The 144,179-nt window shown below is 41.5% G+C and overlaps 2 protein-coding genes across 4 annotated transcripts; one reads left to right on the forward strand and one right to left on the reverse strand.

Moving 5' to 3' along the window:
* Window positions 1–27,245: 27,245 nt before the first annotated feature.
* Window positions 27,246–32,162, forward strand: CSRP2 (cysteine and glycine rich protein 2). 3 transcript variants are annotated; one of them, XM_009961550.2, is made up of 5 exons: window positions 27,246–27,357; window positions 29,347–29,515; window positions 30,477–30,609; window positions 31,286–31,379; window positions 31,996–32,162. In XM_009961550.2, exons 1-5 carry the CDS (start codon window positions 27,246–27,248, stop codon window positions 32,070–32,072), a joined length of 585 nt encoding a protein of 194 aa, XP_009959852.1. In that variant the 3' UTR covers window positions 32,073–32,162. The 3 variants fall into 3 exon arrangements, with proteins under 3 accessions (XP_009959852.1, XP_086336323.1, XP_009959853.1); XM_086480197.1 differs by having other exon boundaries at window positions 31,286–31,373; XM_009961551.2 differs by having other exon boundaries at window positions 30,477–30,591.
* Window positions 32,163–37,576: 5,414 nt separating this feature from the next.
* Window positions 37,577–111,648, reverse strand: ZDHHC17 (zDHHC palmitoyltransferase 17). The gene is made up of 17 exons (XM_086480182.1): window positions 111,580–111,648; window positions 91,619–91,722; window positions 81,994–82,116; window positions 77,767–77,844; window positions 76,222–76,366; window positions 69,193–69,257; window positions 67,650–67,812; window positions 62,940–63,065; window positions 61,515–61,657; window positions 59,021–59,121; window positions 52,474–52,598; window positions 49,199–49,261; window positions 47,869–47,962; window positions 43,896–43,979; window positions 43,359–43,516; window positions 41,228–41,322; window positions 37,577–39,342 (listed from the first exon to the last, which is right to left on the reverse strand). Exons 1-17 carry the CDS (start codon window positions 111,640–111,642, stop codon window positions 39,204–39,206), a joined length of 1,869 nt encoding a protein of 622 aa, XP_086336308.1. The 5' UTR covers window positions 111,643–111,648; the 3' UTR covers window positions 37,577–39,203.
* Window positions 111,649–144,179: the final 32,531 nt, after the last annotated feature.

Here is a 144,179-nt window from a genome sequence, read left to right on the forward strand (position 1 = left end):
TATGAAGTACTGTCAAATTCTGCCCATGCTTTAAATGTTGCAGTCTAATGCGACTTTGTGAAGCACAGTAAGGGAGGGAGAAAAGAAATTATAGCTCTTCTATGAAGTTGTCAGAAGGGAGTCATTAAAAAATGTCTTATTACACAAAACGACATGAATTAGTAAAAATGAAGATACTATAGTATCCATGGGATTTAGAATAAATATTTGAAAGGATAAGCATTTCCTGGGCTGCTTGCTTTATGACTGTAGAATTCAGATGTAGTTTTGGAACCTTTCTGGATGAAAACCAGGTTCTTGCTTAATTGTGGTTTTTATCATGGGTTTTCGTTTTGTCGGTTTTTTCCTATTACTGGACTAAAGTTGACAAATGGCAGTATGTAATCACACTTTGACCACTCCAGTTCAATAAGTACCTCACTGAACACTTGTCCTCAGTGGCAAAGTCTACTAACAGGTTGCAATGTGAATGGGGGAAGCTGATGCACATGCTCTGCCCCTTTTGGACCCTGACAGATCTGCCAGAGCTTGTCTGACAGTCCTACCTGTGCTGTCTTTACTTTGTGCCTGACCCTGGAATTGCATCTATAATGGATTTTCTCTTTAAAAAGACCAATTGCTAACATTTGCACCAGATTTCAAACATTTGATCTTTAGCTTGGCTGGGTCCACGGGTAAGCTACACATCTTTGATCAAGTGCGAAAAGCGTCCACACCAGATTTTGAGGTATTTTTAGGAAACTTGGTTATCATTTAATTGAAAGTTCAAGTGCACAGAGAAATCCGGCATGTATGCCTGAGCAGAAGCTTTCAGAAGCCACAGAGACACCCTGGCTCTTCAGCTCCAGCTCACAAACCAGCTTCTGTGACTTAACGCAGAAGGAAAACTGCTGTCCCTAGGAAGAGCACACTGTCTTCTCTTGGCACAGCCTGCAGCTATATCTGGCCACGTTCTTGATCATAGAAAAATTGGGCCAACACATCCCAGCAAAGTGTCAGTGATTTCCTTGGGTACAAGCCATTTTCTTCCATACCAATGTTCTCGAGGAGGCTTTATTGCGTAATAAGCTGCAGGTTATTTTTGAGTGGAAATACATCAGTATCTGACATTGTTCAGCATTTCAAATCAGAGTGCATATAAATTACAAGAAAGAGACTCAAACATTCAAAATTTCTCTTTGGTACCTTCAGTTCGACATACTGCTGCACAGAGTGGTGGCCACATCAAAGTCATGAGGTGGAGAGGAAACCTTAAAGCAGAGCACAGACAAATCCCCTTACCTACATCGGCAGCAAGTATGATGTGCAATGCAAAGAATCTCATTTGCACTATCCTTTGGCATTCAAACACAAAAATATAATAGGTGATATTTTTATTTTGAAGTAAGAAGTCTTGTACTGAAGGCCTTTCTAGGTCTTCAGAATTAGTTGCATTTCTTTCTGTAGCTTTATGTCAGCACAAAGAGAAAATCTCGATAGGTCAGTGGAAGTCTCCACAGACCACAGAGGGTCCTGAATCAGGCCTCCACCGATAACCTCCTAACGCAGCAACGCACCTTGCAGGGCACAGGGAGATGTCCTGCCCGAGTTCCAGCTGCACAGGCGGGGGTCAGACACCACTAGCTCCTTCTCCAGCAGACTCCCCGAGGAAGCGGTGCACGTGCTCAGCGCTGCAGATATTGCCACAAGCCATCACCATGCGGTTCACCGTGCAATCCAAATGCTATCACTGCTCATGACCTTGTCTGCTTTGAGAAAGTATCTCCTGCGCATATTTAAACCTCTATGTGGGAAGGGGTTTGTGCGGACGCAGTCTGTCTACTAATGAAGCCACAAGCTAGAAGAAAATTCTGTACTTTTTAAAGAAGAGTCAAACGGGAAAAGTAATCACTCATCCCTTGTGGGCTTCATTTGACCTTCCTGTAACGTTTTTTCACGGACGTATAACCGAGTGAGCCCAAATGTGGCCACACACCATAAATTATGAAAACACGCATAGAAAAGATGCAATGCAGTGAAGAATGATATGAGCAAATCTGGATGACATTTAACAGAAGAGTTAATGGTCATATTGTTCTTGGGTTTTATTGAAAATTACCAGGCGGGATCTGGAAAATATGCGCTGTTGGGAATCTGTTCAGGGTTTTTATCAAAGCTTCTTTGCAATTAGTGGCAAATTACTGTTCATTCCTCTGGAATTCCTTGAAATAAGATCACCCTGATTTCAGCCCGATACTATTCACGGCCTCGCAATCTGCAGCTCTATAGGAAACGTGTTTTAATAATAAATGTAATAGCAAGTATTTGTGCGGCAAGCAGCAGTGATAAAAAGTTAGCACAGTTCAATAGCATTTTCACTGTCAAGGGACTTGACTTGCCAACCTTAATCTTTACAGCTCCCACTGAGGTGAGTATGTGAGCAGTTTATCTCAGTAAATGCAGTAATAGGAGCAGCTAATCTCTCCATCCCAGGCTGGTGGCTCACACCCTGATAAGCACAGCCCTGGCACAGCAGGGTCCTGCAGCTCACTCCGGCATCATGGAGGTAGGCTCAGCTGGATGGAGCTGCTGTTCAAACATGCTGCTCTTTTCTTGTTCAAGTACTTCACAGCCCTGTGAGTCAATTATTACTCCTTTTTTTCTGGCTGGAGTGAAGGCACACACATGGGAGTTGTTTGCCTGAGGATAGGGTGCTGGAGCGGAGACAGGAGCCAGGAGTTTAGGGAGCCGGTCAGCCTGCTTGCAAACATCCCACTGTAAACATGGCAGCTACTGGGCTGCTTCTCCATCACGCTTCAGAAAGGGGAAATCTTTGACTTCCCAAGTCTGATTTCTCCCAGGCCATCATCCAAAGTCCCATGTGAGACTGGAAGTACGGGGGCTGGCTGGTGCAGCCTGGTCAAGCTACAGAGGGTGAAGGTCCTCACTGGAGATGTGGTGGAGCGCAGCTGAGCTCCGCTCCACCCTTGCTCCTTCCTTCCCACTGCCGTTGCTATCAAGGATGGCAGGTAAAGGTGTGGAGGAAGGAGAGCAGGGACACCTGGCTGGCCTTTCTCCCTAGGGGAGTTTCCATCTGCTTGTTCTCCATGGGCTGTGCTACTTTCTTCTTTCCAAGGGGGCACTGCAAAGTCACTGCAGTGTGAGAGAAAATGAGAATTAAATGTTCCTCTGTTGCAGAGCTGCACAACGTCTTGATGCAGCAACATCTACCTCATCTACAACTATGGTGCTGATGGGCCATAAGGGTACACTAATAGAAAAACAGATTATTATTAGCTACTCCATCGAGAAAAAGGCAACATTAAGAGTATTACAAATAGCTGGGGTTTTTTTTCAAAGCCATGAGGTGTGAGGCAAAGAAGATTAACCATGAGGGAAATAGTTGGAATGGTGTCACTACTTTCACGGTTGCTTCTAACAGCATAATTGTCAGTAACGTGAACAATGGGAAAGAATTGGTAATTTAAACTGCAAAATATTATCAAGTAATTTATGCAGCAAAAAAAGCCTCTGAATTATACAACAGCCAGAGTGAAGGTGTGCAATGATTTTAAAGGCAAAGATGCTACTAACAGTTCCTTTGAATGGATGGGACACATACTTTTCTTTTTCTCAAATAACAAAAAATGTTATTAATTTGATTAATGATGAATGTTCAGAAATTAAAAATGCAGCATGGAAATCTTGATTAGCAATCATTGCTACTCAAAGTTAATGATTGTCAATGATTAATTAACAATTGCTCAAATGAGTTCCTGCAGCAATTGGATGAAATTATATCGAAAATTACTGTGCCATGGTACACTAGACAAATGATTCCCCTAGTGTGTATTTATAGAAGTAAATTGCACAAAGCAAGCAGCAGAACAATTTTCAAAACTAATCGCTCCTGCAACTTGGGATTGTGTTTACCTTTTATCTGGGGCTGTGAAATGGCCAGATAATACCCGTGAAAAGCCCTATCACCAGTGGCAAGACTTAGCATCTGGTGATGGACGCTCACCCAGAGTGCCAGCCTTACAGCAACAACATACGCTTTTCATGCTTCCTTGTAACCTTCTAGTTTTGAAGGAAAGTATAAAAAATTGCAGAGACTCTGTTCTCTTCAGTGGTCAGTGTCAGGGATTGTAATGCTGGCTTCATTTCTCTTTAAGGGCTTTATCCAGCAGAGATATGCAGACAGGCAACTTTATGTGCAGCTGTCTGACCACTGGTTTCAAGGGGCACTACAGGTCTATTTGCATTCATTCCACTGCAGGATCAGTTCTTGGGCATTTGTTTTACTTAGGTGTGCTTGCAACAAAGTGAGGATGGAAACTGCTTTATATCATGGCAAAAAGAAAAGGGCGGGGGGGGCAGAGGTAAAGAGGAAAAATGATGCAATCATCAGAAAATTATTTGAAACAGCAATAAAATGTTAATAGTCTAATGAAAAGGAGAGATGGAATACAACCTACAAAACTTGTCACATGGTTGTATTTTGTTTAATAAGAGAATTTGTTTTTAAGTGAATGGATGATTCACATGGAAAAATATGTTCTAAGTGTTCATCGTCTGTGGGAGAGTACTGTTACAACATGCATAATGTGGTTTCAGAGAGAACAGTTTGGCTTTGTAATAAAGATGTGGGCTTCAGTGGCAAGAAAAGTCTATGTTACTTTAAAAATCTGTCAAGGTTCCAGAAATAAAACTTTCTTTAATGGAAAAATATAGCATCACTATTCCCAAGCTGTTATTACGACTTAGTCTTGTCATGCAGAGAAATCCGCGGTTAGTTATCAATGCTACTGAACCATTTGATAGTCTCCTTGAAAGATACCATCCCATCCATTTTATAACATTATAGTAACACAGATATGGTGTAATCATCTTCCCTTTCACAAAATATGAGGGTCGTAACACTGCAGTGGGGAAAAATGTCCACATCCTAAAGATTTCATTGCTCCTTCTGGGCTATAAACCCCTTACCTACATCTGCTGTTGTACTTGCTTTCCCTTCCCTCCTGCATTCATTTAGTCAACATGGAAATCTACTGGCAAATGAGCTTCTTATTCAACTTTCCAAAGGCAAAAGCTTCTTTCACAAATGCAAAGTGAAGTCCAAGTTCATTGCCTCATCCAAAACCAGTTCTGTCAATGATTGCATCTGATGGGAACACTTGGATTGGAGTTTATTCAGCACAAGGTGTTCATACGCAGCACATGGGGAGGGTATGTGTGGTCCTGGGCATATATCAACACACTAATGTGAGATAACCCCCTTTAGGGTGCTGTAGGCTGCAGTGACCTGCTGAAATGGGGAGTGGAGACACAAGTAGGATCCAGCTTCTCCATAACTTGGAACCGAAGCCAGATTACTGAATTGAAAAAAAATATATCAAGTCTTTTTTTAATAGCCTTCTCTGAGAAAAAATTGTAAAAGGGTGACATTTATCACTTGGGTTGTTTATTTGTTCAAAACATTGCAAATGAATTGATTTTCTGTAGCAGAAGTATAGTTATTGCTTGTACAGCATAACTTGGGCTGATCTGAATTTCCATTCCTAGCGATGCTATTATCTGGAAACAGAGAATTTTTCAGTATTTGCAATTAAACACAGTTACAAATACTTAGAAAAATGGATAGATATATTTGAAACAAATAGGTGAGCTGGAAAAAGGAAAAAAGAGAGAAGGAATCTGTTACTGAGAAACAGCCATACCACATCCATCATTCCTGCATTTCAGGTCTGCCAGAGCCCAGGACAAGAGAAAATAACTTGTTTAATTCATTAAGAAACAAAGAAAACATGAAGCAACACTTCTGCTCTTTGATCCTAACTTCCTGAGGAAAGAAAGCCAAAGCAAAGACGAAAATGTCCATACGCCTCTCATCCAATCTGAAAAATGTAATACATTTCAGGTCCCCACAAAAATAAGATGCTAGGAAATCTTCAAGTAGGAGAATGTATCCACTGCCAGCTGCTGTAGGACAGTAGCTATATTCCTTCAACACTACTTTCCTGTTAAAAAGTATAAAGAATGCACATTTGAATTTGGCATGACCTTGACCCAGACTGTAGCTTTGTTCAGTAAACATCACTGACCACACCACAAAATACATATGTATTTAGCCAAGAAGGCAAACCATTTAATGTGCATTTTTCATAAGTAACATTCAGGAAAAAAAATACGAAACTGAAAACTCCAGAGCACTAGCAGCCACACTAAAGGAGAAAAATGAACCCTTTTGTAATATTTATACTAGTGACTTGTATCAGCAACCCTGATGCAGACTGAAGTCAAATCTCAGCAGCCAGCTCTAACACATGCTGCATACATTTTAGAAAGATCAATATTTTGACACCTTTCTTTCGGCTAAACCTCAAATTAGGACCCAAATCCTATACATTACAGAATTTTCCCATGCACAGAGTGCTCCCGGTGTGAGGCTGTTTGCCCCTGCTCCCAGCCCCCTTTATGGCAGCTGTTTGTGAAGATCTATTTAAGATAAACGAAACACAGGTTCCAGTTTCCTTTTGGGTATCATTCTAGGCCTGGGGAAATTCAAGTCGGGTAGAAAACTTTTCTTCTACAGACAGGAGAAATCCCAGCTTCACAAAAGGAAGCTGCACACAAGTCCTCAAACGTGGGACAGCTGCACCAGATTTGGCGTGTAACTAGAGTGTGCCAACTGAGTGCTGTCCTTAATGATGAAGTTCAAGGAAAAGGCCTTAATTGAGTCCTTTGAAAATGCCAAAGAATTGAGTAAAACTGATGAGCCAACGACGATCATGGAAACAAGCCACTACAGCCACTCAGCCAAAAACAAGCAAAGCGATGAGTTGGCCAAAACACTGAATCAAAGCTGATCCTTCTTGTACCCGCAATACCCTTCTGTGTTAAAACCCATTCTACCTATATAGCAAGAGACCTGCCTTCCTGTCCAATTCCTCACTCCCCTTTTGCTCTTCAAATTTTTAAAAACTTATTCTTTCGTAAAGTGTTTTGGTAGCTCCCTCTCTCTCTGCAAGACATAATAGCAATGCTCTCATTCTGTATGTACCTCCCCTCGTACAGACAAATTTTAGCAGCCTGTTTGAGCAAACAGTAGCATGAGGACTTCAGGATCTGGCCAGGAATAGCATACACATGTGCCTTTCAAACCCTCATCAATATGCTGCTCGCTGGCCTGCCCCCACGAGTGGACTGCTGCACGCTGTGCATGACCTCCCTTCTTCCCGCCCAACTCTCCCTGTCCCATCACCTCGCTTGAATTACGAACAAACCAAACGACATCTCTGAGATTTCAAAGCCTTGACTCCAGGATTAATAACTCCAGGAGTTATATACAAGGACGGCGGAGCATGTACTCCCTCTCAGGACCCCCAGACGGGGGGTGGGGGGTGGGCGGGACGGATGGGACAGTCAGGAGCCCGTGCCTCAGGAGAACAGGGATGTAGGGGTACTGCAGGGACCTGTGCCACGGCACTATCTACATCAGCTCCTTCAGAGTTTTCAGAAGACCCAGAAGCCTAAGCCTCAAGCAACCACTGGTGAAGGACCACAAAGTACAGCCCTACATTTTAAGCAACACTGCAAGCTGATATTTAGCACCCAAATTTTACAGACAGGGCACAGGTTGGATAAAAATTTACTTTTTGCTGAAACTTATTTTCATCCACAGCAGAAATTCAGAGTTCTCTCTCTTTCTCACCCTTCTAAAAATTATTTAAACTTCTGTTATCAGAGCATCTGCAGCACAGGGCACCAGCGACACTCACTTGCTGCTCGCCTGAGGCTGCAGTGGGATCCACATGCTGCTGGAGTGACATTTCCAAACAAATGTTGTCAAACTGCGATAAATATTTCCAACATCAGGTCTTTGTGTTCAGACTCTTCAAACACATGCTAACGCAAGCCAGAATTGTACTTAGAGAGGCTCCCTTAGGACTTTAGGTAAATTGGTGGGTTTGCGTATGCTGAGGTGGGCCTTTTGCAGCATAACTTGGTACTCAAGATGAATGAGGAGCCGTCTCCTAGAAAACTGGATTCCTGGAGACATTTTCATTGATTGTTGTTTTAAAAAGTAGTTTGAGAAAATATGGAAGTGTTTCAGTTCAAAAAGCTAAGGAGTGCAAGATATTTTATAAGCCTCAGATGCATGAATGTTCTAAAAGTCTAGCATCTCTGCTAGAAAACTAGAAAACATTCTGTGGCAGGAGCATACAGAAAGGCAGCACAGTGTCATTTCTGTGCTACAGGTCCAAACAGGAGGCCGTGTCTTGCATGGAGAATCAAAACCTGAAATCTTCACTCAGCTCCAAGACCTGAGCCATGGCGTGGCAATACCAGCCTGTTCATCCAATCGACTCCGATGCCTGAGCAGGGACAGTGAAATCACGTCCTGAGGTCACAGCCCTGTTCTGCAGAGCTGCTAAGGGGAACCTACTTAAGATTCGCTCAAGCTGATGGGGCCTAAGTTATGTCCTTAGGTGTGCATTTTACCAGGGAGCTTACTTCAGCCTTGACCAAACAAAAAACATTCCTGGGAACCTCTTCAACAAAAATACTGTAAGTACAGAGCCCGAATCCAGCAAACTGCTCCGGCCTGTAAATCAGTGGAGCCCGCTGACCTCCTGAGCTGCACCAGGGTCTGTCCCAGCTGGTAATAGGATAAAAGCCTCAGCTGGGATCAAGTCCACAGACCTGGGACCAGTGCAGATGCTCAGATCCCTACGGCTCAGCAGTCAGGCTGTATACATGACGCACACAGGTGCCTCAGCAGACACAGAGCGGGCAGAGCCCTGCTCAGCTCACACACTCAGGGGGTCACTACAGAGAGGTAGAAACCAGAAGGCAGAAGGCAGCCTTCAGCCTTTCCCCTCAGGACCCTGGCTGCGGGCTGGCCTCAGGGACCGCCCTTCCTTTGCACCCAACGTACAGCTTTCGAAAACGGGGCAGGGTGCCCGCTTTTCTACCAAACCACAGCTGGAAGAGACGGATGGGTAACAGCTGAGACAGTAACTGGTCAGAACCCTTGCTCAGGACTCCTAGGGCAGATTGTCCCACTTTTCTCCTTGGTACCCAAGGAAATGGGCCAGCCCAGGCTGGGGCACTCCTGGTCCTGCAGAGTAAGTTCATGGAGGAGAGTGGATGGAGGAGTAGGGAGGAGCTGTGTGCTGGTACTGCCCCAGGGCCGGACATGTCTGATGGGGAAGCCCTGGGCTCCCTGGTTGCCTGGCTAACTGCTAGGGTGCTCTTACGGGGAGCAGCCCGAGTGATGAACTAAAGCAGCCCTGGACACAAGGAAGAGCAGGGTGGACAGCCCTTCACCGCAACAAGGTGGGCTCTCCCCCTCTTCTGCATCCACACCAGGCACCCCCACTCTTGGAGGACAGCTTGGAGCCTGGCAAGGGGGACAGTCCGCCGGGACCATTGCCATCCTCTCTGCCTGGAAAGAGAATTAAATCCAGGTTTCCCAGACTCTTGTTGACTGCTCTAATTGCAAGGTTATCGCACACAATAGCACCAGAAGTTGCCATCAGGGAAGCTGGCAATGTTTTTTCTGTGAGAACAATCCTGCCTGTGTAATAAGCACGGCAATGGCTGTGGGGCAGGAACATTTTCCTTAGTATTCTAGTTGGCCTCAGGCATCCTCCACGCCCTGAGGTGACATCAGTGCCAGAGCTGGGACAGCTCTGGGTCTGCACAAACATGCAGGTCCAGCAACCTTAAAATCAGGAACGAAGGAAGATTTGCAGTTAGGTATAAACACACTTCTCCTTTAACTGTCCAAGTCCTCTACTGGATTTGACTCCAAGCTGTACACAATGAGGTAACACAAGTGGAAAAAAATATGATTCAGCTTCCCCAGGTGCTATGGTATAATATAAAAATCATATCTGACATCTAGTGAACATCAGCAACAGTGACAGCTGCTGGTCTTAGATGAATGCAGGAGTGCTGACACTGCAATGTACAAATACAATATTGTACATTTATCTGCACGAGTCCCCCTCCTACCCACCCGAAATTAAGCCTTCTGGGAAGGCATCCAAGAAAGAGTACACCTAATACCCAGGCCCCTTGTCTCCTGTGACAAAAGCCCATAGAACGGAGTAGATTTAAGTGCAACAGAAAACCTAAAGCAAAACAAAGAAAACCATTTTTCAGAGCCATGCTGAGTGCCAGAAGGCTAAACAAAGACTTTATCTACTCCCAAAATAACAAATTGGTCCAGTGCCATGAGTAGTCTAGCAGTTCTGAAAGCATATCACTTAATGCCAACAATAACAGACACCTTTGGTCAAATATGACCGCTTTACAGAAATTTACAATATATGACTAATTCAGACAGTAGTAAATCAGAAGTCTGTTCCTCATCTATACATAAAATTATTTATAACACAGTAAAATTCTAACATTAGAGTGGTGTATTGCACAATAATTTTCTTACATATTTATTCATTTTTCCAACGTTTCTTCCCTGAAGTATAGTTGAACTAGGGAGAAAAGAATCAAACCATAAAATACTATATAAATTCAACTGCAAATGTGCTGCTAAGACAAACTAAAATAATACTGAAACTTAAGATGAGTTATTTGAAAAGGTTGGGGTAACAGAAGTGGGATGACGCAAACCAGGTTGTCCTCCCGGTCCATGTGAAAATAATACGTTCATACATACATATGCATACGTGTGTGCGTGTGTCTGCGCACGTGCATGCATTCTGTACCAACTTGTGGGCTGCTCTCAGGCAAGGAGGAGTAAAATAAGCCAGGTGAAGGCTTTGGGGTGCAGGTAGCAAAAAGACTGCCAAGCAAAGGGGGAAGTAAAAGGATTAGGCAACATGGTATGTCCTCCATTTCCCATACAGCGAGAGCAGGAGGAGTGGAGAGGCAATGAAAGCAAAATTAGTATCAGGAAGTGTTTGTATAAGCAAGTGAGTAACCTCCAGAAACTACCTTCATACACAGTACTGAGGTGATCAGCATAGAAAACATGAGAAAAGGATTACATTTACACAGATTTGAATATTGTATGAAGTTACTGTCGCTAAAATAAACAACTGCAAGGATCACTGACTCCTCATTTGAGAAGGACTTTATTTGTAGAAGTGTGGAGCAACAAGAGCAGTGTCCTGGTGGCAGCCAATATGTCAACAGTCTCCACTTGAAGGATGGGGCAACCCATTGTTTTACCAATTATAAAAGTTCATTTCAAACAACAAGGTCCTAATGATGTGCTGACGCCCCACAAACATCCACACACAAGCAAAGGGTCTCCATCCTCAGTTCTGAAAGCCTCACTGAGCTGGCACAGTTTGCTTGAGCACATACAATCCCGATCCTGAGCTACCAGCACAGTGAACGAAACGTGGGCGAAGAGGCTAGAAAATGTCTGGCCAAGCGCCCTGCCAGCCTTGCACTTATTGCCCAGCTGTGAACTGGTGGGCTGGAAGCAAGGAAAGAAACTGGCTGAAATCTCAGACACCCCCAAGACTCCCAGGCATATGGGTGCTCTACAGTTAATGGGGTTTGGTAGCTAATCTGTATGACCAAAAACTGATTTGGTGTCCAACCAGCCTGCCTATCATCTCTCCAAACAAGAGCTGTACTCCTGAAGCACACCAGCACTTTGAGAACGTTTTCCTGAAATACAAAATGGGTAAGAGCAACCTGAGTGTGGCCAGAGAGGAGGTAATTTGTGCATGACAGGTCTTCTGAATTTGGGAAGTCCTGCCACAGGCTGATGGAAGGTACCAGCGTTCATTATCCTGAACGTGTAGTTATCAGCAACTATCTCACCCAATGGTTAAACCTTCATCTCTCAGCCAATTTCCCTAAATTGGTTTTGGCACCAGACTCCAAATGCACCACAGGCAATGGAATCGCCCCTTTCCCTTCTCTAATTTTTAGAGAAGACCATTGAAAGTATCATCAAACAGTAAAAATTTTTGCTAACCTGCAAAACAGTTTACCTGACATCTTTTGCATAACTTGACTGCTTTATAGAAGCGCTAATTACTTTTGATTTCTGTTAACCATTTTGCTGGGAACATAATGTCAAACTGAAAACAGTATCTAGTTGCATGACAACAATTACATGTAAATAAATTAAAACAAATTGTACTTGTGAATTTCAGGCCCATGTCATTATTCTTAGGACATTAAGCGCTGTTTTTGGAAGAATGTGCACAATGCCAAGTGTACAATGCCTTTAAAAGGCCTAATTCACACCAAATAACCACAGGCTGGAAACAAAAATCTTTTATTTCTGCTGTAAAGCAAACACAAAGGTTAGATTTTGGATCGGAAAATCACTATGAAGGCTTTTTAATGCTGCAATACCTCCTGAAATTTTTCGGTGCTTGTTGCACCTTTGCTCCATTGTTGTTTCTGCAAGGTTTGGCCCAACTCGTGCTGAGAATTTGCTGTTGGAAATACTGATGTTGTGGCTCACTGCAGGAACAAGACAGAAACCATGTCTGGTGAAGGAGAGGCAGGCAGAAGGCTTCTTGCTAAATGACCAGGACCATGACAGCAACATCTAGCTTTTCATCTTCAGACTAGTGCATTGACCTTTAGCTAATGAGAGGATTACAGCTGCAAGCAGCTGTGATGGCGATACAGCTCTCAATAGTGAAAACTTACAGCCCCACTTGGCTATCCCAACGTTGGCTGCTGTTATCCTCACTTTACAGGTGGGGGAAGCCGACCAATGAAAAGGAGCAAAAGCCCATCAGGATCTTACTGAAATCCATGGACCTCTTTTAGCTGTCATTAGTGGGTTCTTGATTCGGCCTCAGCCTTGGCTAGATGAGGGGCTCACCTACCCTTAAGGAGGGTTTCGAAGCCCAGCAAGGCCATCGGAGCCCCACCAATGCAACGGCCGGTGGCCACAGCTGCCCTAGCACAATGTACGCCTGCCCCCGGGAGAGAGAAACACCAAAAGACCCTTCTGCTGTTCCTCCTGCTCCAAGCCACGTCATCGAGGCCACTATGTGCACACATAGTGTTAAACTGCAGGGTACAACATCCTAATTAATGTTTTTTCAATCAAAAGTGGAAAGTTTTATGTGATTTCCATTGAACTGGTGCTGTATACTTGCTCTGAGCTCAAATGAGCGGAAAAAATAATACAGAGTAAATAATAATGCGTGTAACTACGGATGAAAAATGACACAGACATCACTATGGTGATGTGTATACTTACATATACATATACGCATACAGATATATACGGCTATACACATTTCTGACTTGAGATTCAGTCTCTGAAAAAAAAAGTACAAATTATTTTAAGTTAAGGGAATAAGCCTTTCGGTGGTAAGGAAAAATCACCACTAAATCCTACAATTTCAATTAACGTATTGCGTATTGCTTATTGAAGGTTTTGAACATCTGGTCTGCTACAGGAAATACATCTTAGGACAAAAAATCCCCAAAGATAAATCTTACTGTGCAAACAGCACCATGACTTGCAAGGAATACAGCAAACACACATATTTCTGCACCTACGAGCCAGTTTGGAATTAATAAACTGAAACTTAAAACAGGTTTTTTTCAACCTAATACTAAAACTTCTCTCGTGCTGATGACTGTCTCCCTTGCTCAGTCTTCATGTCTCAAACAGTATTAAATATTGGTTCTTTGTCCTCATCCACAGACCTCTTCCTCTGGGGCCCTGCATATTACCTTCCTACTTACCGCTGTTCCAGTTTCCCTTATCACCACTCATCATTTTTCCCCCCATTTTCACATTTACCTTTTTGGCTCTGCTTCCTTTTCTCACTCTGAGCTTCATGTTTTCTGTTCTGCCTCTCACAATCTCCTCATTTATGGCTACAAAACAACCTCCAGAACCCTTTTTTCAAAAATCCTTTTTTAATCCCTACCTTTTAGACAGCAGATCTCAACCAGCTCACCTTCAGCCTCTGTTTGTATGTCTTCTCCCATTTTAACTTCTGGGATAAGCAGGCTGCCTGTCTGACCTCCACACACGCTAGCTCTTTTTATGGTGCAATGTCGCTTTTTATTAATTGCATGGAAGAATCTACATCTCAAGGAAGACCAGAAATGACCCTGTGGTAGACGATGGCAATTTGCTCATTTTTAAAGTTGATAGCTATCTCATCTGCGCTGAAAAGAAAACAGAGTTTACTGCTGCCCAACATCTAGAAAGATAAACTGACGCTGAACACAAAGCAGAATCAATAAGAAGCACAACAGCCTCGTTTCATTGCCTTGCTTAATGAAGTGTAAAAACCAAACTGACAGCACAACAAAGAGAAAAGAATAATTGATTTTTTAAATGTATTCCAAAGGTGACATTTGTAATCCAATTAAGGAAAATATTGTAACTTGTTTGGGCTTTTTCCTGACCATGGAATTTTACTTTTGTTAAAGCTGGATCTTCCTTTCCAAGCGATAAAATAGCTGTAGGAATCCTTTTGGCTTTTGCATTGTTTTTTTTACACCTCTACTTCTCAGCAAGAGAGATCTGTATTTTACAGGTGCTGCTCTATCTTAGCAGGATAGGGTGTGCGCCGTTACAGACTGTGCATTACGTGACGATGGCAGTCATAATTTGAATGCAGCTTTAAGGGTAATGAATAAACCAAGCACTGAAAGCTGACCATCAGCACCATACAGAAGAGGCTGTGACACCCTGTAGCCTCCCAGTGCTTCTGTGTGTGTGCCAAGAAAAAGGGATCATTGCCAAGAGTGTGTGATGTGCAACAGCTAGCCAACGTGATCTTCTTAAGCACAGTTTGTTTTCACTTGCTGTGTGTGGAAGGAGGTCATAAATTGCTATCCAAAGAAACCACAGAAAAGCAGAGTGCCTCACAATGATTTGTCGCTGATGGTGTAGTTTTATGATCAGCCTGTGCTGGTTTTGGCTGGGATAGAGTTAATTTTCTTCACAGTAGCTGGTACGGGGCTGTTTTGGACTTGTGCTGAAAACAGTGTTGATAACACAGGGGTGTTTAAGTTATTGCTGAGCCGTGCTTAAACAGAGCCAAGGCCTTTTCGGTCTCTCACACCACCCCCACCAGCGAGCAGGCTGGAGGTGCACGAGAAGTTGGGAGGGGACACAGCCGGGACAGCTGACCACAGCTGACCAAAGGGATATCACAGACCATATGATGTCATGCTCAGCAGTAAAAGTGGGGGAAGAAGGAAGGGGACAACATTCAGAGTGATGGCATCTGCCTTCCCAAGTAATCATCACACGTGACGCAGCCCTGCTGTCCTGGAGATGGCCGAGCACCTGCCTGCTGATGGGAAGGGGTGAACGAATTCGTTGGTTTGCTTTGCCTGCATGTGTGGCTTTTGCTTTACTGATTAAATGGTCTTTATCTCAACCCACGAGTTTTCTCACTGTTACCCTTCTGATTCTCCTTCCCATCCCCCTGGGCAGGAGTAAGCAAGCGGCTGGGTGCTGCTTAGTTGCCAGCTGGGGTTAAATCACGACACAGCCAAAACCAACATTGCCACTAGAAATGATTTTTGGACAGCTAGTTTTAACTGGGAACCTCTGTGCACCCTGAGTAATGCTGTGGCCAACAAGAGCGACAAGCATGGACAGGGATGGGAATAGGAAAGAGCAGTGGGGCCAAGGGACCAGGGGAGCACCAGTGCCAGTGCTGTCTGACAGACATCTCTGCTGATGGTGGAAGGCAGCTTCCTAGATGAGCAGTTTCTGCTGGGCAACTCACATCAGGTGCCCACTGTGCACTCACTACAGAGACATCTCCAAGCACTCAGTCTTGACATCCTGTCATTGCTGAAACCCCTGTGTGTAGTCAAGGATTCCATGGAACTTGTTATCATCTGGTTTTACTGGTTAAAATAATTATTTAGTGATAGATAATTAAAATACTCCAAGCAGTGATAGTAACTATTAATGAATAATCAGCACTAGTTGATTCAACTCATGAGGTATTCTTTCCTCCTCAGATGTCACTGAGGTGAGTAGTTCAGCTTCAGTTCTTCCTAAAACACCTAGCAAAATGCAGATGTGAGGTGTTACTGTTGTATCACACAGCTGCTGCCATAAATCCTGCACACCAGGTGTATGTCAGAGACAGGAACGGGTCCATCCAGAGCCAATGGAAACTCACTTTGGTGGCAGGATCTAATGCTGCCTCACCTGTAGCTGGTAGCCACTGCAGAAAGCCACCACACCAACACAGTGCTGCCGCTGGTTCATTGCAGGGGGTCAGACTGACAACTGCGACAATGCCAGACCAGGAGCTTTGTAGGCTGGGAAGAGCTCTCAGCCACAGATCTCCCTCTGCAAGCCGCCTGCAGCCAGGGCACCTCTGCTTTTCGGGCAGAGCCTGCTGCAGATGCTTAGTTTCCAGGCATAGGAAACAGAGGTGGGCTGTAGCCTATGGCTGGCTCTTGTTGCTGAGGCTACATCCAGTCTTAGAAGCACCACTAAGGTGGTGCCCAGTGCCACCTATTCCCTTTCAATGGGCTGTTAATGAAGCATAACCATGTTTATGGACATTGCTGTCTTTCTCCCACCAGGAGACTCAACACTGGATGAGGTACACCTATCCTTTCCTTTTCAACTGCTGGAAAAAAAGAGGCTTCATAGCATGCTCATGCACTCCCCAGTGACATGTGTTTGTCACTGGCACTACAGTCAGTTGCAAGGTGTGAGCCTGATGCTCATTTTTTGTTCAGATGAGAACAGGAACAATACGCAATCCCACCAAGCCCCTCTGCAGACAGTCAGGATAATCAAAACACTGCTGGCTGCAAGGAAACACGCTAGAAGCTACAGCCCAACCACACTTAATAGCTTATTCCCCTTGAGGCTGGGTAGGTTTCCTGCCAAAACTTCCACTCCTTCTCCCTAGATCTGATGTTCCTAGCCTGGGAAAGGTGAGGCATCATTGCATCTTAGCACGCTGTGCCGCCAGCGGGAGGGACACCAAAGACACGTTTTGTAGCAATGGTTTCCAGCAGGCATCGGCACGTTGCTGGGTTTACTACTGACCACCCTCTAGCTGTTTCTGTCGAGTCTGAAATGCTTTTCCTTTGATGTAAAGATGCAGGAAACTTCATGCAATGGCAACATGATGCAACTTGGAAACCATCCACCCTCTTCTTTCTCACAACAGCTAGCAGGGAGCCCTGGCCCAAGCCTGCCAGTGGCTCTGACGAAGGTTGCTCACAGGTGATGTAACGGAGCCTGAAGCGGTGCTCCTTGGCAGGCAGGGAACAGCATGATCACCATCCCGCCCTGGCACGACTTGCCTTCGAGCTTCCTCTTATCAGGACAAGAAACTGCATGCAGCAGTTCCGGGGTGGTGGAGAAGGGTTTAGGGTCCTAACCAGTACTGGGAAAGTGGCCGTTGGGGAAAAGATAATCACATGGGGTCTTTTTTCAGCCCAGCCACCGCTTTTTGATGTTACAGACTGAGCGAGGCTGCCATCTGCTATCTGGGTAACGTCTTCCCAGCCTGGTGGAGCTGAGAAGTTTTCTGAAAGCAGCAGAGTCAGACCATTTCATCTTGCTACCCCCTCCGTGCCTGCCATTGAATATTAAACACATTTCCCTGCCCTCCTCAAAAATCAGTAGTGGTATTATTGGAACAAGCTGTGTGGGTCCTCAAATTTTGTCCTGTGCTAATGAAATCCTGTCAGTCAGCAGCAGAGCTTGTATGTGGCTGAGATAACTGAAGCTCTTGCCTGCAGGTTTTTCTATGGCACAGCATGAAGGATAATCTGGCCTTGTGAGCGTACAGTGAATAAATCGAGCTTTATTAAAGAAATCAATACTTTCAGCCTAAACTATGCCTCCTGCCAGGGAGGTGACATCATTACTAGTCCAGGTATTAGTATTCTGCTGAGCTGGCATCTGAAATAGAGCTCATGTTTTGCTAGGATTTTCAGAAACCTCCGTTGAAAACCTCAGAAGTTGAATATAGTAACTTCAGTGTTTTGCTGAGTTTTTACAGTGCTGTCACCTGATAACATCAACACCAGCAGCCTACACTGAGCTTTACCTCACTAAATGTATTTAGGATCAGATGCAAACCGTGCATTTCTTTCATCTTTACGGGCTTTAGATAAACCTCACATCAGGCTGAAGCGTTGCATGCAAGACCCTGGGAACAAATGGGAGCTCTCTGCAGGAGCACAGATCCATGTCCCTGGGGGACCAGGAACACACTGGGTCCAGAAAGCTTTGCTGAGCTGGAGAGGGATCTGAGAGCCTCTGAGTCAAAACCCACCGCTCAGTCTCCTTAAAACCCCACTAGCTTCAGCAGTGGGCAGCTCCACAGCTGCCCCCATTTCTGCTCAGAGCCCCTAAAGCAAAGCCCACAGGGAAGAGGGACCCCGGAAGACACATATTGCTCTGCCCCTCCGCCCTGCTGAGGCACGTTTGGGGCACGTCAAGTGAGAGAGAGGGTTTGCATGTCTCCACCTCCCAAATAAACTCTTATTTGCAGCATTGGCCTTGGCCACATGAAACCCAGGTTCAAACCCTTGGGCTGCTGCCGGGGTTTGAGCCGCAGCCTCCCACGCGGTGGGAGGCAGCCCTGGCTGTCAGGAGGCCATTGGGCACAGCGGGTGGCTCCCTCTCAGCCTCTCCCCATGGCACTGTTAACACTGGGAGAAATAACCTGGACTCACAGCAAGGGGAGAGGACCGAAGGCTGGCGGGCATCGCAGCAGGCGTGTGGTCAATGCCCCGCGCCCTGCCTCCTCTGCACCCCTCTGCCGGGCCACTGAACTGTTCCCAGGCAAGACCTTTCCAGCCATAACCTCTGGAGAAGGGGAACTGTGTCAGCAGTGAGGAGCGATCGCTCAGCATCCCAAATAGCGAGGGGTGCCCACCTCCCTCCATCAGCCCAGACCCCAAGCACTGGGTCACAGCTGTCCCTAGGGATGGAGGATGGAGCGTGGCAAAGCAAGGTGCTCTCCTGGCACGTCGGCACAGCCGAGCTGCCCTGCTCAGAAGTAATCTGGGTGATTTACCGACCTCATATCACTACACATCATATTGGGATATGCGATAGAGCTAACCTAGGCAGCGATGTACCCGGGTGATGCTCAGTCTACCTCTGCAGCCCTTGTTATCAATAATATTAGATGTTTTAGTGCTTAAGGTGGGACCAAGAATTCCTCAGCGTAGGAAACAACTGGGATGCTGCAAATGCCTAATACCTCCGAGGACCTGTGTTGAAGCATACACATCTCCCTTGGCCTTGACTTAGAACAAAGCAAACTCTTTAAAATAAAAGTGTAAATTTTCTTTATTCCTTACTTTTAAAATCTTGATAGCGGAGAACTCTTCAGTATCAGTCTCTGTATCTTAGGATTCAAATATCATGAGATACAGTACTAAAAAAATGAATGTTCTATAAAAAGGAAGATCTGGATAGATTTCAAATAGGGTCACAAATCTGACTATTGTTTTCTATAACAAGAAGCATCACTGATGTAAAGACATAGGTTAACAAAGACGAAAATATTTACGGGTTTCATAGAATTCTGCTAGCTCAGATCATGTTGTTTATTGGACACCCAAATAGCTAGTTCTTATAACCACTAGGCAAATGAGGATTTTGTTATTAATTTTAGCCTAGAATTAAAATTTCCTAGAAGTAAAATAACTTATGAATATGACCAATGATAAAGAAATTAATGAAGTTGGAAAGCACAGCCTTCTCATACTGAATGTCTCCAAGATCTGTACTTTGGATTTAAATAGCTGATTAAAAAAAAAAAAATCAAAGCTCTGGTAACCTCTAGAATCATCTGCTCTATTTTCACTAATTTGTGCAAACTTCACTGATTTATCATTGTTATATTTGCAGTAGAATAAATGTATAGCACTCTATAGTGGGTTGGTCAGTGAGAAATTAACCAAGGTACCACGAGAACCACTGCAAGACGGCTGACCTTGAAGGCTGGTAAACTCTAAACTCTAATGTTACATCTTTTGTAACAGGAAAATTAGCTAAATCATGCTCTCTCATGAACATAATTAAGGGAGCTCTATGAGTAGTAGCAGTATTTGGATAAGGTCTGACAAAAAAGATGTCTGAATATGACTGAACACCCTGCAAAGTAAGATCTGGACTATCTAGAATAAACTTCCGTAAAACAACAGCAAGGATTACCAGCACAGCAAGCAGATTGACTCTGTCATAAGCAGGCATGTGGGACCATGCTTACAAGATCAAACGAGGATAAGAAAATCCCAGGTGAATGGAAGGTATTTAGTGGATATAAAAGGCCTGAGGACACTAATGTGTGACAAGTCCTTTGAGAAGTAACTAGGTCAGACAAGCCAATGATTCACTGAGCTCCCCGAAACATGGAAAACAACTTTTACATAAAATTATGGCATAGCTAAAACTTTGAGAATTTTGTTCTGAGGTGATAAACACACTTTGGGTCAATTTTACAAGTGAAGGGAGAACTGGTTTTGTGTAGAGCCTGTGAGCTTTCCCATGGCCAGGGAAGCAGAAGAGAGGCACACCTACCTCCCTGCTCCCAGAGCTGCCGAATCAGCAGGGGAAACGAACGGGAGCTGTCAATACACCTGACTCCTGTTTCTCAGAAGCAAACGGTCACGACTACAAGGTGCTGAGCTCAAAATGGCAGAAGCCAGACAAAAGGCTGGCAGGCTGCAGGAGCCCAGCTGCCCGCAGGGACCTGGTGTGGTGGTTAGGTGGGAGCTCCTCCCCAGGCCAGTGAGAAGAGGCAAGAGGCAACATCTGAGATTTCGGGCAAGCGGCATTTACGGCAGGTGTTAGGCAGGAACAAGGGGAAGGATGGGGTTGTGTCAGGGGGATGGCGAGCAGGGTGAAAGGGGCAGGGAGGGTGCTTGGACAATGGGAGGGATGCTTCAGGTAACAAGGTGAGGGAGTGCAGGACAGCAAGGAGGAATGCGGCAGGGTTGGATGCAGGCTTTATCTTTAAAGAATTCTGAACTATGCCCTCAGGAAAGACAGAGACAGAGAAGAGATCTGCTGAGGAGACAGAATACATATGTTTATATATAAAATAAGTATGTATTTACAGATAATAAATATATACATATGCATACCTTTATTTATAAAATGCATTGACAGAAATAGCACTTACCAATAGAAATAATGTATGTGGTGAAAATTCTCACTCTTGCTTTTGTTTTCCTTCACTACACGGTATTATTCCTGAATGTCACAGTAATGTATTCCTTAATATTGTTCCTATACTAACGGGCTTATCAACATATTTATGTCTGTCCCTCACAGTTACTCTGCTTCTGACAGACTGACCAAACATTAGACATGAGAAAACTAATTCTTGGATGTGAGACTGTCTTCTAACTCACTTAGCAGTGAGCTCACCATTGCAGAGTGTTTTATTTCGTACCAGCGTGACCCCTTAGTCACAGTGAGAATTTCCTTTCTTTGATACGGTCAGACCTCGCTAGAACTGCAATGCTACTCTCTTCCCTTCGGGATCTCTGCTGTTTATTTTTTGTAGTCTGTAGGAAATGTTATCAAAAGGGAAAATCTAATAGCTTCGGAGGCTACCTGAGGAGACACGGTAAATAACTTAGCATCATCACACGTAGTTCCAGCAGGGCTGGGAGTGGGACGGGTTGGACAAGAGAGCACAGGCATTTCATGTAGTAAACGCAGTCAGCCTGCTCTGACTCATATGCCTCTTATTTGTCTGACTTGCAGAGATCCTCTCCCTTCACGTAACCTCCAAGTCGTGAAACAACAGTTGCTAATACTTCTGCTTCTCGTTGTGCTCCCTTCCCTCAAAACCTACACCAAAATTTTTGCTATGATGCTTGAGGTCAGACTCCTGGTCTTGCTCACAGCGAACACCACCTTGTTCCAGAGGAACCGATACTGGCTTTGCTTATGGAGCAGGGCTCCGAGATGTGCAGAAATCGTGCACAATCTGGTCATTCACAATTCATTGCAAATGAAAAAAGAAAATCATAAATGGGAAGGAAAAAAAAATCTCAGCGAGTTGCGGCTGCCAGCACGCAGTCTGTGGCACACTGGAAGCACATTTTAAGGGGAGAGGACCTTTCTCATTCACATGCCTGGCATGGAGGTCATTTTAATCTCACAGTACAGGCAATTTGGGCCCATATACCGGCCAATGGACAGCACAGGTTGCACGCCACCCAGCTGCCTGCGTTAACAGTCCTGTGGGACCTATTTCATGCCCGAGCTGCAGACAGCCATTTCGCTGTACACTGCGTGCACTGGAGGTTTTGTAAGGAGCTGCCTCCACCCAGCTCGCTGGGCTTCGTTTCTGGTGCGCCCCAAGAAGCCGTTCCTGCGCTGAAACAGAGCAACCTGGCGCTCGCACGGGTAACAAGTAGCTGATTTGGTATTTGAGCAATAAAGAGGAAGGAGAGAAATCTGCATCTCCCTCCAAACACGGGGAGCCCTGTGCATAATCCTGAACCGATCCAGCCCGTGCCTTGGGAGATGGGGCCACTTTTAAAAAGCAGCTCAGGCACCGAGCCGTTTGCTGCAGCATGGACTGGCTGGTGCGGGCAGGCCTAGTTGCTGGCCTTTCGTGAAAAATAATTAAAGTCCTTCCTAATTAGTCTGTGCTGGAGCAGTGGTTCGGCAGGGAGCTGGGGTGCCGGCTCCTGCCCTAGGGGTGCCCGCAGCCTCCCAGCCCTCCCGGGCACAGCTCCGGACCCTGCCCGCCTTCTCTGGCCTGGGGGGAAACAAGCCCCACACGCCTTGCCCTCTGCTCCTGCTGAATCGCGATCGTGGTGCCCGCCTTGACCTCGCCTGGACGGTGAGGAAGTTTAGAAGTTAAAGAAAAACCCTAAGAATGAGTAAGACCACCGGCTGGGGTCCTATCTGGGACGGCGGTTCGGATGCCTCCCGTTGCCTCCCTGCCTCTCGGGGTGGCTGTAGCAGGGTCACACCCTTCCCTCCCTCACACTTGGACGCCCCAGCGACCCTCACGGTGCTTCACGGACGGGCCGGGCTCCGACTGCAGCGCGGACGGGGTCAGGCCTCGGTGCGGGGGAAGCGAGAGCACAGCGGCCCGGCGGAGCCGGGGCTGGGCGGCGGGAGCGGGGCCAGCGGGGCTGGGCCGGGCCCGCCATGGCTCCGCCCCAGCTCTTTAAGCCGCTGCGGGGCCGCAACGGGCTGAGAGGCGCCGAGACGAGCCGAAGCCTGCGGTGAGTGTTGGGCTCGGTTGGGCCGGGCAGCGGGCGGGCGCGCAGGTGCGGAGCGGAGCGGAGCGGAGCGGGCCGGGCGGGCTCGGCGGGAAGGGGCGCCGGCAGAGCCCCCTCCCCTCAGCCGGCCGCCGTGCCGGGTGCGGTGCGGTGGTCGCCGCCGCCGCCCAACGCTGCACCCATGGGGCCCGTACCACCCCGCCCCAAGCGTGAGGGCTGCGGGGTGGGAGGAGGGCTGGGGGGCCGGGGGGGGGCCCGCCGCCACGGCCTGCCGCCTGCGCAGGTGATGGCGCTGGACGCCGGGCCGGAGGAGGCTGCGGGGCGGGCGGCAGCCGGGCGGCCCGGTTTGGGCGAGGGAGATGAGGGGAGCTGGGGTTTCCCTGTCGCTGCTTGGCTCGCCGCATAGAAGGGAGCTGCAGCACACTTGGCTTCCCCAGCGGGTCGCTGAAAAAGCAGTCCTGGGTGGCTGGATAGCCTGAAATTCCTCAGGGTCTGTCTTGGGGCTGGTTTAGTTTTCGGGTATTTCAACCTGCTGTTAACAAATGGGTTGCAGAGGACTTTGTAGTTGCCATGGCTTGTCGCTGGCGTTTTGGAGAACGCTAGCCGAATAACGTGCTCCTCTCATGGCTGGGTACAAGCTTGGCAGAAGTCAGGATTTTCTTATTAGATGGCGGTAGCTACCAACAAACCTGCAATTGGAAGTTGAAATTGTGGTAGTGAGGTCATCTGGATGTTTAATTACTGCTCTTGAGCTCACTGATGACCTGTGTGAACTAGCCAAAACGTCTTGAGGCAGCAGGGAAGGCTTAACGTGGGATTGGAAGTCTGAATGTGCTACCTGTGGAGCTCTCCAAGGAGACCGGAGCAGCGTGGACCTCCTGAGCGGTGCTACAAGAGCGGCTGGTGGGCAGCAGTGCAGGCCTGTGCGCTGTCCTACGTGCAGAGCTTCGTCAAGTCGTCAGCCCTTTTCCCCTTGGCTGCCTCCTGGGCACTGCTGCCTCAGGGTAGCTCTTGCTGTTGGGTAATTGAAGAAATATTGCTGTTCTTCCCACGCAAGCTGTCGTAAGAACATTATGGGGAGGATAAATGGAAATATCTCCTGTGGAAGAGACAAAGGTCACTTTGAAGTACTGACTTCAATTCCATTTTGCTTTTCCTTTAATGAATTCCCAGAGCCCTTATCAGAAGATTTAAGTCAGGTAATGGTTGCCAGATCATCTCATACTTCGCCTCCCTTGGGGTGCAGCTCCGCCCCTTCTTCCCATGTTGCCCAATATTACATGGGAAAGCTGGGGCAAAGCTGTGAACCTAATCCAGGACTCATGCTCTAGTGTGCCTGGAAACTAAATAATTGTTCGCTGACAAAATGATTAAAATAATTTGGACTCGTGTAAATGCACAAAAGAACGTGAGCGTGGGGATGGTGAGAGCAAAAGACAGAAGTAGTTCTTGTACCAAATACCGTTTATGTTTTGGAAAGCATCCAAAGTGGAAAGGAGTCTCTTCTCCTTTTTTTTTTTTCCTTTTCCAGTCCAGGCATTCCTTTTCCAAAGCTTTGTGCAGCCTATATTCCCTTTAACTAAGGACGCTCTTTGCCATGATTGATGTCAGCTGCTGTGCGGTAGCACAGCCAAGCACTTGAATAAAAGAAATGGAATCTTAATTTTTAGACTCTACAGTTGTGCCAAGAATGACAAAGGCAAAGTGGGAAATGTCATAAAACTAATTTTATGAGCTCGGTCAGGGTATTAGTGCTAAACCATGGAGCAGTAATGGTGCTAATCCTGTGGAAGTATTAAACAAAGGGATATCTCAGTAATTAGTGTCAGCGTGGAAATGGCACTGCTCAGCCACTCCAAGGAAGTTTCCTAAGCCTTTGCTTAGGAATGTACCTAAGATGCCCCAATTTAGGGTAATAAACTAATCTTATTTTCCCACATGCCATGAATGGCTGTCTGCTTGTCTTGGACAAAGGTCTTGTAGCAGCTACTTGGCAGCATGTCTTACTTGGGAACCACACAACCTTCCCTGCATCCCTAAAACTGCTGAACTGTTGGTCAGGCTGCTTGGGCAGGAGGCTTGTTTTAGCAGCACTAGCAAGATGGGACACTTAATTCAGGCTTAGCCAAAACTGCTGCTCTGAGACTTGATTTGTGAGTCTGCTCGACCTTGCCTGGGGAGCAGGAGGCAGCAGCCAGGCACCCACGAGACCCCTTGCTCTGCACTGAGGTCTCTCCCATGCGTTGGTGAGAGCCCCTTAGAGAAAGGGGATCTTGAAGCAAAGCATTCCTCTCTGGCTCCCTGTGTCATGGCAGCACTTCCAGTTCTTCTCTGTTGGCCAGGGGGAACAACTGGAGATTGGCAGTCCTCTGCTTCTGGCTCAGAGGGGGGCACGGCAAAGCTGACTGAAGGCAGCAGGTTGTGGCTGTGGTGTGGGGATGCTGTTGTGTGTCTCTTCTCCCTGTCTGGCCATCACAGGAGCGCTTCTAAGGGTAACAAGGCGAGCTGTGCTGAGAGAAGTCAGAAGGTCCCAACAAATTCCTTCATTCCTTCCCTCCCTGATAGCTGACCCGTACCGCAGTGCTGCTGTGGGGAGCCTGCTGGGAAGGAATGGTGCTGCTGGTGGGGTCAGGTGGCAGGAGGTGCCCTCTGGGCTTCCAGTAGGCAAACCCATGGTCCTCCTTCAAAAACTCTGTCTGAAACAAGGGTCAGTAAGGAGCAGGAGCGGGTGAGGAGGCCTTAGCAGCTCTGCTGGGTTAGGCTTAACTGAATTGGCGACCCTCTCTCTGGCTACTGTTGGCCTCCATGCTTACGAGGGGTGGTCCTCTGGTGGCGAGCTGCAGGGGAGCAACCCAGCATTAACCAGCAGTCGCGAGTCAAGGGCAGTTCAGCGATGGCTGGGAGATGAGCCTTCAACACTGCTGTCTTAGCTCATGGTGGTGGAGGGAGGAGGAAAGCCTCAGAAAAGCCGAAGGTGGCAGGCAGTGCTCTGCTTTGGTTCTTTAACCCCGGGGTGGTTATTGGGAGGAGCAGGACTCCCATTGAGCTGGGTGGGAACTGCTGGTGGTGATGAGATGAGCACAGGGGAGCTGGGGAAAGGACAGCTCAGCTGGAGATGGGACAGTTGCTTCTTCTGGTCTAACGTAGGAGACTGTTCCCAAAGCTGTAGTTTGACCTGATGGGTGATGGTGCCTGTCCCTCCCCACTAGCCTTCTGCGTGTCCATTGCAAGTAATGCATGAGGGGCAGCTCTCCTTTATTTTAAAGCAGCGGTGGCTCCTTGAGCAGTTGGATTTGGTTCATATACCTGCCTGGTAAAGGCACAGTTCATGTAATAGCGGTGGAGTCCCCCGGAAACAATTCCCCTAACTTCTTCGCAGTGCCGGCGCGATCTCAGAGGAGCTCAGGATGTCCTTACAGCCCTCATCAGTGGCTCTCCGGTGAGGTGAATGTTGGCTTGTACTGCATCCCAGATGACAGGCCATGCAGTAAAACAAAATGCCGTTGTTGGCACAGTTGGTTTGCTTCCATCAGACAAGAGGCCCAGCATTAATGAAGCATAGAAACTGAAATTATATCCATCGGGAGGGGTGGGGGTGGGGGCATTCGCTCAAGGTACAGTAAAGCCCTTGTGCATGAAACTGTAATTTGCGTGTATCCAATTTATGTAACTTTCAAAATGCCGGGCAGGGACAGGAGGACACGTCTCGTGAAGACCATGTCTCTTGTTTTTCTTGCTCTTCAGCAGCAGCAGCGGCCTCTGTTCCCCTTGCTAGTCCATCTGCTTTCACAGATAGCCGTAGAGAGCCCGCCTAAGCCTTTAAGTCTGGTCTGGGATCTGAAGGGCTGAGAAGTTGATCTGATCACAAAACCTTCTCACGCGGTGGGAAGTCAGGGTTTTAAATGGTTGGCGAAATAGCAGGCTTGTGCTCTGGTGTACAAACTTTGCAGACTTGGGTCGAAGGAGCCTGTAGCCTCAACTGTCCTCTAGCTGGGGTGGCAGAGGACACCGTGGTTAACAAACCTCTCCCCTTCTCCCCTTCTCCCCTCCCGCCTGGCTGGGCATGCAGAGTCACCATGCCGAACTGGGGAGGCGGGAACAAATGTGGCGCCTGTGGCCGCACCGTCTACCATGCCGAGGAGGTGCAGTGCGACGGGAGGAGCTTCCACCGGTGCTGCTTCCTCTGCAGTAAGTATTCCCCTCCCGCTCCCCTGCAGAACCTCTCCTGGTGTAGCTGGAGGTCACAACAGTGAGGTACTGGTCTACAGGAGACGTCCCAGGCTGAGCTGGCAGCTGTGACGCGCAGGGGGTGGCAGCAGCCAGCGATGGCTCTGTCCATCACGTGTTGGGCTTGACTCCTGCTTCCTCACATGCTTCCTGGGCCTGGTGGTGCCGAAGGGAGGGCTTGTCTCCTGGAGAGAGATTTTCCCACCTGTCCAGCGTGGGAGGGGTGGGGCGTACCTCCCAAAGCAGAGCACATCATGCTTTTCTCCTCTGTTTCCCACCCCCTCCCAGCCTTCTCCTCGGGAGTCTAAGGGATCTTTAGGATGGAAACTGACTTCAGTGTTGCTCGTGCAGAGGCGAAAGCCCAGTAGCAGAGCCCCGTTTGCACTGACCTGAGCTCAGCTGGACTTTCCCTAGTGGTCCGGGGGCCAGCAGCAGCTGAAGGAACAGTTACCAAACCCCTGTCCTGAAGTCCCACGCGAACTGGGACACCAGCGTGCCTGAGCCCAGCCGAGTTGTCAGTGCTTTAGCACAGCCGAGAGCCTGGACTTTCTTGGCACAGGGGCCTGTGGTTTAATTCGGATGAAAGGAGCCCAAAGCATTATTTTCCAGTCCAACCAACAAGCCCAACGAGGCATTGAAAATTGCTTTCTCTGCTGAAAAGACCTCTGCTTAGATGAAGGGAACAAAGGGTCGCTGTGAGTTGGAGGCTCCTACTTTGCAAACAGCCAGCCTGTCTGTCTGAATCAGAGAATTTTACCTTATTACAAACATGAGGTCCTGTTTTGTCCCTCTTGCTGGTGTTTAACACCTATGGGCAGAGTTAGGGTATATCTCATATAAGGCACAGTTACAACTGGTCCCCTCAAACTAGTTTGCTGTTGGCGCGCTGTGCTGGCATGTGAGCCTCGGCTCACCTACGCTCCTTCCCCTCAGCTCTACAGCAGTCACAGAAAAAGATTAGATGTCTTGGCTGCCTCGGTTTCAGCCTTTTATGGGAGTTTCTATTAAAAGAAACCTGGAACTTAGTCAGACAATGGCTGTAGTGTGTGTCTGAGTATTTGCTTTTCCTTAGTGCCTAGTTCTGTTGGGGTTAAAGTCTGCAGACTTAACAAACATGCATTAGTTGATTTACTTGTTGGATATTTGTGTCTTATAAAAAGAACCTTGGAGCTAATGAATGACGTAAGCAAAGGTCACCTTGTATTTTGAAGACCTTAAAATTCTTTTTAAACAAAAAAATTCATAAGGCTTTTTCTTTTCTTTTCTTTTTTTTTTCCCCCTCCCCCCTCCACAAATTCTTTATTACGGGCACAATGCTGTTGCAGATGGAAGGAGTGTGCCAGTTGGGATACAAAGGAAGGTTTAAGAAGGAAATAGTTCTGCCTTCTACTGTATCCTTGAGCAGAGTGCTTGCATTGTGCTGAAGGACAATGTAGGAATGCCAGAAAAATACAGCCCCTCCGGTGACAGCTGTGAACCAGTCCCAGCTCCACCCTAAACCAGCACCGAGGCAGGGGGAAAACCTTGAGGGTTTTGTTGTTTTTTTTTTTTTTCCCAGCCCCACCCTGGCCAAAAGGGCAGGACAGGGGCTCTTCTGCACCCATAGACGTTTGCTTCATGCTGCGTGGCATCTGTCAAGGGAAACTGCTGACTGCACTATCTGGGTTTCTGAGCAGCCTCATTCATCAAACTACAGCAAGTTTCCAGGCTTTAAATGTCACGGTCATGAAGAGGTGGGAGGAAATAAAGCCCTTTATAGGGCAAAGCATAATTCACTAATTCAAACAGCAACCTGCTCCCTCTAATCTCTGGTGGTCCCACAGCCTGATAGGAAGAATTGTGGACAAGGAAAGCCATAACATCACTTCTCACTTGGTTTTTGGCTTGCTATATGTGCTGATGGAAATGGTCCCTTAAGGCAGTTTAACTTTTTTTTTTTTCTTCCTCCAGTGGTCTGCCGGAAAAACTTGGACAGCACAACTGTGGCGATTCATGATGCTGAAGTTTACTGCAAATCTTGCTATGGAAAAAAGTATGGCCCGAAAGGTTACGGATACGGCCAAGGGGCAGGCACGCTGAACATGGACAGGGGGGAGAGACTAGGCATCAAGCCTGAGAGGTGAGTGAACGGAGCTGGGGGGGCGGGGTGACCCTTCAGCACTGTTTTCAGAGGAGTCTTTCGGGCTGGATTTTGTTCCGTTCGTGTTGGCTGGCATGGAAACGCCGCGAAGTGCCCCAAACGCGGGGCACCTGCCCTGCAGCGCACAGAGCTGCTGCTGGGGGCTGTGTGAGCGGGCACCGCACGCGCAGGACTTGGCGCAGGTCAAGATGCGCTAACCCGGCGCATGAGCCGTAGGGGACGGGATTACGGAGCTGCTGGTGGCTCTGCGCGAGCCCGCAGCGGTCGCTCTGGGTCTCGAGTCGCTCGCCCAAACAAGCTGCAAATGCAGATGTTCAACAGGTTCTGGCAGGGATGGGTTCGGAGAGCTGAGAATCTGGTGCTACAAGAAGAATGAATTCTAAGCAGCAAATGAAGAACCATTTGTGCCTAATGACAGCCAAACCCAAAAAGCCTATTAAATAATAAACATTCCTAGTCTGATGAAGTTCTTGCTGTAAAGCAAAGCATGTGGAAAGAAGCTGAGATGTGCCTCACAACTTGCTTCATGCAAGTTCCCAAATTATTGCTTGATGTTTATATGATGTATGCTCTCCAGCCAGGTTCAGTTATCAGTTCAGCTTCCAGATTATGATCAGTGGACAGGAGCTTGTAACAGAGTTACTTATAGTTTACTATCTGATAGACCCATGTCCTGATACAGCATTCAGTACTTGTAGAGAATTGAAAAGGTGAAGTCTCCTCAGAAAACTAGCTTTTAGAGTAGAGGTTTTTTTGGCCTTTCTCTTCTTGTTTTAGTTTGGGTTTTTTTTCCCTACAGAGTGCAATTGTATAGCCTTGCTGGTAGCTTACTTTGCAGAAGTGCTGTATTCTGCACCGTGTGTTGGACGCTGCTGTCTGAGTGTTGTTAAGAGGAGCAAGAGGTTGTTTAGTAAAAGAGTAAATGTCCCGTTTCTTTCAGCACACCCTCTCCCCACCGACCCACAACAAATCCAAACACTTCAAAGTTCGCTCAGAAGTTCGGAGGGGCAGAGAAGTGCTCTAGGTGTGGTGATTCTGTTTACGCAGCAGAGAAGGTCATAGGAGCTGGAAAGGTAAGGAGCTGCGCGTGCCCCTTGGCACCTGCTGGGTGCACTTCAAAGTGAGCCAGGGGTGTTATGTGGGTTCCGGTAGGGAACCAGCTGCGGGGCAGGGTTACCTTTAGAATTGCATTTTCTAGAATTTGAAACAGTCAAATTGATCAACTTAATTGAATAAAAAGCACTTGAAATGCAAGATGATGAGTGCAGAGGTGAAGCTTCAGTATCGTCTTGTGCCAGAGACTTGAAGGGGACCTCAGGAGCGCTCTCCCCCCAGAAGAGGGGACAGCCTTGTGGTGTGCAGCTTATGGTGGAGGCTGAATGTTTCAGCAGAAAGGGAGTGTTCTCTGGAAATACCGTGTTGTACGACTGTGTGTCGGTCTGCCAGCTGTCTGACTTGCTACAGAGAGCCAAGATCTGCTCTGAATTGATTAGAGCAAGCCCAAACCTTTTCAAAATGCTGCCCTGAGCAGGATGCTCTGTGGAATTTGGGACTTTGGGGCACTTGCAGAAATGCAGACGCTCTAGTCTGCTACGAGTGCCCTTGAACTGGTTGGTATTGTGCCGGTCACCTATAAACAACACAGACACAGGCATCTCCAGTTAATGTGTTGTTTTACCAACTCAGGCATTGTGTGTATTTAAACTGCTTTTTTTTTTTTCCCCCCTCCCTTTTTTTTTTTTTCTTTAGCCATGGCACAAAAACTGCTTCCGATGTGCCAAGTGTGGAAAAAGCCTCGAATCTACAACCCTAACTGAAAAAGAGGGAGAAATCTATTGTAAAGGTAAGGAAAGAAACAAAGATCACTTGTTTCTGGCTCAAGGTAACGTGTTACAAGGACAGATGCTGAATTTATTCCTAGTATAAGAAACTTTCAGGCTCCTATCAAGATGGAAGTGCTCTAGAAGCCATAGGAATAAAGCTGAGAAATTAAATAAATATTACTGAAGCTGCTGATGTAGCTTATGTCTGCATCAAGCAAAACATGACATGCTGCTGAGAAATGCAGGGGCAGCCCGTGTGCTCTGCCTGGGTCGGAGCAGATCAGAGTAAGGACACAAGCTAGCCAGTGCCCTGCCATGCCTCCGTGCGTGGTGTCGTGGGTATAAACGTGATCCGCACCGTGGGCTGATGGTGGCGTACGCCGTACCCGGTGCCTGGCCACAGCACCGATGGGCGCGTGGCTTTCGGAGCCGGCTGGGAGCCGCCCGCACCGCACAGCCGTGGCGGCTGAGCTCGGTGGCGGCAGCGAGGCAGCGTAACGAAGTGGTTTTGGCATTGCTTCCCACGGGGCTGTTCTGGTGGCTGACGGGGAGCGGCTGCGGGGCTGAGCCCAGGTAGCGCTGCTCTTCATTACCGAGCCAGAAGCCTCAGCTCCTACACGTTCATCTTTCTCGCAGGTTGTTACGCGAAGAACTTTGGCCCCAAGGGATTTGGGTACGGCCAGGGAGCGGGCGCCCTCGTTCACGCCCAGTGAACGGCTCAAAACCCTTACGGCTCTGCTGAGACCCTGCTACGAGACGGTTTCCTAAATTGTTACTAACTGCTGTGAAACAGATACTCGTTACTGTAGTGCTTGGGCGTACGTTCAGCAGATGATTTTTTTTTTTTTTTTAAAAAAAAGCACTGCTTTTTTCCTTGCTTTGTGTATCACACTGTAACACTTTTAATACTGAGTGTCAATTCAATAAAGCTTTGCTTGTTGATATATCCTAAAGCCAAGTGTTACTTATCTTTTATTGCTGACAAACATGTAAGGGGTGGGTTGTTGGGGTTCTTCAGGGGCGCAGGGGCTCAGATACAGTGCTATAGACTTGGTGCAGACCTTCACTAAAAGGCCAGCATGACCAAAAGCTGGACATACATTGCATGGGTCATGGCCCTCAGAGGTGAATGACTATCCCCCAGTATGACACCATTATGTGCACGTGCAAGGCAACTAGCTGCTTGCTGCACTGAAGCAGTAAATCTTCATCTACTGCTCTGTGCAGCGGCACAGCCCTGAAAGCGATAGATTATAAGTAGCTGCGTGCCTGAATGGCTGGCTGGCTCTGCCATGGAGGCTGTAGCGAGCGGAAAACAAACCTTTTCACCGTAGTGTTTTGTGGGATTGCACCTGCTTTGGTATTGGGGTGTTACGATGCACAGGACTTGCTTACCGAGCAGAAGGAGTACTCTCTCAAGACAGGAGCAGAGTAATACCACTAAAGCAGTTGACCAAGCCCTGGATTATCACATCAAAGTCAGGTTTAAGACCTTTTCCTGGTAGCGGGTAGGACCCTTCGTTCCTGAACGGGGTGGAAGGTTTCAGCCTCCTGGGGACAGTGTCTGACAATGTAGCTGCAGTGCAACAACGGAGCAGAATAAAATTCTGTCTTTAAACACTGTGGGAGAAAAATGTGGCTTGACCTCAGGCTGATGGGCAAGGAGTAATGGCAATTAAAGACCTAACATGCAGTGTGGGTCTACGCTGTGCGAGCACACCAGCTGGCTGAAAGCCGTGAGAGTCGGGGGCCTTGACTGTGCTAACGTAACTCTGTAGGAACTGCTGCTAACACAGGTCTGTGACTAGGAGACAATCACTTTTGCTGTGGCCAGACCTTGAGGGGAAAGCTCACAGCAGAGCTTGGCTGCTTTTAGGGGCTGGGGCAGCTCCCAACACAAGCCTGCAAGGCCTGAGCTGATGGCACCTGCAATTACACCTCTCGTGAAGCAAATGGGAGTCACCTCCTCCACAGGAGCCCCACAACCAGCCCACCACAAAGGCCTTATGTGAGAATGAGGTACTTAACCCTAAAAGTTATGCAAAGATCACCCAGGTTAAGGCAACTTGCCTTATTTTTTGCAAGCAACCAGCATTGAGCATGTGCAGCTTTGCAATTTTTATTATTTATTTTTTTTAAATCTAGTGCTGTGTTTCCTGAGCACCTGAAGGAGACCACCAGTGTGTGCAGGCTCCTGTGCCAGGCTCCATTTGCAAAGCTAACGGCTTTCTGCTGCCCACAGTAAGGAGAAGGAGCTCGAGATCTGGGCATTGACGTCTCTTAAAAGCACAAACCATGCCTCAGAGGAGCGTGCCTGAGCTCCAGCAGGTAGCAGGTGGCTGTAGGAGTGCCTCTCCCTCCCTTCCAGGGAAGGGCTTGCTATTGCACAGCAAAGGCCTCCCTGGAGGCCGACCACTTCTGTGGGGAGACACAAGCTCCATCCCGGTGGCTACAACCTGCCTGGTGCTCCAAGGTAGAGGGGGCGATTTGGTTTCAACACTCCTCGTGCCCAACAGAAGTTAAAGAAGAGATTTTAAACTCTGCCTGGTTTGGGAAGCAGGCTGATACTTTTGGGGGAAAAACCCCTTCACGGAGTGAATTTAAGAAGACATTCAAGACAGGGAGTGCTGTGGTAAAACAGTAAGCAAGTGTGTCAGCGTGGTCTAAGGCAGAGTTTCAAGCAACATCTAGGACTGTGGCCTGAGGCAGTGAAGCAGCGCAAGCCAAAAGCCTAATTACAAAAATACGTACTAGTCAAAATCATACACAAAGAGCGTTTTGTGTGGGTTACAAAGGAACAATGTGGCTATGAGGAAAAACAGACAGCCGGCTCAAAACGTGAGCCAAGAGCTTGTACAGTTCACCGAGAGGGAAAGATTACAATGGAAAAAGACAAACGGTAAGGCAGAAGCAGCACACATTTCAGGTGGGAGCGAGACAGCAAGCAACAGCACAGCCCGAGAAACCTGGGCAGAAACCTTCGGTCCTGCTACCAAAAAAAAAAAAAAAAAAAAAAAAAGAGGAAAAAGTATTTTTGTCCTTTGCCAACGTGACAGTTGTGCAGGAAGGGTTGATCCCTTCTGACTCATCCAACCTGAGCAAGGACAGCTGTAACTCAGAAGTGGTATCCAGGCCCCAGCAGCGGAGGACACGAAGACAATGACAATATCCCCTTTCCACAGCCTTGTTACCTGGTGGAAGTGCTTCCTCTTCTCAGGAAAGGCATTACAAAATGCTGGGCAGCATTTCAAGAGACAGAAGCCAAAATAATGCTCTTGACACGCTACTGAGCAGAAACCGCTCCCCATTAGTTGATGTAGCTACTGTAGTGGAGCTAACCCCGCCGCATTAGCAGAGTTGGCAAGTGCAATTTATGCTGACAAAACCAGGCATCTAATGCATCGTTCACTTACCTATAAAAAAGGAGCTTTCTATTCTTAGAAAAATGACCTGTAGGAGTGACTGAAAGGGATTTAAATGGCTAAAAATCAAGGGCTTTCGTTTAATTTCCTGGAGGGATGCATAGCGGTGACTCACAGCTGCATACTGCTCTACATCCCAACAGCTTATTTAACTTATTAATGCATAAAAGCTCAGCCCAGGCTGGAGTAATGCTTTGCGTTAGTCTCAGTTTGGAGCCCTAATTCCAAGAGGGATTGGTTCTCAGAAGAACTTCGACTTCACAGTCCGGAGATCGTGGGTGGGGTGTAGGATTGGAGGCAACGTGAATACGGCACTGAGTTTATAAGATGATACTGCAAATAAATTCAGCCTGGATTAGTAGGTGCGGTTTTTGCTGATCTCCATTCAGTAGCCAAAGGTGGATCAAATCCAAGTATTCACAAGCAGACGTTGCTTTCACAGCAAACGGGTCTGATTCTACTTCAAGGCAGCTCAGAGGAGGTGCGAGGGAGTGAACTCTATAACCAAGCCATAATGAGGGGGCAGAGAGCAGGCGTCTTCCCAAACAAAACAAACCCAGGCACCGGCTTTCAAGGCACCAGGAGCCCACCCATACCTCCCAAGAGCAGCAACCGCTCTGAAGTAGCGCTGCGAATCTCTGATGGAGAGCTTCGGCCCAGAACGCCTTTTTTAAAAAAGGAGGCACCTTCCCTGATCTTTACCAGACCAGCCAAAGGGTGGTCAGCAGAGGCGAGCTTTGGCGCAGCCTCGCCGGAACCATTGCTTGGGGAAGGGGAGAACAGCACCGACAATTCTCAACTTGAGAATTCTTGAACCTGCAACCAGCAGAAAACACAGGGACTTTTTTCTCCCCATTAGGTGCGCTCTTAAGTCCTGACCTTATACTTTAATACATATTGGTGGTTATAAATGTCCCGATTAAATTCCAACTTGGATGGTTACGTTGTTTCTACTCAAAATCTGACCTTCAGCACGGGCCAGAAGAGTCAAGGTATTCTGTCTCCTGCAAGCACACATCTTGGTCATACCTTCCAGCCCGACGTGGATGTCTTGTTTACCCTCAGAATACCTCAAATGTCATTAAATACGTACATTTGGCCACTTGAAATGTTTCCTAGAAGGAATTCTTCCTTAAGAAACATTACCTTGCCAGCACGCTTTGCTCCAAAGAAAGGAGTATCTAATTAGTGAATGGTAACTCCAACGGGCAGTACAAAGGCGTGCTTTACCAAAACCCAGTGTGGTAGTTCACAGGATTTCACACCAGCACAGAACTGGGTGCATACTATCTTTCAGACCTCCGGAAAGGCTTTGCTAAAACAAGATGCAAGACAGCAGCTATTTTCTCATGGCACAGCTTCTGAAATCGCATGGAAACAACACTGTGTGAAATCACACCCCAAGTCAAGACAAACACTGCATCTAAGAGTCAATATTTATTTGATTAATAACTTACAAAATTTAACAGATTTAATTTATGTAAGGAGAGCTAATTTATTAAACATTTTACAGATTTTTTTGTCCACAATGTAATACATCAAGATCTCGACGGTATTAAAATAATACTTGGCACAGTTATAAATAAAGAATATACAAAAAAATCCATAGCTTAAAATGTAGTGATGCTGTTTTACACATTAATTGAAAAAAAAAAAACAAACCTGGTGGACATCAAAGAATACAGAAACCTGCAAAGAAACAGCACATGTTTAGGGCCAAGACAAAATTCCCATTTATTCTACCTATGTCAGATTAAGTTGGTCTGATCTGCTGTTGGTCTGATCAGCTTTGATAAGTTTCAGAAGCAACGCAGTTGTGGGTCAACAAGTGAAATGCAAGTTTGATAACTTGACAGAAAAATGCTGCATAGTTGGCTCCCCCCTGCTTGATTTTATGATTTCACATCAAACGATTCAGTGTTGCTCAAGACAAGTTATACTTCGCACTGGAAGCTTCGTACATCCCAAATCCATGTGTGCAAGTTCATCTTCACAGCTACCTACTATTGCTCAGATCCTGCAGGTCTCAACAACACTGTCGCCAGAGAGTGACTAACCAGTAAATAGTGCAGAACTCCCTACGTACTACCAAAGATCACCTCTCCTTTTGCAAACGTTTTTGGACAGGGACCGCGTGACGCAGTTCATGGCGGCTAACGCTGGGCAACTAAAACCAAAACTTGTCTCACGAACTGAACTGCCCTTCTGGCAATATTTAATAAAGTGGATGGAAGTTCTTCAAGTCAACCGACCCCCAAGAGAAATGTGGCAAAAAAAAGAAGACAAATGTGCAGACCATTACTGGTGATTAAAATAAACAGCAGTGTAAAGTCTTCATGCTTTTCTTTGATTAGAAAAAAATACAAGTAACCGATGTTGACTGTTTTCACTGAAATAGAAAGCGTCTTCGTTAGGATTACAAATTTTGTCTGACAAAAATAGCAAAAGCTTCTTGCCACCCCCACACCCAAACCTCTCCCATTAAAACTGTGTCCAAGACGATGTTGATTTTTTCAGTATTAAACATTCAAGTACTCTAATGCTGCACTTCTGTAAATCCTGATATCTGGTACTTGCAAACTAAGTGTGTGTCTTGAGATCAATGAACAACTACAGAAAAAATGTTTACTTGCAAATACTGAACATCAACTATTTACAGTTTCACTGCTCCTCTTACTAAGGCAAGGGCCGGGAATACCACTAGATTGCTTTATTACCTGTAATCTGCGTATTACAGAAAACGCTAATTTTGCCAAGCATCAAACATGCAGTGAATTTGCAGGGCATACTGCCTATTAACAGCAATATTGAACATCACTAAAAGCTCATTAGATATCTTCCTACACTTTTTTGGTTGAATAAAATGAAAATGAGCAGCTTTAAATACACTAAACACACACTCACAGAGAGAAAACTATTTGATAAATTATTTATATACAGATACACATTCTTTACACTGGTCTCAGACATCTGCTTTCAGGTCCCTCCCCAGAATCCCCTCACAGGTTTCTCGAACCACTGGGTTGCTACAGCACTTAGAAGAGAACTAACCTGATTCTCAGTCTCTCTGTAAACAATAGTTAAGGAAGCAGTGAACAACTCACTATGAGTATATGAAAACGCCATAACAAAAATCAGTGCATCACATTCAAGAAAAGCCCCTTTGGAATGCAATTTCAGATCATTCCTTACCTTCCAAACATATCTGTAGCATGAGAACTTAAACAAAGAAATTAAGGGTGATTTCCACGTGCCAGTACACCATCTTCTTCAGAACGCTGTGTTACATTTTCTGTGTGCGCGCGCTGTTATGGGGAATCTTTTTTATTTTTTTTTAAAGTTTAGTTTCCATTATTTTACATCCAAACAAAATAAAGCATTTCTGACAACTTTGGGCTCTTCTTCTGCAGTTGCATTCAACTTGAAACTATCTTGGTTTTTTATAATTGAGATTTTTGCTTTCACATCTGTGGTTTCCCCCACGCAACGTGTCTCCAGTTACACCACACTGTACTGTGTGAGGACCAAACAGGATATTGAAACAGTGCTAGTCTGTTAAGTTGATTATACAATTATTTCAAAGATAATGCATTTTTTTCCACTTTTTTCCTGAACACTATATACTGTAACCTAGTTTTACAGGTGCGTCATGCATTTAAGCAGGGCTTTAACTTTGACAGAAGAGCTTTCCTTATTTGTGCAATTGTTTATTTCAGACTATAAACTCTCAGAACAGGGTTATTACAAGTATTTTGTTGTACCACTGACTGGAGGCAAAAACAATCACCAAAAAACGTGGGCAATGTATTTTTTCTCAACATCATCTGACGTGCCCTACTGCTATAACTTAACACGTCACAGGGGACTCCCACCACATGATGTTTATAACAGTATTGAAAAGCACATCTTTCAATGCACAGAATACTACAGAAAATCTGTATTAAAAATCACATTACAGGAACTACAACATAGCGATCAGTGAAGTCTGCATCATGAAATTTAGTTTTATACTCTAGATTCTTTGTTTCAGTGGAATTACTCATATTGGGAAATAAATTTTTTCTGCTCAGCACAACGTAACTACTTATATGTCAATACTTCAATAGTCTCATGCTCCATTGTGAAAGACCTCAAATAAAAAACCCAACAACAAATACTGTGAATATGCTGTCGCGAATAATTCTCATGTTAAGAACTGTTAAAATCCCTTTTTGATCCTCCTCCTCTTCCTTATCAGGTTTGGCAGTTTATTCTGTCCATTTTTACTCTTGTTAATAAAATTCCGATGAAGAGAAGGTACCTTATGATTCACCATCAGCCCTACACATAGCATGCTACTCTTCAAGGGATGCGGATTCGAGAGAGAGAGGAAATTTTTCAGGCACCACTCAGATATGATATGCTCACAGGATGAAGGTGGTGCTACACTAGCTGGTAGCCTGATCCTGAAGTTTGGTCATATTCTATTGTGTACTGCCTCGTCCAGTCCACGATAACAGGCCGAAAAAGACCACAGCATCTGAATTCAAAGAAGTCTATAATGTTCCTTATACATCCATGGCTAAAAACAAAACAAAACCACAGGTTACTAAGCAATACCAGAGCTCATCTAACAAAGTACAACATTTTCAGTCTAGCTACAAATTCGATTCTTCACCCTTTAAGTCCCCAAGTGTAGAAAAACAATTCTGTTAAGAATTATCTTAGTGCTTGCTGATGAGCAAGTTCTGAAATAAGTAGCCACCAGGCTGCCCAACGTTTGATCCTTGGACACCATCGAGACGCTGTCTTCCACTATCTACCAAAACTGTACGGAGAAATGGAACGTGTGACTGGCAGTGCACCATCACGTAGCGTAGCGTGGAAATTCAGATCCCTTTCTAAGAGGAAAGCTGCATTGTACGGATGGATGCAAGACAAAACAGCATGAAGTGAGTATCTTCCTAGAATAATTTCCATTTTTATTAATATCTGTCATGCATACTGGTTCACCACCTGCAGGTCTAAGATCAATTAATTTCCTAGACAACACAAAATTAAGAAAGCTTTAGCTGAATTAAATGAACTATTGAAGTGCTTTCTCCTGCTGAATCAATTAATTGTCAAATATTTAAGATACCTACATCAAATTTCCAACATGTTGGGGTTTTTTAACTTATTTACACATGGGCTGAATAGATCACCTATTTCCAGAAGAGAAGCTTGCGCTATGATATATGCAAGAGCAGGTCTAAGCAACAAGGAGACAACAACTACTTGATGTCAATGCTTCATCTAACAGGTGATGCCAAGTCAGTTATTTTAGACATCTGGTGTTATTTTCAGGAGTCATTTTTATAATAGTAGCTATTTCAGAACTGAAAATAGTTTGTAAATGTGACATTAATTTGGGGATAAAACCAGTCATTTCCTCCTAAGCCACGCACCACCCTGTGTTCTTCAGGCAAAATAATAAATCTGGTTTTGTTACAACTCTCATCTGTAGGAAGACTGCAGAAGATACAGAGATGCTTGTCTGCTTCTCGCTAAAAGTTTTTTATGGAAAGACATCAAAAAAAGATCACACAAATTTCTCTTCTAGCACAAAAATCAATCTGCAACAATAACTCCTCTCTCCTGTTCCCCTGGGTGTCAGCAGCTGCCACAGGAGACACAGCATACGCAGCAGGGCGAGATGTGCTTCTGTCCTTTCGCTGCTCCTTTCGTAGCGCGCCCTCAGCCCACCAACATACCAGCCTTGTGCCTTCATTTTGCTCCTGCTCTGGCTCCACCAGCTGCTGCACGCTGCCGTATTCCCGTCCCAGCGCTATTTCATCCCCGAGCCCCTCTCTTACAGCTTCCACCCTCGTCACTACAGAAACCAGAATCCCAACCTACCCTTTACACACTGATACCCAAAAGCCTGTGTCTCACCCCTGCCACACCCGCTGCAGTCCCTGGGACATCGTGCCCCACAAACAGCTTTGCCCATGCTCTTCCTCCTGAGTAGGAAGGCAGTGCTGCCTCTTTTCTCAGACTAAAGAGAGCAAGGGGAGCTCCCGTGCAGAGCAAATTCGACAGCACATTAAGTATCAACCAGGAGAAAGTGCCTGGTGTGGAAGCGAAGATCCAGCTCAACATCAACACCACGCAATAAGCAACTACCTCTGGTTTGGGAATCTGATTTATAAAGAGGATATTTATTTCCCCATAAACTCTAGAGCAAAATATGACCACTGCTGGAAAGCATTCTTTTCCGTGTTAATGCATCCCTGTCTAGAGTCACTACAAAACGTTTATCACCTCCTTTAACTGGACAGAATGTGCTGCTGTAAGAACAGCTGACAGATTCAGCATCCCAGGGAATGAAAATACTCTAAAAGTACTTGTTCTCTTCAACAAGCTGCACAATTCAAATGTATGCAAGGCTCCACAAACAAGAAATATGTTTACGCTTTAAAACTTACTTGAATGGGCTTTCAATAGATGTGGTTGTAACTTTAAAGTGCTTGTATCTTCTTGCATTCATTCTTTCATTTGTTGTGATACCCAAGCAAGATATCTGAAGGCAAGCAAAAGAGTAAGCCATTTAGCTCATGTAAAAACACGAAAACAAGCCCCGCATGAGCCAGACTGAAAAAGGAGAACCAAATTTACTGGTTTATATTCTTCTCTTGAGAAGGAATTTTTGTCTCGGGAAATTATCAGGTCCCAACATAAACTGCCATACAACAGCTGTACCAGACTGTGCAAAAGGTTTCATTCTGAAAGTGATCAGGAATAAAAAGGACCACTGAACAAACTCAGACTTCTTAGTTCGTAAGAAAGAGAGGCCTTTACTACATTGTCAGCGGAAGTGTAATGCAAATAACAGATTCAGGAGTTACTTCACACAGCATTTGAACGACTTTCTCTTCCTCCTGATATTCTGTTATAGCTCCACTAATATATCTTTCCCCATTTATAAATTCGTTACAGTAACACAACTTTTCTCTCTGCAAGACAAAAGTATGACCAGAAAAAAGTGTGTGTGGGAGTGATGTAATTTGAAATAAAAACGTGAGAACCCCCTTAGCAGTCTTATACTACAGGAAGATAAAATCTTGTAATTCAACTCTGCTGCATGTTACAAGAGCAAGAACATTTAAAAAGTTAAGTTTGGGCTGGCTTGCCTCACTTGGATGTACTTAGTGTCTCAAGCATTTTCTTCACCTCCATGAACCCCAGGGAAGTTTCATGTCTATGTATATAAACGGGCTCTCACCAGCCAACTTTCGAAGCAGAAAGCAAGCGGTTTAGTTTAGATTATTTTTCTAAGAGAGCAGGTAGTGTTTTGACAATAACTCTGGCCAGTTCAGTAAGAACAAGTCCAAACTTCACAGTGGAGAGGGAAAAAAAAAAAAAGGCAGCAAGGGTAGGGGCTGTGCAGTTGCAAATCCAAAGAAGCAATTTAGAGAATAACTTTATACATTTCATCTTTATGGCAAACTCCAAAGAGGTTTGTCAAGAACAATCCTAAGTTTTCCATGCGTAAAACTCTTAGGGGAATTTAGTAATAGGACTGTGTTCAGTTTTAATTTTTCCAGGATTATTAAAGAAGTCAAATGCTAGGATTATTTTGCTTAATTACACTAATGATACAAAATACTACGAGCTGTATTTTTCCAAGTGGCATACTTCAAAGACTTATCCGTACACAGACTGTATTAACGGGAATCCTCAACGAGGAACTTAATGGATCATGATAGAAGTACGACAGAAGGCTCTCCAGAAAGTTACATGCCTATTCTGCTAGAAGTCTGGTGCGTCAGCCTGCTTTGAAAACCACCTGAAACACATGTAGCTACCTCTGCTCATTTGTCTTGGGCAGGAACAACCTCTAAAAGACTGAATGGCTCTCACTCACACATAGAAGATTTTGAAATTGATATGTTGAATATGATGAATATTGTAGAGAGAGGAGGACAAAACTTAAATTTCCTGAAAAGTTTTACCTAAGCCTTAGAGGATTGTTTTTATTTCCAGGATCGCTGGAAAGATTAAACCGGTAAGTCTCACAGTTCGTTAATGACAAGTCATACTGAAAGACTTTCAGGTCATACTTAAAGGCTTTCAGTATGACTTGTCTTTCCTTAAAAAGAATAAAGAATAATGTGGGTTTGGTCAGATTACAGTACAGCAATGTGATCTCAAAACACACTCCAGCAGCATAAGAAATTATTGCACCCCCTTTGAAGTTACCACCCTCCTGCTAATGACATACTGCATTACTCCGAGTTTGACCCACAGCTCTTATCTTCTACAAGTCTTTATTGCCTTTCTCTGGTCTGTCTTGCCTTTTCGTCATTCTGAGAACGGAAAGCAGGAGGTAGGTATTTTAACCTCTTGCAAAAAAAAAAACCAAAAAACTGCACAAGTGAATGAGAAGTGAACGATGCCTAACACCCAGAGACAACAGATGCCTGCCTCCTCCAGGGTGGCGGAGAGACTAAACGCTTGGTCTTGCATAATGAACATTAAAATTCAAATGACAGAACTATCTGATATTCTTATGTCTCTCCCGAGACTCAGCATTACAAATGAAGTGCTCTTCCATACCTGATACATCTGACACATGAGTAACACAGCCACCCACATGAAGTGAAAAACACTGTTTAGAAACATCCAAAACATCCACGGAGAACAAGTTGCAATCTGGGTAATATAGGTCCAAAATCCATCCTTCGCGTAACTTGTCTCACAGTGGAAACCCCAGTCTAGAGAAAAAACAAAATGTCAAAAAAACATACAGGAGAGTTAAGATACGTTTACTGTACATCACCATAATGCCCACATTGGGATGTATTAAATTAAATAAGAAAATGAAAATGCGCCAAAACAGTTTTACTCGCTCTCTCTTCCTTTCCCAACTCCTTGAATACATGACATACACACACACTTAGCATGTAGGACAAGAAAACCTTCATCTTCTAACTTAAAATATCCAATATAGTGCATTATTAATATGGAGTTTAATTCCAGAACAAAAATATCCAAAACTCCGATAAGGCAGAAATCTGTAAAAATCCATACCAGGAGATAAACATAGTATTTGTAAGCAATTTTAAAAAAAGCCAAACCCACACATTTACTCACAAGAGATACATCCATAAATCATCCAGCAGATCATAAAAAGCAGGAAGAACAGGTATCCCATAAAATAGCGATGGTTCCCTGCTCCTAAAGTTGCACAACAACAGGGATCAAATTACTACACTTTCAGCAGAAAGACAACACTACAGCAGAAAGAGTAATTGCTTGCTTAGAAGTACTGCTTATTATTGTATACAGAAACATTACTCTCCAATATTAAGCCAATATAACTACAAGATAGTGAAATTAGTTGGCTTACTTATGATTTTTTTTTTTTTACTTCTCAGACAACAAAGCAATATTTTATTTTCTTCAATTTCTGTCACATTACAGCTGCAATTCACACAAATACATTTAATTTGCAACCTCTCTCATGAGCTAATTACTGATAGACAATATTCAGAACAATGTTGGTGAGAACTGTTGCAGAGCCCTGAAGAGCCAGGAATTACACATCAATAAATATTTTTAAAATCCCATTAAAAATCATCAGACTGCAGAGTTCACTTTCTTAAAAGAACTAGAAATATGAATAAATATACAACCTCCCTTGACAATAAGCTAACTCACAACTTAGGTTGAAACCTGCTTGAGGAAGCTAGCTAAAAATACAGTATCTAATAGAACTTGTAAAACAAGTACAGGTAGCTGAACAGACAAGGCCTAACAACCTGGCTAAAATAACGATAAAAACCATTCTGCTTGAGATGGAATTTAAATGCAAGAAAATTCAGTTACTAAAAGACTGATCTATTTTTAACATTAATAGAGCTAAAAAGATGCCTCTTATGTGAGTACATCATAATTCTGAAGTACTCAGCCTTCCTTCTGTTCGTAAAATATGTCCACTGTTGCAACCTTCCAACAGCTCTAGGCTGTAAAATAAACCCATGGAGATGATAATGGGCTACAAAAGATTTGGCTGTCATCATTTACCGGCACAGCATTTACTTCTTCATTATGTCAAATGTTTTGCCTGCTACAACAAGAGCATCCTCTGGAGGCAGAAAATAATCAAGTGCTTTTAGCAAGTCAACTGAAAGAATATATAAATAGGAGATGAGGAAAAATACACATACAACATGAGCTAGACTAAACACAAGACATTTCCTTGTAAATCAAACAAAGTCCTTCAGACATAAAATATGTTGTAATGTTGCCTTCCATCACCTAAGAATGTATGAGAAACAGTGCTGGGAATGTCTGTAAGGTTTCACTTTCATTTGCATTCTAAAATTCAGAACTATTAAGTTTCATAAAAGACATTTTTTAAAAAAGCAGAAGTTAAACGGTGACCTAGAGGTCCACCTGAGAGGCATCTGATGAGGTGCTTCTTTCACCAGCATCTTCAATGATACTAAACCAAACTCTGCTTAACAGGAAATCTGTCAGTATTTGGTAAAAACATACATGTAGCATTTAAAACTATCAATGAGACAGCTACCATCTTGGTCACCATTAAAAAAAAAAGGTTGGAAAAAGAAAGTGGAGAAATTGCCTTTCTTCTGTATCTTAAATAAGACTGGGCAAAACACAGCGCTATTCTCTACAGTTTCACCCTGGACTGGCAGGAACACAGGCAGTTACACTCCACAGTTAAAACAATGCTGTAAGAATTGTTGCTGATTTCTTTTATATGGTTGTGCTTATATTATACATAAGTAATAACATATAATAATGATAGCTGATTTTTTACTGATGGTATTACTTTTATTGCATGATTTAGACCGTTTGTTCATTTCTTAATTTTTCCTACTTTTAGCTCCTTGGAGAAAAATCTTTATTGAGGGGGAACAGTGATCATTATCCTAAACCATAAAATAATTTCTCATATACACAAGACCTACCTTCTGAGTCACTGCTGTCAGAACAATAATTCAGCACATCAGCACAACTCAGGTGACATAATGGTTTAAAATTTGGCTCTAGCTCCTTTCATGCTGTTTGGAAACTAAATTTCTGTGGCAAGTCTGCCGTTTGTGTTTGAAATGTAACTACAAGTTCAGTAAAATCTCTTATTTTTCATTTTCAACCAACCAACTGTAAAAAACATAATCCTATTTTGACACTTCATTAAAAACAGAAGTATAATCACCTTTAGAGACTTGCTCACTGTAATTTTAACTAAAATTTTGCAGGCATGATGAAAATAATTTGCCCCAGTTGCCAATTTATTTTTTTTTTAAACAGCCTGCACTTCTTGTCAACCTCTTCAGAATGGTAAAAATAGTGTCTCTCAAACTCTGTGTGCCAAGTTTTATCCCCAAAGGATTTATTTTAGAATGTCTCTAGACACTCTTACAACATTTCTCAGTCCTATCTTTAGTGAAATTCTTACTCTCCTAACACATTCAAAGGAAGGCCACACATAATACATTTCCAAATTCCACCTTCCCAGAAAGGCATGATTCATGTTTCCCTTTTTGGCAAACATACCATGAATGCTGTTTTAAGAATGGACTCTGTTTTGTAATCCTATGCTCAGAGTCACCATGTACCAATCTGAGAGCGACAGCGAAGCCATATAAGGTCAGTCAGACCACCACTCTCCCCCATTCAGGGCTGTTGCCACAGTGTGATTTCTAATGCTTTTTTCCCAGCATACTTTCAAGTGTCCTGATATTTACTCTTACCTCCAGTTATCCCAATCTGTATAAGCCCACTAGTAAGAGGATTCTGCTTTTCCATCACCATTGTTTTTTTAAAAACCATTTCTTCCACTTAACTTAATCCCATTACTCACATACTCTCTTATTACACTCAAACTAAGCTCTTTCCTTTCCCATCCGTTTTTCATGCTTTTCGAGTCGCTTACTAAAATATTGCACGTTTCTGTCCCACTGACAAGCACTCCTCAGCACTCCTGCAAAACAAACTGTCACTAAACACTCTCCAAAACCTAAGCCCATGCCCTCCTGCCTGTTTTAATTAAAAATATCTTAGCTCTTCATTGTAAAACATCTAAAATATAAATCAAAAGTAGCTCAGGTAGTAGCATCAGTAGGAAATACAAAATAGAAGGGAGTGATACAAGTGCCTTTCAGTGAGACTTTAGTGACGTTCTATTACAATTCAAATGCCAACATTGACTGTTTTACTCTTGATCATAAGACCAAACTACTGAGACTCTCCATTATTATATATATTTGGAAGGACTACAATGAAGCATTTATTGGCTGTCAGCTGTCAGTGAATCCAGGTCTTAATTCCTTGCCAAGATTAAAATTACCTCTGCTTTTGTCCTGAAAAAATAAACCAGTGAAGCAGACTGCACTCATTTCCTAGCTGTGAAGTCTTCAATGCTCCCTGCATAATAACGGCTTTCAATAAGTTTTTCAGAAAGTATGACAGGGAATAGTAGCACTTAGAGACTTTATTCCTGTTCTACATCTGTTCCTTTCATCATCACCGGGGAGAATAAATGACTATCTGGGGGGGGGTCAGAAAGAGGAGAATACCTCAATAGGAAGTCATTCTGTATATCTAACTGCTATAATTGTGACATTTTTGAATACATATAATGTCTCATTAAATTACTGAAAATTATTGGGAAAGATGAAAATTTTTATTTTATATAATGGATAAGAGTCAGTTGTGGATTCGGTACATGCCTTTTTTGCAGACATTAAAAAACAGTTAAGCTTTGCATCTTCTATTTACTAGAGTTTATGTTAATAAAAATATATACATAGGAAACTGAACTAGACACAGAACAATTTTGGGGATGGGTATATGATACACAATACAAAAGAATAATGCAGAGAATCACATGTAGAAAAAAAAATAAGCTCAGTATTGAAAATATTTTTCCTTCTACCAAAAGTCCTCAACAGTTTTTCTCAGACTTTGGCAGAAGCCAAGTCACTTTTCACTGTGAAATGAGAACAGACAAAACCCTGCGCAACACCCAGGGCTGACTTCAGAAGCTTTTCCCTTTTTTTACCTGTTAAGACAGTGTTGTATTTTAGCAACTTACCTACACAATTACCCACCCACGGGCAGTGGTGATCAAACTTCGCTATACACCGATTGCATACACCACAGTGTTTGGACCTCACTGGCTTCCGTATCTGTAACGGTTATTAACATTTGTTTAGAGAAGCAAAAAACCCTGATACATTTTAAATAGGAAAAAACCCCTCCATTTAAATGTAAATTGATTTTGCTATTGATAACCCCTTACAGAATTTCAAACTTGATGCTAATTTTTAAAGCAATCTTAGCTCTTAACCTCAATCTATACGCTATTTAACCCAAACATCCATTCAACCGCACTGAAATTATTTTCACGTTATTTTGTTTCTGAAAGGATTTTTTTTCCATACAAGGTTCTCCTGTCACCTCCATCTACTGAGCTTTGTACAGCAACCAGTTTCATTTCAGCTTTTTAACAATGAAAATACAGAATGAGTTTCAGTTCCACGATTCTGTCAGTATCATTCATTACTGAGCTCTAACACAAACTCTGCCAGTTTATTTTCTAAAGACAGGCATATGACTAAAACAAGTGGAACGCAGCGGAACTCAAAATGCTAAATTACTCCCAACTATTTTTTTTAAAAGGTTATGTTTTGAAAGAACTACAAAATGGCAATAAAGAACTGATACTGAAGTGTTCTAAGATATATACGTATATGCACACACATCATTTTTAAGGTGCCACATGTGTAGGTAATTTTCCAGATTCAATTTTGGGAATATACCATTCGTGTTCTACATAGGTCAGAGCGTTATAATGTAACACTGATAACTTTGATAATTTTATATTTACTAGTTACCTTTTTAAAAAAGAAATGCATTACATTTACTACGGTTTCTTTTTTTTTTTTTCTTAAGCAATTATTTCCATTTAAATTTTCTGTAGTGAAACTAAGTATTAACCAGTTCAAGAAAAGTATTTGCTTGTAATTTGGCAAGCTTTAAAAAAAATTGGGGGTTTTTTCCCCCCTCCCAATTACTGCCAAATTGAGAAATACACTTGATTTTTGAAAAAAATATTTTATTCGCAGCATCACATTTTATTGTGAGTTACAGAGGTGGTGGAATGTCACCTGTGATTCTCATAACTTGTTAGGTGTATAACCAGGCATCTTGGTAGATATATTGGATTGGATTTCGACACTGGCAAGTTATTTCCACAGTGAAATTTTTTTTTTTTTTCCTTTTACTGTGGCAGGATTTTTTGAGTACAGATACATTATTTATTGAAACCACTGCTTAAATTAAAGATTACAAATTAATCCTGCCCTTGAAATTGCATTTAAAAAAAAAAATCAGTGCTGCAAATTAATTTAAAAATATACTACCAAGCAGGTACTGCAGAATATACTGAGGTCCAGACTTCCTGTCTCTGCAAGTTCTACTATTGTCTGCAGAAAAAAGAAAAAAAAAAAATTTAAAAATTTAGCACAGAAACAAATGCTGACAAACATTGTAATAGCTGCTTTTCAGATCCAGGGCTGTCATGTCCATTCATTTCAGGTACTTTCTACACACAGAAACAACTTGAATTCAGCTGAAACTGATTTCACAATTACTTCATTAAGCCAATATGCACATTTGCTTCTAAATTAATTCTAGCTTATACTTACTTCTAGTCTATCTAGGTTTAATTAGAGAAAAAGCAAGCTTATATTAATTTTGATACATCCACACAGTGATTAGCACCAGTTTGACTAACCTGTTGTAAAACCTATTAAAACGAATGCAGCTGAATTTCCAAACAGGAACATAAATAAAGCTAGCTAGCAGGATGAGCCAGTCTAAAAACCAGACTTTCTTTCCAGAGGTATCCCGTCAAAACCTTAAATCTATATTCACCTCTTTCCTCAGATGTGGAAGCTTCAGGAAAGAAAAGAAATAAAGCAAACCAAACCTCCTCTTATGGATAATGCTAAACTTAGAGGTCAAGAGATACCCAGAAGCAGGTACTGGTTAAAGCATGCCTATACATTCACACTAAATGATACAGCTTTTTTTTTTTATTTCGTACACTCCTTCAGTACCCACTTCATTGCTGGAATAGAAGGAATCTATTATTCCATTAAACGGTTTCCAACAATTTTTAAAATTCAGCAGCTGAAATCATGCCATGTGACACTTAAAAGACATTTGCAACATATGGAAAATATCCTGAAAACATCTTTTGCCAGAATAGCCTTCCTTGAACCAGAAGGAATTCGCTCAGCTTAAACAGCTTAATGGCAAATAGATTAATCTACTGCTCCCTTTCAAACCACGTAAACTGTAGGCATCAAGATGATTTCCAACTGCAGAAGCAATAAAATAGTGCTTACAACTATTTTCTCAACATAGCAATACAAACATAGCATTTCCTTCATTAGGTGACGACCACTAAGGTGGGTATCTACACTGAAGCCTCAGAAGTTTTACTCCAAAATACTACACTTAATAACTGGCTAGGAAAAAATTACGGAAACTTTTCCTCAAAGTGACCAGTAAAAGCTACAGTCAACAGTCTGAAGGTAAATCAGTGTCTTAATGCTTTCCCTGCTGATCTCACGTCAATGAGAAACAATCTTTACAGTTTTCTAACACTTCTGAGCTCTGAAAGTTGGACTACTTTTTCTCCTCACTTGTGGTATTTCCATTTGCTATTGGCCCAGTATTCCTGCCTCCACCACCACAACCCTTTAGATCCTCTCTCCAACCAGCCACTGCCATTAGAAGCCCTTCCATATCCCTCTTGCAGCTTGCCAACTTCAGTACTCTACGTCCCTTTCTCACCCCGCTCTGCCATCCCTCACTGCTCTAATAGTTCCTACTACAGAACTTGAAATTAAAGGCGCTCCCTCGCAAGAGTAAATTTTGCAAATAAACCAGACGAACAGAAAGCAAAAAACCCCAACCAGACATACAAAGGAATGTGCGTGGTGTGATGCTCAGCACTGGAGTTCAGTATTGTCCACAAGCAAGACCCCAAAGCTCAAGAGAACAGAACTGAACAAGAGCAGACAAACCACTTTAATATAACTCTCCTTAGAGATTATAACATAGAGACCCAGGCGTACTCAAGTTAGAGCCACATTTCCGTGGTTTGTAAACGTTGGGTCTATTTTCTGTGCTTTTGAACTATTAATATTTGATTTTGAAAACTTGGAATTGTTTATTTATTATTTATTTACTGATTTTAAGAGTCGCTTGAGTTAGTTTGTAACCCAGATGAAAGGACATGACATATCAGTGGAACAAACATCTGAAATTGTTGCTTACTACACATTTCCAAACATACTTAACTTGGTCATCTGGAATTAAAAGAATTTTTTGGTTGCTTATTCCAAAGCTAATGGCTAACTCAGCATAAAACATTTGGAGACAATTACAAAAACATGAGAAAGCAGTATGCTGCAGAAAGGTAAGACACGCACCCTACAGTGGTTTATGCCCCTGATAACAGATCATTTCATAATTTGGTTGGCTGCAATGTAAGATAGCCAAGAGATTCCTAGCCATATGCATCTGACTGAAGAAGTGGCATTCTACAGTTCTTAGCCAGTTCAGCAAGGCTTTTGTAATCACACTTAACTACTTAAGCAAGTAGATCAAATTAATTGAGTATTTGTGCAATTTGTTGAATCCAAACCAAGGTGCAGTTGCTGACTGTTCTATTTAGTTTAGTCCAGTTGAAGGAAGATAATTTAGTCTGGAATTTTTGGCAAATTTGCAACAACAGAAAGGGAATTTGCAGAGAAAATCTGCACATTGACTAACAACTCAGTTATAACCTGCTGAACAATACAAGAACCATTTAAGCTATCACAACGACCTTTTTAAAAGCTATTTTATTTTCATTCCCACATAAGGTCATAATTCCAAGTGGTCTGATGTCAATCTACATGGATGTTTCCACAAATGACAATGAATCAGAAGCTTAAGACTCACTTTTGGTGGAACGTGAGCTTCTACAAAACTTAACCAAAATGAAACAAACAAAGCAGCTTCTGCCGCTTCTATAATTTTGGCATATTCAATGCTCAGTTTGGCTGCTGAGAACTATGCACTTAAAAGAAATGAGAAATGCTAATAAGAGTGTTATAACGTCTCAGAAAGATATATTAGATCATCCATATTTTCCCTAATATTTATACCAAAATGAAAACCCACCCCAGATTGCAAAGGGTTTTGAATGTTTTAGCCTCAAAACGTTTGTTAGTCTTTTAGACACAAAGAAAATTAGAGGTGCTTAAAAGTTTGGAAAGTTTTTATAAAATCAAATTAACTAACACTTTCCCCATAATGGGTTATTTGTTTCAGTAAGGCAAAACTCTGAAACATCATATTTTCATTTTCACCCAAACACTTTCTAAACTTTTTATCTTGAAAATTTAAGTTGCAATTTTATTTTGTTACTCAAAATGACCGAAATGCAACTTGGACCAGTAAGACTTGAACTTATATTTCAAACGTGAAAAAAAGAAACCTGGAGGACAAGACTTTTCAACATTTTAGACTTTTTGTTATACAATAATTTATTGAAACTTCACCTACTTAACAGCAAACTACTCTGACCAACTGGTGGAAGGCTGCTGAAGAACAAGTTTCACATATTTCATGGCTTTACCTTTTTCTTTTGTTCTTCCGTGGCTTTGATGATTCCTGGATCAGATTTCCAGGATTTTCCAAAATTGTAGAAAAGTGCAACACTATTAGCAAGGAATGGAAGATGTATAAAGAAAAAATTGAGATGTGTTTAAAGTCAAGGAATCTAAAGTTTAAAACCAAATTTCCTCTTGAAAATACTCACTGATAATTCTGAAATAAAATTTAAATAAATTTAATTTTTACAAATGCCCTTGAGTTACTGCTTCTAAATTAACAAAATTCATTGCTGCTGTACTTGGTACTCAGTATTTTTATTACTCATACTTGAAAACTTACTTGTAAAAACACTGTTCTCCATGAGGCAGTTCTAAAGCACTTACCCTTCTAAAGAATGAATAATGGTAGTTCAATTTTTATAATTATTTTCCCTTTTAAATAAATGGAATTCCATGAAATTTATCTTCTTAAAAGTATTTCCTGTTTTCACAATAAACATTTCAGAGCTCTATTTACAAGATCGTCATTTGACTGCCTATGTCTTCAGTGGCTTGAAATTCCCGTTAGAGCACAGCAAGGACTGTTTCTAGCCATAGAAGGAATTGTGTTGCACTGATCACCGTTGCAGGGCAATCACATCTCAACACCACTTATCTCCAAGAAAGGTACTGTCTGAAACCTGGTCCTATTACAAGGCGATACCCATATTTTACACCAACGAAAGCTGTTTTTAACATACTAATATATCTAATACTTACAAAACCACAGGACTAAGCATTCTCTGGAAGTGTTTATAAAATCAATTACCATATAAAGACAGAAATTAACCATCAGTTTTAAAATATATTTCCTGTGTTGAACGACTTGCCGTATAACATGCCTACTCTTACAACACTCAACATTTCTTCAGTGAATTAAAACATTTCTTAGCAATGACGTTGAAAAACGAAATACCTCAGACATGCCTCTTCCATAAAAGGTGGAAACCTACTTGATCTGATAAACCTACGAAAGACCCGACCAACCTGACTAAAGACACCTGTCGGCTGTCAGTCATAACTGCAAGGAGATGCCATATTTGACAAAGCTGTGGTGGCAGAAGCCTCTACAGCATTATCCAAGCAAAAAGGACACTTATTATTCAGGCACAAATCACTGCACACCAACATTACACTATATTCTGAGTAACTTAGATGAGTATTTCTCTCTACTTTGGTGGTCATCAGAACTTCTACTGTAATTGAAGTTTAAAATTTTGTGTGTTTGCATTACAAAACCCTGCATGTAACACTTAAAAACAAGTATTACGTGGCAATCTGTACTTAATTGGTATATACGACTTTAAAAACAACAAAAGAAACATTTTTTGCATGCTTTGAAAAAATTGGATTTTGAAGTTGGATGCTTAGACATATTCTACTATATATCTACAAGTATATTCTATTCTGGTTAAGTATTCTTGGGAAAATGTTTATTGAAGGCATTAAACAGTATTAACAAAAAAAATTACAAACCATTGATAAACAACGGTACATATACATGCAAATACTAAATTAAAATCCCCCCAGAACTTCTATAAAGTAACAGTAAGTATCTCAAATCCTTCTACACTGCTCTTGTGTAGTGAAAGAACCCTGAAATATGAAGGCCTCTTTTTGACTTCTGAAATGCTAACAAAGTTTCATTGTTCATGTGAAGTGTATCCCAAATAACTTTTGCTTTCCTTCTGCTGGGAGGAGGAATCGGCTGTGAATTTCTGATTAAAAAATATTGGCAAGTTAAGTTACAATTTTAATCATGTACCATATATAGTAGAATGTTAGTATTAACTCACTAAAGGCTAATTAATCTTTCCTCTAACAAGCTGTTTCCAGCAAGTTTATAACAGAGGGGAAAAACCCACCAGCTATACTATAACTTAAAACTCACAGTTCTATTTGATACGTTACAGATTAAAAGCTCTGACTTTAATTTTACACAATCTAATATCTTTCTATTTTTCTTCTAAAATTACCTGCTGCCAACAATAAGCTGGTTCGACTTATTTGTATAGCCAGAGAGGGATTACATTTTCTTTTGAATACTAAAAGTATCACCGGGGTTATTGCCACAACAGTGAATGCTGTTTTTTCATTAAAAATACCTTAATCAGACATCTGTTACAAACAATAAAGGTACAACTGAAAAAAACTGTATGACCCATTCCTAATTACTATACGTCATGTCTAGACTGTTAAAGAAGATAGGGGGAAAGGCAATTTATTTTCTATCCAGTAAAAGGGTTTTTATAACCTTAAATTTTTGCAATTGTTTTTTTACTGACTAAAATTTGGACAACCTTTGTGATAAAGATGCCGTCCGTGAATCCAAGCCACATGAGTAGAAATTCAGTATGCAGAATTTTTCTGAACTTACCCTTCCCCCATGTTACTCCATAAAATACAGAGAGAGCATAAGAGTCTCCCCACAGACTCCAGGTAGGTAATAGCAGATAGCTACACAAGAAGCCTCATTTGACTAGGCATTTATTAGACAAAATCCATTTTTAGTCAACTGAAGCTCTGCAAAAGCTCTCTACCTCCATCTTTTATCTAACATTTTTTTAAAAATCCATTAGTTTGCAAAAAACCCATTAATTCCCCCACCCCAGATTTTTTTTTTTTTTTTTTTAAATTTAGAAAAAGTATTTAGACACAGGAACAGAAGTTCTGGATAGCTGGGTCTGGGGTTTGGATTTTTGGGGTCTTTGGTTCCCCTAGAAACATGGCTACTGCCTTCCTTCTTTCTGCATGCAAGGCTTTTTGCTGAAGCTAATTTTGGTAATATGAACGGGGTTTTTTTGTTTTTAACTGCATAACGGTACCAATCGTCTTGTCACAGTTTTTAAAACGCTATGCTATTGTAACAGCTTTATGAAAGCATGAAAATCATCATGTATTCTCTCACATACAGTTTTTAAAATGATCCCTAATTAAAAAAGCATACAGTGTTTGTTTTCTTTCACCTAAACCCCATCAATATATGCAGTATGTTTGAAATATGATAATCAATACAGTGTTAGTCAATGATAAATTGTTTTAAAAATTATAAATTGGCTTACATCATCTCACCATCTCAGCATTGCAAGTAATAAGCTATACCAAAAAAGCTTAACGAAAACTGCACACTCCCGTTTGCACCAAATGGAAGCGGCAGGAAAAAAAAAAAAAATACTGTGAATATTTTGGGTTACAGCAAACCCCGATATCTTAGAAAAACAGAGCAGTATAAGAATCTTCTGACATAACAGGCACTATTTTTTCAGCTGGAACTGAAAAGACTGCACGAACAACTGAATGAACTCGGTATGTGTGCCCTGAACTTTTACAGTACACAAGAGAACATTCCATCTATAAATGTTAATGAAAAAGAATGAAATGTGAAAAATCTAGTCACACGTTATTAAAAGAGCACTTTTAAATCCTTCTTATTTCCTTCAAAAATACAACTAAATTAAAATACAGTGATTTAGTGTGTGACTTTTGAGAGTATTTTCCTCCTACTCTACAAACAGTAGATTAGAATACAGTAACAGAGCAAGACATAACTACCCTTTGTTATGGGCAAAATACAATTAAAGGGAAGCAGCAGACAGTAGCAGGGAAGCATAGGACCATAGACTCACATATCCATAAATACACGGATCATAACTTCCTCATTCTCAGCACGAATAGGATTTCTATTTTAACAGATATACCAGACTTAGAAGGTGCTGAGAAAAACCCAATTGAATGGAAACATTTACAAAAATTCAGTACACTAGATTAATCTAAAATCTTTGCATTTACTTTCAAGATTGGTCTTTTAGAAGACACATCATTAAGTCTTAGAATTTATAGACTTATTTCTCATGTGACCACCCTGAAATTCAAGAACATGCACTGCTAATCTTCAGTTTTGTTTGTTCGTTATGATACATTATTTCGACTGCCCTTTTCTGTCTCATTGGGATTAAACCCAGAAAACCAGATGATCTTCCAGACACCTTCAACGTATCTACATGAAAAGAAAATTCTTATCAAACACCTGAGCATTAAAGTGACACCTGAAGCAATTAATACCTTGATATTATTTACAATATAAAGTTCCAGTAAGGCAATTCAGGATAGCTGTTTAAGGTTGGAAACTTTTTTCCTGAGCAAAAGATGGTCAGAATTTGTGAAAATTACCAGGACCGGTTTTATCACTTGAACATTACAGAGTATAAAGTAGTACTCTGGTTAGCTGTAAGTAATCATATAAAGCTGTAAAAATACAAGAATCCCTTCTCCAACCACAATGCTGTGCCTCATGCTATAAAAATAGAGCACGCATGCAATTTCTTTTTTCCAATAAAGCTACAGGGCAATTTTCCAGAGAAGAATGAATTTGGAATCTTATTACAAAGACTTCCAATTAAAAATCACCAATTAAAGGAAGATGGCCTCAAGCACTAAGTCTCTAAAACTGCTTGTCAGAGAATTGTGTCAGCTCTAATGAAAGCAATTAGTAACTGAAGTTTTTAGACTACTACTTCTGTCTACAAAAAGACTGTTGCAAAGATTTTGAGGCACCTACCTTAAATTACAACAGCAGAACAGTATTTTATTGGCATTCTGAAGGCAGACTTTATTGGGGTAATTAATTGTCTGTGGCTACTACTTCTAGTGGACAATGAACATTATTCAGTGACAAAAACTCCTCCAAACTCCAAGTTACATTAATCAGAACCGCTAACAGAAATAAAAATCTAAGCAAGTTGGTACAAATACGAAGAAAATATGAGCTTCAGAATAAAAATCTAACAATTTGCCAGCTTTAAGGGACAGATTTCTACATCAAGATAGAGGCCATCATCAAGTTGTGTTGGCTGTGCAGCCGTTTTAATACGGTCAAGGACTTTAAATCAAAGTTGTGCACATTCTTAGATTCGGTTCACGCTGATATTACGTTAGTACCAAATAGCATTTCACAGTAGCGCAACATATGCAACCCAAAACATGCAGTAGCATTAGCAAAGATGAGTTTCTAAAGAAAAACTACAAAGTATGGAGAGCTGAGATTCAGAAGTGAGATGGTGCAGTAGTTATAACTGCCTCGGAAACCTCCATTTTACTATTTGCCAAAAGTTAGGTTCCCTTAACAAAAAGAACAGAAAACCAACCTCAGTCTAGAGACACGACATCTTTAGACAGTTCTATTCCACTCCATAAAGCTGGAAAAGTATACCTTCATTTTTAGCTACTGCTTTTTAAAATGTTTTTCATATTCATTTTCTACTTGCTTTCCTCATTCTGCAGTTACTAGTAAATTTAATTGAGTAAAACCATAGAAAATCAGGCCAGGCAGAGAGAGTGGTAGTAGTAGTGGCAGAATTAGCATTTCTAAATAACTAACTATTTCAAGACATATTCATGCTAATATTGACAGAATTCTATTTTATTTTATTTTATTTACTTAACAGCTACTGGACTTTCAGTTTCAGTTTTTTTAAACATGAAATAGCAGTCATCTCCAGTCACGTGGGACTGCTATTACTCACAGGAGCACCTTTGCAAACACAGTCAGCATGGAAGCCAAAGGCAGCATGGAAGCAGGATCTCCTCTCTGTTCTCAATCCAAAAATGTGAGGCTTATTTAGCTAAGGTTCGAGAACATATTAACAAGATGATAAAAGGGTTGCACTGCTACTATCCTATTTCATGGTAACTCCCTTGAGGACGAAAACAAAACCAGTTTCTAGAAAAGTCAAGCCAACATCCATCATAAATATTAAGATTACATCAACTATTTACAACTATAAGAACTGTATTAAACATTCAATAAAACATTAAATCTCTATGTTTTCTTGGTTATTGTAATTACAATGCCCAAGAAAGCTGTTTAAAAATTTGAATCTATTTCCTTAAGGTGGCTAACTGACATTCTCAGTGAACTGTGAAATAATTTCTAACCCTGTGAGTACGAAAAGTTCATACCTAGGCAGACAGCCAAACACATAAAAAGATGGGCATATGCTGAATCTCTATAATCTAGTATTGTTAATACACACATCTTCAAAAATTGAAAATACAGTTAACAAATGTATCTGCAGTTGCATGAAATGGAATTTGCAAATTCTTTAGGAAGAACTAACTATAAAGAGAATTCCACTGGAATTGGTATATACCATGAAATTACCTACTGCAGTTCAGAAAAGCAGAGTCTTTAAAAACACAGTCAGTTACACCTTGTCACCTCACAGCCAGAGCATACTTTACAGAGTTGCTTACATTTCCTCCACTTAGGAAACTGGTAAAGCACAGGAAATTTTGCACATTACTGTAAGCCAGTTTTGAGGAAAATCTTTCCCTTATTGAAGCAAAGCAAACAATAGCATGCACATTTTTAAAGTGATAAAATAATTACCATCAATGCAGAAAGCAATGTTTAATGGAGATGGCCACTTTAACTAGTTTACTTACTCTTATATGTGGGATATATATTGAGGTATTACCTCGTACTACTAACATGAACAAATATTGCTTATTACTGTACATAAAAAAGGATATCATTCCAAAACCAGAAGAACCACGTAACATACATCCAGAATTTCGTTGCCAAGTATATTCCAAGAGGCAGTGCACTGTGCATGGAGTGATCAAAGAATGACCTGTAAAGTTGGAGCAATGTCACATGATAAGTGTTGACTTATAAAATGTAAATCCTAAACTACTGCTTCTGAAAAAACACTTCCCATTAAAATATGTACTATATGGGATAATGCAAAATACACCATAAAAACCATTTTCTTCACTTTTACCTTCAAAGTTCATGAGAAATTCCCTTTTTCAACCTGTCCAGATGAAGGGTCATTACTGAAAGTTATTTAATTAAAATGTATACATTTACTTTTGAAGTGAATGTCAAGAACCGGACAAAAAAGATGAAATCAATAAATACTCATGCTAAAACTACCCTGTGAAAGCAGTTACAAACCTGGGAGATTCCTAGTCTACGTGGATAGTGGTTGCAAACCACACTGACTTACGAGATTTCAGTGCTAAGGATATTTTGGAAACCCATGAAAATTACATGTTAAAATTACTTCAATAAGCAAAAAGCTTAAGAGACCTTGGTGTTATCAGCCTACACTTGAAATACTTCGGATTCTTGAATCTTTTGTTTCTGTTACAGTTGCCAATAGAAAGTTAGAAAAAACCCCAGATTAAGTCATTTCCCGTATCACTAGATTTGTCAAGTTCTAAGATAGAAAGCTGCTGCTTTAATTAAAAAAAAAAAAAGCCACCAGAATTCTTTTCACCTTCTCATACCCTTGCATTTTAAAGACTATTCCGAATAAAGTTGAATATAATTGAGACAAACTAGGTGACTAGGTTACTCCATATTCAAGAAAAAAAAAATCGCTAAACGTATCAAAAGTCACAGTTTAAACTGCTAAACTACTTGAAATAAAACTTCTTCCATCATCTGACTAAACGTTCTTACATTCATGCATTTTGCTTTTTGTCCTAGTGCTGCCCTCAGGGCTGCCACAGACAAACGTGTGCACCGAGTAGCTTCCATTTCACTCCTTTACTCCCTTGCAGCAACTGTCTCTTCTCTAATGGAAGTTGCTTGGGTCTTTTGAGAAAATCCTATAAGGAAGATGATCTAAGATGATGAGTAGTAAGTGAATATGCATTTGGGCACACAGTAGTTACTCAGCAGTAATCTCTCTTTCAGTGATTTCTGTGCATTTTTTTTGTATGTGAAAGGGGCAGGGAGGAAAACAGAGATAAGAAGATTAGCTAAAATTCAACAGGGAAAGGAAATACTACTAGAATAATAGCAAAAGTTTCATTCAAAGCTGGGCTTTGTGAAAAACACTTCAAAAAGTATTTATATTAAACACTAAGCAGAGGATAAGAGAAAGTAAGAATGTTATCCCTGAATACCTGTCAGGTAGGTCAAAAATACAAAACTCAACAAAATATAGATCTTGAGAAACTAGAAGAAATCTTGTCTTTCCTTCCTGTAGGAAGTGCGGTTGAGGATTTGCACTGCCAAATAAATTATTTGTGGGAGGAGTCAGGCAAACTGAAGAGCCTCAGAGATGACAAAAAGACTGAACAGATCATCTCCAAGATCCTGCAGAGGCAAAAGTTTAATGACTCCCCAGCTTCCTCCCGGTGCACTAAGTTCGCTAAAATTCTATGAACTTGGTTTAAGGAACAGATATATTTTCTTTTCCTCTTTAAACAGGAAGGAAGGAGAAGCAAGTGGTTCTAATAAACATGACATTCGAAAAGCAGAAAGCACCTAAGTATGAAGGTATGGTAAGTTCTTCTATACATGCCACAATGAAAAGCAAAGCACAGACGAAGTAGTTTACAGATCTTGCAAATCTGTGGGAGCATGCCTGCGTGCGTGTGTGTGTGCGCGCGCATATGCACGCACATTTACAGATAATTAATTAATCACAAACACAACCAAAATTCTTATGATCAGGTAACAAACGAAAAACATTATTAGAAAGCATCCTTTTTTTAGTCACCCCCCTCCACAACAACAGAAGCTACAAAACCTGACTCTGACTTCATTTCTCTATAAACCTCTTCAGATGCTTTTGGGTATTTAAATTCTAAAACCACAAGTTTTAATAGCAAACTTGCACATAGATTTTTTTCTATTCCTTTCTAGTAACTTTTCGCTTGACTGTTTTCTTCAAAATTCGAGCTGATAACTCTTTGTAGACAGACATTCAGCACCCTCCTCTGGAGAATGACTGAATTTCTGTTCTGCTGCTAGCTTCGATTACCTCAGTGATATCCACCCAAGGCAATTCCATGGCTATTTGCAAGACAACAGAGCATTACAAGAGCTAAAGTTGCACAAGATCTTTCCCAGAAAAAGTAATTAAAAAAATTCCAACAGAAAATAAATGTTGCATGTCAAAAACCCCACACATAAGATAGAAAGCTAAGATTAGTTATCCAATAAAGATGTCAGCAAAACACTTCTTGTGTGCACACTAAACAGACAGCGTCCTGGCAAAACACTTACTTTGAAAGAAACTGCACCATAGCCCAAACGCCACCATACATCAGCCCTTTAATGAGCCAAGAATCAATGTCTAGGTCTGCTATAAACCCAACCAGCCAAATTACTAGGAAAGGAGTCCCCAGCATCACCTTCTGACGGAATTCCTATATAGAAACAAATATCAGTAAGTAATTCTATTTTTAGGAACAGGCTGCATAATAACATTCTACAATAAAAAGGACAGTCACAAAAACTTAAATAAATTTGCAGGAAGCTTGACATAGGGGGAGGAACCTTCATAAATTTTTGTAATTTCCTGTATTTACTTATCTCCAATGTATGGTCAAGAAAAAAAAATCTTCTTACGATTTTATAGCAAATCAATAATTTTATTTATTTTAGAAGAACGGTATTGTAGAGACCTTTCTGTTAAGACTAAAGACAACTGTAGCCCTTTTACAAGACCTGTCAAAGTGTATAAACTACTACAACAGCACATGGTAATCTCAGTGAACTTTAGACTGAAATTACTTAAGTAATAGATAAAATCATACTGAAGCACATATGAAGAAAGATAGGTCCTTTTTGGTTTATACTATGTGGGGATAATTCCTGGTTAAGGCACTGAACTCTTTCCAGATATCCAAAGGACAGTCATAATGCACATGTACACATAATGCAATGCACAAACCACTTACAGTCAATAATCACCGCATTATTATATTACCACAGGGTTAAAGACAGGCTGTAGCCAGTGCTTTAATCATCAAGATGCAATGTATCTTTAAATCAAGGATTTATAGCAAATCAGTGATAGGAATACTTAATATCCAGCACAATTATGCATGGTAAGAAAATACTAACTCTATGTAGGTTCTCAAACTATAGGCAAATAGACAGTTCTTCATCCTAGAGCAACATGATACACTTTTTACCCTCATTTCTTGTTTCCTCCTACCTGCAGTATTAAATAATAACCTCAGAAGAAAAAGGCCTCCACGTTAGAGATTCATGTATCACATTATACTGCCAAGACTGACTGCTTCTTTCATTCAACACAAAACACTCCATAATTAGAGAGGAGATCAGAGTTCATGATATCTAAAATGCCTTTTTCCTTAGATACTTAAGAGTCAGCTTTGGGAAAGTCTTGCCTATCCCAAAAAATACCAGACCACATGGTACTTTCCTAAAGTTTAGTTAGCACAAAAACTAAAGTTAACTATGTGGAGACTCAGGGTTTTCTTTTCTCCTGCCTTGAGTAAAGCTTTTTTTTTTCTTCTTCTTCTTTTGCAATTACTTCTGTCATAACAAGAAGATGTTTTCTACAACTGAAATGTGGGGAAATGGAAACCACAGTACTGAACTGCTTACCTTAAACAAACACACACCCCCCCAAACCAACAGCAGCAGTAATACTGATTTACATGTTACACTACTTCTTACCTTATCAGCTTTTAGTTTTCTCAGAAAAGATGGACTGTCATATCCCTTTGCCTGTCTTGCTTCCTGTAAGTGATTGATCATCCAAACGTTTTTCCTCTGTTTTGCTAGATCAAGTGGTGATTCTCCCTGCCAGGTGTATAAAAGTGGGAAACATCCAATTTAAAAATAAAATGCATTAAGGGCACTTTCGAAACAGAAAATTGGCAGGTAAAAATATACATTTTAAATCAGTTTAAGCTACATTCTGCCATACTCTTTGCTCTGCAGCTTACTTGACATCAAACATCATTCATTCCTTTTGGTCTTTTTCATTCTCTCAAAACTGTACATGCGTGGACAAGCAGAATATTAAAAGTGTGATCTGATGATATTTATGTCCTGACACAGCAATAACTGTTGCCTTTAGCATAACACATCTGTGCTTCATTGTTCTACACACAGTCTACTAGTCCGTAAATGAAAGACTGTGCTTTCCCCTCAGCTATTGACAGGCAGCAGAAATCAAGCAAAGAATAAGAACTCGTGACCCACTGGATCATGGAAACTCTCCCAGTCTAAAGCATGGCTTCTCAGTTAACTCTCTGCCTTTTTGGCAGAGTGAAGTTACTAATATCGTGAAATGTTTTGATAAGGAATTTTTTCTATTAATGTTCTTATATTCATCTCAGTTACCGAAGTCTTAGGAAGAAAACAGGAAAGAATAAACTGATTGCTCATGTCCAACTTATTCCAAAACTCTGAGCTTTTATGCTTAGCTTGTTCTTCACATACTTTGGGTGCTAAGCCAGCAATGGTCCATGCTTTCTCCTTCCCTGCTTTCAGAGAGGACTGACATACAAAGCAAAAGAGAGACACAGAGAGAAAGACAGGGCCCAAAGGTGCCTATCAAACTGATTTGATTTTATTGCTTTTTGAACATTTAGGAAGAGAGCTAAATAAAAGTTATTGACTGGGTCTAAAATTATAGAGGAGGCAAGAGACAACCAATTGCAGGTACCTCCAGCTTCAGTTTTGCATTTGACTCCTCCTCTCTTCTACTGGAGTTAACTCCCCTCCTAAACAAACCATTCATGGAGGCTTGAAAAATGGCTGAATCCTCCATCGCTCGGCCCCCTCCTAAAAAAAAAGTGAGACAGGTACCAGAAACTGAAATTACCCAGAAAGGGCAATAATTACTATAGACAGAAGAGATTTCAAAGATTAAAAAGTACAGTTAGCTACCTACATCCCATAGAAAGACAATGGGAATTGAGTACTTAACTGTCATTTTTGCCTTTGAAATCTTGCTCCAAATCTCTAAAAGGAGAGTAAATAGCACAGACTACAGATTATGAGGTGAAGCTTTTTGCTGCTTTGCAGTCCTTCTGTGTGAGAAGTTTAACTAGCAAAATCAGTTAAAAAAACCCAACCTTTTGACTTAACTTGGCTTCAAAGTTATTTAGCCAGATGTTTAAGAAACAGATTAAGTTAACTTCACCCTCAACAGAAATGCCTGAAATCAAACTATCGTGCCTGCTTCATCACAAATTTAATTGCTAATACCTGCAAAAGTCCAGAGATGCTGTTGTTTTAATATCATCTTATAGATCCAGACTGTAAAGATTACCTGTGGACAAGCAATCCCCTCTGGGAGTTGATCTCCCAAGTAAATCCTGAAGTTGTCTTGGGGTCCAGCTGAGCATCCCTTCCACTAGAGGGCCATGAGACACCTAGGAACTGCCTAGATAAAAAGATTGAGGGAGCTTTAAAGAGGTCTTTGACTATGCTTCTCACCATCTGGCCATTTTAAGATTTTCCTTGTATTCATAGGGGTGGTGGATGGCTGACTTGCTTAGAAAGCAGGAAAAAAAAAAAATCAGGGAACTTAGTCTAGTAACACACTTAGTTTGCCAGCAAGCAATAAGACTTCCATAGCATATATTTTAAGTGTTTAGACAGAAGGAATAATGTGAAGTGTCATGACCATCGGGAACATTACATGTAAAGTTCCACAGACTAACCTACAGATACACTGCATATCAAGAAACTACATGTAAAGTCCGTTCAAGGACACATTAACAGATCAAAACCAAAGTAAAACAAACCAAAACAAACTCCAAAACTTCCTTAAACCATAGAAGCTCTTTTCAGTCTCTTATCACTTTCTAGTGAAAAAGGATCTTCTGCTTAGATTTAAATAAAATTTACAGGTTTCTCCTGACCCCCAGTGATAAGATGACTCCCTGTGAAATCCTCACTGCACCTGCCCAATCTGTCTACTGGTGTGGCAAGATAATTTCCTTAACATCAATCCAAAAAAAATCAAACAAAAAACCCACTCCACTTTGTCTACTGAAAAGCAGCTTCCAACTCCAACTGTAATCCAGTTCTCAAAAATGAAAAAGAAAGTATCTTAGTACCAAAAGAAAAGTATTATTTTCTTGTATAGTATAATGTAAAGAGGATAAATAACACAAATAGGACAAACTCACTGCTTGTATCGAGTTTTATTCTAGAATAAGAGTGCTATTGTTCATATACTTCTCAAACTGTCATGCAAAGTAAAAAGAGCACCGTACTGAGATGCTGGTTCCAATCTGTTCCAAACCTAGGTGGCCCACCACATGCGCCTTTCTAACACAGGCTGCCTAGAGCTGATAACAAAAGGTCAAAGCTCACACCTAGTATTTAGCCACTTCATAATTTGAAAAAGATGAACAGCTTTCAGCCAATGTATTTCTTCAACCTCAGCTGTCTTACCACCATTCTTGGTCAATTCCATGGGCTATCTGAGAAAAGAACTTCATTAGATAGTGCTGCAGGAATCTGGAAGCAAGTGCACCGGAAAGGAGCCTTTCATGATTCCTTTTATTTCTGGGGAGGCATGAGCCAGACACTTAACAACCAGTTTTTGGCTCAAAGAAAACTTTTTTGCTGAACAGTCAAAAGGAGAAGCACAAAACTGAGTTTCTAAATACCTATAAAAATCAACAAAATTCTTATGTTTCCTCTATGTTTACTATCACCCAAATCAGCATCTGTTATAAAGCCACTGACAGGATGGCAAAACTGCCATTGCTAGAACGATTTTGATCCTCTGAAGGTCCTAGAAACCTGGGAAGGCATGCAAGAAACCTAGACTCCACCACAGAAGGCAGGCAGTGGTTAATGAAACCAGGCACACGCCTTCTGGCATGACTGGAAAGGCATCATGATCCAGCAGGTTCAAAAATCTATTTTTCTACTGACTGCTGCTGTCTGTCAATAAAGGAGAGACCATGAACGGCTTCAGGCTAGCAAATACTTTTTCATTTGGCCGAAGACACAAATTTTTATTATGGATTTCATAAGAGTCCAGAAATGTAGGCAAGGTGATAAACTCTAATCACACTAATCAGTCTGCCAAGGGAAGCAAGGCATGACACACTGTTTTTATCCACAAAAATACCTTAATTTTTACCATTAGGTGGCATAGAAAAAACAACCTTTTCCACAGTTCACAAGAAGTGAGACTAGAAGCATAATTCATCCACACAACTGAGCTTACAGACCAAGAATAATTCCTACATATTCACACCAGTACATGCAAGAGGCTAGTTGATTTGCTTTAAACACTGGAAAAGCCATGTGATTTTTCTAATGAGTTTTCATTCATGATGATCAGTATTTCTGATATCATAAAGTGGATGCAGGACCTAGAAAGGTACTAGCAAAATTTGACTGCACCCTTAAAAAGACTGTTCCATGCTGTATTTTTTTTAGCATATTACTATCACTTGTAACCAAGTAAAATAGGCCCTGGCCATCTTAATCAGTAGCGAAACAGTGGAAGGTCAAATAAAATTAATTAATTATTTAATATTTTATAAATGTAGATTTACAGCTGTATTTTCCAGTGTAACCACGCCATCTGTAACATTCATTAAGTGGAAAATACAAATATTTGAAGACAAATTGAGTAGAGAATTCTTTTTCTAAAAGTGAATTCTCTCACACCACAGAAGAAACAGCCAGGGTGGTGAAGTGCACTTAATTTGATACACAGAATAGTCTGGAGGCAATGGACAAAACCACGTTCAAAAGGCACACCTTCCATTGCTGGAGAAGCTCTTATAGACTCCAAGTCCATGGCATAAATTCTAGTAGCTGCTTGGCTGGTCTAAGATATGCTAGGATGGGCTCCGTTAGTGCTGAATCTAGCTTCATCATTAAGAGGTTCTGGTAGACTAATCAGGCAACTTAAAGTTCAGATGCAAAAAAAGAGCCCTTTTTCTTATTTTATTCCTACTGGTATTTTTAGGCCTCCAACTTTCTTATTGCCACTGGGAGATACACTAGAGCATTGGTCATCTCTCTGGAAAAGGACAGAGATGTCTCACATCTCACTCCAGCAGTCACCTTAGAACTTCACTAGAAGACATTCAGTCAGATTTCCAATTCTGCATCCAAATGCATGGGTCTCCCTGCATTCAGTCTAATGCACACCCCACTCCCACAGATTTTCACATAAGCATTGGGAAATTGTTTACATGAGTATTTTGAAGGTGCAGATTCAGTGGTTATGCATTGCTGTTAGGAAAAACTGATCCCCAAATAACATTAGTGGCATGGCTTTTGCTCCGTCTTCATGATCCCACTATAACCACAATAACAATCTATTCTTGAGATTTATCATAGGCTCTGTTATTTCTGCCTCAAACCACTTACAATAAAAACAGACCAAGTGTTTACCTTTATATTTTGAGCATCAACATTAGCTCCAGCTTCTAATAGAAGACTAATAACTGTAGTATTTCCTGCTAGCACAGCCCAGTGCAATGCTGTGTTTTTGTGATATTTGTCTCCAAGGTTAACAGAAACATTAAATGTAAGTAGTAATCGGGTTGGATCCACACTAGAAAAGAAAATTCTTGTTAGATCTACAGAAGATGAACTCAAATACATACCAACTTACTGCTAATGAGTTCAATTTCTATAAAGAACATTGATCAGGTACACTAAGTAATAGCAAAGTGACATTTTTTGCTGATGATTATGAATGGCTCAAATTCCTACCAAAGAGCAACCACAATTCTGTTGGCTTTTAAAGGAGCTCAGTAAGACAGCTTGTTCTGGGATGTCATGAAACACATTTGTTATACAACTCTGTTTTCATATTTATCAAAACCTAACAATATTACCAGATTTGTAAAAGCATGCACATGATTATATACTTGGCAGGTAACAACCAAAGTTCAAATAATGTTATATTTCCACTTCACATTTCAAAAGATGAAAATAAAATAGGATGACAGTGTTGCAACGGTAGGTATTTGTAAAAGCTAGGCTATGTTCCTCTCAACAATCGATGAATGTAAGCCCTTCCGAGCAGGAAACTAATTCAGATAAATTTGTTCTTTGGAGAAGTGTTATTTTACACCAACTTTTTCCAATTATCTCCACAGGAAGACTTACTTTGCAAACTAAAAGTTCATATTAGTGAATACTTCTGCACAGTACCTCTCTCTTGAACATGTAATTGTACTGTTTTTGTCTGGGATCAAGTTAATCTTCTTCACAGCAGCTCCTATGAGGCTATGTTTTGGATTTGTGACCAAAACAGTGCTGATAGCACACCCATGTTCTAGCTGTTGCTGAGCAGCGCTCACACAGCATCAAGGCCTTTTCCATTTCTCACACCACCCCACCAGCGAGCAGGTTGGGGAGCTGTAAGAAGCTGGGAGGGGACAGCTGACCCCAACTGACCAAAACGAAATTCCAGACCATATAAGTGCTCAGCAATAAAAGCTGGGGGAAAGAAGGAGGAAGGGGACAACGTTCAGAGTGATGGCATCTGCCTTCCCAAGTAATTATCACACGTGATGGAGCCCTGCTGTCCTGGAGATGGCTGAACACCCGCCTGCCGATGGGAAGGGGTGAGTAAATTCCTTGTTTTGATTTGCTTGTGCGTGTGCAGCTTTTGCTTTACCTATTAAACGGTCTTTATCTCAACCCACGAGCTTTCTCACTGTTACCCTTCTGATTCTCCTTCCCATCCCTCTGGGCAGGAGTAAGCAAGTGGCTACGTGGGGCTGAGCTGCCTACTGGGGTTAACTAACAACAATCGTAAATGAAGAAAAAGTGGCAATTGTGGAAAGTATATCGAGTAGTTAAACAAACAAACAAACAAAAAAACAAACCCAAACTTTCAAAAAAATCAAAACCAGTCACTACTATATGCCACTTAGTTAAAGTCGCTCTTCAACACAAAGTCAAAACTGCAGAAAGATATTACCTATGTGTTCTGTAAGCTGCCCACATTAAAGGTGTCATTCCATTCTGATCCATCATATCTACATCCTAAAGAAGGAAAACGAAAAAAAAAAAAGTTGGTGAGATAAGTAAGCATGCTCAAGATCCAGTAGACACAAGGTTTGCAATGAGAAGCAGTATTTTTAGACTAACCAACTGAATTGGAGAAAAACTGGCAAGGTGGTACTTAGCTTGCCACTTACTAAAGTACATAACAAAATAGTATTTAAAAAATCAAAACAGACATTAACACCACCATTGCAACAATATAACCATTCCAATCTATTCTGGAAACTAAGGAACAGTCATGCGGTATAAAACTAGTCTTTTCTATCTTACCATTAACCTTCAACATAAAAGATATCTATAGATGGTGTACTATCGTACTCAAAAGCAGGAGAAAACTAAAATAATGCACCAATACTTAATAAAATACTTGATAAATTAACATAAATACCATGGTCTGAATCCTACATCCTACTGAATGCTAGCTGCATCTATTTTTCCACTTGCAAAGCAATTTTCCTTAATTCACTCAGTTCCAAAGTTATTCACATATCCGGGTACTAAGTTAACAGAAACCAGAAAAATTTTAAGTTTAAACAAAAGCCATTAATAAAAACAACCTATCCAGCAATAAACCTGATCTATAATCAAGTGATGACTAAACTGACGGCTAAAAATAATTTAAAAAAATTATTACATTTAACAGAATGTAGCCACAGAATGACAAAACAGCGCCGTCCAGACAATTCTCTTAGCTCCATCAGAAAGGATCTAATACCTCCAGCATTTTTACCTGTTATAGATCCCTGCCTCGCTAACACGAAAGATGGTAATTCCTAAACACATTGAGGCAGATTAGACTCTCAAGCTCATTTGGGCAAGTTCCACAGACGACCACTAACGAAAACACTCTAGTCTAACTTAATGCAAGACCTGAACAGTTTTCCTTAGAGGCAAGAGAGCCATGTCAATATTTCCTATGCTACTCCCCTCAGTCCTTACTAGGAAAATTAGGTTGAAAGTGTTTCAGTAAAGTCTTTTGCTACAGAAACTACTGACAGAAACCCAGAAAGTGGATGATGTCGCTTTCTATCACCCCCAGAACCTTTTTCTCTACTCCAATAGTCTACCAAACGCCCAGCACCATGGGATCCCCAATCACAGTGCTGCTAGCCTGACCCAGGCAGAAATTTTCCAGAAAATCCAATTTAGTTCTTCCAAACAATTGCTTTTAAAATGTCCCTAGCCTGAAGATAACTACATTTCTGAGTTTTTACACTGTTGCGTAATTTTTTAAAAAAATAAATTATAAATTTTAAAAAGTTGACTGAGAGGAAAGAGAAGCATTACTTTAATGTATTGTTTGTTCAGAAAAGTTACATACATTGATTCTGGGACCCAAGTCTGTTTGCCCACAGTACTTGTATAGATTAGATCCTTTTGAGCCTACTAGGGCCACGCAACCGTTAGCTTTCCCTTTAATCTCCTGTGGTTGAGATCATGAAGGAAATTAGAACCGCAGCCTAACCTCACGTGCATTCGTCCTTGAGAAGCACGACTTTGATTCACAGGTCACACTGTGTGAATAACATATTTTGAAGACTGTACAAATCACTGTAACATGAACAATCACTCTTTCATCTTTAGATTTCATCTAGAAAAGCAATTCTTTGTGACAGCAAGGATCTGATTGGGCCTGGACGGAAGTAAAATGATTCCTTCCGTGATTACACTTGACAAATCAAAACCGCACTTTGAACACTAGGTGACACTCAGCTAAAAGACAAAAAAAAGCCATATGCTCCAGACTATTCCCTGCACATAGATTACCTAGGCAGGCTACAGCTATTACTCATATTAAGCTACAATGTGGGCTGAGGCAGATCCCCCTTCAAAGGAAATTTAACAAGAGGCAAAGCAACTAAGATTGACTTGCATACTGCTGTACAGACCGAACAAAGATGATGTAGCTGGGGATAGCAGACACATGCTATAACAAACCTCTCATCAGGATTTCTATGTTATTTTGCCAGATTGTTACCACAAACACACAACAAGTGGGACATTTCAGAAAGGAAGGTCTGGTGCTCTTTTTCACCAAAGGGCTGAGGCAAAAAATAAACCTTCAGCAGCAGGTACATATTAGGAGACTGTTCTTCTGTTCTGGTGTGTACCAACAGGCATTTTAGCATTAATTTCTTGTTTAACTCTCAGCGACAGGTCAATCTGATAATGCCCATGGAGGGGTGTACCTATGCTGAGGACACTGGACGAGCACTGCAAGAATCAACAATTTCAACAATAAGTGATGAAATGATCAAAAATTGGACCATACTGCTGCCCTCTGCATGTATTTCAAACATGAACTCTGTAGACCACAACCGGCAAATTCTTCACTTGTTTCTGAAATAGAACAAGTCTGGTTATAAAAGAAAACTTTGCACGTGCAAAGATAACCAGGCTTATATGAGTCAGCAGTGGGCCCCAGTGACCAAAAAAGCCAATGTCATCCTGGCCTGTATTAGGAATAGTGTGGCCAGCAGGAGCAGGGAGGTGATTGTCCCCCTGGACTCAGCACTGGTGAGGCCACACCTCGAGTACGGTGTTCAGTTTTGGGCACTTCAGTACAAGAAAGACATCGAGCTGCTGGAGAGAGTGCAGAGAAGGGCAACAAAGCTGGTGAAGGGCCTGGAGAATAAGTCTTATGAAGAGCGGCTGAGGGAACTGGGGCTGTTTAGTGTTAAGAAGGCTGAGGGGAGACCTTGTTGCTCTCTACAACTACCTGAGAGGACATTGTAGAAAGGTAGGTGCTGGTCTCTTCTCACGGGTAATTAATGATAGAACAAGAGGGAAGGGACTCAAGCTGCACCACGGCAGGTTTAGGCAAGATATTAGGAAAAAAATTTTCACTGAAAGGGTTGTCAGACATTGGAATAGGCTGCCCAGGGTGGTGGTTGAGTCACCATCCCTTAATGTGTCGTTTAGATGTGGTGCTTGGAGATATGGTTAGGGGGTGTACCTGGCAGAGTAGGGTTGATGGTTGGCCTTGATGATCTCAAAGGTCTTTTCCAACCTGAATGATTCTATGACACTAATACAAGATTCCACAAAAAGCTTTTGGAGAGGCAAAAATATAGGTGAGAAAGAGCTTCCTGCATGGAAAGGAGCTGTAGCTACTATCCTGCTGCTTAACACTATTTTCTGAAAGCAGTACAGTTGACGAGGTAGAATTCTGAATAGCAGCTAGAGATCAGAGCAGCATTTAGGCTTACCAGGACTTTTAACAAGCAGTGGTCAATCAGTGCTGAGCTATAATACAGCCTTTTCAAAATCACAAAAAACATCAAGGGATTCCACTTGGAAGTGCATTACATTGCACAGAAAGGAACCAAGAAATTGATCCTCTTTAGGACCATTACTGGTTATTTCACAAAACACAGACCTTCATAGAAAGACCCATCATGCCCTTGTTCAGAATCCTATTCTCCATAAGGAAAAGATCTCTTTCACATGGTCTTTTGCCCAGGGAAAGGGAAACAGGCTTCTAAAGAGATGACATATTTAAAAGCGTATAGTAAAGAATATTTATCAAGAAGGGAGATGTAAGGCTGAAAAATTTAGTAAAGACATGTGCTAGTTATTGACTAGAAGCAGAGATTTTGTAGGATTCTTGTGGATTGAACCGAGTGCAGACCGACAGGCAGGTCAGCAAGCAAGGTAACACACAGAACTGAACCCACTGTGCTCTTTTAAACAACAAAAGCTCTGTTCTGAATATTCTAGTCCCCCAAACATAGAGTCAGTTTTGACAAACTTGAGGAAGAAACACCACTGGACTTACAATTCTGTAAGTAATGTGCTGTACGCTGGGTCTAGGAAACAAACACTTGGTTCAGTGTCTTACACCGGCCTGAGCCTGGTGGACAGAACGATCCTCAGTGCCAACAGAGGTAACAGCGCTTAGGAGCACTGCTCATGGACTGCATCACCAAAGTAACCAAAGCTGCCAGTACCACACTGGCACCTCCCAACCTAGATGTCAACTACTCCTAGGCCACAGCTCAGAAGAAGGCCCTATGTAGCTTGGGACAGCAGTCAACACATACAATTGCAAATCTGAGAATATAAAAAACCCCATACTTGATAGATAAGTAATAGTTAAACTACGAGTATGAAATAGTTAAAACTGTAATTTTAGCTCCAGAGTATTTCTTACATGACTTTACCCTACTAGCAACTGTATAGTCACCCATCATCTGTGACTGAGCTTAGCTCATAAGTTCTCTCTCCCATGCCACAGGATGAGAACACATTATTCAACCACCCGACATACCATATCCATATCTTAACTTATTCGGGGGTGACATGTTTGTTGATATGTCTTTGGCATTTTAAGTAGCATAAGCACAGTGTCAAGCAGTCAAGTGGTACAAGCATTAATTTAGAACATTTTTAAGTGCCTTCAAGCTCTTTTCAGTTTTTCTTTCTTGCATTTTTTTAAAATAAGGATCTTACCTAAACTTGAATTGTGTTACAGCTCCTGTTACTTGCTATCTGATTATATCATGTACTTGCCCCAGGCTTGACTTTGACCCAGCCAACCTACTGACACAACCAACACAAGCAAATTACGATACAGCCAGGTATTAGTCTCTCAAAATTCAGTAAGAGTCGTGACTAAGTAAAAAGCAACAGCTATCAACCATTGCTGCCTCTTGGCTGAATAGTACTTGCTGGCACGAAAGTGGGTTCACTTTCAACCAAGGCCAGAGGGCATCTGACCAAGAGTTCTTCGCCTACACTCCACTCCACTCCAGAAGCTAAAGGACTGGACTCGAGCTTCAGATTGGAAATTTTACTATTGGTTGCTGCAGCCCAGGAAGAAAGTGAAGCAGGAACACTGAAGCTGGGTTCCAGCTCTGTCTCAAAAAGGGACAAGAAGCAACTTCTTAATCCACCTGTCAGTTCTCTACACAGTTACACAAAAGCTGGCTCTTCTCTGATCATGCAGGTCCACAAAGGCATCAGGATCAGAACCAACAAAGCACAACAGCCTACACTGACCTTTATTTTCACATTTACTTAGTTCTCATTTACCACACAGGTACTACAATTAGGTTCAGAACAAGGGCAAGCCTACTCTTTGGACAGAAGAGAACCTGGTCTCTGTAAAGACAAAAGGCAAAAAAAATTTGCAAGCAGTATATAGGGTAAGCCCACACAAGCAAAAGCAGTTCAAGTTTCCAAACCCAAACCATGGTGCCACAAAGGAGGTGAAAAAAAAACCCAAACAGAGTGGGGAAGAGGGGATTAATGACCTCATATGTACTTATTAAAGGAGAATAAAAAGTAGAATCATGTATTTCCCATAGCTTCTACAGAAATCATGTAACTTCTGTAGTTGTATGTAGTATAGCTAGAGAAGTATGAGTTTAGTAATTGTTATTACAATGCTATTGACATTACTATATTTTAAACATAAAAATAAATAGATAATTTTAAAGTTGAAATTCTTGAACTGCTTCCAAAAGTTCCTGTTAAAATTAATTCAAAGTTATAGCATGGAAAGGATACCAAAATCATACTTGATAACATTTCAGGTATATAATAAGCTGAATAATAATTATATAATAATATATAATTTTAAAAGCTATTGATAAGGAGCGCTGTTTCCAAGAGAAAAGGTTTTGAATTTTAAAGCAAGTTTTGGATGTTTATGTACGTACACATGCGAAGACACACAGCTTCTTTTGGACTGAAGTACTACATGCTCAGATACATAGGACAAGTCTGTATATAAACATGAGGACAACCAGACATTTACAGGGAGATTTCATAATCACAGTAGAACATTTTAAAGGCCATCTATACTTCATTAATGCTATGCTTTAAACAAGTTTGTACATCTGCAAGATTTTTCTGGTAACATAAAACCCACAGACGATTATACATAATTTGTGAACAAAATATAAAACTTGTTCCTGATAAAAAACTATTTCTCTCCAATCTTTATCTCTTACAAAATAGTGATTATATATGATCAGCCTCTTGTGCCTAGCTTACACTCTATCATACACTACTGTTTTACCAAGCAGTTCTCAGATATAAACTGAATACTGCATGGAGCAACAGTTAATTTTTCTACATGTATAGGCACAGATCACTTTCTGCAGCAAATTCAGTATTTGTTTTACACAGACCAACCCACTGATTTCACAGCCATATTCTACGTGGCTCATCGGATCATATCTCACTTGCTATTTGAAAGAATAGGCAGAATACAGAAGTGGGGACAGCTTTGACTTTTCTATATGGTTTACAAAATCAATTTTGTCCTTCAGGCACATATCTCTGGGTAAATCTACAAATTATAATTCAAGGTGAGTAGCAAAAACGTGAACATGTTTTTGAGCATACAGAATGAAGGATGGGAGACAATGAGAACGTTAATGAATACACATGCTATATACATGCTTTACAGATCTAGCAGTAAAAGAAGAGGCTAGCAAGAAGGCTTGGGGTTGTTTTGGGTATTTTATTTACAGACGCATACAATTAGTAAGAGCAATAAATAAAACTTGTGGACTGAAGTATAAAAAAAAAAAAAAAAAGAGTTGCCCTATGACAACTTTGTCATTAGATTCTTTACCTGTGCATAACCTGATGATTCTGTGAAGGTTTCTAAAATATGTTATCATTGTCACTGTTAACATTTAAAGATTAAGTTCAAAAGAACGGTAAAAGAATAACTGCTAGAATTTCCATATACTACACTAGGCAGTATGAATTAAAGTCAAAGTACACAGACCACTGTTAAGAAGAAATCAAGTTAGTAGGTAGCACATCAATACTGTTGTCTACAACAAAGACACTGAATTATTTTTGTGTTTAGTCAGGCAAATATTTTGCATTTCCTGAATGATAGGTATAGGTTTCAACTGTTTTCCTACTCTTAATTTTGAGTAGAATCTATTTAAATTTAAATATGATACTACTTAAAATTTACCTGTCCCTTTGCTATCAGGTAAGCAACAATCGAAGTATGTCCAAACTGGGCAGCCAAATGAATACAGCTACATCCTTCTCCATCAATTAGCGACGGATCTGCCCCATATTTCATCAGCTGTACAACCATGGATAAGTGACCCTGTCTAAATGCAACAAAACACAAAAACCAAATGAATAATTATATGCAGAAAAACTATTAAAATTTGAATATTTGAATGTAACAAATGTGTTTAGCAGTTAATTACACTACCAGAGCTTCAGTACTTTGGCTCACACTTTGAAAACAACAGTTGTCACAATCTCATTCTGCAAGTAAGTAAACAAACTCATTCATATGAGCAAATTCTATGCAGCCAATACGTTCATCACATGTAACTCACTTAAAGGTGTTGTATAGTAAAAAGCCAGTCAACAAAAAACCCAAGTTATTAGTTTAGAAATCTAAACTGTGACTTCTTCCAATCCCCATATGAAACCTGCTATTTTAAGAGATGTCAAACTGGCTATATAGTCTCACTTTTTGTGGGGCATATGGTTTATCTTTCTACTATTAAAAACAGTAGTGAAATAAAAATAGGAAGTAAAAACTGAAGGCCTACACTTCCTCCACACTACATTAAAAGCTTAGGCATCTTTTCAGCATAATGAGCATAGGCATATTCTTCTTGTAGACACAGTGTCTAACTGTCAGCACACAGTTTCTGACATAAGCAAAGGAACCTTTTCAATCTGTCAGAAGCAGCTTTGGACAATGCTTCCCAGAGCAACAGATTACAGCTATGAATGCCAGGAAATTGAATCAAGCTTTTGCACTCTTAACACAGAACTTAGAGTGTGATCTGTAACAAACAAATATACAAGCTAAAATCTTTAAGGGAGGCTAACAAGCAAGTCCTCATCTTTAGTAAACAAAGTATTTTGATACATTAAATGTTCTAAAAGCTAATTTTCTAAGTCTCCTTTTGAAGTCTACAGTTAAAAATACTAATGCGGAGAGTGTTCCTTTCCCACCTATTTCTAGACAGTCTGAAGCAACAGCTGCTACTTAAAGGCTGTCTTCAAGTTTTCCTAGCCATTTATCGTTCTTGGACTGTCTTCTATATCATAAGTCTGATTTTAAGTGAGTCTTTAAAAAAATCCACACACATAATAGAACACTGCAAGGACAATGCCCCACAAAATCATCCCAAGGCCCATCTGCACAAGTGTTGCTGAACTTCAGAAGACTGACAAAAATCAGATCTCCAAAGTAAAAGTAAACCAAGGAGACTATAGACTCTAATTTTACTTTACTCCTTTTCCTATCTCAGCAATCACCTTCCTCTACATCATGAAAAGACAAAAACTGAACTATATGCTGAAAGCTGCTGTAGCTCAAACATACCACACTCACAGTGTGCCCAGTTATCAATGACTGAATTAATTCCTGCACAAAGTATTCCCATAAAACACAGCAATTTCATAATTTCATGAATCAACTGGTACCAGATTCCAAGTTAAGCAAAAACACAGGAGAAGAAAATTTCAGAAGACTTTTCCCCACCTTGTTGCCCAGTGAAGCGGGGTAGAATTTAAATCTCCTCCAAGCTGATCAACGATAGCACCTTTTGATATATAGTATCTAGAATAACAGAAATAGTAAACATTATTGATTGTCTTGGTTCAATGTAAAGGATACACAGTAAGCATGTTTGATGTTATGAAAAACAGGCAGTTACAGACCAGAAGACCAGAACCTTTCCTTGCTTTCATATAACCTTCCTTTCTGGAGGTCATGCATACACACTCAATTTTTTGCCTTTTTGATGTGGGCTGGGAGAGTAGGGATTCTTCCTACTCTGTTTTAAACACACTGCCATTTCCTAGTTTGGTTTTAAGGTAAAACAGAATAATTGCTATATATATATATATATATATATAAGTACAAACTGTGCTACCACAGTAGTATTTAATAAAATGGATTCTTCTAAAATATTTAGGGGTTAAAAAGAATTCTGAATTAATGGTAAAAGAATATGCTGCTAGAAGATTAGCATATTTAGAGAATTTTGGCAAACAGCAAAATTATGTACAATTCAACTTGCAGCATGTATCATCACTGGAATGGTCCTGCTGAAGTCATTGTTCCAAGAGCTCACATTTAAGTTACTCATTTAGCTAAGTACTAACATTTTTACATACTTCTCAATTGTTATTAATCAAAGGACAAAAACATCTGAGTATTTAAAAAATACTTCTAAACGATGCGTTAGAAATTATTTTTCCCTCAAGAGCTACCTGAGGGAACAAAACAAGTTACCCGTATTTAACTCCAGCAATTCATACTCATAGCCACTTGTACTGTTTTACTAACAGACCTTTGAAAAGTACTGTCTAGCTATAGATTCCTAAATGTTTGCACATTTCAAGTACTTGTGCCTGCAGACTTTTTTTGCTTTCAAAATACCTGGCAGGTATACATGAATGTTGCTCTCCCACCCACACAAACTGTCCTTCAAATCCTCAGCATTGAGTTTCTGGCACCTCAATTTCCTCTGTTTCAAGACACAGCAAGAAGAAGGGCAACAAACAGAACAATTTGAAAAACATTTAACTAACTACCTTCTTTTTCATTAGTGCTTATTGATTCAGAGAGTGAAACCTCAAAAACAGCCCAAAAGCTACCTTTAGGAACAGAAACTGAAAAATGCATTAGCTATACGTGTCCACACTAAAAACGTCTGAAGGAAAAGTCCTTTTATTCAGTTGCTTTAAGTACTTCAGCAGGCTTGACAGAGTCACATAAACTCGGGTTTGGATGACAAACAAGATATGCTCTGATGGATGTGGGACAGTGCACTCCACTGGTCTCCAACACAAAAGAAACAAAACTGCAACACCTCTTTGCTGAAGTTAAGCGTTTGGATTTCTCAATGAGAACAAGCAAAGATTTTGTGAAAGTCTTGGTCCCATGTAGGTGAAAAGACAACGTGTATATAAGGACAACATAATTTGTTATTGTGAAGCAAAGTATCAGCTACTAAAGAACAAATTTGAAAAAGACACTGAGAAGCTACTTAGTCTCCCTTGGGAAGGAGTTCCCAAGGCAATCTTGTCTACATAAAAGACAGCACAGAGAAATTCACAGTCAAAGCTTGGATCCATCTCGCTGATGTGACAGCCACTCATGGGGAGGTGAACATTAAACAGATTGTCTTCACTCAAACACTAGTCCCTGCGGAAACACAGAATATGTTCAGATTCTACTGAGCAGCAGCACTGCTTACTGGTTAGTACGTTTTATTTAGAAGGAAGAACTTGAAGTTTGACAACTGGGAAAAGACAAGGCGGCGATCTCCTTCCAGATGGCGCATTGAAATAACATTTTATGTTTCCTTAAGGGTGTTCTCAGACTAAGTTGAGATTTATCACTGCATTTCAGTTTCAGTATACATAAACGGTGAGATTTTTCTACAAAACCAGACTGAGAACTTGATCTCCTTGTCTAGGTTGATCTTGAAGAAAGAATTTTGTGCTTGGTGAAACATCCCTGGAGGAAGGAGGAACTGGGCTGTCCTACTCTCAGTGAGTCATCTAAGCTTCCATACTAGAAGATGCCAGGTGTGCAAGTCCTATTTGAGCAATCCACTTACAGTCAAAGCAAGCAGATCTGATAAGAGGTCATCTTAAGAAGAAAATACTTCCACTCATCTCCATATCAGGATCACTAAGTCTGTACTCTCACAAAAAAAGGTTATTTAGGTAAACCAGGGTCCTGCATCACTTTTGCAAGAGGCCCTCTCTCAGCGTGCCAGAAAGCACATTGGTTACCTATCTTATAATGAAAGGAAGACACCAAATGCAGAATTACGGTTTCCATGATAAGCTTCTACCCACAATAAAGTCATAAAACCTGTTGTGCTATTAAGTATAATGAAAAAATTTCTTTCGGAAACACTGAATTATTTCACAGAATCATTTAGTTTGGAGGAGACCTTTGGAGATCAACTAGCCCAACTACTGCTGATCAAAGCATCTAGAGCACGTTGTATAGAACCACGTCCAGTTGGGTTTTGAATATCTCCAAATATCGTAACGTTTCTGGGCAACCCGTGCCAGAGCTCAGTCACCCACACAGTAAAATAAGTGTTTCCTGATGTTCAGATGGAATTTCATGTGTGTTTTAATTTATGCCCTCTGCCTTTTGTCTTGCCCCTGGGCACTATTGAGAAAAGTTGATTCTGTCTCCTTTACTCCCTCCCACCAGCTATTTATATACATTGATAAGATTCCAGGTATTATATACATATTACCAGGTATGTCAGGTACTTACATACATTGATAAGATCCTCCTTGAGGATCTTACATACATTGACAAGAAAAGCCTTCTCTTCTCTAGGTTAAGATGTCCAAGCTCTTGCAGCCTCTCATGTCAGATGTTCCAGTCCCTTAGTCATCTTTGTGACCGTGTGCTGGATTCATCCCAGTAAATCCGTATCTTTCTTGCAAAGAGGAACCCACAACTTCACACAGATGTCCAGCTTCAGCAGCTGAGCAGAGAGGAAGGATCACCTTCCCCAATATGCTGGCAATGTTTTTCTTAATGAGCCCCAGTATACCACTGACCATTTTTGCTGCAAGGCTGCATTGCTGGTTCACAGTCAGTTTCCTGTCCCCCAGAACCCCAAGGTACTTCTCATCAGATATAAATTTTCATCTATGTACCTACCCTTATCTATTTGACCTTATTTTAAAAGAACTGCATCAGGACATAGAAAGTCCTTTAAAAACCACATGAGAAACATGAACTTGAGCTCTAGAAACTTAAGATCTGGTCTGACCAAGGTGCTGGTGCTGGACATAACGTGGGGAGAATGTGCTTAAATGAAGATATTTTGTATTTGTTTTTACGTGCAAATACACACATTCATTAATAAGAACTGTTTTGAAAAGTGGACTGATTAAAGATGTGCTGTTTACGCCAACTGAAAAGGAGAATGACTGAAGATGCACAGCTTATGTCAAATATTCTAGAAACCTGCTGATTCAATATTGTGTATTTAGATTTGATTGTATGTATTTAATTCATTGTTCTACACACAATCGTGATCTGTAAAACAGCAAGTACTAAGAATTATGCCTTCAGGATTTAAGCTCTTCATGTTCTGAAAGATAATAGGTTTTAAAACATAGTCTCAAATATTATGCTCCAGATTTTATAAACTGAAAAGCAAAAAAAATACCCCAAATCCCACAGCTCCCATTGTTAAAGATTTTGTTATTACTTGTAAAGAGGGGCGCTGCAATGTTACCTTTTGTAATAGCTGTGGTTTTAAACTGCAAAGTTATTTGTCAGAACTTCTTGAAATGCTGAATGAAGCAGGAATTGCCTTTTGTGTCTATGAATCTTGCCTATTCAAAAACATACACTACCATCTAGCATCAAACTTCCCCTCCTCAAAAAAGAAATTTGGTATTTCAACAAGTATACCATAGCACAAGGAAATTGCACATGCAGCTGAATAGCTGTTCCACAGGTTTATGTCACCTGTGAAGAGTCTGAGCTTGACTTCTGGACATGTAACAGGTTTTATTTCTGTTAACTGTGTTGACAAAACATTGCTGCCAAAATGCAAATTAGGTCTTCTAACTTCTTCCCCCTCTCCCAAATTTCAAGACCAAACATTGAGAGTTTAAGAGACTTAAGACTATTTAACACCTTAAAAAAAAGAGAAATCAACATATGTAAGGATGTGATCAGTTTATGTTTAAGTCAAAGTGTAATACGTACTTCACCAGATCTATCCTGTTGTTGATTGCAGCCCAGTGGAGAAGCGTTACGTTTTCCTTGTCTGGTTGTCGTACATCATAGCCTGCTTCCACCAACTCTCTACATCGTTCATATATTCCATACCTTGAAGAAGAAAATAAGATTTTTCAAAGCTCTTGCCTTAGATAAAAATGCATTTGACAAACACCACACTTATGGTCACAATACAAAAGCTTTAACAGAAGAGAAACCAAGAAACTTTACTTTCTGTTTCTATGTGATTACAGACCCCTTGCAATAAGAAGCCTCCACTGGCAGAAGTTATATTAAACAATCCAAGATTTTACAGAAAACTTGTTTCCACAGCAAAGCAAGGAGAAATATCTAGCAGTGATATACAAAGTATAAATAGAACTCTTCCCAGGGACTCCACTAGATTTGTTTCTCCCACACCTCCCTTCCTTTCCATCTCTTGAAGACCAAAAGAGCATAGCCAACTGACTTGACAGTATCTTCCTAAAATTCAGCAGATGACAAGATCATCAGGTCAATTACGAACACTAAAGGAGCTCAAACGCTCCCCATTTTTCTTCTCAAGTAACAAATAGTAATCTTCCTGATACAAGTTAGTTCTGTTTCCATTTTTATAACACTTCAAAATTCTGTAATATGAAATTAATTCTTTCATTAAAGATGACTATTAAATGTGAGCTACCTTCATTTGAAAAAAAAAAAAATCTGCATACGTTTTGAAAGTTGAAACAAACCAGGCAGCATATACATCGCTTAGGTACCTAATGTAGGACTAACTCCAACATTAAATGTTTGTCTTGATGCTTACACTGATTTACCACCTATTTTTAGTGGCAATAAAAGCAACGCAGAAAGGCAAGTAAAGATTACATTTCAACGTTTGTACAACCCATAGGGATTTCTCAAGTCTCAAGGAGGAGACTGATGTGTGGGCGCACCTTGAAATCAAGATCAATGCCTGTGACACCCGACTTCTGCTACAGCAGAATTTTAACAGCGTCTCAAAGTTGGAATTTAGGTATGTTTTCGTTATGCGGCTTCTACGTTCTACTTTCTGCAGAAGAGACAGCCTTAGACAACTTAAGGCCCTTTTGCTCCACTTGATCAGCTTGCATAACTGATGCAGAGACCTTTTTTCGAGGGTAGTTACCATTCTCACTTTTTCTTTCATGTGTGTGAATGGATCCTCAACCTGGACAGCATTCCCAGAGTGAACCCTCAAATGACTCAAGTCAACAAACCTCAGGAACACTTTCCAAACCTATCAGAGGTTTGAAGCACATAAATTAGTTGGACATTATTAAAAAAGGAGTATCAGACATAACAACATACTTAGATCATGTTGCTTTCAATTTCTTAGGAAAACTGCACTAGAAATTGCGGAAAAATGCTAGAAATTGCTGTCATACCTATAATCTTTCCAGACATTACAAAAGATCAGAACAAAGACTATTGCATGTAGTACATACCATTTCACCAAGAAGTCTGTAAAATTTGGTCTCTCAGACTAAGTAAAAAAGCAGCAGTCATGAATAATTTTGACAACAAAGTTTTGGTTTTAATCAGTTGGGGGCAGGGAGGAGAGAAGAGGTCTGGTTTACGAAGACTTAAAAATATGCAACCAGCTAGACAAGATACACATACTCAGACACACTTAACTGCCAGGAAAACTGATAAGGTTCTAAGTCTGGCCAATCTTGGGGCGCACTATCTCCCAAGCCCCAGTCTAGATCAGTAGTGGGGCCTGATACATTCAAAAACGTACAATTCCTGACCTTCCGCCCCACCCCCAACTAGAAGGGCCACTGACACGGGTTAGGACTACGAAAGGCACGTCAGCCAAGAGCGAGGAGTGAGAAAAGACAGAAGAGATAGGGGAAAGAAGGACTTTGAAAGCAAGACAGCAAATTCTGATCTTACTGCAGTACAATACCACACTTGCATATTACATCTGGAGGTAACCTGAAGTGTTCCACTCCAGTCAGCTGTTAAGACAACCCTTCCTCCTGCAGACAAGTCTGCTGCCTTCATTTAAACAACTGAAGCCCTAATGTAAGAAATTATTGACCTACAGCCCTGCTATTAGGTTTAACAGTCACCAGCTAAAAAAATTGTACTGCCTAAGGTCAAGTTTAGCCGACTCTCATGCTGCTTAAGTAAGCAGTACTACACATCAAGCAGGAATTATATTAATAAAATAACCTAAGTTATTAGAAAGACACAAAGAACACAAGAACACAATAACTCTAACTTCTGTAAAGTAGAAGAGGCAATCATGTAAATCTTTGATGCAATGGATTAGGATTTTCCTTACATATACTGGTTTTGGCTGGGATCAAGTTAATCTTCGTAGTAGTTCCTATGAGGCTATGTTTTGGATTTGTGGCCAAAACAGCATCGATAACACACCCATGTTCGAGCTCTTTGCTAAGCAGTGCTCACACAGCATCGCCTTTTCTATTTCTCACACCAGTGAGAAGGCTGGGGGTCCACAAGAAGCCAAGAGGGGACACAGCTGGGACAGCTGACTCCAACTGACAAGACAGAGCCCATTTCACATGACTGTGCTCAGCAATATAAGCTGGGGGAAGGAGGAAGAAGGGGGACATCAGGAGTTATGGTGTTTGTCTTTCCAAGTGTCCTGGTTTCAGCTGGAATAAAGTTAATTTTCTTCCTGGTAAGTACAGTACTGTGTTTTGGACTTAGGATGAGAATAATGTTGATAACACACTGATGGTTTAGTTGCTGCTGACTAGTGTTTATACTAAGTCAGGGACCTTTCAGCTTCTCATACTATCCTGCCAGCAGAGGCTGGGCATGCACAAGAAGCTGGGAAGGGACACAGCAAGGCCAGCTGACCCAAACAAGCCAAAGGGGTATTCTATACCATATGGCATCATGCTGAGTATATCAACTGGGAGGAACTGGCCAAGGGACATCACGCTTCGGGGACTGGCTGGGCATTGGTCAGCAGGTGGTGAGCAACTGTATTGTGCACCACTTGTTTTGTATACTCTATTATTATTTGCTATTCCTTTTCTGTCCTATTAAATAGCCTTTACCTGAGCTCATGAGTTTTACTACTTTTTTTCCCTCCTATCCCACTTGGGGGTGGAGAATGAGCAAGCAGCCACATGGTGCTTAATTGCCAGATGTGGTCAAACCACACCACCAAGTAACTGTCAGGTGTGATGGAGCCCTGCTGTCCTGGAGATGGCTGAACACCTGCCTGCTGTTGGGAAGCGATGAGTGAATTCCTCATTTTGCTTTGCTTGTGCACACAGCTTTTGTTTTCCCTATTAATCTGACTTTACCTCAGCCCATGAGTTCTCACTCTTACCCTTCTGACTCATTTCCCTGTCGCACTGGAGGGCAATGAGCAAGCAGCTGTGTGGGGCTCAGCTGCCTACCAAGGTTAAACCACAACATTCCTATTGGTCAGCTATGGTAAATCATACAAATGATTCAGATGAGCATCCTGTCAACTTAACTACACAACACAAAATGAACTTCCTTGAAAGCAACCTCTGATACCTAGCCAAGGTTTCATTAGATCATGCTACCAAGATAGGTATAACCAAGCAGCACTGTCACAGTCTGGGGGGGGGGGGGGGGGCGCAGGTATGCAGCAGGGGAGTGTTTGTTCTTTGGGGTTTTGGGGGGCGGTGTTACTGTTATTTAAAACAAATCTCTAGTCTTACAGAAAATGTGCTACTGCTTTCTGAAGAACTTTGCTCAAGAGAGATGAAAATGAAAGAGGGCTGTGGCAAGCACGTGAATGGACTCTGCAGCCTGCTGAGGCAGAATGCTGTGGCCAATGCCCCTGCAGAAGCCTTGATATGATGCTCTAATTATGCTCCATGGATATTTACAAATACCACCCTCTAGAATTCACCCATACACTGCTGTGAGACCCTGGGCAAAGACTAGTGCATGGGTTCAGAAACAACAGGGAGCAGTAGGAATGGATTCCTTCTCCAGGCTTAGAATCGTAGTTTCCCTTCCACCGGGGAAGACTATAAGTCACAGAAACTTCCTACTGCTTGGCCACAAAACAATCATGAAGTCCTGCAACACATCAGAAGAGCCTTCCCAGGAAACGAAACACTTTCCAAAAGTTTAATTGAAAATGAGGAATATAGCAATTTTTTATTGAAGTCACCATTGGTTCATCTGTTCCAAGTACTTTATTTTGGTATCTTGAACTCAATCATAACTGATTACAAAAGATGTAACACACAAGGCGTAACTTAATAATTCTTCAATCTAGTAAATTCTCACAAAAGGACTTAAGGATCTAAACAGACAAAATCTGCCTGGCAAAAAAAGGTTAGGAATTTAAAACAATTTTCTCCTCCCTTCCTGGAAACAGCAGGCTCTCTACAATTAAATAAAACACTGAATCTGATGCAGTCATGGTTTCTTCAGCTCTTAGAAATGCTTAGAAATTCTTCTCTCACATACTACCTACAGTCTCCTTCCATCAATGTGCTGCAGCTGACTTCACCTTGCCTTCTCCAAAGGTTCATGACGCACTGTTAGATTACAAGATGAGAAAGTCACCTATTTCAGACACTCAGCATAATCGTGCTTATAATGTTGGTATAAAGGGCTCTATGCCCTTCAAGAAAGGAAGGGAGGAAGAGATTCAAATTCTCACCAAAAAATGATGTATTAACCTGACAAATTTTCAGCATCTGGGTGAAATCTAGAAGGTGATGCTAACATCAATATGGAGTATAATTAACACATACTATTGAGCTTCCCTTGCTCTGAAAGAAATGGGACTAGTTCTTCCAGGGCAAAAATACCACTGTGCAAGCTCATTTCACTATCACAGTCTCTAAGTCATTTTGGTAACTAACCTGTAACATTATTTGTCATCGCAGGTTAGAGATATTCTGAATGTAATACTTTCAAAAATAGTATCCTAGAAGCCTTCTGCATTTTAAATATGTAAGCCATTTTTTACTCTTTTGTCTGCAAGCACGTCGACTCTTGGAAATAGACACTGCCAGCTTTGCCGCGTGATTAACATCAAATTTGGCCACAATGCTAGGAAGGAATCTCTCTTCAGTGAGCACATCACCATGCCAACAAACAGTAGGTAAGCCAGGAGCTCACTCCCTCATTTTGCTATCATTGCAACTCCAATCAAAGCTGTTTTAACTGGAAATGCAATTAGCAGAAAAATGATCTTTTTCATCTTTCGAAGTCTCATTCCCATGAACAACGGTGGTTAAATACTAACAAAGCCTTTCATACGTTCTCGTGGGTTTTGTGTTAAACGGCAAGACAGTTTTGTTTTCAACAGCAAACTGATAATTCAAGAACTGCTTAACAAACATTAACAGTGATGTTGAGAGATAAGAAAAATTCATCTCTTGCATATATTCCAAAGCCTCAAATTCCTAGACAGTGGTGGCTATATTACTAATGGCGTTAAAAAAATCCCACCCTTCCATGCGAACTTCAGATACATTTCACTTTCAGCAATATAATCAAACTCCATGGGTACAAATGACCAGGATAATGAATGCGTATCTGTGTCACGGTCTGCCCATCCTCTCCTGTGAATAGCTGAAAAAAGAAAAACCTGTCACTTTGGCCAACCCTCACCCATTTGAATTATTCCATATGTATCCTCTTTTTTTCTTATCAGTTACCCTATGAACACCAAGAATAGTGAGGAAAAAAGCATGTTCTCAAATGTATCCAACAATTTTTTTCCTGAGCAAGATTCAGGAGATTTAATATTTCATGCTGCACTATTTCACAATGTGTACGACTTCATTTTGAATGACCTCAGTGAATAAAACTAACAGAAAAGTTAATCTTGCAATAATGAAATCTTAACACTTGAGCACAAGGAATCAATCTTCCAGAAGTCCAAAAGCTCTTGTTAATATCATTAATGTTTAATACCCATGTTCATAATGGTTATTTAACATACTTCCAGCATAGCTGGAATTTCCTCAAGTTCGCTACAAGCAGAAGGTGCCTATTCACTCTCAGCAGAACTGAAAGTCACAACGCAAGGATTAAGGTCTCAGATTTTGTCCTCCTAGTCATAACCCATCACATACTTCTCTACCTGTGAACACTAGCTACTTTTCCTTAGTTTCATGGCTTAAAAGATTTCAAACAAAGTAAAGGCAGCAACTTTATTATGTTAATTTATTATGTAAATTTAACTTTATTATGTTAATACAGTACCCTTTCCAAGACATCATATTCAAAGTTATGACTCCAGCTTCAGGGATACTGCTGCCAGAAGAGACAGAAATAAACATACACAACATATCTCCACTAAATTTCACCTGTAAATCCCTTATGACTTTTTTTTTTTTTAAGACTCCATTCCCTTGCAGCTCCAGTGGGAGCACCCCATGATACCACAGAGGAACAAAACCATTACACAGCCCACCCTCTGATTTGGTAGAGGCAGAAGAAATCCAAAGACTTTCTATGTAGTTACAAGTGAAGTACTTAAGCATTACTATGCAATGTTCCTCCACTGCAATAGCAAAGGCAAGAATGGGTGATGTTTTTACTACTGCTTTGAAAACAGATTTTCAAATACATACGAGTGGCCTCCTCCTGCTTTCAGAAATTCAGTGGAAACTTTATATGAACCAAACAATTTTGCTATAACAGAATACAAGATGACAAGAGATTACAGGCATACTGTAACATCTGCAAGATGAAGGGCTAGCACACTACCACTACTAACACTTCCTAGATGCCCTTGGACATGTTTATAACAAAGCCAGTCAAGTGTCCTTTATATCAACAGATGTTAAAAGCAAACACTGTAGTTTTTACCCCAGCACAAGTTTCTGCAAAATAAAGAGACACACTCTATTTTTGGTATAAAGCATGCCTAGGCCCCCACTTCTGTGGGAAGATTTATCAGGGACATAATGGGGAAAAAATAAAAGCACTGATAAAGTTTTTGCAAGGAGAACATCAGCTGAACCCCTCTTTTCTATACAAAGTCTTAATTTGATTGTAAGCAGATACTAGACCTGTAGCACATAGTGTATGGTCATGTTAATTCAATAAGCGTCCAATCTACAGACTAAGAGGATAAAGCACACAAACAGTTCAACAAGATGTAAAACAATGAACAAATACTTCTGGACAAATATGTGGAGCTTGCAAGCTCTTATTTTCCCTTGCTGAAAAACATAAAAGCAAATGCATTATTTTACTAACATTGTTCTATTTCTTTGTAATCAAGTGCCAAAAAACTCAACATCTCGTAACAGAATTCTACAGTCAAGCAGCATATATGAAGTATAGATGAGTTCTAAACCTTTTCATCCCATTTTTCATCATCATTGTTAAAGTTTAAGGAGGACTAACTGCTTTCTGCTTGGATTATCACAAACTTAATAGCAAACACTTCTATGCTACATCAAAATGCACCTTCTATCTGTCAAGAAGCCTTCAATTTAAGTGGTCTTACATGAAATGCCAAATGATTTTGATGACAGGACAGTTTGACTTTTTTTTTTTAAAAACAGAGAAAGACACACAACTTCACTATTACAATTAGCTATCGGACCATTCTCGAGATACACAGAATTTCATTTAACTATTGGTAAACACCCAGCTACCATTTGACTTTATCACACTAAAAAATCTGTTATATTCTCTTGGGGAAGTTTTGAAGCGTTCTGAAGAAAAGTAACTGTGCTGCCAATCCTATGCTGAATGCTACACGTCTGGACTTGGAAAAAAAACACCCCAACTAAGAGACTGAAAATAATTCTTATTCTATTTTTCTATGTTGTGCTCGAACTTACTGAACTGCTTGAGGAGGGGAATTCTGGGAGACAGGGAAGTGGCCTTTTTTTACAAAACTTTGTGGCATCTTTCTTACATTAACGCTGAACTAAAAAGTAAACAAAGTCAGCAGATATTTTAATCTAAGTGAATATTGATTTTTGAGGACAAGTAGTAGAGGATAACATCACCTTTTTTTCATACATATGTTTCTACAAAAGTGAATAACTACATCATTTTAATAAGAACTGTGTATCTTTTTAATAGTTAAACTGAATTAATATATTAGCAGTGTTATTTTACTGTAAGTCATATTATATTCGGTGGGTTTATTTTCAGATATATTTCCCTTTCAGACAGCTGTTTTATATAACACAACCTTCAAATCCTGGTAAATACTTAAGATAAAGGCAAGTTCTCCCTCTAGTCAGGGAAGTGCTACCTGGATACCAAAACCTGACCATATAACCATGCTGACAGTCCCCCTTCCCTGTGATACTAACCATTAGGGCTATGATATGAAACTATAATCCTCTCTGGTGAGATGTCATCCCCTCTGTAAAATCACATCTCACTGGGAAGGAACAGATAACTCACAGCCCTATTGATTCTTGTTTGAGGAGATCAGAAAAGAATTGTAACTCAGCTGAAAGCACAGATCAGCCTAAATTTGAGGGCTACTGGGGACAAATGTGGTTTAGGGTTTCAAATGCGCAATAAGCATACAAGGATGGAATCAGGTGACTTGTAAAACCACTCCTGCTGTCTTATTTCCACGCTTTTAAGCAGCAGCTAGGTTTGATGCCATGCCAATGTTTTTACTTCTAAAAATCCCCCGATATGAAGATTACAGGTTCTAGTATTACTAATAAAGTATTTAGAGCAACAATTACAGAGTCAGTCAACACCTATTTCAGGAAGTTAAAGTCCTCACAACTCAAAACAAAAAAGTGAAGGGAAGTTCATACTTCCTAAACCTAAATGGGGACTGTGTCACACACATGCAGAGCTGCAAAGCTGCTTTCAGTTGGAGATGCTTTTTAGGAAAACAGGAAAGAAAATTTTTGTTCTAAGGAAAAGGCAACTAGCTCAGCAAGACATGTCATAGTTTAAGCATTCAAATTAACAAAACAAGAAAAACAAAAATCTTACAGAACTCTCTATCATCTCAGCTCCCTGAAGAAAAGTGACACTAGTGGTGGTTTCTGAATGGTAATCAATAGCACGCTAAAAGGTAGTGTCATGACAATGCTTCAGAAAGTCTTTTGAGTTAGTATGTACTGTGCAGAAGACAAATGTGTAAAATTCATCTGCATTTAAGAACAGGATTATTAATTTGCACGCAGTTGACTCCTACAATCCTTTCTCAGCACTAACCTCAGTTTCATAGCAGCACTGAAACAGCAGAATCAGAGACCATGAAGGAAGTTACACAGAGACATGTTCCTCCTAACCTATAAATGATGTCAACAAATCAAGGAAACCCTCATGTTTGCCTATCAATGTTGCCCACTTAGCTCCTAACCATCACCTACAGAAAATAAACATCAGTACCAACAGGAAGAAAACCATACTTTCTCTTCCAAGAATCTGTCCAGCAACCACGTATATTCACAACTCACCATAATTCCTCCCACATAATTTCATACAATGCTCATGAATTTGTCTTAACAGTAATTTTGTAGCGTTCATTTCTGAAATCTTCTACTACTGTATCTACAAATACAGTTCACCTTCCACTTTACGCAAATAAAAAAATCCATTTTACTGTTTTTTAACTGCTAGAGAAGCAGACAAATCTAACATTCAAAAATAAACTTACTGTGTGGCTTTGACAATGTCCCAAGTACTGTAATCATCAATGTGGCTCTTCCGTCCAAGAGATTCACTATATCCATGGTTATAATGGCTTTGAGGCTTTATTTCCTAAGAGAGACAAACTCACTATTAGAGCACAAAAATCAGCATTACTGAAGTTTCTCAGGAAAAAAAAAAAAAAAAAAAAAAAAATCTATAAGCAAAACTAAACCCAGTACCTGGTTCCATATACTATAAAGCTACCTAAATCTGAGGGTGGTAAGCTGACTGGCCACATTCTCACATTCTGCAAAGCAGGCCACTCTATTCCCTAGTATAGATTTCAAATACCTTCCAGGAAACACCACTTGTAATAGCAGAGTTTTGCCAAATTCTTCACTGCAGTATCTTTTATAGAATGTTAGCAAAAAGTAGAAGCAATTTTTGTTTTCTTTTGGGGTTTTTTTGTTTTCTTTTTATAAATGCAACATAGCATAGCTAAAAAAGCTACTGCCCATAAACTGACACAGTCTCACTCTGCTACCACAGATAAATGTTATACTTCAAACAGCACAGTCAAATATGTTCTAGAGAATACATAACTGGGAATGATTAATACCAGTGAGTAGAACCTACTGATACTTCATTGATTCTTCAAATCCAGTCCCAGCTTCAGAGGTGATCTATGTATGTTAAACTATGGGTCTTGGAAATAAACACCGTGACCATGACATGTTCTTCACCAGATACAGCTCCCTGCAAACTTAATTCTTTTGATGAAAAGCAACACTTCAACCCTTAATGCTTCCCTTGGTGGAACTTATATTAAAACAGCATATTGACAGATCACCAGGGCAGCAACATACCATTTTTCTTTACGAACTGCATGCATGTGAAAGTCAGCTCAGCAAGTCGAAATTGAGTGATGAATTTTATACAGCTTCTAGACAATTTTCCACTTGTTACAAATACTACAGCTCATTGCTTCTGTGTATCAACCGTGCAATTCAGCATAGCTACATAAAAAAGGCAAGAACTGCAACAGTGAAGCAAAAGAAAGGAAGTGAGCTCTCTGAAAGTTCTAAAAATGTATTTCAATTGATGTTATTAAAACGTGCTATTTACCTTTACTCAGTTTTCCTCAACATATAGTTCCATAAGCAGAAATTCTGTTTCTTTACTCTATACCTGGAAACACTTTTAAACACCTTATGAAAGGTGTTTAATTAAGATTCCAACTTCCACTTAGTTATTAAAATGAGTGATCATCTTTTTCATTATTATACTAGGTAGATTTAATTTTTTTTTAATTTAATAAAGCTATCCTGAGTCAACACAACCATGATATAATACATCTAACCTTAATGAGGACCCACAGTCACAAATCCCTACCACCTTCTCTCCCAAGAGGTATATGTTGCCCCACTAGCTTAAGTAACCAAGAGACAGAGCTAGGGGGGAGTCCTACCACGGAGATGAGCAGGTCTCCCCATTTCTCACCTTCTCTCAGCTGTGGAATACTTTCTGCCAAGGGAGCTGTTGGTCACAATGAGAAGTAACTTCTTACTGTGTCCAGTTGTGGCCACCCAGCCCAAGCGTTTTCTAGCACCCTGCGACAATATTAACCAGCTCTGTATTGGCTGCAATGGGAGTTTGAATACTGAGCTTTCATGCAGACAAGCAGAGTGCCCTCTGACTCTCTTAATCTGGAGTTTACTCATCTCGGCCGTATAAAGACAATGCCTTCCTGTTAATAGGATCCTGGTAATCAAATTAGTCATCAAAAATTTTTCGCATTAAAGTTATTTTAAAGGTATTTGCACCCTAAAATTATTACATGTATTATCTATCTCTTTTAGAGAAGTAAAAAAAAAAATTTAAGTCTGAAAAAATACATTTTCAATATTTCCAGATTTCAACATACTGAAGTGCCACTTCAGCGGAAGTCTAGAAATTTGTAACTCAGGGTAAACTACCAAGAAGGCAGTCTAGTTGCAAAACCCAAAATTCTCAGTATTAGTTTCAAAACCAAGTAACTTCAGTTGAGCATGTTTGTATTTGTTACATACAATGTACTTATTTCAGACAGGGGAAAAAAAATTAAATTAAGAGAAATTCTAATACATTAAGTTCATTTTGTAGTGCTAAATTAATATAGTTAATATATTAATTATATAGCTAGAACATATATGACATATATTAAAAAAATCTTTCAAGAAATTCAAGCGTTAAGAGCTTTAAAACCAGAACATAGTAATACTGAGAACTACTGCAGTAAAGTCTTCATTTTCAAAATAGATTCATTCTTACGCATAGACTTTTCCTCAGAAAAATAAATTTTTCAGCTTCACATAGTACCAAAATGATCAGCAGAGTACATCTTTTCTTGACCACGCTATTTTGTGGCATTTCATTTTTCTTTCTAAGCCTGGAAAACTAACTAGATTAACCAATTAAGCATTGCCAGCCCAGCAGGAAGGTTGCTGTGTTGCCATCTCTACAGAAGAGACAACTTAAAAGCGTAACAGGGCATCTGCTATCATCCAAATCACACATTATAACCAATTCTCTTACTATCCAGAAACATAGCTTCACTTTGTATTTGAAGAAGGCAACACCTTAACCAAATCTTTTTTTCTCCTCAGCTACTAGATAAGCCAGAGTGTTATCTGGAGTAAAGATGCTGAAAAAGATACCAGGGGTCATTACAGTTAAAAAGTAAATGAATTTAGCATTCTCTTACATTTATTTTACCCCACATGATTTTCTCTTTTCTGTCGTATTAGACAAGAAGCAGGATTTATACCATCTCCATTCACCTATTATTACATCATGCAATTACAGCAGGATTTTACATATCAAAGCGTAATACTCAGACACTGAAAACCTAAAGGGTAAGTCAAGAAGGTAAAGGCCAGAACAGAAGAAATTCACTATCCTGGAGACCCTTGATGATAGTAGTTGAATGTATTTCTTTGCCTTCCACAGCTGCTGAAGGGGGTAAAGTCTCTCTTCTTGTTATCTAACAACTATGAAAAGCAAACTGAGAAACTTTGGTTATTTTTCAGGCAGATGTTAATTCACCAGGGAACATTATTTCTCTTCAGCTGCCTTTTCCTGACCACTTCAAGCACACAAATCAGGCTTCTGTTCCCTTGAGCCCTCGCTAGCCAATCAAGAGAGCTGCCCATTTACAAGCAGTGTAAATTTAAGTCAGCCTAAAGTGACTATGCAACTGCAGCCTTATGATACTAATGCTTTCTCAAAAAGGTTTATGGGAATACAGCAAAAATCTCAACTATTAACCATGTAAATTCAAAACAGTGAGAGATGATATTCATTAGCCCCTCCTACAGCTTAGCTACTACTTTTACTAAGGACTCGAAGGTAATAACAGTACCCTTAATTTAAAAAAAAAAAAATCAACTTCCTTTTGTACTGAAAGCATCTTTGAACTATGCTAAAATTTTCAAATTTTGTTATATTAATGCAAAACAGAAGAAGTGATTAAAAAATCAGGTTTGAAGTGATGGCAAATATGACTGAGTGACACAAAATGAGTAAGAGATAGTTCTCTCCCTCTCTTTCCCCAGTACATACATTAGCAGTTACAATCCATGTGTTTAATATAAAGACTCATAACAAATATAAACTTAAAGTAAACCCTATGTTTCCCAATTTACTAAGATAGTTGAGTTTGTATTTTACATTTAAGAACAACTGAAACAATCCCTAAAATCCTGAGAAGTATATGAACATCACAGCCTCCAAAATCATACAACAGAGTCTTCCAACTACAGTGTGAACTGTGAAAAAAAGGATGACTTTAGATTTGCCTGAAAAGCAGCAGCAAATACTGCTCATTTTGGAAGCAAATCATTTAAGACAAATTCAGGAAAGCACATCAAATCCAAATCCTCACCCAATACAGTCAGTTCTCTGCAGCCTGGACACAGATTCCCAAGCTCAGTGTGAAAATTTATCACTTAGCATTATCTATGCAACTTGACAGTTGCATGTTGGCTCACAGCAGCAGGCTGGCTATGATCAGTGCCATGCTACAGGATATAACTCTTACTGGCATTGTAAGTGCCTAGTTTACGACTGATCTGCAGAGTAACTTTTGGGTTCCTAAGTCAATAAGCTGTCAGGAATCAAGATAAAAGAGAAACTGGATTTTGTGAATCACAGTAATACTTGATTCACCCAGTGACAGGCCATTTGGACCAAGTCACTTCAGACAATGCTGCTACACACTATGCTTGGCTGGCAAGGGAAAATATAAGAGAGGCAAGGCAGCAGCTAGGAACAGAAAAGAGCATTTTCATTTCTAGAGAATTATTTTCAGGGTTCTGAAAACCCTGAGCAGGGCTATGGCACAGTACTGTAAATGAAGAAAAATAATTTCTCCTAGTTATTCTAGAAAGTACGATTTAGGAAGACATAATGAAAGATGAACATTAAGAGAATCTAATATGGGTCTATACTGCTTTAGCTGGGCAAGTTACCAGGAAACAGGAAATCAACTGCTAGCCTGAAGCAGGAGACCATTGTAAGACCTACAACAAGTGAATCCAAAACAGGTATCTGCTCCAGGTGTTATCTCGGAGTCTGTCAAACACAGCTAACAAGCACTTTCCTTGAACTTTCAGCATTTGATTTGCACTCCCTATCGATCTTAGGCATTTCAGAGAACAGTTTAGTTACTTATGTCTCTGCTTACTGTCCTGGTTTGGGCTAAAACAGAACTAATTCTGTTGTAGTGCTTTAACTTTTCAGTTAAGTCTCCTCTAACTAACGGCACTTTCTGAAACAGCAGTATGTTTTTCCAGACAGTGACTGCTCCTAGCAGTGATAAGGCCTGGTGTTTATAGTCAGTACCAAGGAATGGTCTGCAGAGAGGCCCTTGCTTATAGTTGTTCTTGTAACGACCAAGGTCACATCTGCAGGGAGGAGCGAACCGGACAGGTGACCCAAACCTGACCAACAGAGTATTCCACCCCATGTACGTCATATTCAGTATAAAGCTGAGAGATCACGAGGGTCAATCTCCCTTCTTCAATGGCCGACACCTGAGGAGGACTCTGTCTGTTCTTCTGTCATCGATCCCAATCCGTGCATCCCTGAATCCAGTGCCTGAGTCCAGCTCCTGCATCCCGTCCCCGTCTGCTGCTGAGTCCAGCTGGAACTGCCCCACTGCCAGCCCTGCAGCGTCACCGGTGACATATCGTCATCAGGGTGGGGGGAGTTGCATTCTGTATTGTTTTGTATATATTTGTACATATTGTATATATTTCTTTATCTCCTTATTATCTTTTCTTTTATTGTTATTGTTTCATTAAAGCTGGTTTAGTTTTCTTTTCCAAACTGTAAAGTCTCTCTCCCTTGTTCTCTTTTTCCCTTTTGGGAGGGAAGAGGGGTTAATAGCATCTGTCATTCGTTAGTGGCCGGCCCAGCCTCAACCCATGAAAAGTTACAAAGCCTACTAGTTTGATTAAACATCGACTTTGCAGGAAACTAAAATTGTTGTATCCAACAGTCAGCCTTCCCAGATGTCATGGCTTGTGACATACCAATATCTAGTCAACAGAACTCAACTGCTAGTTACCTCTGCTTTTATAAAAGCTATATATACACCAATGGGAGACCACAGAAATCATCAGATTTCAAATTGTTTCAGCTAAACTAGTACAACCTTACACCTGACATCTATTTGGTCCTATCAATACAGTCACTTCAAACTAAAGTGCAAAGCTCTCCTTAGCTATTCAACACACAGCACTGAAACCCAAAAGCATATTCTTAAAACTCACAGGGAAGTACAGATTATGTCCTTTTTGAAGAAAAAAATACTGTAACTGAAACCCATAATTTCTAATACTACCATACAGACAAATTCTGAAGTATCTGATGCTCAAATGAGAAAACAGTACACGTAAATTCTTCTTTGTATCTATCTAGCCAGCAGGCAAGTTCTGCCCTGTGCCTCTGGAGTTATGTGCAAAGTAAGAGTCGGGAAAAACTCAGCGTGGCGATTGTTTCATTCGACTACACTACAGTGCTGAAAATGTAACCTGAAAGCAGACAAGATCCTCAAATTCCATTATGGTTAAATAATTCCTCCAGCTCAAGGACTGCAACAGTATATTCAAACTATTAAGTTTATGACAAGGACTCAGCAGTAAGACAACACAATATTTAAAAGTGAAAAAGCTAAGCCCAAACATGCAAGGATTTCAGCCCAGTCACTTAATTGTATGAACACCAAAACTCCTCATAAGCCTATACATGCTGGCACATATTCACCCATTATGAGCTACGTAAGAGACATGGCTTAGAACAAAACCATGCCAAAGCTTAAGAACTAACAAAAACACTCAACCTTTCCACCACCTTCTTTGGCCAGTTTTATATTTTCAAGTGTTTAGCATAGCAATTTAAAAGACTGATTTAAAAAAGATGTGGATATCAAACACCATCTCTCTCTAGACACATTGCCACCAAATATAACAGCTCCAATGCAGCCACAACCCTCAAATGCTGCCCTCATACAGGCAGGTGTGGCTCTAAGCAGCAGGCGACCTGAACAAAGCTGCCTGTGCCCAGGCATCACAGGTCCTGCTCAGCCCCAGTAGGACTGACCACAGTGGCGTTATATCCGGGGCGACTTTGCCCAATGTAGTCATTCTGCTAGGCTGGAAAGAAATAATAAGTATGACATTCAGATAGCATCTATTTTTGGAGTTTAACAAACATTAAGACACACAAAATAGAGACTACTTCCTCCAACCTGCTGGACAGAAGAGAAAGCTCTGCTTAAAAATCCTATACTGATCTAGATTAGTTGCCCACCATCATTAAAGGAACAGGAATAAGCATTTTTCAAAAGTGAAAAGTATTAGTTTATATCATGTTTACATCAGCCTTTCAGAGAATTTTGTGTATTGTCACTTTCACTGTCACCATTTGCCTTTTAAGTTCTCACCTACAATAGGAAAGAATGGATCTGGATCTCCTCTTAATTCATATGCACTCACACAAATTTTAGGAAAACAATTAAAGCTCTTGAAACTACTATGACTTTTTTTTTAATTTATTATCAGTCTGTCATATGTTTAACAACATAACATTTTGAGCCTAGAACATATACCACACTCACAAATGGCTTCAACAACATTCCTAAGTGTTAAAATATTTTTTATTTTTTACAATGAAAATATTTATTCCACAAAAAATTTAATTTTACAATGATGATCCACTGTTATAAAACACTAACAGTTAAATCAAAGATGAAAAACTAACTGAAATCCAAATCCATTTAATTTTTTGATACTTTGATCTCTACCAACAACGGCTGCTCCCCAGCCAAAAGTCAGGAAAACTAAATAGAAGGTAGCAGAGCAGAGGCCTAATTTCACTGGTTTACAATGAGCAGGTTGCAAACATTAAATCTCTACTTCATCCTGTTTCAAGAAGCCATTTCCAAGCGTGACTAGAGCCAAATTAGCAGCTTACCATTGCTAAAAGAGAAAGGTCATTTCTCTGCCCACTCTCCCCCACTGCTCTTGGCTCTGTGCTCCTGCTGCCTAACTCAAGCTAGTTTTGGTGCTTGGAGCTGTGGTCACCGTGAGCCCTCACAATTCATCGAGGGGGTGGTGGTATTTAAATCAAACAAGAAACAGAAAAAAACTTATTCTTTTACTAGGACAGCAAGCTGAATCTGCTTCTCCTGTGAAAAGGCAGGCTCCAGAGCCACTAGTAGAGGGAAAGCAAGCAAAGAGAAGGTAGCAGGAACATTTTGGCAACTGCCAATTGTTACTTTGACTAAGTAATCAGGGAACAACACATTCCAGCTTTTAAACTTCAAGGAAGTCAGGCTGACAGGATGAAGAAAATTATGCTGCTTCTAGAAACTGCTGGAGCTGGTTGGCTTAAGAGGTTGCAAGAGACAGATTTTACCTATTTGTAAAAATCAAATCTGGTTCCCCAACTACTACCAAGGGTCACACTTTCTAAATGAGCTTCCCACTTCAGTGACTATCCTTTGACAGTGCCCTAATCGCTCATATGCATCTGTGACTAGTTCGTCATTACTCATTAGTCACAGAACGTGCAGATTGCTTGCACAGATGCACAAGTAATGCAGGGTAGGAAAAGCCTCAGAAGAGTGAGGATATGGGTAAAACAAAAAAAGATGGTTTGGAAAAAACAAACAACATGGTAGAGGAGAAAAGGGAACCTCCTCTGGGAAACAGGATCAGTAAGACGAAGAAACAGAAGATAAAGCAAAATATGAAAAATAACTCCAAAGGAAAAAGGAAGAAGTGCAGTGGAAAGGGGAAAAAAGTAAGCACAGCTCCCAAGAATAAGCACTAACACCACCAGCATTCCCAATCAGTACTCCTGATAACCAAACGCGCAAGTAAAGTTATGCTTATTTCCCCTCAGTACTCAAAGCTCTTAATCTTTTCCAATAAAAAAGCCAAAATGAAATAAGCTTAAGGAGAATTCTGAGAACAGTATACATAGAAAAAAATTAATAAGAGATGCATGAAAGACTAATATGACCAAGACTGAATTATTCTGAAATAGCAATTACGTATAGCAGGAGGATATGAATAGGTCAATATGCCTGCTTGGACATAAGGAAGGGAGGAAAATACTGCTGCTTACAGCTGCTACACATGGCTCTGGTAGGCATTAACAGATGGCTAGGACTGCTTTTCCTTCAGTGTTATGCAATATTGCTGCAAGGAAGCAATACCACGATCAAAGTCGGGCATTCAAACTCCGAATGGTGACCAAGACAATTGACATTTAAAGAGAAAATACTAACAAGTTCTAAAATAAAAAGGTAGGAGTGAAAGCATTACCTTTCACAAAATACTGCTTACTATCGCCTTTGTTTCTTAATGAAAACAGTAGAAAACTTTTTTTTTAACTGATGACTACTATTTCCATATCTGGCTGCAGTTGAAAGAATCATGATAAAATTGAAAGTGACTGCAACTATTTCAGGGAAGTTAAATAATAAAATAATCCTCACGCGTGTGTTATATTTAACGGGGACTACTGGAGGTTAGTATTAAAGAACTCCTTTCCCTGTATTTGCATGCTCAATTTCTCCGCTTTTCATTTGTTAGAATATAGTGCTTTTTAGTAAGCTTTCTCAGTTTTCCACCTTTTAAAAAAACTGCAAGAATCTATACAGATTTATAGTAATTTGCATATTAAAACCACCCACATTAGTTACTATACACATAAATACTAGATACTCATGCACTAGCATTAATAGAAAAATGCTCACAAAGTACAAGCAAATCAATTCATCACATTCCTAGAAAAAATACTGCTGGTATTTATTTTAACATTTTTAATGGAAGTTACTCTTTCAAAATTTACAACAACTTCCCTGCCCATTCACCTTCACTAATTCTGTGAGACAGAAAGTCACAGAAACTGAGGCTAAAGTGTTCATGTCTTAATTTTAGAGAGAATCACATTTCATTCTTCACAGGCATAAAAAGAATAGCTTTTTCTTCTCTAGAAACAGCAGGAAAATTTAGGGTGAAACCAGTAACAGTTAGTAGTCTGACTAACTGTTGACTGTCATGAAGTGGTAGCAGCCTGATCCTTCTCATATTCACATGAAGTCCTAGCCAGAAAAAAAAAAAAAACACCCCAAAAAAACCCCACGAACTCTGCAGGGCTGCAGAGGAGCCAGAGCCTCCAGCAGCTAGGAGCTCTCAGACCATCTGAACTGGGATGATGCATACACACCTTCAGTTTAGCTAACACATGCTAGAAAAACTTCGACCTAAACCAGATTACATCCTCCATGAAAAAAAGCACGCCGTACCATTTTTTTTTTTTTTTAATCTTAACTGGTCATATTATACATAAAAAAAACACAGTTCAGTGTTTGGCTTGCAAATATATATCGTCACACTTGCCTTACTTGGACCCTTTCAATTTATGCTGGGATTCTCCCTGCCCCCTCTTATAGCATTAAATTACACATAATGAGTATGATGCGACAAAAAACCCCAACCCCTCCATTCAATGCCAATTCTGTCACTGTTTTACATTACTTTTCACATTTGACAGCATACTGTGATGTTTGGTTGGTTTCCCTCCCAAATTTTTGGCCTATTTGCACAGTTTCTTGACACTCCAATAGAAAAGATGCATGTATAAAAATCCCTGAAGAAGCCAATTATGGAATATATACACAATGGAAAAAAAAATCTGTACCTAATACTCCAGGGGTTTTTTGAAAGCAAGTTACAGTCGAAGTTGACAATGCTTTCTTCAAAAAGCAGCAAAACAGATTGAGGCTCATCTCAAACACGATAGAGTGGTCCTTTTGCCGAGTTCCACCCACAAATAACAGTTGGCCATCACACAGAGAGAATAATCCTGCAATCTCTCCACTGTAGATCTAATTTTTTACATAATGAGTTAGAGATGCTCAGCTAGAGCTCTTAATCCAACCACTCTATGCAAAGGTCAGAGATCATGCGAATTAAGGCACAGCTGGTAACAGTAAGTTTTGGTTCTGCAAAGCAAGTGCCCACAACCAGTGGACTGCTTTCTCGTCGTTTACTTACAGATGCTCTGAAACTGAACAGTTTTATACTTAAGGAAGTAACAACTTCACAAGGCGGCTTTGCAGAAGGCCTAGTATTTACACACACAGAATCACCAGCAAGTGTTATTTAGAACAGCTACATTTACTAGCATTTGTAAAGGTTAAAAAAATTTAAAGCTTAAAACACTATAGTTTAAAGCTTACTTTACAGTTTTGGTTTAGTCAGCAACTTACACTAACATGTGCATACATATTTTTTGGCCTTCTTTTCAAGGAGTGCTGCATTATGTCCTCAGCCAAAATCTCAGGATTTCAACAGAAATAAAACTGTAATTTTTTTCCAAGTGATTTAAACAGGTCTATGTCTCACAGCATATGAGCTTGCAGACCTCTCCACACACACGCACACAAAAAATCCCTGAGAACTAGCATCAGCAGTCAGTCATCATGATAGTAACTTAAAACCAATTATGCATTTCACTCTTTGAAAGTGCTAAACATCAAAAATGCACCTACGTATGTTCCTAGCTCATCCTAATCCTCAACTACTTGGAGCAAAAAAACAACCCACCCTTTTTAAAACTCCCAGAAAAGGATACTCTGAAAATTCTTTTTCAAAGATCAAGATTTCTTCATTCAATTTTCAAACCTGGTAATATCACATGTTCAAAATAAGTATACTGAAGGTTCTGCTTTATTCGACAAGTATTTGCCAAAGCCACACTCAAATGTGAATTATGCTGCTTAGTGAGTTTATAGCTAACTCATGTCTGACAAACAGTGAAAAAAATTAAAACAAGAATTAGAGCACTAGCAAGTGCACGTGACAGAACAAGCAGTCAGTTTAGCTCCGGACCCTCTTTTCTGCTTGGCAGATACAGGAAAAAAAGAAAGTTAGTACACGTTGTGCTCAGTCCTCATGGAAAACTTCAATTCGCCATTCCCAACACAGCCTTGAACCAGCAAATAGAGCTTAAAATCAATAGCCAACTAAGCAAACTCTCATTCCCACTCATGATAAACACAGGCTGGTGATCTACCAGAGCTAGGAAGTGCATGAAAGGTGCTTCTAGTCATGCTCATAGTTTTCTGCAGCACAGAAGAGACAGCCAAGTAAATCTGTGGTCTGACAGTTAAGAACCGTCCCATTCTATCCAACTCCTAACCCTCCAAACTCACACCAGCTCACCAGCTACCTTCTGTCAGCACTGCAGCACACTTGATCCTACAATGAGTAGGTTTAGTGAACTGGCAGAAAGCTGTTCACAATTTCATTCTCTTGGATGCATTTTCTACTGCTTTACTTCCCTGAAGTGGCTCATTGTGGGACCAGACAAGCATCACTGGTAGATGGGTGCAGCTGGAAGCATTTAAAGGTAGGTTTCACAACCAGCTTAAGACAAGCTAAAACTGACCTGCCATCAGAAGGGGTGGTGGCACTCACGGTCCTGTCTGCACATTCTCCATTACCTCTCACCAGTTCTCACAACAGCACAGTAACTGTTTCAGTTAGATCAGGTCACAAAGCAAGAAGTATCCCAGTTCACCTACTGGCCGCACAATCACAAGAGCTAATCCCAGGAAGGGCAAGGGACTGTGTCTGAGTTCCACCGTGGCTTCAGATCAGTTTAAACTCAATCGCAAAACCACACCCTCCAAAGCCAGCAATACAAGTGCTTTCAAAGCACACTCCGCCGTCCTCCCTCTCTTGCTACTGCGCCCCCTCCTTCTTCCTCTGGTCCTGAGCAGCCTTCCAGCTCTGCCTGCCCTCCATTTTTGGTACCTCCCCCCTTACAGAGGCAATCAAGGAAACACTTCTAAAGACCTCAGGGCATCCTACAAGCGTAGGAAGAAATTACTAGATTTCAAAATTGCAGAAGACGAATTGCAGGCTAATGTTACACCACGTCCTGGGCACGACAGGCCTGAGGGCTCAATTCCACCAGACTCCCTCTGACTTCAGAAAAGGCTTTCTACTTTGTTCTACAGTCTCATTTGTAACAGACCCCAGTGTTTCTCTCAACAACAAGGATGCTATGAAAGTCAAACCTTTATCTCCTACTGTCTTCAAACAGCAGCAGAGGACAGTGTGCATGTTGAAATATCAATTACTGAGGCTGCTCCTATCTAAACATTTCAGTGTCAATGAAAATATTCTCTAGTTTTCAAGCAAACAGCAAACAAACATTTCCCTCTTTAATTCTGTAAACTGTATTATTCTGCAAAGTTAAAATGTAACCCTTTTCCACATTTATAATGTTACTTTCCTAAGCAAACAGGCAAATACAGTGAAATAAATACTGTTCAAAGACTAAATTCTGTGAAATCCGACAGAAGTAAAGTCTGTGCTTAACAAGCAAAGGCAAACCGAGACAACACAAATTTAAGTCAAAACAGACATTTATCACTGATGCTTTAAGAGGGGCTGTTCCAGAAAGTTAAAAATCAATTACTGCCCAAATCAGAAGAAAATATGTTGAAGAAAAACTGTAAATAGTTGAAATCTATCTTTAAGTTATTAGATGCCTGAGAAGCCACAATGTTACCACTGAGAAAAAGCCCAGAGTGGTGAAAAACTGCATAGTTTACAAGGGAAGTGAGAACAACTGTAAAAAAAAAAAAACACAACACACCAACCACCTTGTAAAAACGGCAAGAGAAGCATGGACAATGAGTGTGACAAATCAGAAAAACACAGAAAATTGAAAGGCAAGCAGAAGGATCCAAGGCATCCCTATCCCTAGAAGGGCAAGCAGCATCCTAACAATGCAAGAAATGGACAAAAGTTGTCAAGATTACAACATAAGAATGATAGAACCGCCAATAAAACTTAAAAATGTTAAGTGCAGAACAAAAAGAGCTGAGGAAAAAGCCAGAAAATTTAAATCGCATCCTGTTGCCATCATAAAATGCTTTCTAACATAACAACAAATATTAAACTTCTTTAAAGTACAGGTTGTTGAGGTCAATCATATACTCAAAAAGATGTAAATACTGTTTTTCATTAAGCCTGAAGAAACTCCAGTGATCTGGATAAAAGATAGCACGGGTTATAAATGGTTGCCATTGTAAGTTATTGTTGGCTTTTCCAGGTTTGATATAGAACTAACAAAAAAGAAGAGACTAGTAATGCTAAGTACCACAGCTTCACAGAAAAATAACTGCAGCACTTTCAATTGATAAAGAAGTAGTAATGATCAAACACAGTTAATGTCCAGAGTGTCTGACATAGTATTGTCTGATATTTTGATTAAGAAATAGAATATAAAGAAAGTTGGTGTGCTCCACCTGGCATGTATTAAAAACTAGAGATGTGCAAGCTTTAGTTTCATGATTCATTTTGTGACTGTCATACATGCTGTCCTAGTTAAGGACTACAGTGGCCAAAAAAAGGCTCTTGCTCTTTTCAGTAGCTCACATTTTTTAAAGCCTCAGGGGAGCGAGTGAATACTATTGAGGGGGTACCAAGCATCCTACAGAGCTATTTCATGGTTATCTGCAACCTAGGAGTAAACTACAGTTAGAGACAAGTTTTATAGTGGTGGGGGGGAAGGAGGATAAATAATGCTCTGTTGCTGGTACAATGTAGTTTATATTACTTGGGGAAGGTTGGGACAAGCCAGAACAAGGTTTTTTAAATACCAACAAAAGCGAAGTCATATCTAAAATGAAGGCTCATCCAGAAAACTATCCAGAACGCACTGAAGAGACTTGGAGGTGGATAATCATCTGCGCACAAGCTTCCAGCGTGGTGCGGTTCCCGACAAGACCAGTACAACGGCCTCTATGAATAGGGAACGCCAAATAAGAACGTGGAAGTTGCTTTACTACCACAGCTGGCCCTGCTGTGAAGGTTAGAACAGCGCTCTGTTCTCAAGTTCACTGCTATGGCAGCTATCGCATGCGGAGCAACGCCACGAACACGCTGAAAGGGTGAAAGAACACCTCTTAACAAGAGACTCCACAGGGTCAGTAGGACTGCAGACCGTAACACCAGTGCAGGGATCTGATAATCATCAGCATATTAAATAAATGTAGGCAGACTTGTATTTGGATAGATCACTTTCAAGATGTAATGAACAGAAACAAATTGAATTTAGACTACAAACAGGTTTAAGTCTTAAACAGACTAATTAAATTTGAGGGCAACTTGCCCAGCTATACAATATTAGCTGTTACTGTAGGATTTTGCTTATTTTCTTTTTTACTTTACAAGTAGTGTGCTGGCTATAAAAAGAATTAGTTCATTAAAAACCCCTCAACACCCATGTTAGAAGGTTGGATTAAATCTGCAATCCCCTCTGGCCTCAAACCATGAAGCTAACCATGACACACGAAGCAAGACTCAATTTTCAACATTAAGCATGCCGATTTGTCAGAGACCTCATGGTTCTGTCCTCCTTTTTAAGTAATACAATAAACAGTAACGGATCTTTGAGTGAGCTCACAAATACAAGCGTAGCCCCTGGAGTGATCCTGACTGAACTAAAGAGTAAATCCCATACCTTTACAGGACAATTAAGAACAATCTGCACCCCAATATAACCCAAACCATATCAACAGACTCCCACAGGGAACACAGTCAGACTGTAAAATCAGGCCTTTCACTGATATTTTAAACAGAAGAAATTAAAGCCAAAGCTATCTACAATAAGTTTAACTATTTTCTTCACGCCATCACCAAGGAACACAAGGAGATAGCGCACTTCTAACTTCCCAAGTAGTTACAAATTGAACCACAGGAAGAGAAAAAAAGATAAAAATTAAGGCTTCCAGCTGGTGTAACTCCTGCCAGAGCCCGTAACTCCAAAGTTTTCTTCCAACTTTGCGGAAAGATTTTTTTCTCTGACTTCAGAGTAAGCCAAAAAAAAAAAAAACCCAACAAAACTAACTCAACCAAACCCAACAAAACTAACTCAACTTTCACAGTCAAGGCTTCTCTAATGCCAGAAGAGATTGGTAATAACCAATAATTCCCATATTTCTCAAACATTTCCCACACAAGCTAATGACACTGGTGAATACACTACAGAGGAGAAAAAAAAAAAAAAAAAAAAACCAAAAAAAACAAACCACAACACCAGATCTTCCTCCCCAGTAACAGTTCTTAACATTTAGGAAGAGATGCAGCCCTAAACAGCTGAAATACCTTTGGTAGTTCAAGCTGTATTACGCCACACACCAAGAATATTTTCCAAACACAAAGGAGCAATACCAACAAAATCAATCTCTAAAGATCACCATCACCACCCCCACTTCTTGGATTTCAAAATAAAACATCCAAGCCTATCATCACCTACCACAGAACAGTCAGAAAGCTGTTCTTGTTTAGAAGACCCGAGGAATTCAAAGCCAGAAGGCCTACCAAAGTCATTTAGTCAAAGGATAACAAGCACAAACAGCATGAGCAGCACTTCCCTACAAGGGCTACACTGTACAAATGGAAGCAGAGCTTGGCACTGTAACTGTCACCAGAAACTTGAACACTGCGAGAGGGAAACAAACTAGCAGGGACTACTCAGTCCAGTGTCCCTGTGCCATCCTAGGGCGCTCTGCATCTCTTCGAATGGAGCTCCCGTGCCACACTGTAGGGCAGCCAATGCCATGTCCACCCCGAGATCCACGCCCACAGGGCGCTCTCTCCTTGGTCATCCATGCACTTCACAATCCTGCTGAAGAATTCACGTATGTGGGAGAGGTGGTACCTCACTCTCAGAATCAGTCACCTCAACACAGTCTACGCTCCTCTGTAATCACAGATTTGAAACACCACCTGGTATCCACGTGCAGAATCCAAAAGCTTGCATCTGGGCTCTAGAAAGACATCCAAACTCAAGCTGAAAACATCCAGAGCTGGATAATCCACCATTGCCCTCCTTTCTTCATTGCAATGATTACTCACCCTCACCATTTACCACTTGTGCCTTTCATTTTGATCCCATTCAGCTTCACTTTCCAGCCACTGAATCTTGTTAAAAATAAACTGAATAAAGCACTGCATCTCAGTAAGAAAGTATTCACACAGGGGAAAAAAAAAAAAGGTGCTTCTCACTATTTCTGATAATGTCAACAGAGTGTTTTTTCAAGCCTTTCACCGTATGGCATTATTAAAATAATTCTTAACTCTTTTCCATACTCTTCACTGTTTAACAATTACTTCTAAAGACAAAACTTCATTGTTAGTATTTTCACATGCTCAGCCAAAAATCATCTCCTTGTTCCTCATCAGTAAGCCACCTTTACAAACATAAATCAAAGAATATATTACATAATTTTAATCAAAGTACTATACTGGGAGCTTCTGCTAAACTGTTCATGTTTACACTCTGTCAGTCAATAAATTTCAGGATACAACACCACATCTATGTTCCTTAACTTCAGTGCTTTACTTCAAATACAGCTGCGCTAAGGTGCACGCTGCTTTACCAGCATAACTTCACATGAGTTCTGGATGTTTTCGTACAGTTGTTCTGTCTTCCCTGCTTAGTACCTACCCATCTTGTTTGTCTGCAAGTTTTATTAATAACAACTTTGTTACTACTTCCAAATCATTCATGAAAAAAAGCCTTGAGTTTAGTAGATGAACTCCTCTCTAAGACTTTTAGGAAGAATGACATTCAGGAACAATTCTCTCTAGCAACTACTTCTGAGATATCTCAGCCAGCAGTTCTCCAATCACTTATATTCTATAAGATCATTCTATGAGTATTACATGAGCAACTGATGCTATTTGTTGTCCTTCACCACTAAAATGATATGTATGTGCTTTGTTGTTCCAATAGTAATCTTACAACAAAATAGTGGGACCTACACTATCATACTCAACTGAACCTGTGACAAGAAAAAAAGAATAAATACCCTCTGGAACAAGATTCTACTACATAAGTTTGGCCTCCTTTCATGAGGGAGGCCCATGAACTCAGTCAGCGAGTTACCACACAAAACCCACCAAAAGCAGTCCCATCATCCATTTCCTAGATGCACCCACATTTTCAGCAGTGTTTCTACCTCTTCTTACCAAAATTGCCCGAATCACTTTCAGCTGAGCCTTTTCACAAACCATCTTCCAGCACTACAGTATTTAAGTAATTTTTTACTATTCCCAAGACCATCTTTCCTACATTAATACTGTGTTCATAATATCTCACGGCAAAATGCAAAGCCATAGAGCCTATATAAAAACAAACACTTCCCTTCCAAAAAAAGCCCCTCAAAAAACTTTCAAAGTAATCCAAATTAGTCAAAACAAAAAGTCAGTACGAAGCAAAAGTCTCATTTAAAAAAAAGAAAGGCACAGGAAAAAAAAAATCTGAAAAAGATGCACGACACAGATAACAGTAGCATGAAACATAAGAAACTGGGATTTTGACAGTCCTATAAAAAGCATCAGTTTTATATGTATACAAATGCAAGAACTGATTATATGCTCCAACGTCACTACTTACATAAGGACACGGTGCTATTTTCTTAAAAAGAGGAAATCACTGAGTATTAAGGCCCTGACCTTCAAAACTGACTGAACACAGACGCACTACATCCATTGTTCAGTGGGCAGGTCTATGACCGCACAGCTCTGCTACGGTACAGAATCCTCAAGCTTTTAAAAAGCACATTTCTGGAGTGTGTGTATCAGCCAGTCTCACCACCAACATCGAAAACGTCCTTCTCTTTTAAAGCTTATCTGCACAAAGGGATTTTAAAGACTAAGGGAACACCCACTGAAATCCATGCAAATACTACCCTGTGAATAAGATCTAGTCAGATACTCAGTATTTCCGGAAAAATCAAATTAAAAAAAAAAAAGCCTCAAGACTAGTTAGACAAGTGATATTTATTGCACATTGAAAGATTCAGGTTGGTGTTACAGCACATAACTTCCTTCCTCATCTTTTTTACACACACGCAACTTTATATACCAAAAGAACAGTACAAAATTCTACCAGGTTGCTTCAATAATGAAAATGACTGATTTAAATTGAAACATTTTTGTTCGCTATATAGTAATTACTCAAAGTTAATTTACCAAATACCAATCTTCAATGTTTAAAACAATAGTTTTCTAACAGCCTGTAGATGCTTTTTATTCCATTTTATAGTTTTAGACTGCCCAGCTAAGGTTTCCACAAGTTAAGAACATTTTCTTTCAAAGAACATGAAGATCCAACAGTCTGGACTGTTACTGAAAACTTCTGTCACCTCTGAAAAACATCAGATACTGCAAACGAGGGTACTTCTCCAGTTAGTCTGAAGAAACATGTAGCAACAGTCTTCAGGCACCATTTAAAAACACCAAAAAAATAACAAAGAAAAAAAACAAGCCACTTCTTTGAGGTGCATTGCTTTGCTACCTAACCTTCAAAACAGACAAATCTATTTTAAAGTCATAAGTGAGCACAGTTTGGAGAGGCAGAGAAGAGTGGGTAGGATACACAATCACATATAGAGGCCTATAGAGCCTCCAGCCATCAAGAAAACTAAAAGTATCTTTAACATGTTGTTTAAGGAAAAAAGAGTGCCATCTGTTTAGCAAAAACTAGAGCCTGGCATATGCACTGATCTTTTTCGTAGGCTGAAAAGAATCAAGTCTTACAGTCCTTAATGTACCAGGTGACAAGTCCACACGTAAAAAGGTTGTCTAAACTGTTTATATCACACCAGTCCTGAAGAACGCACGCATGCTGTTGCCAAAAGAAGGGTAAAAAAAAAGACACAAAACGACCTCTACATGTTACCTGTAAACACTCCTCCCACCCCCCCGGCCAACACATTGGAAAGAAAACACCGTTGGCTTTCAAAATAAAGCCCACGCCACCCAGGGAGCGCTGGGCCGGATCGGACCAGGCCCGACCTGCAGGCCAGTGCCAGCAAAAGGGAACATTTATTCCTCCTCCTCCGAACCGCTTCCCCCCGCGCTGCCGGGCCGCAGCCCCCCTGGGGCGGCGGGGGCGGGCGCCGAGAGCCGCTGCTAAGAGGGACGCCGGTGCCGCGGCATCACCCCGGGGGGGGCTCTGCCCGCGGAGGAGCAGCTGGGCGGCGGCGGGCCGGGGGGCAAGCGGGCCCACACCGCCTGCCTCACCCCACGGCCCGGGTGGGACCGCCGCCGGGGAGGACGCCGCAGGAGGGCCCGCGGCGGACCCTGCCCTCCTCCCCGACACCGACACCTGCATCCTCCTCCCCGCCCGGCCGCCTCCCCGTGCCGCGGCCCGGCCCTGCCCACCCCGGCCCGCCGCCGCCGCGCACACCCAGGCCGGCGGCGGGGGGCGGCGGCGCACCTCCCGCCCTCCGCGCACCCCTCTCGCCTCGCCCCCCGACCCCCCCCCCTCCCGCGACGGGGCGCCGGCCCGGTAGCGCCCCGACCTCGCGCTCCCGCCGCCGCCCGGGGAGGGTGCCCTCACCTCCGGGTGCAGGATGGGGACGCAACCCGCTTCTTTCTCGTACTCCTCCAGAGGGGCCGCCATCTTGGTGCGAACCCGCCGCCCGCTGCATGCCGGGTAATGCGCGCGCGCCCGCCCGCCGCCCCCCCTCCTCCCTCCCTCCGCGCGCACCGCGCCCTGGCGCCCCCCGACGCGGGCACGAGGCGCAGCCGCGGGGCGGGGCGGGGCGGGCGCCGCTGAGGGGCGCCGGGGAGGGTCCGCCCCGGCGCCCGCCCCGCCAGCCGCTCCGCCACCCGAGCCCGGTCGCTCCCCGACGGCTTCGTCTGGGGCGGTGCCGGGGAGCCGCCTCCGCTGGGAGCGCCGGGCGGCGGCGCAACGGGCGCTAACGGGCCTCGGAGCAGCGGCCCGGAGATGAGCCTGGGGGCGGATGTCCCAGCGGAGGGCCGGGAGAGGGCACGGCAAGGCGGCCGCCCTCCGCTGCGCGGCGGGTTCGGGGCTCTTCTGTCAGATCACCGCGGGAGAGCTCCCTGCTCCTCCGCCCGTTCGCCCACCCGCCTGCCCACAGCCGGCCGGTGCCCGGCAGCCCCGTCCCCTTCGGGCTGGGGCCCAGGACGGCTGCTCTGCGGCCAGCAGCCGCCAAACCAGGGGAAAGCAACTTTGTTGTCTGGAGGAGCACGCTACTTTTTGGAGATGCCAGTATCAGTGCTCCTGAAAGGAATACTTGGTATTGTTTAGGTGTTGGGAGACGCTTCAGCTTGGCTGGGTTCGTTTTTAATGAGAGTGGAGAGCTCCCCTGTACATTTAATGTTGATTTAGTTCCAGACTAAAGTCTGTAGTTTTCTTTGGGAGTTATCTTCACCCCTACTAGGTACCAAAGAGAGCATGGGAAGAAATCAAGACAGTTTTCATAAAGTTTTCGCTCTCAGCTGCAAGAGCGTTTGAAACCGCCCAAGAGTTCTGAGGATGGCTGGAAGGGATTCCTTCTGGCCATTTGCACCCAACTGAACTGGTGATTTCTTACATCCTGTCACACGCGCTATCCAGATGGTCAAGCTGTCTGCTGAGATTTGGGGTTCAAATTACATCGGGAGGTTTGGTTCTGTTTAGTTTGTCATTTCTGTTCTTACAAGCTGTGTAACATGCATACAGCCAAGATTAGGAATCCTAAAGCTCTTTATTTTGAACTTTTTTTTTTTATTACATTTTTATTAAAAAAATGTTTTTTCAATTTCCGAGTGTTATCGCTGGTTTGACTGCTGATTTGTATTGCCATATCTACGGTGCTCTCATTTGCCTTTGTGAGAAAGGGACCTTTAGATAATGCATTTCATTGTATCATAATATATTAAGCCCATAAGCCTAAAACCCCACAATGATATTCTCTTCATTACTCTTTCCTATCTCATACAAAATGCAACAGGGAAGCACTAATAAAATCTGACTACAGCATTATTAAAATGTTAAGCCATAAATATCTTTTTGCTGTATAAATATATTTAAATTTAAAATTGTCAAGAAGAAGAATGACATAGGATTTAGAAACCGGGGGTGTGAAACAGGTCTAAAAGCACAGACTTGAAACCATAAGGTACTGAAGTGCTAAAAGAGCAGAACAAGACACGGGGTATACAGGAGAGGATCTTTTTTTAACTGTGTATATTATTAAATGTACCAGGGCTTAGATATAATTTGCAACCCAATTTGCCTAAAGAAGAGGTTTTTCAACTCCCTGCAAACCCCAGAAACAGAAGTCCTATCAGTCACGATAGTTCTTCGCTCATATTTATAATAAAAGTAAGGGTGATAAAATAACCAAAGATCTTCACAGTATCTTTACCATGCAGATTATTTCCCCTTACAAGTCTAAAGAAGCCAGGCTTCATCACATGGCTCTGAACTGGGTTGTAAATGCGTAACCTGACATCTGTCTGGGTATTTATACCCTGTTCTTCACAGGTCTACTCATTTTGAAACCAGTTCTGTTCTCAGAGACATCCGTACAGAGAATTTCTGCCATTAAACCGGAGGCCTTGTCTGTGTATGTAGTTCATGTGCAGCCTGTTATATCCTTCTTCAGAACCGAGCGTCCCTTCTACCACCAAGTAACAGCACGGGATCATGCTAAGGTGTCTCTGCACTAGACCTCTTCGTTCCAAAGCTAGCGGTGATTTGGAAGCCAAAACTATTTTCTGCAGTTCAAGCGTTTCCTATCCCCTCTTAATCTGTAACACGATTCCTTGGAAACATGCTTCTTCGCTGTCTTATGTTCTCATTACAGGCACGTTAACACCCGTGCAGAGTCGGTGAACAGCAGATACAAACCTGACAATCTGCTTCGGTACCAAAGTTTACATCTGTTTTCCACAACTCTAAAAAGCTGCAAGGTTAGATGATTTTCCAGACTCTGCCGAAAGTTCATTATCTGACCTTGAACAATTATCTTACTCCTCTATGTCTTACGTTGCTCATTTTAAAATCAAATACTACATCACCTAATTCAGAGGGGTATTCTGACAGCTTATTGCCACTGCAGAGCAATTTAAGGCACTCAGATTAAAGACGCTTCGTAAATGCCAGGAATTACTGTTGATCAACGGCAGAAAATGTGCTGCTGCATGGTTGCGCTGAGTGGTCAATAGCTGATGTCTGAAGTGTTTTCCGTATCGACCAAAGAGGTTTTATCCAGTGGTACTTACTAGGCATGCAACAGGGACAGGTCTATACTATTGGCCGAACATGGCATGCACTGGAAAATTGCTTTAGATTCTAGTCTGACTTAAGGAAAACACAATTCACCGATACCACAGACAAGCAGATTTTCGTCCCTTTGTTTCACTTTACATTAAGCACTGAAAAAGGACACAAAGTCTAGACACCTTTTAATTTTCAAATAAGCCAAAACACAGCTTAACTGGGAAGCAAATAGCACAAAGTCTTATGATTCTCTATTCTGCAGCATTAATTTTACCTTTTTTAATGAAGAAAAAAGCCACCTTTGGCAGAGACAAGATGTATTTATAGAATACACATCCACGCACACGGCTCAGTACTAGGGATGACTGTGCAGCTATTTTAGCTCCTATCTTCCACAAAACTGTGAAATGTGACAGTGAAATAAAAAACATTTAGCATACATGTCTTAGTAGTAGTTTTGTGTTATGGTGTTACCACTTAAAACAACTAAAAATGCGCTTAAACGTCATTTATCTTTGCAGTTTAAAAGGTTGCAAAGGTAAAATATTAAAATATTGCAATTAAAGCTAAGTGTGTGCACTCACAGCAGGCCAAAACTTAAGGTGAAAATATTGGAATGTCTTAGTACAAAAACAGCTGCTAAGTCAAAAATACCCTACCTAACCCTACAAGAATGAGTATCTTTAGAGGAGCTGTATTTGTCCTTCATTTTTGTATACACTTTTCGTTTATCCTGTTCTAATTAATACATCATGACATGTATTTGCCACCATACTGAGGCCTCTCTGAAATTTTCCCTGGCACAGTCACCCAGAAAAGCTAGCTTCACTGTCAGGAGCTAAAATATATGGAGAAGCCATATCATGTTCCTTTTCTCTGAATATGTGTGCAGAGCAGCTATGAGTAATTACCTTTATCGTTCGCTACCTACACTGCATTTTCTAATCACATGACTGTTTGAGCCTTGTGTTTTCTGTATTGGAAATGGAAGTTTATTTTGCATTATTCTGCCCAAACGACTCCATGGAATTTGTCTTTAAAAATATAATTCGTCTGAAAATACTCTCAAGGCAAACACATTAGGAGAATATTAGATACGCAGCATTGATACCAGAAATCAAAGATGGTGAATTTGATCGATACAGTGCCTCCTGTAGCTGCAGTCCCTGCTTCTGTGATAATATTTCAGGGCTGTGACAGTTGTGTGGACATGAATAAAACCTGGGTGACTAAACCTGGTTTTGCTCCCAACCGTTTGCCTCACCCTCTGGAGAGGGGTCGCTATCCTAGAAGGCAGAGCCATCAGACCTCACTGTGGGTCAGATCCTGAACCACTGCAGGCCTCAGCCCTCTCTTCTAAGGTAACGTGAGTCTTCAGCATCCTGGGCTGAAAGCCATGGCAGTTCAGGGGAGGGTTCACAATGGGATCTAGTGTCCTTACTTGGAGGTGTCAGCATCTGTCAGCCAGGATGGCTGGGGACCGCAGCAACTCGACTGTGTGACCATGTAATGTGCTGTCGCATGGCAGCCAGCGCTGTTAGTACAAGAGAGCAGTGGGTGAAGTGATTTGCCTCACTACCACGGTCAGGCTCCTCTTTTCTGCACAGCCAGTGAAAAGCAATAGCCACAGTGGCTGCATTAGGCAGTTTGTTTCTGTGGATCACATCAGAGAGCCTGACGGTGCTCTTAGGCCAGTTTTGTAGCAATGTGTTTCTGAATTTCAGTGGTGGTCGTCTTGATTGAGATTCTTGTGAAAAGAGGACAGTCAGACACAGTGTCTATTTATACCACCTTTTACTATTTCTGGAATACCACTGTCTACCGTGACAGGCAGTTTTAGATACCATACAGTATCAGCAATCCTCCTAGAACAGAGAAAAAGATGTTGGAAAATCCCAGCTGGGCTCTCTCAACTGTTGTAACCTGGTCTGTACACAGCATGGATGGGGTACTAAAAGGGAAAGCCGCCTTCTTCCCCACTCTTTCTGAGTAAATCTGTTGGAGGACAGGCTTCTTTTGACGGGGGTAACAAGTCATAACATTGTCTACTGGTCTACAGGTGATAGGTGTCTTGCAGGACTATTAGTATGGAACAGGATCAATCTGCCCACGGAAGTCTGTGCTTTCACTACGCAGCCTCTCGCTCCCTTGGAAGCACTCTAGGAGATTACTAGTCTTAAAAGAGGCCCAATGATGATGTTCAACAGGAAGCATCAGGAAAATAATGTATTTGTGCTATTTCACCCTCACTTTCCTAGGGTAAACTCTCCATTTGGCCATTGGAAGCTGGAAACGCTCTTGCAGTGGTGAAAGTATCACCCGTTTTGTTTAAAGGGAGCCTTTTTCTACACATAGTTTCCCCCAGCATAATTGGACCCCAAATCTCTGTATTAAATCACATGCAGGCAGCTTTCCCCGTGAAGTTATTAAAATATAACGCTGATGAAATAAGCACATATAGAAAACAGTAACAAACTGCAAGATGCTAGACATGTATTAAAAATATATATATATATAGTACTTGTGGAATCCTAAACGTCTCGTTGTGATTTCAAAACAGGAAGGACTTCAGCCTGTGAATGCAACATCTCTTTCTGGAATAGCTTCTTTCAGTCACTCTCTGTTCTTTTCATACGGGTTTTTAGTGGAATCGTTATTTAGTTGTGGTCAGGCAAGGACGGACTCTGCATACCAGCCAATATGGTTTCAAGCAAAAGCCGTTTATTGAACGTTTGGCTGCATCTTATATACTGTTTTATTTCCGTACATGTGATCATGCATTTTCAGATTGGCTATCCCGCTTTGTCCACCCACCCAGCATGCAGTTATCTTACTTATGCGATTGGTTACAAGTTCTATGCGACAGTGTCTGTTAGTTCCTACTATTCACCCCTTATTTCCTCTATGTCCATATTAGGTATGCTCTCTCTCTGCTAGATAGTCTCCTACATTTAGTATTTGAACACAGAGAGGTGAGCCCTAAGTGTAGGCTGCTATTAAGCATCTCTTAGATTTTTGGTGGTTTTGTCATTTTATTGTGCATTTCTTTTCTGTCCAAAATAATCTTACTAGCAGCAAATATGTATAGCCCTTGAGTGACATAAAGCAATCATATTGTTTCCCTAGGTGATTACCTTTGCTGGTGCAATTCCACGTGCTGGCAAATTCTGCACTGATTCATAGAGTTAAAAGTACAGAAAATGAGTTGTTTTATCTAACTTGACTTTATAAGCCCACGTTTTTCCGCTTAAGATGATGCACTTCTATTTTCCACTCGTGTTTTGAATATCTGATCTTGATACCATATCATATAAATGGATGACTTTGCTGCCATCTTTAATGTCAAAGCACCGTCTTTTCTTTCTTTGTTCATCATAGTCGAAGTTGCTATTACTTAGTGTTCTTGCTACTTAGACTGAATATATCTAACAGGTCTACTAAAGTATTTTTTAATTTACCTGAGTCTGTAAGTCTCCTTTCAGAGTCTCCTTTGAGTTTCCCCCTGCAAAGCTCTTTCATTAGCACATCCAGGAACACGACACATGTACCAGTTTGTTCTTCTAATATATTTGCCTGTGCTCATTCTTTGGGGAAACCTGGGACTACTGTGATGCAGCCTTGTACAACAGCTGATGCTGGATTATGCTCCATATTTGTAAGGGAAGATGGAAAGACTTGAAACTGAAGACTGGATTACACTTTATGAACGTTTTCGTTTTCTATTTTTGTTTTCATTGTCCATTTGTTCTCCCAGATCTCTCTTTGCATCCATTGGGATGATTATTCCAGCTGCCTTTGGAGAAGGTGAAGACCATGTCCAAAGAATGAATTTTTCAAACACAGGCACCTGCTGAGGAAGGAGCTCACTGCCAAACTGAAAACAAATAACAAACCAATGAAGTAAAATTAGTAGTCATTCTACTATTTTAAAAATATATTCATGAAAATGGGGCAATAAATATTCAACTATGGCATCCTTTTATGGAAATATTGCCTCCTCAGGAATTGAAGTTGAAACAGGCTGAGTGATAAATTAAGGAAAAAAATCAGGAGTTTAAATTACCACCTTTGGATGAAAGCAAATAAATGAATTCTTTTTGTTACTTTATATCAAATGAAGTAAATATTTTCCCTGCTCAGTTCTAAATCAAGCTCAGAGAAGCAGGATAAACTCACACTGTTCCCTATTATAAACCAAAATTTGCTATCTGAATTCAAATAATTTTCAGTAATTAAGATCATACAGCCATAAGACACTCTTATAAATAGCATTATCATAGAATACTCTTGTGTTATAATCCTTTTCAGGAACTGTAGTCATTATGGTCATGGTAGTGGGCAGCTGAAGACCATTGTCATGGGCAGCATGTTGCCAGAGATGGACCTGCTCATTCATTGAGCGTGGAAGGTTGTTTGCATTCATGTAAGAGGAGAAAAAAGGAACAGCACAGGAATAAAATACAAAACAAGGAAATCTTTATCAAAAGTAGTAAGAAAGAAAATGAAAGATTAAAACCAGAAAGCTTCTGAAGAGGAGAGGAGAGGAGAGGAGAGGAGAGGAGAGGGGAGGGGAGGGGAGGGGAGGGGAGGGGAGGGGAGGGGAGGGGAGGGGAGGGGAGGGGAGGGAGGGGAGAGGAGAGGAGAGGAGAGGAGAGGAGAGGAGAGGAGAGGAGAGGAGAGGAGAGGAGAGGAGAGGAGAGGAGAGGAGAGGAGAGGAGAGGAGAGGAGAGGAGAGGAGAGGAGAGGAGAGGAGAGGAGAGGAGAGGAGAGGAGAGGAGAGGAGAGGAGAGGAGAGGAGAGGAGAGGAGAGGAGAGGAGAGGAGAGGAGAGGAGAGGAGAGGAGAGGAGAGGAGAGGAGAGGAGAGGAGAGGAGAGGAGAGGAGAGGAGAGGAGAGGAGAGGAGAGGAGAGGAGAGGAGAGGAGAGGAGAGAGAGGAGAGGAGGAGAGGAGAGGAGAGGAGAGGAGAGGAGAGGAGAGGAGAGGAGAGGAGAGGAGAGGAGAGGAGAGGAGAGGAGAGGGGAGGGGAGGGGAGGGGAGGGAGGAGGGAGGGGAGGGGAGGAGAGGGGAGGGGAGGGGAGGAGAGAAAGAGAAGAGAAGAGAAGAGAAGAGAAGAGAAGAGAAGAGAAGAGAAGAGAAGAGAAGAGAAGAGAAGAGAAGAGAAGAGAAGAGAAGAGAAGAGAGAGAAGAGAAGAGAAGAGAAGAGAAGAGAAGAGAAGAGAAGAGAAGAGAAGAGAAGAGAAGAGAAGAGAAGAGAAGAGAAGAGAAGAGAAGAGAAGAGAAGAGTTGGAAGGGACCTACAACGATCATCATAGTCCAACTGCCTGACCACTTCAGGGCTGACCATTAGCTTTTCATGGGAGACATTTTATTACTTTTTTTGTCTGTGTATAGAAAACAATTAATTGGCTGTTTGAAGTACTTAAAGCATGCCATGCAGGCATTTTAGATTTATTGTATTATGGGAATTAAGGACAAACAAAATAAGCCAACAGTACTCATGACAACCTTTCAAAATTGTGACAGAAAATGTTGCATGAATTACCATCTTATCTAGGGTTTTGCTGAATTTATGATGGATTAATCACCATTGCACACAGGCAAGTACTCTATGCATAGGTGCTGATATAAACTAGGCTGTGCTTCAATGGGAAAGAGTGGTAGCAGCAACAGTTACCTGCCCCTGACTAAGCAAGGATACGTAGGAAGAAGCAATCTCTTTTACTGACTGATTGATACAGTAGGGGAAAAAACGGACATGGTTTAAGGGTTGGATTTCCTTTATTAGATTCTTATAATGACTGCCAGAACACTGAAGCTACTAAATGAAGAAATAATCGCCACAATTAGGCTTTAAAATAATAAAGTAAGTAAAATATAGCAAACATTCAGGAGGCTTGGATGAAAATGGCCAATCTGAACTGCAAACCCAAACATGCATCACTATATTCAGTACAAGATGTTAAACATCACGCTGCATGATGAAATTTTAATTCTTTTAAAAAAGAAAACTGGGGATCAGAAAGTTGTATGTTTAGATGGTGTGCTTGGGAATCACTAAAGACATCAAAATGTATGGGAGGTGTATAGCCAGTATAATCAAGTCTTGGAGCTGTAGGAAATAAACCAGTGGCACTGTTTTTAGAATAAATGCAGGAGAACTGAGCTGTCACATTAAAGCTGACAGGCCTGTTATGCAGCTCTAATCTGCTGTGCAAAGATCTGGGTTAGGAGAGGATGGAAATCTACAGATGCACTATTCCATGTCTGTCTTTCTGAGCTTGCAGATAAAAATGAAAAACCATGCCTGATCAGAAACATCACAAAACGTGGGCAATGTAGGCAAGTCCAGAAACAGGTGGATGATTTAACCCTCTTTCAGGATTCTTTGCTGGGAAAAAAAAAAAAAAGTCTCTAGATGCTAAGACATTTTCAATGCAATGACTGCGTTATCTCCCTTCATATGCTGAGGTAACACAGTCAAACTAGCATCGATGATTTCTATAGCTTGATGAGACAGACCTCCTTTAAATCACTGCAAAGTTGAAGACTCTTTCAGCCCCTGTTCTCAAACGTGCCACCACTTGAGAGATTTCACAGCGCTCTAACTGCACATCTTGATGGTAATGGGAAGTGGCAACGCTTGGGAACTTTGAGGATCAGGACCTTGGTCACCTTGGGCTTCATTTACTGCTGACACTTTTAGCGGTCCTAAAAAATATAGAAAAAAGGCTCACTCACACTTTAATACAGTGGAACTAAAAGGTTTGGCACACAGAGTGGTATTTAATAGATGAGTATGTAGCTCGACTTCGAAACTGTTACAAATGATCACATATTATATCGTAATAAAAAAGTAAGCAGTTGTTATACTATAGCCTGCTGATAATTTATAAGCTATTTCTCTTAGGTTTCAGCATTTGCTAGAAGCTCATACATGCTTCCAGCATGTCTTGGAAAGAAATGACAAAACACATCCATAGGGAACATTGCACCATAAAATTGAATTTTAATAGAGCAGGAGGAGGGTGACAGCAAAAATAATCAATTTCATCTGCGCAGTTGCAGGTCGGCATATTGCAACTGAGAGTATTCTGGCTGTTGCATAGATGTGAGCTCCCCTGTGGAACACTAACCCAGTCCCTGCCAGTCTCAGAGGGAGACGGGGTAATTCTGTGAAGGTGAAACGAAACGTAACACAGACCTAGTAGCCATATGCTTAGTTTCTTATGAATGTCTTCATTTTCCCTGACAGCCCATGTCTGGGGTTCTGTTTTTAACCCAGTAATTCTTCCTAGTGCTGTGCCCCACAGCTCCCATAGCTCCAGGCGAAGGAGCAGAGCTGCTGCCGCCTGGGCATCCGGTGGGCCAGGGGAGGGGCGCAGCTGGGGGCACTGGGGCAGCCTAGCCCTGGTATTGGGCACCACCCTGGGGATGAAAGGATGGGCAGGGCAGGGCTGTGGGGAGCTGGAGACCGGCCCTGCTGCAGCTGATGGCCCTGGGGGGCTGACATGGGGTGGGCAGGGTGGGGGGAGCCCCAGGAGGGTGGGCAGGGACAGTCAGGGCTGGTGGTGCCCTTGGGACCCTGATTTACTGAATAGATTATTAAATCCTCTCTTCTCACTTCATGGTTCCTTTTCCCTCACAATTGTATGGCAAATATTGCCCTACCATGCCTGCTCAAGATAGTCTACTGAAGTAGACTGAAAAAGAGATATATGCAATCTAAATGATAAGCTGCGCCTTCTACAGACAATTATCAGTCACCACAAGGCTGGTTCTGCCTCTCACACAATATTAAAAGTAAAAAAAAGAGAGAGAGAGAGAATCAAACCCAACCCCCTAAAATCCCTCTGTCCATTACTGTGGTGACAAGGCACAAGCAGTGCTCTGTGGGACGGCACGGAGAGCCCTGTCATGGGCTGACCTGAGCTCAAGCATCCCTCTGGTGCAGCACGGAGCTGCTGTGTTGATTGAGTGGCAGAAGGAATAACCGAGCAGCACTTGTGCAGCTGCAAGCTGGATAATACCCTAAGGCTCCCAGCTCTGGGATTAGCAGAGCCGGTTCATGCGAACCCAGCTCAGGGTCGGGACCACGCAGAGCCGGCTGCGCACGTGGTCAGAGATGCACGTCAGAACCAACTCCAAGGATTTTTACAATGTTGGTTGTACGAGAGACAACAAAACAAAATAGATCTTTAAAATAAAGGAGAAAATGGAAAGACAGAGTCACCACAGAGAAGCACAGCTCATAGCAAGCTACGTTGTATAAGCACCGTGCTGTTTGGTCACTCAGTGTCAGTGCCCTTTGCACTTCGCAAATGTGCAGTTCCTATCCTAAACCCTGGGTAGATCCAGAGAAAAGGCAGAGCAGAAATGCAAAATACAGAGAATGGAGCCAGCTGCAACCATGTTATTCTTTAAAAGAAGCAATAAAGGAAGACCCATAACGTACCTATAGTCATCTAAAGCTGAAGGCTGGCTCTTATCAGGCTTGAGCACTTCAAACCTATGGTTGTGATCTTCTTTCTTATCAAGATAAGGCTTTTCCAACACACAGGCTACTGCCAGAATTGGAAAGTAGGCAGCTGCCAACCCTTGCAAGAAATTGGGTGGAAAAAACCCCCAGTGAATTTGAAACATTAAATATTTTACTGTTCACCATGAGTATTTATCTCTTTCTCAAATTTGTTACCTGGCGAGAATGAAGCTTCTCAGTGTTTTACTGGGGAGATAGGTGGTTAATGCAGGAGCTGGCCCAACTTCTCCCAAGCACCCTAAGTAGACAAAAGCCAGTTTCTCTGGCTGGTGGGAAAGACCTTACATCCTGCCTGTGAAAGGTATTGCACCATGCGGAAATCAGTTCAACAGGCACTGTGCTAGGATGGGAGAGTATGTGAGTGACCTCAACAGAGGCTAATGCCCATGGCACCCCCCTGGGGAGGGATATCACTCCACCCTATCATTCCTTTGAGTGCCATTTTTAAAAATTGCCTTGGCTCCAAAATAACGTAGATGCTTCTGAAGAGAACACATTTTTGCAAAAGGATGCTGGCTTGAATTCATGTGCATTTGTTTTGTAGTTGTATTTCAAGTGCTTGTCAAATGCATGGGGAAGAAAGTGTTCAGAATGACAGAATCAATAAATGGAATAAACTTAGTAGCAATAGCCTCAAATTGTGAGACATTTGCAGACATAAACCAAACATTTTTGCAGCAAAATCAGAAAAATTATTGTAGTGATTAGCCTTTTAGTGAAAAACCTAATGCTACTCTCTTACATGCTTGAGTAAGGACCCAGTGGAATTATATTTAAAAAGTCTGTTGTGATAGTCTTGCTGTTTCAGTTCTCAAACTGTTGTTGTCTTCCAGGTTCTCCATCTTCTCCTTTGATCCCAAAGTATGTCAGCAGTCAGTAGTCTTGTCAAGATGGCTACTTCATAGCAGCCAGATGGTAGGACATCTCCCAGATACTGAAACAGAGGAGTCTAGCCTGATTCCTTCATGTGCTGTCCATTTAATTCGTTAATACACGTATTCCCCAAAATATCTGAGAATGCCCACTATATGAACAAAACACGCCATGTGCAATGCTTCTAAGAAGTCTCGTATATCTAAGGCACTGCTACTGAGATGATGAGAGGAAAGAAAATTTTTTCCTGCCCTGTTTTCAGGATCCCCATTTTCAAATACAGTCTTAGGAAGAATAGGAAGTGAAGACTGGAACGGAAGTTTAGACTTAATACTAATTAGAAAGCTAATTAATGAATTTGACACCTTTATCTGAAAGCTGGGAATATATTCCTGTGTTGTTTTGCTGTGGAAAATGCAGAGCACAACAGTATCTGAAGTATATTCTGGGGACAGCATTAATGTGCTTTTTCATTTGAGATCTTTTGGGCAGTTAAGACCACCTATGGTAGGTGAAGATTTTCAGTATATGAAGATGTGGTGGTTTTGGTGTCTGGCGGGGTTTTGGCGCGGCTTTGGTAGTGGGGGAGAGAGCCACAGAGGTGGCTCCTGTGAGGGGCTTCGAGAAGCTCCCCCGGCTCCAGATTTGAACCTGCCTCTGGGCAACGCCAGACCAATGGCGCCTTTGCGAATGATTGTTCCAGAGTGAAAGAAGCGATTGATTCCGACTCTTTGTTCTGTTTGTGTCGGTGAGCGAAGGGGGGGGAGGAGAGAGACAGCCCTGCGGACACCGGGGGCAGTGAGGCAGGAGAGGGGGAGCTGTGCCGGAGCAGAGGTTCCCCCGCGGCCCGCGGTGGGGGGGCGGCTGAGCCCCTGCAGCCCCTGGAGCCCCGCGGCGGCCCAGAGGTCGCCCTGCAGCCCGCGGAGGGCCCCGGGCCGGAGGGGCAGGGACCGGGCCCGGAGCAGAGCGCGACTGCGGCCGCGCTGGAGCCGCCCGTCGGTGGGAGGGCGGCAGCGCCGGGAGGGACCCGGCTGGGGGGTTCTGGGGAGCTGCGGCCCCGCGGGAAGGACTCGCGTTGGGGCGGCGGGAGGAGGAATGTCTGCCGGGAGAGGGACCCCGCGGTGGGGCAGGGGAGGGTGCGAGGGCCCCTCTCCCTGAGGGGGAAGGAGCAGCGGAGACACCTTGTGCCGGACGGGCTGTGACCCCCATTCCCTGCCCCCTGCGCTGCTGGGGGGGGGGGGGGGGGGGGGGGGGAAAGTTGGCAGAGCTGAGCCCGGGAACACCGAGGGGGGGGTGTGTGGTGTGTGGTGTGTGTATGTGGAGGTGTTTGTAAGACCTGATTGTATCTCTCGTTATCCTTGATGATGGTGGTTGTTTGTATTAAATTGAAGTTTTTCTCCCCAAACTGAGTCTGTCCGTTGCCCGTAACCATAACTGGTGAGTGAGCCCTCCCTGTCCTTTGTCTCGACCCTCAAGCCCTTTTGGTTGTATTTTCTCCTCCCGGTCCCTCAGGGGATGAGGTAGGGGTGAGCAAGTGGCTGCTTGGTGCTTTTGGAGCCACTTGGGTAGGCTCAAACTACGACAGAAGAGGACAAGGTAATAGGCATGGGCAGAAAGAATAGCCAAAATATGAAACCTTGCAGAACTATCTGCCATCCTGTAGCCTGTTATTCTACAGTAAGGAGGCTGTGTAAGAGATGAGCCTGGCCTCTCTGATGCATCATAAGAGAGGAAAAAAGAGATAGGTGTTTCATTTATCTTCCATGAATCAACAGGAAGGAGGTCAGCAGGAACATGAAATGAACTTTTATGTGAATGTTGGACATCAAAAACTGCTCTCTCTCTTGGCTGCATTATCACTCCAGCTCTTCTTTCCGAATTTATGAATTTGACTTCTAGTGGGAACAATTAAGAAGAAACAATGAGCCTCTGCTGTCCTAACATAAAATTTGCAATAAAATCTAGCCTCTGGAAGAAAAGCTTAGAATCCATCAGGGAGAAAATACATCCTCCTGATAATTGTTTAGCAATCACAGAGCACTGAGGACACTCCGAGGATATGAGGCATGACATTATAGATCTAATAAAAATGTCTGTAAAAGATAAAGTAATTGAGATGTTTTAGAACACGTTCAGCAACCATGAACTGGCACAATAGGAAAAAAACCTGTCAGTCTGCTTGAAAGAACAGAACCAGCAGCCTTGAAGTGTTCCCTTCAAGGACAACAGTGGGTTTTAGTTTTTCTGGAGAAGTTTCCAGTTTTTAAAGCACAATAGTGCCAGAGCAGGTTCTGTCAAACATGAATAATTGAATTTGAGCGGAAATGCAGAGACTCTCAAAATACAGCTGAAGACTTTGGAAAGCACTCAGAGAAAATATATGGGCTAGGTTCACTACTCCTGGTCTCATTTGTTTCACTAAACTTGGCCTATCTCCACTGAGATCAATGAAGTTCTGCTGGTGCATTTTCACTTTTTACTTCAGCAAAAATAGCTGTGAATCAGGTCCAGTATCTGAAGGGGTCACCTCTTAAGAGAAAGGAGCAGCGGGTACCTTTGCAAGCACTGACGCAGACAGTAAGATTCCATGAATATCAATGAATTACTTAGGACTTCCATCAGTCAGTGCTCTGAAATCAGAATCTGCTCTTCCCTTTTGCTCCAGTGACATGTTATCACTCTGTGTTTGTGCTTATTGCATTAGATGCTAATGAACCTCAATACTGTCTCCAAAGGCATAGTGCTGATTACTGAAGCCTAATGACTTCCCAAATTGTTCGTTCCTCGATGAGCTCATCTCAAGCTAAGATGAGCAAAGCCAGGCCTTGCCCTCTGCCAGTAGCCTTCTCTTAGGTTGGCAGCAGTCTCAATAAATAGGTTGAGAAATAAAAAGAGGAACAGACTAAGACAAGGTGCAAAACTAAAGGGTGGACTACAGGGGGTGGTGAGCACATGAGAAACCAGAAAAAGACCCTTGAGTAGAAAGGAGAGAATATGAGTCAGTAAAGCTTTTGAGAAAAGAGAGAAAATGACAGACAAAGAAACCATTAAAACAGGCAGCAAAAGACAGAGAAAGGAGGGTACTAAAGGAGCAAAAGAAGGGTGTCTGGGGAAAGAATAGGGGCATTTCTTACTCATCAACTCTTGAAACAAAGTTTTCTTTTTCATCAAGTGTTTGTTAATCATAAAGGCACTGCTCTTTAAATTTTGAGTTGTACTAAATAATTCTTCTCCCACCAAATGTATACAGCCTAGGGGCTGGGGCAAAGAAACAAGGAAGGCATGGGATCTCACGTATCTGGACTGGAATACTAGCCATAATCTTTTCTTTCTCAGTGATTAAGCAGTATTTGACTTTTAGCTTAGTTGACTTTGAAATGTCAAGAATAGCATCAAGGCTTTGGCCTGTTTCTAGTGTTCGCAAATCCCAGGCATTCAAAAGTGGGAAAGAATTTACTTTCTTCCCCACAGCTTTGCACAGAAAGGATATTTTCAAAAACAATGTATACAGACTTAGAAAATCAGGCAACAGAACCTCCTTTCTACACAAGCAGCTGTTATTAAAACTGAAGACTGTGTGCACAGTGTGCCATTAGTGCCATCGCCTGAGAAGTGCATGTTTAAGAGCAGCTTTTCGCTGCCCATGTAAGCCTTTGGAAAGAAAGCCTCAAGCAGACAATTCCTCTTTTATATCTATGTCTGCATTTCTTACTCTCCCACACTAGCAGAACAAAAACTATTTACTTAAAGTTCTGTTTACTCCTGCTGGCTAGTCCTTGTTTCACCAGGGTTGAACCAGTAAGTGGTTCAAGACACTTGAGATGCAGAAAACATCCTGTCCTGTCCAGAAAAAGGCCGTGTGTTTGCTTGATTTGAAAAGCCATTGACTACTGATGACTCAGGATCACCAAGAACAGAAATCAATGCTGCATGCTACTAGAACGCTAATCGTCCAGTCCAGCCTTGCAAAGATGTACAGCAGTTTGTTCTCTAGGCTCAGTGGTTCATGAGATTTTGAAGCTAAAAATCACATTACTTTCACTAACATCCTCTCTGCTTGCATTGATTCACTGGTTCTGACCCAATTTAAATGGCTGCTGCCTTCAAGTGATTTATGTTTGAAACAATGCCATGTTTCATCTGAAAACACAGAATCATAGTTTCCAAGCTATGTGAAGCATTCATCTCCAACTCCCAGCACTTTGTGGAAATATTGGCTCCAATGCTAATGCAGGAATTGAAGGATATGGGTGAGAATTACCAGAATAGTATAGATTTAAATGATGGTATTGTTAGCCATACTCACTTATTTTGGAAATGTTCTGTTTAGACCATTAGGTAGTCTCTACAGAAGCATATATATAAAGAAGGAAAATTGAAGAGCAGCAGATAAATGGGAAAATGATACAGAAAGGGGGACACATGATCTCTCTGAGCTCGCAGAGGATGAGGCAGAAGGTGGGACTGGAAGGGAGCCTCTGGGTCATTGAATTCAGTTCCCTGTGATCACACTGTGACGGCGTCGACATTTAGGCTCAGGTGAATCCTCAGAGTATCTGTTTCCTCACCTAAATCTTATACCATAAAGCAGTCTCTGAGACCATGTAACAGTTGCAAGACCATTAGTACAAAAGGCAAAAAGCCTCAAAAATTACACCACGGCATCACTTTAAAGAGAACAGAAGAGGTGCACAGCACTGCCATTATCTGAAACATCCCTGGAGAATTTCTAGCAGATGGACCGGGCACCATGCCCCACAGGAAAGCAAAAGCTGCTCAGCCTCTGCCAATCTGACATGAAGGAAAAACTTAATCCTCAAATAAACTCCAAATCTGGCAATTAGTTTAGCCCTGGGAAAGTGAGCAAGATATGAGAGCCAGCAACCTGAGAAGTTTGTCAGATTGTGGTCCTGACCTAGCTCTGATTGTGGCCAACCTACTACATGTCAGAGAAAGCCAATCCACAGGCCTTTCTCTCTGCCCGTCTCTGGCAGTGCAATTGCCAAATATCCCCTAGAATAGAGGATATCAGGAATAAGGAGCTCAAATTTTGTGACTTATGTAAGACACAGCTTTCCATCATTTGCCCCCTACTCTCTCGCTCAAGACTAGACCCGAGAGCTGCAGCACTCGCAGAAGCCTGGCAAGAGAGTGGGAGATTCGTTCATCAGTCCCCAAATCCTGGCCTAGTCACACGATCAATGCAGTGACTACCGCACCATCCCCACACCTGACCCAGGGCCTGTGTCCCTTCCCTCATCACCTAAGCGGCCATTTTGGGGCAAGGAAACTTCCTGCTAGAGCCTTCTGCAACCTATATTTTAACAGTAAAGTATGCCAACCCTACTCAGGAGCTTTCTGATGTCAAAACTTACTTTGCATACTAACCTCAGCCAACCGAGGCAGGGCTGTACATAAACCCAGTGAAATCAAGCTGCCCAGACCTAGTTTACCCTCTCCTACGTACAGCCACAGCCTTTGGCCTTCAACATGTAAAACTGAAATCATAAACTTAACCTCTGTCTTCACCTTGGGCCGTCACACACCTCATCAGTCTGGGACTCAAATCCATCCAGGTAGCCCACGCCAGTGTTCGCCCAAAACCCAGTCCAAAGAGTGTCCAGCTCAAAGGCTACTCTCCTGTCTTACTGGCAACACCCCTCCTCCAACAGCTCTAGCTCCAATTCCAGCCGAATTCTAGCCAGATAACCTTTGACAGCAGCTGAAGAGGCCAGAGTCCCCTTCCTAAATTTGAAAATGTGAAAGTTTAAGACTCAAACAGACCAGCCTGATTCTAGGCTACTTTCTGCTTCCCTAACTGGTGGTGTTCATACAAGGCCAAGAGAGATGAGGTCATTGGTCATAAGTACAGATAAAGAGAAATAGGATCAGTGCACGAACAACCCATTTTTCCAGCTGCACCTTCTGTGAAATGCCAGCCCTCTTCAATGGAGCCAATGTTTTCACTTGTAAGGAACAGCTCAAGCAAGTCTATCTTAGACTTAAGTTGCAGTCGCCACCAAAAATGAAGTATCACTCCAGTAACAGAACCACAGGCAAGGATAATGCTGTTAGAAGAGGCTGGTTTTATTATAAGAACTTGAGAAGTTAATTTTTTATCTCAAACTTATCAAAAAATGTAAAGATACCATTTCATTTAACTTTCTCTTTTTGTTCAGTTTTGAACAATTTCACCATCCTATCTCCAAATAACTTGCTCATCATTAAATAAATGTACTTGGTCTCTTTAGATCGTTCACCTCATCAAATTCACTAAGTAAATTTACTGAATATTCTTAACATAGCCATAGGGGAGTCAGCACTGTGTTATCCCACTGGGGAGCGGTATATAGCACCAGCAGATATTTTAATACTGGTTGTGAATCTAATAAATCCCACAGCCCCAGTTGGAGGTAGTGCACTTCCACCAACTCTTGAGTTTTAAAGAGACATGTGTGTTTGCTTAGGGGATGGGGAGCAAGGGATAATTGATGGGATGGACAAAGAAGCTGATGCCACACTTCCTCAAGGACTTTTGTGACTGACTCCCCTCAGACAATGACTTCTACTTAGAAGGACCACAGAAAGAAATTTACATTGAAAAGCCTGCAAGATGTACTGCCTTGTCACTGAATGAAGAAGAAAACCTTAGCAATACAAGAGGAAAAGAATGGGCCTGAATATGAATGGAGTAAGTTGTAGCCTGAAAGTGAAACTCTCCATCTCAATACACTCTGGAGGACTAGAATAAGTGCTTTCTAATTAGCTTGCATTTCACTTGACATATTTGTGGCTGTCACTGCACGAGTAGACCAATAGACGAGGTTTTTTATTAAAGGGTCTCCAGAGAAAAGCATCCAAACCTGCCAGCAACCATGTTTCAGAGGTTTAACCTCTCTAACCTTTATGGTTCAGTTAAAGTTCTTCCTCCACACGTGCCTAACACATCATTCTGCCAAGTGAACTGTAAGCTTGGCTTAGACAAATACCTGCTCTATTTAACATGCAATTGCATTATTTTTTATTTGTGGTTACCTTTTATCTGATTTGCTCATAAAAATTGCCTAATTATGTAAAGACATGGTAATAGAAATGCTATTGAAATTACAGAAATCAGATGCAGCAAGCAGATGTTCATGACATCGGGTTCCTGACCAGAAGACCATTGTACATTGAGGTGCGAGTCATCCACACAGCAGTTAACGCGAGCAGGCATGCTGCAGTACAGCAAGGTCTTCTGACACACAGCTGTGCTGCACAGATCCCTTGGCTGCAGGGTAAACTTAGGTGGTTGATGGTAACGGAGGAGCCTCCAGGCAGCTCCCACTTGGTACCCACAATTACACCACCTGCATGTCTTTGCCTCTATCTAAAACTGCAGCAACAAGTTCTCCTGTGGCTATCCTTTCTGTCTGGCAGTAGAAATGATTAATAGAGTTGTTTTCTTTTAAGAAAATACTGAAAGAGCTCGAATTAAAAACAACAAAAAAAATGGTGTAACATCCTTCCAGACTGTTTCTTCATTTTCTCCTTTGGTAGAGCAACATCTTTTTTATCATTTGCTTTCAGGCAGAGATTCCCTAGGGGAATCCCTCAGATATCTCTTCAGACATCTCCCTTGTGTCTACAAAGCACAACAGAGCGTGATGTTCAGGTGCTGACTTGGAATCAGCTGAACAGAGCACAGCTCCCTTCCTGACGGTGCTCGCTTGGCTAATTAGCTCTGCTCAGAAACCAGAGACATTAAATCCCAGGCAAATGGCACAGTGATGCCGCTGCCTTGTTTCCAACACCTAAACTGTGCATTGTGCACTTTTTTTCCACACTCGGTTTGAGACACTGCATGTGAAAGCATGTTTTGAGTATTGTCACTGTGCTTATTATTCCCAAACCTGTCACTGTACATTGGACAACTCATTCTCCAAACTGAAATCCTGCTTTTTTCTTGTTTTGGGTTGTGGTTTTTTTCTCTGTATCTCGTCATGGACTGTCCACAGTAAAAAATTACCCAAAGTAGAACACACACTTCCTCTCTTGCATGTCTTCATGATGAACATCCTGAGGTATCTGACAAGAAAATGAAGAAAGATCATTAACTTTCTTTCCACTGCTTATGTTCAAGCAAAGGGGAAAGGAAAATGCTTACAAAGTATTACTGAATAATAAATTCAAAAGATAGCCTTGTTCAGTGGCGAGTCAATAAAAAAGAAATTATATTATATGTGTGATACCTAGATAAGAAAAAAAAATAAACTTTAAGCTGTGGAAGAAAATTAATGTAATCAAATTTAGCATGCTCAGAATCCATATGTAATTAATAGACCATTATTCGTACAGGGTAAATATTTTTCGCTCAAACAAGAAGTTTCGGCATCTCATCACAAGAATTGGGCAAAATCCAAATTGCTTATTGACAAGCTGTAGTAACTGTGTACAAACAAGAGATGAAAGATTTTAGCTTGTCATTCACGATATATTCTGAAAACATTCCATGAATCATTCTCAAGTAAGCCCTACGCTGACTGAAGCAAAAAGGGGAATCCAGCTTCAATTCCCATAAAACAATAAAAAAAAGGTGCTTATAACTTTTATCTTTGGCATTGGTTTAGTGCTTGATACTAGCTCTGGAGGTCTCAGAGATTAAGGGTTGCTTCCTTGCAACAAGGAATAATTAGAAGAGCATGAAGATTGATTTTTTGGGGGAAAGGAAGGGAAATGGGTTTTAGGAAAGATTATTTGTTTTGTAAAGTGAAACAAGCAATGAAAATGTTGAGTAAACATTGGATCTCAGTATCTAAAATTAAATGTGTCTGTTGGTGTACAGTTTGGGAAACAACCTAGCAATTAAAGTTAAATGTCATTAATAGTTCTGGCAGAACTGGATGGATGAAACTGATCTGTGAGACACATAAGCAGAGAGAGAAGAACCTGGGTGAACACAGGGCAGCCCCAGGGTCAAGCTACCTGGTGGTGAGGTCCCCATATGCAGGGAAATTGCTGGGTGAGGGGATTGCATTGCTGCCATCTTCCTTTGGTAGTACAAAAACGTGACCAAAGAAATGAAGTGCTTTTTGTGTCAATGGAGCTACACCATTTTATGCTATCTAAATCTTAGCATGACCGTGTATCTGCATGCAATAACCAGTAATTTCCCTTCATTTTTGCTGTCAAAAACCAGGCTGCAGCTATCAATTGTCCCTCAGGTTGATATTGAAGCACCTTTAGTAATAACTTTACCACATAACTTATTTTTTTCTCTTTTAAAGGAGATAAAATACAGGGATTTGTTTGTGCTGTTGCATATATAAGCCTGATGTGATTGTGTGCATACATACATACCCGTGTATATAAGTTTGTACACACAGACCCACCTCCATACACAAAAACATGCACACAGACTTTGCTGTGTTTTGATAGCGCTTTGGCTACAGTCGTAAGGATGAACCAGAGACACCTGGGAGTATTAAAGTTAGCATCAATTCTAGCCTTCCAGTCCTCCACTTTTCTAATTATGATCTTCTAAATTGCACATTTGAGGTGAATTGCCTTAAAAGTACTTCCTGGAGGTTGGGAAAAAATAAGAAGAGTAATTTTCCATTAAAGCTATTATCTCAAGCCTTAGAGTAAATTTTTTTTTTTCCCAAAACGTTTCATTATAACTCCAAAGCAATTGTCTACCCAGATTATGGTAATGATGTTGATTGTCATTCACCATGCAATAAGGAATTAAGTTTATTAATGAAGTGCAATCCTGTAAATAACACAGACATAGCTTATGAATACTGTATACTTGATTGGGGTCTTGGTTTGAGATATTCCTCAGATGACAGTGAAAGATAGACAACAGTGTCCTAGATGTAACCTGACTGAAGTAACGCACCATAAATATCTTACTCTTTCATGTATTTAAGGGAATTGGAAATAGTTTACTGAAACTGATCTAAAGAATATGCAAGTTCAAAAACCCCAACATGCTTTCAAAGCTGTGCCATTGATTCTCATAACAGTCTTGGACTCCAATTAATTTTCACCAGATGCTCTAAAGCATTTCCAGTCTCACTGCTGTTGTTAAAATGCCAAGAATTTATTCAGAAACTCATTTTCTGTTTTGCTTGTTGTATCAGATAGACTAGGACATAAACACTTGCATGTTCTGGCAAAGAGAAAGTTGGAAAAGCTAACACCATCCTGCAGAGGATCTGCAACACAGGGTTTAAATTAATAAAAAATATATGGATACTGTTTCTCAGACACTTTTGTAAGCTCCTCAGTGGAGCCAGATGAAAAGCTAGGTTGTTGAGAGTTATAGTTACAAGAAACCAACTGTATTTCCAACAAATAAGCCAGTAAAATCATCTTTTATTAGCTATCTACAAATAGGCTGAAACTTTATATATGTTCAAGATGACCCAGTAGAGAAGGACTTTCTGCCGAGATCATAAAATCATAGAATAATTCAAGCTAGAAGGGACCTTGGGAGGTCACCTAGTCCAGTTGCCTGCTCAAAGAAGGTATGGCTAGAGGAGATCGCTCAGAGTTCCAATCAAGTTTTGAAGACCTCCAAGGGTGGAGAGTCCCTAAGCTCTGAGGGCAGCCTGTTCCAGTGCCTGGCTACCCTCACCCCCAGCCTCAGAGACAAGCTTTTTGAAGGCTCTAGGTGACTGTAGCCTTTCTATGTTGCTGTCCTGGAGTGAAGAACTTTGACTGTCATCTCACACCTAGCGGTCTCTACAAAAGCAGAGAAGTCCCTTGTGATGCAGCGAGTGGAGCTGGCATGATCCTCCATCACCCGTCTCAGCAGTGCTCCAGCTGCTGATGCGGCACTTTGAGGCTCTAGGTAGCTGCTATAGTTGAGGTTAATGGCAGAGACTACTCCTGAGGAAGGCGGGTGCAGATACAGTGCAGAACCACCATTGTTCCCACACTGATGATTTTGTTAACAAAATTAAGAATATAAAAATGAAGCCAGATATTTTTAATGGAGATTTTTTTTAAAAAAGAAAGTTTTAAGAAAATCATCACCTTCTTTGTAGCACAAAAAAATATCTGTACAAGCTTTGGAAATAGCTTGATATTTACATTTATACAGTGCCTTGATATTACAATACAAACACAAGGTTTATAAATATGTAAATACTAATACAATACACAAAATATAAATATATAAATACAGTGTTTAATATTTATATGGTGCTTGTCGTTCTCCAGACTTTCAGCTTGGCTCTTTTGCCTTAGTACACGTACACAAAGAGAACCTTAATAAAATGAACCAAACTTCTAACCAATCATTTCTGCTAAGGATATGAGTTTGTGGGCACTCATTTCCATGTAGGCATCATGAAAATCTCAATAGTTATCCTGGCCCCTTACAGATGGGGAATCCTTTCTGTTCTGGAATACATTTCACGAGGAACATGGCAGACACTGATCATGCAGGGATAGAGGACCTGTAGAAGGGCTTACAGACATTTCCCTCCTTTGTGCCTCCAGCAAACCTGTTGACTCCAAAATTTCTTTTCAATAGCTGATAAAAGTCGATCTTTGCACGACTACACATAGCAGCCCTTTTCCTCTTGGGCCTGGATGCCGACAAGAAAATTCACTAATTCTGGAGAGTAACTCAGCTCCTGGCACAAGGACTTGAACGTGATCCTCTCTGCTCTCTACCGGTTATCCCATGTGGCTGAATGGTGTGGTCTCACCAGCTGATACTGGTCTATCAGTCCCAAACCCTCCTCTTGACGAGGGAGCCTGGGTTATGGCTCAAATCTGGAGAATGGGAGTGGTACAAACATCTCATGCTTCCCCTGTATGTTGAGCAACTCCATCCACCCCTCAGGATGCTTTGTATCCAGCACAGATCTGTCTGGCTCCACCTCAGTGGATGAAAATGGGCTGTGGCAATATCATCACGACTGAGCAAAAGCATGAACTATAGTGGCAGCTGAGCATTGGGCAGTCACTGACCTGGGCATTCGTCTTGTTCCCTATCCAGCGTGTGCTGGTCTGATCGCACAATGTGCATGAGTCAGGCAAGACACGAGTACAGCATCTGCTGAAGAGGCCAAGGGCAAGAAAGAGCAAAGGGCTGCAGCAAACTATGGCCCCATGGCAGCGGTGGGGAATTGCGCCTAGGAGAAACGAGCAGCCTGTCCCATCGAGATCCCAAACTCCAGCCTTGCAGGATATGGGCACAAGCCAGTCTGCACCACCTGGCTCAGGAACAAAGGCTTGCTCGCTGGTGTGGCTATCAAAACCAATCTAGACAAGAGTCTAGTAGCCTTGATTCTTTCCTTCCTTCTGCTACCCTGCACTGTTTTATTAGTGCATCTCACTGCCCTGCTAGACTTTTCCAACTGGCTGTTTTGCTGCTGTGCTAAACCAGCACCGCTAACAGCCTTGTGTCAGCCACTCCGCAAAAGCCGCTTTCCTGCCTGCTCAGTCAGGACAGACGGCAGGAGGGAACACAGCAAAGTGGCTGAGACTGGGGAGGAGAGGGAGGACAAAATACCCAGCGGCTTAAAAAATATTCAATTAATATTTTAAGAAAGGAAAACGCAGAGGGCTATTTTACTTCTCCCAGTATTCCCACCTATTTCACTTGCAGAAATACCTTTGCCGGCATGTTTCTGTTCCAAGCAGCTGGACCAGGCTTGCAGAGCAGTTCTCCTGACGTGCACAGCGCTGTCAAACTCCTGCTGGCACCACTCTCTTCAGTGTCTCTTCCCTAATTCCCCATCACCTTTGCCTTTTCCTTCCTTTATTATCTCACCTGCAGTCATACACGGAGCTCAGCAGCTGGCTGGAGAGGGTTCTCCTGGCCTCCCAGCGTTCTCAGCCATAGTGAGCATTTCTGGGCTTATATCCACCCAAGAAAGTTCTCCAGTCAATATTATATCAACTCTGGAAGGAGCAATAATATTCTGCAGGTTATTTGCAAAACTAAGCTTGACAGTTCACCCCACCTGCCCTGCAGTTCCCACAGGGTGAGATTTAAAGAAGTTCAGCAAGCCATTTTATCACTGGTGATTCGTTTAATTTCTTGAGGGGCAGTGGTGAAAATCCCCCATCCCTTGCTCTCATTCCCCACATTTGTTCCTGGGTCCAAGTTTGTTTAAGAAACCAGCTACTTACTCCAGGCTTATCTGGTTCTCTAGGACCCTAGATAATGTCCTCACAGAGATTTCCAGGAGAAAAACACTGATTAAGAAGAGTTAAGCCAAGGCCACAGTTTTAAACCCAGCATAGTGGGTTTTTTTCAGTGTGCATGTTGCAATACTGAGAGAAAGGAAGCATCACCTTCTGCATTAGAATTTGCCATCTCCTGGTGACCTCCTGCCAGGTGTGTGCAGGGCTTCCAACCTTGGCTGCCATCTCTACCAGATGAAAAGAAAGGAAGGGAAGGAGAGAGGTTACAACAACCACAAAACAAGGTCACTTCACCTGAGTCCATCCTAGCGTAAACCTGCTCTGAGAGAGCTACTCACACTCTTCCCCTGCTTCCACACTTGGCTTCGGGCAGACCCCTCTCCCCTCTGCGTACCTCACGTCGCCTCTTTTCTGCCCAGGAGACTTTTTTTTCCAGGGATCTCCCACCACAGCTGCTCCCTTCAGGACCTTTCCTTTGTGCTGCGGAGGCTCATGAGGCCCCTGGTAGGCAGCAGGTTACACAGGCCTCCTCCGACAAGCACAATGAGCCCTTTTCCTCCCACTGTTCCTGCAGGGTAATGTTGCTGCATTATCCTCTGCTCTTTGGCACAAGCAAACATCTGGGCCTCTTCTGTAAGGAATGTTTCCCAGAAAATTAGAGCAACCATTCTTGCACAGATCTAGCAGCCAAAGGGCTGGAGGGGGCAGCTGAAATGTGGCACAGAAACACCCCCCCAATGAAAAGGAGTGCCTACAGGCACTATATTTAAAGCTGCCTTTTAGTTGACTGAGTTATCAGATTGTGTTTAACAGCAACAGCGATACTTGTGGTGGACAGGAGGGTTTTGAGCAGATACTGCTGTAGCAGAACAATTTGCATGTGCTATTTTGTGAATGAATATAAAGTCTAAATTCAGTTCTTCACCAGCTAAAAGAGCCGATCAAGACTAAAAGCCATCACTATTAAGAACGCTGTCTCACAGGCTGTCTTTAGAAATATTCCAGCAAGAGGCTCAGGTCTCATCTCACGCTATGTGACTTCCCTGCCAGGTTAACCACTAATATTTCATTAATGACTTTTCCTTCTCCTGTATCGTTGTCTTCTCTTCCTATTTGTTAATATTAATCCAGTTTCTCCACTCTTATTTACCTTTATCACAGCCTTACTCCTTTAGGAAGAAAGGGTCACCATGGGGTTCTTAACAAATGTGATGATCTGGCATTTTGTTTGAGACTAATGTAGTTACTTCTGTGACCTGTTCTCCATGGGATTTCTACAGTGCCAATGATGTCCAGTCTGCCAAATGCTCTACTTGTAACACAAGTAGATATCTGTGTGAACACAGACCAAGATGCATCACAAATAATCTGAAATAATCCATTTATTAAGAGTTAATCAATGATGAAAACTTTGACAGCACAAAGTTAAAATTGCCTAAATTGTATTTTGTACCCTTCCAGAAAGTCACAACAAATCAAAACTCAAACTTTCAGAAAATTAAGAAATCAAGAATTAAATGTGAAGCCCTAAATCTGATAACTCATCCAGACTCCTGCTTCAACAGAAGAGGAGCATATGGAATACTAGAAAAATACAGAGGCCCCAATTCTTTATGCAGTTACATTGATACCTTATACTAGCTCTCTTCAAACAGCAGCATCATACTGGTTGGTTTGATAAATATCCTTTGTTTCCAGTAAATTTGCTATTGAACTTTTATCATCTTCAGTAGGTAAATACCGTTAAGTTTTGCTCTTTGTTGAGCACAAACTTATTTTTACCCGTTGAATTGCAAATTGGCCCAGCTGAGGTCCAGCTTGCAATGACCAGCAAATTGGACTTGAAGCTTCCCTCAAAGCCGTAGGCTGCCGTAGGAGATCCTGCCAAGCTCACATTATCTCTCTGTGTAATTACAGCTTTTTAGTTCAGTGGGGTGTGATTAGCCTAAGCTGTAACTCATTTAGTGCACTATAATTACAGTGCACTCAGCGTCACAGTTGGTTTTGACCTAGAAAGGGTGCATTCCTGGGGTTATTTTTAACATTCTGTTGGCAGTGCTCATAGGTATTACCAAGCCTCACAACAAAAACATCTGAAATTTGACAGGCACTTGACAGTCTCATCAGTGGCTGCCAGTGTCAAACATGTCTAGATATTCCTGAGTATTCTGCATGTGTGTCTCATTTGTGTGTCTTTACTTGTCATTTCAAGGCTGTCTCTTCTTTTAGCCATAGACACCCATTGAAACAAATCTCAGATAAGTGGTCTGATGGACCAAAGTGGCTGGAAATGGTTCTGCTTTAAAAAATAATAAAGAAAAAATTGGTTTATTTATTACCTATAAGATTGTGAATTTGTTAATTTCTGATTAGAATTATCAAAAAGATAAACATGCAATAAGAGCTAGAGCTATAAAAGGCAGTAAAAAATACAAGCTGTGCACAGGAAAAGTCTCATTTTATGACAGGGAATTATACCTTAGTGCAATTAGGGCAGCAGATGCTTAATGACTGCCCTAAAAAAAATAAATACAGCTCTCACTAGAAATCTTTTATGACAATTTACCATTATAGATGTGTATAAAAGAAAGAGCAATAGTAAAGTCACCCTCAAAGGATTGTCCTCCATTTTTGCATGCTTTTTTGAAAACATCTTATTTGAACTAATGTTACTGGGTATTATTGCATCAATTTTACCACCCCTGTGTAGAAAAGCTGCCAATTCATTTACGTTATGCTGGTGGCTTGGTGACGCAAAACCTTGCTTGCTGGTCACATAGAATAATCTCTCTTTTTTTTTTCTATGCTAAAAAGAGTCTTCCTGAAAATCTCTCTCCTCTGTGTACTCACCAGGTATTTCTGGACATATGAATGCTGATAAACTACTTCTGCAGGACCAGAATTGCTTTTCACCTACTAGGAAAGAAGAATTGGCTACATGAACTATAGAGGAAAAACAGAACTAAAATGGATATATCTTTGATCAGTAGGGAAGGAGTATTGTCCATTCAAAAGAGTCTGGAGGACTGGCCAGTGTTTTTGAATTGCACATAATTAAGCACAATGGCCTGCAATATTGTGAAAGTTTGGTATAACCTTCTCTTGGTATTTTGTACCTTCAGGTGGCAGAAAGGGATACAGAAAAGCAGCGCTGGTACAGGTGTAACTGAGAACAGCCTGTAGCATAACGTATAACAGATAGACTGTGCTATTGTTGCAGAAAACAAACTTTTCAACTTTGATGATATTAAAAATATCCTTACTCTGCAAAAAATAATGCTGATAATCAGCTTTATTGAGGGTCACCCTGATATGACAGGACGTTGCTATCATGGAAGAGCAGCGGAAGAGCTTAGAAATCCACCTGCTTGCGAGGAGAAGTGGCTGCCATGGGCGTAACAGGCAGATTTTTCTCAACAGCGAGTTAACTTCACTCTTCTGTGTGCAAGGCTGAGCTCTTTGAATTGCTCTGAAGTTCCCTTGTCACTTATGCCTTGCTGATCTGGTCTTTTAGTCCAAAGGCCTCCAAGGGACCCCCAGCCAAAGCATGAAGAAACATCCTCCCCACTGGATGATGAAGGTGTCCCAGCACATTAGCAGAGCACTGCTTTCAGCAGGCAGTATCTGTGTGAACCACGGATTACAAAGCCAAGCCACAGCACTTCCTTGCACAGAGAAAATTGAAAGAAAACCATCAGTCAGGCCTGCTGAGGGAATCCAAAAGAGACGAAATGCAAGGATCTTCAAGAACTCCTTTTCTTTAGACTCTTCATGCCTGTGCGTGTTGTACAGCCCCTGCGGCTAACGAACATAAACGATGCTGGTTAACAGTGACAGGAAACTAACGTAATCCTTCTAAAGTGACATTATTATAGATGGTGACTGTGGGAAAGGGATTCATTTACCATCCACGATAAATACAGTGGCTACTCTTTACACATAATGACACCATTCTTACATGTCCCAAAGGGTTGTGTAACTCTAACAAAAGCTTCTGCTACTCTAGCCCAGAGTGATTGGGATTTGAGAAAGTTTTCCCAGTGTCTCTTCAGGTTTAATGTGCCTATTATTAAAAGCCCAAGTCTGCGACTGTTTGCTGTGCTGAGAAATGTTGTGGGCAGTCAGGACAAAGGAAAATTTGGTAGTGGAACCCTTCTAACTTGACGGGCTTGACTCAAAGTAAAAATACGTTAGCCCCTTTTTTGTTCTCTGTGTATACTGGGTGCTTTTCATTTCCCCCCATCATTTCTCTAAGCCATTGTTTCACAAATTCATTTTCTACAGCCAGCAAGGAAAACTGATTATAGAAGCAGTAACTTCTTCATGAAATATTGCCCAGCTGACTTTATTCCTGGGGGTCCTGCTAAAACAAATAAATAATTGTACAGAGAAGGAGAGTTTCCTTCCAAGCAGAGTGGAACATATGTCATGAGCTAGTTATTAAAACAACAATGTGCATTCATACAGACAGATTCACCCATTAGGTTGCATTTTGATGAGGGTGGCATTTTAATAACTTTATTAAAACTTTATTTTTTTTGTTATCTTGTAGTGGTATTTTAACTGTTCCAGCTACCAAATTAAAAAAAAAAAAAATCAGCCTTTTGTATTACAATTCCAAAGATGTACTCTTCAAAGAAAACTGATTCAAATATGAGTTGTGTCTTTGTACAAGGTGGTGCACTAAAGTTGACAGAAGTTTTGCTAGAGTGAGGCCAGCTTCTTAAATGTTTAGGGCATTTCTAGAGAAGTTGTTTCTGCAATTCAGCTGCTGGGATAGCAGAGTAGGATGTATGTAACTTGACTCAAGTCTCTGTTTTGGACAAGCTGTCCAGAGTAAATAGCCTTTCTTCTCTAGCAGTGTTCACAAACCTGTTTACCAGGACACTGACAGCAAAGAAGGTAAGAAAAAAAAAAAGATACTTCAGTCTGCCTGTTAAAGCTGGACCAGCGTGCAGCAAAGAGGAGTATTTCCAGGGCAGGGAAACCAGAGAACAAGAGGCATCCCAGTGAAAAGAGAACTTGATTTGATTGGGAACAAGGGTGGGAACTCCTTTTCCCACCCTGCCTTTCTCTCCTCACTAGGCTATGTGCAAGCTCTTCCTTGTCCCCAAAATGCTGAATTTCCTTCTACGCTGTGCCCCTCTAAAAGGCAGAGTGGGAAGCAGGGTACCAGAAAGTCAGGCTAGGTGTCTAAGAGGAAAGGGAGTCCATCCTGGCATTAGGAGAGAGCTGGGATTCAGGAACACCCCTGCAGTATGCTTTCTTCACAGATATGTTTCCCTCAGCCCATCTTATGAGCACACCGGCTTGTTTTCGGCCCATTTCTGACTCACCACACAGAGAAGAGGTTCCTAACTTCTGGGTATGGATTTGAGGACCTGGCTCCAGCAATAACGTTTTGCAGATCCAAATCCGTAAGAAGTACCTTAAAGATGCCGTGCTGCTTAATTACTGGGGTATCAGGAGCAATTGTTCTGCTCTTTGGCCATGTGCCATATGTAACACTGCCTCAAGGCCCTCTTAACGTCTAGCAATTACCGACAGCAATTTTTGCCCACCTGAGAACAGAGAATCAGCTCAGACCATCCCAGTCTGTTCTATTTCCTGCATTTCTTCTTCTTTGTGTGACTATATATATATTGCACTTAAAAGGGAGGCAAGAGCCTGGCACATCTGCTCTCACGCTCGTAACTTTGTCACTCTTCTGGAATACATTCCAGCTCCTCACCCCGCTTGAGCTGACTGGAGTAATGAGCAGTCTTATTCAACATCTTGGCTGTTCTCTGCCTTGTGTTTTGCTTCTTAATGAGCTGAAAGGGTCAAAATATTAGCATGAACTTGCTCCAGTAGTTGGTCTGACTATCCGTACTTTCAAACACTGCTACTTTACTGGTACCAATTACAGACATTCTTCTAATTCGCTTTTCCTTACCAGAGTCAGTTTCCCACTGCCTGATGGCTTCCTACACAGTTTCCATGAATATTTCCCTTTCCAGCAGTCCTGACCCAAACGTGCCCTCCTCTTTAGGAGGATTCAAACATGTTCATTACATCACACTGATCATTCTCTGGCTTCCTTCAGTGTGTAATGTAGTCAGTCTCTTTCCTCGTCACACAGAGGAGAGAGCGCGAGCTGAAGGACGTGCTTCCCTTGCTCTGCTTTAAGGAAGTGCAGGTACCTGTGGCACAGTTCAGACATGTGCTTGCTGACTACAGGGGTCAAAAAATTAATTCTGCACCAGAGTGAGGGAATGGGAGGTGATAACCCCCCCTCAAATCAAGAATCAAAAATGTAAGCAACAAAAAGAATGAAAAATACAGGTCCTTTTGTTAGACTACAGTTTGAAGTGTCTTCTAATTTGACTTTCCATCTTTAAATCCTTGGTCTGTCTATGGAAACACAAAAAATTCAGAAAGGGTTAAAAGTTGCTGAAAGAGACACATTCGTAGACCATAATTAAGTCTTTCATGGTTTTCTGAACTTATATTACACTCTCTTGTGCATCTCAATTTTAGTCGTGTGTCTGTAAGTGAATGAACATACATGATATTCCTCTTTACCTGTGTCAGCAGGGTAGCAGCTATCCATCAGCGTCACATTTGTGTATTGGTCTGGTTATCACCCACCCAAATTTGTGCCTGAAGGAGGCGTCCTTTTGAGTCATGTGGCCTTTCTTTACTGACTGCTTGCAGACAATTGCTGCGAATTTTGAAATAATTGTGCTTTTCAGGCATTCATGCCTCTTGCTTGCTTTTCCAAGGTATTACCTTTTTCCTGCTCCTTGGCAACCTATGCAAGCATGTAAGTGAATTTGCATATGTAGATTTGAAAAGAGACCAAAGGCACCTTCTCTATTTAGAGAGTAGCATAACAACATCATCCAATGGATTCTGACGATTTGAACTGGTTCCTGTGGTGTTATGTCTGTGGTAGATGCTATAATTGATGCAAAACCTTCAAGGTCAAGTGCAAATATACGATCGTAATAAAACCCAAACAAATAAGCACTTTTTTTAAAAAAAAAAAAAACAAACACCACAAACAAAAAAAGAAAGCATTTTCATATAGTTCTACAATCTGAAATAAGATTTTGATTATAGGGTGGGAGAGCTAGACAGGGCAGGACTAGAAATATCAAACAGGTACAACTTCCCCTGTGAAAGTAACTTGGTCTTTGGTTTCTAGTCAAGGAGAAAATATTAGTAGAAGATGGTGCTGCTTAAGCATAACAAACCTGGATGTATCATTTGTTAAAGCCTACAAAGGTCATTCAGGGACCTGCTGAGAACACTACACTGCTCTTTATTAAACTGGATAACACACAGAAATTCTAGTCCAATCTGTACCGGACATCCAGAGATTAAT

This window comes from Leptosomus discolor, chromosome 1 (assembly GCF_034619465.1).
Source record: "Leptosomus discolor isolate bLepDis1 chromosome 1, bLepDis1.hap2, whole genome shotgun sequence".
NCBI classification, from domain to species: domain Eukaryota; kingdom Metazoa; phylum Chordata; class Aves; order Leptosomiformes; family Leptosomidae; genus Leptosomus; species Leptosomus discolor.

Bases quoted from the DNA above. Each gene is read 5' to 3' on its own strand.
- ZDHHC17 (XM_086480182.1), bottom strand. From the start codon at position 111,642: ATGGCGGCCCCTCTGGAGGAGTACGAGAAAGAAGCGGGTTGCGTCCCC. The intron at 77,845-81,993 runs GTACGTATTACA...CTGTTATTCTAG, and splicing joins AACAGGATAGATCTGGTGAA to ATACTATATATCAAAAGGTG. The intron at 69,258-76,221 runs GTAAATTTTAAG...TTCCTTCTTTAG, and splicing joins ACCTGATAGCAAAGGGACAG to GATGTAGATATGATGGATCA.
- CSRP2 (XM_009961550.2), top strand. From the start codon at position 27,246: ATGCCGAACTGGGGAGGCGGGAACAAATGTGGCGCCTGTGGCCGCACC. The intron at 29,516-30,476 runs GTGAGTGAACGG...CGTTTCTTTCAG, and splicing joins CTAGGCATCAAGCCTGAGAG to CACACCCTCTCCCCACCGAC. The intron at 30,610-31,285 runs GTAAGGAGCTGC...TTTTTTCTTTAG, and splicing joins AGGTCATAGGAGCTGGAAAG to CCATGGCACAAAAACTGCTT.